Below are 144,179 nucleotides of genomic sequence, written 5' to 3' on the forward strand. Positions count from 1 at the left end.
TCTGGGGGAGATGCGGGAGACTTCGCTGGCGAAGTTGCTGCGGGAGTTGGATATCCATGACCTGTGGAGAATCCGATACCCGGATAATCGTGAATACTCCTGTTTCTCTGCGACACATGGCTCTCTTTCCAGGATCAATCTAATGGTCGGTTCGTTGGAAATGGCACCCTATATATCATTGATAGAATATCTCCCACGTAGTCTGTCGGAGCATTCTGCTATTAGAATGGAGCTGACTTTCGACACGTCTAACGTGGTGTCCCTCGACGCTGCCAAGGCAATTGACAGCGTCGAGTGGGATTATCTCTGGGAAACTATGAGAGCTATGGGGTTTGGGCCGGGATTTACGTCCTGGGTACAACTCCTTTACCGATCACCGGTGGTCAGATTACGGATTAATGGGGCGCTCGGTACACAGTTTTCTCTGCATCGTGGAACTAGACAGGGGTGCCCATTATCCCCGCTTTTGTTCGCGGTGGCTATTGAACCATTGGCATGTGCATTGCGCGTGTCGTCGGCATCGTCAGGGATTCCGCTGGGCTCCCATGAGGAGCGGTTATCATTATGTGCCGATGACATGCTCCTTTATGTAGGAGACGTAGAGCGTTCCCTCCAACCGGTGATGAGTCATGTTACGGCATTCGGCAAGTGGTCGGGTCTGCGTATTAATTGGAGAAAATCAGTAATTCTGCCACTTGATCCTCTCCCCCCTCAGTTAGATAGGTCGCAGATCCCGCTGCAGATAGTGGACAGCTTTAAATATCTAGGGGTGACGATCACGCCAAGGGTTACAGATTACGTTAAGGTCAATATAGACCCCCTGATTGGTAAATTAGCGGAAAAGGTGTTGACTTGGTCTAAACTTCCTATGTCTGTAGTGGGACGCTGCAATTTGATAAAAATGATCCTGATGCCTCAATTGTTGTATGTTCTCCACAACTCCCCTGTTTGGATTACTCAGAGAGTGTTTTACAAAATTCAGGGTCTCTTTCGCTCCCTTATTTGGAAAAAAAGATGCCTAGGATCAGATTAGAAACTCTCCAGAAAGGCAAGGATGAGGGAGGACTAGCTGTTCCGAGCCCATGGCACTATTTTATAGCTGCGCCGTTGCAACACTTGAAAGGCTGGGGACAGGTTATGGGCGCCGGACCGACAGCAAGGATAATATCTTTCTTATCAGGACATGATGTCCCCTTTCATATGGTGGAAATTGGAAAGATACAGGGAGTTGGAGATACTCCCACGCTATCTCTAATTCACAAAGTCTGGTCAAAATTTAAGGCTGTACTTGGTCTCACGGGATTTCATGGGTGTACCCCCTTGTTGCGAAATCCACACCTGCCCGAAATGTTCCGACTGGAGGGTTTCTCCCCATGGGAAAAGAGGGGCGTTCGCTGCCTGCAGCTCATACAGGACGAAGGCATCTTGAAGACCTTTGCCTGTTTGAAGGAGGAATTCAATCTCCCAAACACAGCGTGCGTATCAGGCACAATTTCCGGGAAGTGGATTAGTTTCATCTACCCCCCTCTTAATGCAACAATTACTGAGCCCCGGGAGCACAAAAGGGGTGATTTCATTACTATATCGCCACCTGCATTGGGGGGGGGGGGGGGTTACTCCTGGTGGACCCCTTCCGGTTAAAGACAAATGGGAAAGAGATTTGGGTGCTATCTCCCAAGAGCAATGGAATGATACCTTAGCCTTAATACCCAGCCTGACTCTTAATGAAGCGCAGCGCCTGTCTCAGCTGTATCTATTACATAGGGTCTATAGGACCCCTGCCTTCCTCTATAAAATTGGTCTTCGCCCTGACTCCTGTTGCCCCCGCTGCGGGGCTGAGAACGCCTCTCTGGTACATATGTTCTGGGATTGCTCTAAGTTAGGTACATACTGGACGGATATTGCCAGGATTATCAGAGATGTTACCCAAGTGGATGTTCGTGGAGACCCTAAGTTTTGTCTTCTGGGACTGCTAGAGGTTGACGAGGGGGATACTAACTTATCTATATGTATGCAGAGAATGCTGTTCTAGGCCCGAATAGTAATAGCTAAACACTGGACCAACCATGACCCGCCCACCTCTCGGGAATACCTTAATAGAATGAACACCATCCTAAGATATGAAAGGGGAATATACCTGAAAACCTGGAAGTGTCCTAATAAGTTTCTATCTATTTGGCAGGGATGGTTAAGTGCTCCGGGTCTTGTGTCAGGGACCCTCGCTGCGGAATGCTTAAGAGACCAAATTTCTGGGACTGCGACTGCGGTAGGTTGGCTTGGTATAGTGGGAACGCTGGGCATTATGGCTGCGCACTAGTGTTTCGCAATGGGCAGTGCTGCAACACCGAAGAGATACTGATTTTGTAGGGCTCGGTCGTCTCACAGGTTCGAAATGTTTGAGGGTGTTGGGATGGGGTTTAATGATCAGGTTTTATTATAATGTGTGTACGCCCTGGATACATTGTGATTAATGTGTACTCCTTGGAAATAATAAGCTGACACAACAACATTGTATTTATATTTTAAAAAAGTGGCACAAATTTATTTTATTATACATGCCATTGTATGTTAAAATATACAGTATGTGTATATGTCGTGCACCGTGTTTTACTCTTTCAATAAAAACTATCTTGATTTAAAAAAAAGGACCTGCAGCCAGCAGAAGAGAACATACCCAGTCCCTTTGTTTTTGGGACATAACTTGGGGACAGAGGGGTCTGGAGACACAGAGACGTGTCTCTGTAAGGGGGTCTTGGATTTCTGCCACGGATTCTGTGGTGAATACATGTTGTATTTTTCTGGAGTGTGTTTTTGGCCACGCATACCCTCAGGCTGTGTTCACATTTGTGGCCGCATCGCCTGGTTTTGATGACAAGAATAACTCTGCACGCAAGAGGTGTCGGCGTCTGCGACATCAGAGACCAGGCGGCAAATACGGACCTTAATTTAATGCCAAATCAGAAGATCAGTCGCTGGTACAATGGTGGTCGGCTGCTGTGAGACTACAACTCCCAGCATAGACAGATCTAGCTGTGCAGAACAGCGGCGTCCCTGCTCTCTACATTACACAATTTATAGAGAGTAATGCACAGTAACCCCAGCAATTATACTCCAGAGCTGCACCCTCTAATCTGGAGCCTCAGAGCTGAAATCTCACTGCATTCCCTTCTGGTTCAGTGTGATCTTTTCAGCTGGCTCTGTGCCCCCCTGCATTACAGGAATTCAGCCAAGTTGTTAGGAGATTTCTGTTTGCCAGCTTGCTGACTGTTGTGAGTTAGTATAAGTAACTTCCATTCATTCTGTATATTGGGGTTCAGAAGGTGCTCTGTACCCTCTGTGGGGGCGCATGTGGCTGACACGTAAGATCTCTCCGCAGGGCGGTCTTACAGCTGGCTTTGGTATAGGAGTCAGTGTCCTCATCGTGGACTTCTGCCCAAATGGTTGTTCTCTTAGAAAATAAACATTGGAGGTGAGGGGTGACCCCCCTTACTGCCACACCCGTGGTTTGTGGGGACATATCGGGGCACAGTCCTTCCTCCCAGATGTGGTCTTTGGAGACGTTTACAGCTCTGTGCGCTCTGCCTTTTCCTCCACCATCTTTTGAGGAAGGTCTTTGGTCCAGAATTCGTACTTTGCAGCCTTCAGTTGCTTGGAAGCTTTCTGCTCCAGGTCAATCTCCAGGAAGTCTTCATCGTGGTTGTACTGTGGCCAGTGGACCAGGCCCGGCCCATTGGGATCACTGTGGAAGAGGAGAAATGGATCAGCATCATCCAGACCAAGGAGAATGTACAGTGATCGATGACTGATGCTCAAGGAGGTGCCGTGGAGGAGTCTGGGGGTGTATGGACTACAGCATGGGGCGTTGTGCATCAGGAACAATGTGGACCCACCACTACAGCCGATACACCACATATAGGATCTGCCCGTCACCCACACACGCCATCTGACACAGCTCCAGTCTCATACCCAGTGCGGGCAAAGTTGGCCCAGTATCTCATGAAGGTCCTGCTCAGATCCTCCTCTTCCTTTGTGAAGGCTCCTGTGAATAAAACCAGAAAGTCAGACCAAACAACGTGGTGGATAAGTGTACAAGACACCGGAGCTGACAACCGCACAGGGCACGGCATGGAGTCAGCACATTATAATAACAGACACAATAAAGGGGGGAACCGACTGTGACCAAACCGAGCTGGTCATATTGTGATATTATACAGGACACTGAGCCCCAAAAGTGCTGCAGCCCTGTGTCATGACGGCGCGTCATTGTGGAAAATAAGGACAAAACATGGAGGAAAGTACAAACTACATGAGGGTTCATAATAAAGAAGACCTCCGACCATGCATTACCTGTGAACAAAATGTCTCCCTTCAAAAATGGACCTCCCATCACAAAGAACAGCTCCTCCCCATGATCGGCCTTCACAAAATCCGGCTTAGAGTCTGCAAACAAAGATGGACGGTGCTGGAACTCGTAGAAGTAGGTGGGATGGCCAGAATCTACAATGAGAGAAGGTTAGTGTCACAGGAGCGATGCTCTGCACGGGACATTAAAAAGGGTGAAATGCCCTGAGACCAGTGTACAAGGGACACAGTAAACACGAGGAGGTCATTCTTGTGCCACATACCTCTGTGATACTTGGCCGCTCTCAGCGCCGGCATCACAAAGATGAGGTCTCCGACCAGTTCTACGAAGCGGTTCCGGATTTCAGCAGGGTCAGTCTCATCTCCGACATACTCGTCTAGCAGGAGACTGATGGCGCCAGAGAATATACCCTGAAATAAATGAAGACATTCTCAGAATGTCTCAGAATGTTACAGAAGATGAGAAGCAATGAGGCCGAAGGAGCTGCTTCTGGAGGAGGCCGCAGAGCTGGGTGATGGTGGCAGATGCCGCAGAGCTGGGTGATGGTGGCAGAGGCCGCAGAGCTGGGTGATGGTGGCAAAGGCCGCAGAGCTGGGTGATGGTGGCAAAGGCTGCAGAGCTGGGTGATGGCGACCGAGGCCGTAGAGCCGGGTGAGGGCGGCCGAGGCCGCAGGGGTGGGTGATGATGCCTGAGGCCGCAGAGCTGGGTGACGGTGGCCGAGGCCGCAGAGCTGGGTGACGGTGGCCGAGGCCACAGAACTGGGTAGCATTGGGCAGCAAGGGGCCGCTGGGCATTAAGACATGCACCAGTGCAAATATCGCAGTCTGTGCGGCATGTACAGAAGGTAGGTTGACTTGGCCAGCACGCACTGTTATGTGAGGTTGGGGCATTCGCTTTGGCAGTGTGTTCTCATGTGTTGAGATACAAGTAGTTCCTGATCCTCAATTGAGTCCCCACATGGATAAACTTCAGCCATTGCCCACAGTAGAGCCTCACTCCACTCCGCCAAATCGTCCTCCAATAATTCATATAAAGGGCAATTCTCCAATGGAAATGCAGTTCGTAAGGTACAAAAAGTGCCGTCTTTGTTATCGTCTTCATAGACACATATTCACAGTCTTGTCCACAAGTATAATAAGAACGCTGACTTTCCATACCCCATACCCCCGCGGTCACCTACCATAATTGGGAAGTTCTTCAGGATTTCGTGCACCATTTCTCGCTCCATTCCTTCTCTTATTCCTGTGATGTTCATAGACTGGGAATGAAAGAAGTAGAACTCTCATCATTGTGGAGATCATTAGGATTATCCGAGGATGTCCTCCTGTGTCATTCTTACCGTCAGGAGGTTCCATCCAAACTCCTGGTTATTGACTCCAGTCATAAATGGCACAGGGTTCACCTCTTTATCAGCCAGAATCTGTTCCACAGGTTTAGGGAAGAACGCCCCATCGATGCTCGCAGGCAGAGTCATGAAGGGCTGCAAGTAGAGAAAAGTGACAGGTGAGCAGTGGACCCAATGGAAACTGCCCTTAAGCCTGTGCGCATGTGAGAATACACCCCCAAAGAGGCAGTCAAGGTGTGGGCGGCGATTTGGATCCCTGTGATAAGGATGAACTACAAGAGCAGAGGACAGGCAGTGTGGTCATGGGGACACTGGAGCAGAGGACAGGCAGTGTGGTCATGGGGACACTGGAGCAGAGGACAGGCGGTGTGGTCATGGGGACACTGGAGCAGAGGACAGGCAGCGTGGTCATGGGGACACTGGAGCAGAGGACAGGTAGTGTGGTCATGGGGACACTGGAGCAGAGGACAGGCGGTGTGGTCATGGGGACACTGGAGCAGAGGACAGGCAGTGTGGTCATGGGGACACTGGAGCAGAGGACAGGTAGTGTGGTCATGGGGACACTGGAGCAGAGGACAGGCAGTGTGGTCATGGGGACACTGGAGCAGAGGACAGACAGTGTGGTCATGGGGACAATGGAGCAGAGGACAGGCAGTGTAGTCATGGGGACAATGGAGCAGAGGACAGGCAGTGTGGTCATGGGGACTCTGGAGCAGAGGACAGGCAGTGTGGTCATGGGGACACTGGAGCAGAGGACAGGTAGTGTGGTCATGGGGACACTGGAGCAGAGGACAGGCAGTGTAGTCATGGGGACACTGGAGCAGAGGACAGGCAGTGTGGTCATGGGGACACTGGAGCAGAGGACAGGCAGTGTGGTCATGGGGACACTGGAGCAGAGGACAGGTAGTGTGGTCATGGGGACACTGGAGCAGAGGACAGGCAGTGTAGTCATGGGGACACTGGAGCAGAGGACAGGCAGTGTGGTCATGGGGACACTGGAGCAGAGGACAGGCAGTGTGGTCATGGGGACACTGGAGCAGAGGATAGGCAGTGTGGTCATGGGGACACTGGAGCAGAGGACAGGCAGTGTAGTCATGGGGACACTGGAGCAGAGGACAGGCAGTGTGGTCATAGGTCACTGGAGCAGAGGACAGGCAGTGTGGTCATGGGTCACTGGAGCAGAGGACAGGCAGTGTGTCGACAGGTGGCTGTGCGATGGCCTCCAGCTCCAGAAGCCTATTAGGCCCGGCCAGAAGCATGATACTCAGCAGTACAGGAGTATTACAGTCTGTTATACCCACGATCAGTAGTCTCTGGTCGGTCTAAAATAAAACATCTAAGAAGTTTCACATGAAACCACCAAAAAAAACTCCTAAGAATTAAGCAGGACATTATATGTGGAGCCACAGAGGGATAACTGTTCTAATGGCGCCCATACACCTCCTGTGGCAGGCGCTTTGTGAAAAGGGTCATCCTGCTGGACAGTGACAACGCGTGTATGATAACGGTTACCCTGTGGATGCTGTGCTTTACTTCTACCGAGGAGCTTTACTGCGGACCCATAGACATCAATGGGGCCATGTCCTGATTTTCACGGACAAGTATGGGACATGTTTCATTTGTTTTGCGGAACCGTGGAATAGAAAAGGGCCCCATAGAAGCGAATGGGTCAGCATCTAATCCGCAAAAAAAATCCACATTTTTGCGGATAGCATACGGCTGTCTGAATGAGCCCTTACCTGTCACGGAAGGTGTTACAGAAAACTAGAAGACACAAATGAAGATCCGACTGACTTGATCCAAAACTAAGGAACCAAAGGGTAAGCCCTGCAACAGCCCTAGCTCTCTGCCTTACTGCTCAGCCTATGCAAAAATCTCTATGGTAGATAATTGCATACCCTCGTTCCTCGACTGTATGAAACCTGAACACCCTATAATAGTGAGGGGACACGACCACCGGCTCCCTACACTTAATACGGAGGGAGTCAGGGTCACCTAGGATCAAGCAAACAGGAAAACACAGATAAATGAACAGACTTATCTGTAGAAGCATCAGTTGTGGCATCCAGCATGCACACACTCCAGGAAGTTGTATAAACCGCAAAGTGATGCAGTATGGGAGGGGATTTAAAGGGATGCAATCAGTGCAACTAGATGACAGCTGAGAGAGGGAAACGAGATGACAAAACGAAAGCAAAACAAAAGAACCTCAAGCAGGAGGTTCTGAAGAACGTCTGTCAGAGCTTCTCAGATGTCTGGCGGTGACATTACCCTGTGGACGCTGTGCTTTACTTCTACTGAGGAGCTTTACTGCTCCAGGTGTCAGTATGTGGATCATGGAGGGGTCTGCTGTGTGACAGGCAGTGTACAGACAGGTCATACACCGGGCTCACCTTTCTCCTCATCTGACTGCCCTGATGTCTCCTCATCTGACTGCCCTGATGTCTCCTCATCTGACTGCCCTGATGTCTCCTCATCGCTTTTGTTTCTTGCAGCTACAATCAGGGGATTTAACCCTCACACCCCTTTTCTGAAGAGATTCCGGTTACATTAGCTGTAGGGAAGCATTGAGAGGGTTAAATCCCATTATACCTAAAATAGACAGGTTTTTTCATGAGGAGACCCGAGAAGCAGCAGGAAGGTGAACCAAACAACACAGAAGGTTATTTTCTCTATGCAGTGCCGTCCCCTTCTTTCTGATGCCCTAGGCACGTGCCCTTATGTGCCTTGTAAATACCGCCCTGCTGATCGTACCATAGAAGCTCCGATAGACAGGATCTCTTCCTCAGACTTTACCTTCAGACAGTCCAACAGTGTGTCCACACCGCAGCCCGAAATATTGACCACAATCTGCAAAGGTGAAGCATAAAATCTGATTATGGGAGGAACTCCGGATTTTCAGCTATATGTGCACACAAAATACACTGGGCTGTAGGAAATGTTATCTAGCCACACAAGCAGCACAGAGTGTTTCAGGAGAGTAGTGTGATGATCCTGTCCCTGCCCCCCCCCCCCATGTAATCATGTTGTGAGGCTATGTCTGTGTATTAACCCTCTTGTGTTCTGCCAATATTCTGCGGTCCACGGCCTCACTCTGTCACTTACATTTCTGATGAACACAACTTCTTCAGTAGACGTGGCCACCAAACCCGGCATTATGGCTACCCCACTCTCGGCAATAGCTCTGTGGAATAAGCCCTTTGCCAAGGGAGACGCCACCTGGATATAGCAGATACACAGCAGGAGATTAGGAGTGCACTTATCCAATATCAGGACCCAAATATCAGCCTCACCACAACTCACCAGTGCAGAGACGCTGAGTCCCCCCGCAGACTCCCCAAATATAGTCACAGAGTTGGGGTCACCTCCGAAATCTGCAATGTTCTCCTGAACCCACTGAAGAGCTTGAACCTGGTCCAAGAAGCCATAGTTCCCAGGAGCTTTATCATCTCCAGTGCTAGGATGAAGAAACACGTAATTCATGTTACCTTTACTGGGGTGATGTGATATATTGGGGCGACATTCATAGCAGATGTGGTGCAAAAAGACCTCAAACCTGGACTCTGAGTCGAGCATTGTGCAAAGCAGGTGTCAGCATGTGGCCTTGTATGTACAAGCATGAGAGTCACAGAAACCGTATTGATTACCTCATGAAGCCGAGCATCCCCAGCCGGTACTGGATGGATACAACTACAACGTTTTCATAGGCACTTAATACAGAACCCTCAAACATCATGGATCCCCCCATTATCAGACCTCCTCCATGTATGAACAGCATGACCTGCACAAAGAGAGGAAACGTCTATTACTGGTCAGAAAAAATGGGATGACTGTCCCAAAACTAACATCAACACCATAAGGGAACTGCCATGGGCACGGTGTCAACCCCACAACCATGAGGTCTGAATTCACCGTTTTATATGCAGGTTAGTACACAAAACACTCACAGGCAGCATCTTCTCCTTCACTCTATCTTCTGGGGTGAAGATGTCCAGATATAGGCAGTCCTCAGACGTTGGAGGTATGGTGATCTTTGCTTTAAACCACTTTACTAACTGCTCCAATATGTCAACATTCTGTAGACATCTGTAATATATCAAATACGTGCACTTCACGTGACGATACAGTATGAATGTGTGCTGAGCACTGCCACCAACCTCCATGTCCACTTACATTGGAGCATAGTCTGAGGCCTCCCTCACTGAGCTCCATGCTGTGGGGGGTTCTGGGGCGGCAAATCTCAATGAACCAACTGGAGGTTTGGCGAAGGGGACTCCATAGAAGGTGTGGACAGTCCTGTCTGTTCCCTTTGCAGACGTGGTCTTCCCCCGCAGTTTGCCGTACCGTATTTCCACTTGAGGTTGGTCATCCGCCTGCGCTAAAGTCACAGAACGCAGTAGATTACTGCATGCAGATAAGTGCCTGCCTTATAGTACAAGCTGCCGGCATCCCCTGCTCATTCAGACTCTGCTCACTGCTGGCTCTGGTGATTTGTTGTTTTTGCACTGGACACAATGTGCCGTCATCTGATGGAGGAAAAGACAATCACTGCCCTCCCCTGTATTATAGGGGCTGAGTTTTGGGGGGTAGGTGTTCTGTCTTACTGACTGTTTCCAATAACAGCACCCCCGGCTGTACATTATCAGCCTGACACCCTCCGCTCTACAGGCCTTTATATGTGTATAGTGAAAAGTAGAGGGGTCCAGCTTCTGATAAAAGGATATCCTTTATTCGATGCGGTAAAATCCATACAAAACAAGACAGATGCAAAATTGGCACATTTCGGATCTCAAGTTAACGATCCTTACTCGTGAAATAAACTGCCATCTGTGACTCTCCCATATAAATACATATCCTCCAATCACATGTGTCACGGCGCGGGCTAGGAGGCGGGCACGTCCGGAGCGCGCACGCATGATCAGCGCGTCCAGTGTCGCTCGCGCTCCTGATAATACTATGCACGCCCCCCGCGCATCTATGCACATTCATGAGAATGGTTTTAGGGCTGAGCGCCGAGCTGATCACTCGGTGCTCAGCTGTGTGGAGTCATGTGACGCTGGCCACGTCACATGACCCCTCTGGCTCCCTATTTAAACAGGCAGTCTGCTTGCCACAGATTGCCTGTTATTTAGGTTCCACCTGCGTCTTTGTCTTTCCTGGCGTACTGACCTCCTGCTGAATTCCTGACGATCCTCTGCCTGCTCCTTGTGTACTTTGCTGCTCTCCTGGTATTCTGACCCCGGCCTCCTCCTGACGATCCTCTGCTGGCTCCTTTGGTACTTCACGACTCTCCTGGAATTTATGACCCCGGCTTCTCCTGACTATTCTCTGCTTGCTCCATTTGTACTTTGTAGCTTTCCTGGTATAGACTCGGTCCGTCACGTTCTGTTGTTTGTCTGGTCTGTCCTCCCTGCACTTATTCCAAGCTAGGGATTGCCGTCCAGTTGTCCCCTGTCATTAGGACTCGCGAGGCAAGTAGGCAGGGCCAGGGGTGCGGGTGTAGCGCAGTGGTCACTTCCCTCCCCCCTGTGTGTGTGTGTACACGACTGTTACAGAATAACAGGCCTACTGAAACCACTGTACCATGAATCCTCTAGTGACCCTGACTGAGCATGTGTCAAAACTGACGCAGATGGTGCAGGAGCTAGGGGAGAAGATTCATTCCCTAGAAATAGGACAAGACGCCGCTGCTCATCAGGCCTTTGGTCCGAACTTGAGCCCTCATATGGAGCCACCGATCAAGCTTCCAGAACCCTTCTCTGGAGATCGGAGGAAGTTTCACTCCTTTAAGGAGAGCTGTAAATTGTATTTTAGTTTACGCCCCTTGTCTTCCGGGTCGGAAAACCAACGGGTGGGCATTGTTATTTCCCGCTTACAGAGGGATCCCCAGGAGTTGGCCTTTTCTTTACCCCCTGATGCTAGTTGTTTAACCACAGTAGAGGTTTTTTTTCAGGCTCTGGGTACCCTGTATGATGAACCAGACAGGGCCCTGGTAGCCGAAACCGCGCTGAAAGCATTGGTTCAAGGCAACCTCTCTGCGGAGGAGTATTGCACCCAATTTAGAAGGTGGTGTGTTCCCTCAGGCTGGGTTCACACCTGAGCGTATTCGATAAGCGCTTTTTACAGGCGTTTTTATCGGGCTTTTTTGAGGCGTATTTTGGGGGCATTTTTGTATTTTGGAAACAGGCGTAGTACGCGCGTTTGACCACAGAAGCATCCAATTAAAAACTGCCACAATACGCGCAATAATACGCCCCAAAGAAGCTCCTGTACTTCTTGTGGCGTAGGGCGTTTTACAACGCGTTCGTACGCGCTGTAAAACGCTCAGGTGAGAACCATGCCCATAGGGAAACATTGGTTTTTGCCTTTTGAGCGTTTTACAGCGCGTAGGAAGGCGCTGTAAAACGCTCAGGTGTGAACCTAGCCTCAGGGTGGAACGAGCCAGCTCTTAAGTGTCAATTCAGATCAGGCCTTTCTGATAATCTAAAAGACCTACTAGTGAGTTATCAGCTCCCAGAGACTCTTGAGGAGACTATGACCCTAGCAGTCCGACTCGACCGACATGTGAGAGAAAGACGACAGGAACGACAGTTCTCTTCTCAGGTGCTGGTCCAGTCTGAGGTTTGTACCAGGAGTGGTGTTGAGGTCTCCTCAGAAGAACCTATGCAAATTGGCATGACCAGAGAGGATCAACGCCGTAGACGTGGGATCTGTTTCTACTGCGGAGATCCTGACCATTGGATCAATCAGTGTCCAAAGAGGATCCTTTCTGATAAGGCTTCCAAGACAAGACCACCAAGGGACCAGGTACTCCCTGTTATTACTAAGAGTAAGCTTTTAGTTCCGATAACCATTTCTCTTGGTTCTAATAAGAGGTCGGGTCAAGCCTTTATAGATTCGGGCTCAGCGGCCAGCTTTATTGACCATGGGTATGCTACTAGACAGGGTACTCCCCTGGTAGGGGGTACTGTGAGGTCATGTACCTCAGAGATTTCCTTAGCTGTGGGAGTGTGCCACTTAGAGAAATGTTCCCTGTTAGTCCTGGAGAACTTACCTGTCGAGGTGGTATTGGGGATGGCGTGGCTCAAATTACACAATCCTACGATTGATTGGACCAGAGGGGAACTGGTGAGTTGGGGATCTGAGTGCGGCTCGTGTTTGTCTAGAATACGGGTTGGGTTCTCTGTGGAGTCTGAGGTATTACCCGCAGTCATAAAGGAGTATGCTGATGTGTTCTCGTCATCGTCCCCAGAGGCTCTTCCTCCCCATAGACCTTATGATTGCGCCATAGTCCTGGAGAAGGGGGCAAGGTTTCCTAAGGGGTGTATTTACAATCTTTCCAAACCTGAACGTGAGGCCATGGAAGATTACATTAAGGAGAGTCTCATTAAGGGGCACATTAGACCCTCGGTTTCTCCCATGGGGGCGGGGTTTTCTTTGTTAAGAAGAAGGATGGTGGTCTTAAACCCTGTATAGATTACCGGAAATTAAATAAGATCACTATCCGGAATACTTACTCCCTCCCATTGATTCCGCATTTATTTAACCAGGTATTAGGGGCGGCCTGGTTTTCTAAGATTGATTTTAGAGGAGCATACAATTTAATCCGAATCAAGGAGGGGGACGAGTGGAAGACAGCGTTCAATACCCCGGCTGGTCACTTTGAATATCTCGTTATGCCTTTTGGACTCAGCAATGCCCCGGCTGTGTTCCAAAATATTATGAACGATATTCTTAGGGAGTTCTTGGGAAAATTTGTTATTGTACAGTACAGACCAAAAGTTTGGACACACCTTCTCATTCAAAGAGTTTTCTTTATTTTCATAACTATGAAGGCATCAAAACTATGAATTAACACATGTGGAATTATATACATAACAAACAAGTGTGAAACAACTGAAAATATGTCATATTCTAGGTTCTTCAAAGTAGCCACCTTTTGCTTTGATTACTGCTTTGCACACTCTTGGCATTCTCTTGATCTATATTGAAGAATATGACATATTTTCAGTTGTTTCACACTTGTTTGTTATGTATATAATTCCACATGTGTTAATTCATAGTTTTGATGCCTTCAGTGTAAATCTACAATTTTCATAGTCATGAAAATAAAGAAAACTCTTTGAATGAGAAGGTGTGTCCAAACTTTTGGTCTGTACAGTACGTTCCAGAATATGAATACATAATCAGTGGGTTACGTGGTTACCCAGCCATTATGCTACTCCTCTACCGGCTTCTATACTTTGATAGTGTTGCATCGTTACTGAAGTTCTCATTGTCTCTGTCGCTCCATATATATATGTACTCAGACTGTGCTGCACATGTTCCACCAAGTACGTCTTTTCTTTTGCACGATACTGTTATTATTTGTGATACTGTAATTGCGCTATTCGCGCCTATGACTATTGTGCTATTCTCTTTTGTTAAAACTCAATAAAAATTTATTGAACACCTATATAGGGGCATTTAATACTAGCACTCATTTTGGTGCCACTATGGGGAAGGGGGGAGAGAAGCATTATGGAGGCATCTATGTGGGGCAGTCTATAGGGGCATTGAAAACTGCCACATTATGAAGGGCACTATGGGGACGATGGAGAAGCACTATGGGGGCATCTTCTGGGGGCACTATATAGGACAGGGAGGAGCACTTTGGAGGCATCTTCTGGGGGCACTATATAGGAGTATTTTATACTGGCACAAATCATAGGGGCACTATGGGCACCTTAGCTCAATTCGGGGCACTAAATGTTTTTTGTAGTGGCGCACAGTGTGGGTCATTGGATCACATGAGGGCACTCTGGGGACATTGACTCTACTGGGGGCACTAATAGGATTTTTTATTTATTTTTTTACTGCCACACAACAGGGTATTTTTTGTATTGGCGCACATTATAAGGGGGCTTTATTACAACTGGGGGACTATGGGAGCATTATTACTTCTGGGACACAATTACTGTTGGGGGCGCTGTAGGAGCACTATTACTACTAAGTGCACTCTGGTACAGAATTATTACTATTGGTGGGACTTTTGGGAGCACTATTACTGTGGGGGCACCTTGGCACCGTATCAGCTTAGCACAGTTATTTTTGGGGGACATTATGGTTACCCTATTAGTGTCAGGGGCACTATTTGCTGGGTGCAGTTATTTTTTAGAGCATTAGGTTCCAAAAATTATTGAAGGGGGCGCTATCTGTGTGTAACTAGTATTTTCAGGGGGTTTATCTGTTTCTGCAGAATAGTTTTGGGGGGCACAGCGTCTCAGTATTGGGAGTGCATGATGGGATGTTGAGAAGGTGGGAGGAAAAGTAGGAAACTAGAGATGGCTGAAAGAAATCATCATGGTGGTCTGGTCTGAATGGAGAAGATGAGGACAGAGAACATCTACATCAAAGGAGAAGTCACTGGATGGAAGAGGTATGAGCGCGATATATGGGTGGGGCTGTGTGTGGGTGTGGCTTGATGGTGGGCAGGGACACAGGGGCCCCATAATCTCCTATTGCCCGGGAAGTGCCTCTCCCAAGACCAGACTCTGGATCCGCCACTGGGCCCTGTGTGGTAAAAGTAACGGATTTCATTTTTTCTTGGGTATTTGTTTCGGTAACAGGTTCTCCAGTCTATTTCTATCTGATGTTAACGCCGATTGTCCGGCTTTCCTAATGGACGGTGTAGTGTATAGCCTGGAGTGTAACCTAGAGCTGATAGCAGCCGCCTCTTCAGCGAGAGATTGGGTGGTGGAGCGATTACGTCGCGCTCTCACCATTTCTCCTTTTGGTATATTTTTCGTTACATGTGTAGGATGACATTTGCTAGCAGTGTGGGGATCCCCGCGGTTTCTTTTCTGTAAGTAACACCATCTACATATAAACGCAGATCCAAAAATCAATTGTAAATGGATCAGGGTGTAGAATGAATCCAAGTTGCCATCAAGATAATCTCCAAAAAGTGGTGTCCGCTGTATCATCTGACCATACACAGAGCAGGTCATCGATATAATGTCCATAACACCTTATGTTAGGAAAGAAGGGATTATTAATAATATCAAAAAAAAATTGCTCTCCCACCATGCCATAAAGATGTTTGCTATGGACGGTGAAAATTTTGCCACCATAGAAAATACTGGAGAAACCTGGAGAAAATAACTGCAATCAAACATAAAAAAAATTGTGTTTCATTTAAAAAAATCTACTGAAGTACAGATGGAATCTTGCAGCTCTACAGTATAGTTGCTATAACTTCCCAAAAACCATTTGAGGGCAGAGATCGCCTCAGGAAAGAGGACCACACTGACCATAAGAGCTTACACTCTACAGTAGAGAGAGGACCCCGCTGACCACAAGAGCTTACACTCTACAGGACAGAGAGGACCCTACTGACCATAAGAGCTTACACTCTACAGGAGAGAGAGCACCCCGCTGACCATAAGAGCTTACACTCTACAGAAGAGAGAGGACACTGATCATAAGAGCCTACACTCTACGGGACAGAGAGGACCCTACTGACCATAAGAGCTTACACTCTACAGGAGATAGAGGACCCCACTGACCATAAGAGCTTACACTCTACGGGAGATAGAGGACCCCACTGACCATAAGAGCTTACACTCTACAGGAGAGAGAGGACCCCGCTGACCATAAGAGCTTACACTCTACAGGAGAGAGAGGACCCCACTGACCATAAGAGCTTACACTCTACAGGAGAGAGAGGACACTGACCATAAGAGCTTACACTCTACGGGACAGAGAGGACCCTACTGACCATAAGAGCTTACACTCTACAGGAGAGAGAGGACCCCACTGACCATAGGAGCTTACACTCTATACAGGAGAAATTGTGTGACATTATGAAACAGCACATTGCACAATTAACCGTCTGTGTTCTCTCCAGTGTAATGTTCCTGCACCCTCAGTGCCCCCTCATTGTAATGTCTCCTCACCTGATGCCAGGACCCCCAGGGCCAGGATGCACAGCACAACTACCCTCATCAGAGCCTCCATCGGTGTAGAATGTGCAGAGCTCTGAATAAAGCCGTTTCCTGGGATGAGTGCTTTGAGGAGGGGCTTGTGATTGGCTGCTGGGGGTGTCAATCACGGTGGGATGGACCAGCCTGTATCCGTAGGTGCGGAGAAGTATCATCTATGAGATCAGGATCGTGCTGCGACTCTGGTCTGACGACATGAAATTACATATAAGTGTCCTGACGAGGTGTGTGACTTGCTGCTGACGTCACATAATTATTTTAGGGTACAGTATGGCTGGGATCTGTAGTGCATACGAACTGTACTGTATGCAATTTGTGACCAAATATCTGGTGGGTACTGGATTTTTTTCGGGACCGTTGTGGACGGTGGCATCTTGCCACGTAGTACCCAAACCATTTTCCAATCAGTACTTGACCTGTGATTTTGGTGCCACAGATAGCCCTAGTGTTACACAGGCTCACTCTGCAGAGCAGGCTTTGGAGGCTGGTTTGTGTGTCAGTGTGAACTGTAGTACAGGCGTTTTATTCACGAGCCAGATACCATGGACTCCCTTCGCGTGTTGTAAAATAAACTACATGGATGCCCCAACGTGTTGTAGTAACGTTCCTGTGAGGTGCAGGCGCCGGTACCTGCGCTGCGCTCACCTGTGCTCTGTGACATTTCTTATGGTCACAGCAGCTTCACGATGTTTGGAGGATTTCAGTGATGACGGAATTCGCCAATGACTGGGACCGGATGAGGAGCGTGCCACGTGGCTGAATGATTGCCTGCTTATGGTGCGCCTGTTCTTGTAACCTAAGATGCCCCCTTGTTCCCATAAATCCCACCACCCTTCAAGTACTAAAACACTCGATCCGTGCATCCGTGCTGCATATGAAAGAATGTGCCTGTGAGGAATATGGATTATTATTATTATTTTATGTCAGCCATGTTCCCACACCAGCCAATGGAACAGGAAAAACCTCTCTGCAGGGGGTCTAGGCCATTCCCCAGTTCAATGAACATTATCAGACATCATGGAAGTGGCGATTCATAAGAAATTATGAATCGTCCGTCCATCACAGACATAAACCAGATGCATATTTGTGTCTCTGTGGCCACGATGAACCGGCCCCTGGTCATAGTTTGGTGGTGGAATGCCAGGGAAGGGAGATATACATATCTCCCCACAGAAACCAAATAACGGTACCATGCTTGGACGCTACTGGAAGCCAGATCCCAGGTGGATCCATTGGTCCCAGAACCACCTCCCTACTACCTTCTGGTGTGGAGCCATGAGCCCTAATCGGTTTTGTGGCTCATCAGAGAGGGGGTGGACCACTCCCAGAGGCCGGGAGGGGAGGGGCCGGCTATAGGTTAAAAGGCTTGTGCCAGCAAGTGGGCGTGTCTTTCTCTGCAGGAGGGTCACATCGTGCCATGTGTTTAGAGGGACCTGCAACCAGCTGACATCACTGCCCTCCATGTGACTACAGCTAAGAATCATCACAACCCAAAGGACTCATCCATCTGGTCAACTGACTTTTGTTCTGCTTAACCCTGTTTGTACTACGCCATCTGTATTTGTAACCTCAGGCCACTGTATACTGTATATACTCTGTGTATATTGTGTTATATCTATTGAGCCCTTAAGGCGATTAAATATATAATTTAATCTTGTGATGTCTTGTATCTCGATCATGAATCCCCACGTTTGTGTTTCGGCCTAGTAATACGCTACCCGGTCTGAGACAGCGCTGTTTCACTGGGGCAGTGACCACGCTCTCTCAGCTTGTTGCCTCTCTGTGCCCGCGGGGACAGGAGGAGTCTGTGAACACTGTACCAAGACTGACCTTACCCACTCCTCCAGGAGGGCGTAGCATCACGCCTTGGTAACCAGTGACCATATCGGGTCTCGCTGGCTCTACGTATTTGACGTCCGACGTCAGTTGGGGTACGGTATTTGTCACAGCGCCCAATTCTTATTCTGTGTTGCGGACAAGAATAGACATTTTTAGTAACGGGAGTGAGAAAAATATTGCAGGGTGCCCAAAATTTGCTGACCACGTGGGCGTCCCCCTCCCAATATTTCACGCCTTGTACACTTTAAACAGTAAAGGGTCCATTACACAGGCCGAGAACTTAGATAATCGCTAACAAGCGTTCATGGGAACTTTTGTTAGCGATTATCTGGCAGTGTAAATGTGCTGCCGATTACCTGATGAATGAGCGAAACGCTTGGTTCATCAGGTAATCTGATCGTTTGTGCGGATACATAAAAATCGTTGTTTGCCGGCAGCAGATCTTGCTGTGTAAACACAAAACTGCCGCTGGCAAACGAGTCAGTATAGGGACGGGCGATGACATTAGTGATCACTGCTCCCTATACTGTGGAGGAGATCGCTGGATGTAAATGTGTCTCCTCCACTGACGAGCAGGAGAATGTCAGGAAGGAATGCTTCTGTATGAGGACAAGCGATGGCATTAGTGTTCACTGCTCCCCATACTGTGGAGGAGATCGCTGGATGTAAATGTGTCTCCTCCACTGACGAGCAGGAGAATGTCAGGAAGGAACGCTTCTGTATGAGGACGGGCGATGACATTAGTGATCACTGCTCCCTATACTGTGGAGGAGATCGCTGGATGTAAATGTGTCTCCTCCACTGACGAGCAGGAGAATGTCAGGAAGGAACGCTTCTGTATGAGGACGAGCGATGGCATTAGTGATCACTGCTCCCTATACTGTGGAGGAGATCGCTGAGTGTAAATGTGTCTCCTCCACTGACGAGCAGACGATTGTCAGGAAGGAACACTTCTGTATGGGGATGAGTGATGGCATTAGTGATCACTGCTCCCTATACTGTGAAGGAGATCGCTGAATGTAAATGTGTCTCCTCCAATGACGAGCAGGAGAATGTCAGGAAGGAATGCTTCTGTATGAGGATGAGCGATGGCATTAGTGATCACTGCTCCCTATACTGTGGAGGAGATCGCTGAATGTAAATGTGTCTCCTCCACTGACGAGCAGGAGAATGTCAGGAAGGAACGCTTCTGTATGAGGATGAGCGATGGCATTAGTGATCACTGCTCCCTATACTGTGAAGGAGATCGCTGAATGTAAATGTGTCTCCTCCAATGACGAGCAGGAGAATGTCAGGAAGGAATGCTTCTGTATGAGGATGAGCGATGGCATTAGTGATCACTGCTCCCTATACTGTGAAGGAGATCGCTGAATGTAAATGTGTCTCCTCCAATGACGAGCAGGAGAATGTCAGGAAGGAATGCTTCTGTATGAGGACGAGCGATGGCATTAGTGATCACTGCTCCCTATACTGTGGAGGAGATCGCTGAATGTAAATGTGTCTCCTCCACTGACGAGCAGGAGAGTGTCAGGAAGGAACGCTTCTGTATGAGGACGAGCGATGGCATTAGTGATCACTGCTCCCTATACTGTGGAGGAGATCGCTGCATGTAAATATGTCTTCTCCACTGACGAGCAGGAGAGTGTCAGGAAGGAACGCTTCTGTATGAGGACGAGCGATGACATTAGTGATCACTGCTCCCTATACTGTGGAGGAGATCGCTGAATGTAAATGTGTCTCCTCCAATGACGAGCAGGAGATTGTCAGGAAGGAACGCTTCTGTATGAGGACGAGCGATGGCATTAGTGATCACTGCTCCCTATACTGTGGAGGAGATCGCTGGATGTAAATATGTCTCCTCCACTGACGAGCAGGAGAGTGTCAGGAAGGAACGCTTCTGTATGAGGACGAGCGATGGCATTAGTGATCACTGCTCCCTATACTGTGGAGGAGATCGCTGCATGTAAATATGTCTTCTCCACTGACGAGCAGGCGATTGTCAGGAAGGAACGCTTCTGTATGAGGACGAGCGATGGCATTAGTGATCACTGCTCCCCATACTGTGGAGGAGATCGCTGCATGTAAATATGTCTTCTCCACTGACGAGCAGGCGATTGTCACTAAGGAACCCTTCCTTCCCGATAATCTGCTGCTCTGTCGTCCTGTATAAAGGAACCTTAACACCAGGGGTTAAAATGCACGAGCGAGCTCCAAGAATTGTTTTGTCTAAGAGCGAGGCCTCTGTCTCCGATCCTCCCGCCACCTTATCTGCATCAATCCTCCTACAGGGGCCTGATGTCAGAATGACCGATTCAGGGCCACAGGCTGCAGCTGCACATCTCATCACAAGTCCCCCGCGTTCATTCCCTCACTTGTCGCATCTTTCACACAGATTCCGAAATCCACGTGTTTGTCTCAGTGGTTTCATTGGGAATCCACGAGAGAAATGACATGTGAGTCCTAGGGCGGGGGGGGGGGGGGGGGGGGTACACATGGAGTCACCCTGAATCCACACACGGAAAACTGCAAATCCTCAGCAGAACTCGCAGGGTCGGCCTTGGATTTCCAAATACAAAACAAAGCAACAGTAAACCCTGTAGTCCGTGTATACCCCAAAAGGTTATTAATAATAGCAGCAGTCCAGATAGCAGGAGCCGGTCCTCTCTCCTGTATGTAATAGTAGAGGAAACCGGATTCTGCTCCGCGCTTCTCCCAACAAACACGTAGCCACTTGTGCACACAGGAAAAAATTTGGTTTATCACAGGCAGACGCCCTGTTCACCGCTCCACGCTGGGGGCGCAGGGGCTCTCTGTCGAAGCCATTGGGCGAAACCCGGGTCGGGCGGACAGCGGACTGACTAAATATTTTAATGCCTATATCAAGTGCTTGTTTGTGAGTACAATAAATAGAATTTCCATTTAAAAGTACCGTGGATGCTGCACTATGTTGCCGTTTCTTTGAAGGTGCTGGAGCGTATGAGCTTTCGCTGGGCGGCGCGGAGCGGTGAACAGGGCGTCTGCCTGTGATAAACCAAATTTTTTCCTGTGTGCGCAAGTGGCTACGTGTTTGTTGGGAGAAGCGTGGACCAGAATCCATTTTCCTCTACCGGCCTTGGATTTCCGCCTTGTGCGCGCGCCCGGGTCATCGCTCAGCCGATCACTGTGTGCAGACCCGTCCCACCCATTGATCGGCTGAGCGACATTCACAGCCATTTCCTGCCACGTTGGAGCAGGAAGTGGAGCCGAGCGGAGACCCGAGCAGCATCAGAACAGGATCGGGGGAGCTCCCCGTGGATATGGTTAAGTTCAATAATGAAAGGAGTAGGGGAGAATTTTCTCAAAAAAACTTTATTGACAGTATTTCATGAGAGCAGAGAAGCTTGTACAGCTGCACCTTGCCCCTCTAGACAACCGGCTGATCTGCCGCTGAGCGTGGAGAGACACAGCCGGACGGTAAAGAGGATGACCACGAGTAACGTCCATGGTCCTGTTCACATTATGCCACCTTGCAGATTGGGAGAGGTAACGGCTGCAGTACCCGTGTGGACTGCAGCAGCGCTCCACCGTGTCTGTCTGCAGCCTCTCGCCCCCCGTTCGCTCTCAGCCGTCCCGGGACACCGCCAGGATTTTCTGATGAAGGGTCTTAGTCCAGAATTCATACTTCTTTGCTTTCAGTTTTTGGGCTGCGCTCAGACTTATATTAATCTGAAGAAAGCCTTCATTCTGGTCGTATTGGGGCCACTGAACCAGACCCGGCCCGTTGGGATTTCTGAAAAAGAAATTGGTCAGTTCAGAGTTAATTAATCATTTCAAGATCTCTGCTGCATGTCAGTGACTGGTAGCTTTATGATTTACACCTCTTCTGACCTAATACAGCTGAGGGTTTGTTACAATAGGTTAATTTAGACCAGGGGTGCACAACAACCCTTTTCGGTCTGAGGGCCACATTGTCATATTGATTCAACTTCACGGGGGGCCACAAAATAAAATTCACTGCAGGAAAAATGGTGACTTCATTGCAAGTCATGTAGGTAAACCACAACCGTGACGAGGCGGTCCGTAAAACGAATACATCATATATCCTGCGCAGTGAACGGCATGTAAATCTCCAGAACCGCTGTTTATGTGGCCTCCCAAAAAAACGGAATAAAAAGTGAGTGGAAAGTCTATAGCTGGCATTTATTAACCCCTGATGTACCCATATGCCATGAGGGTTAAGGCGCTGTACGGGCCCAGGTGCTGAGCTCGCTCTATACATGGCGGGTGTCAGCTGTATAATATAGCAGGCACCCACCATGTATTTATCCCCTCTGGTGCCACCGTCAATAGCAAACGTGGCATCTGTGAGGTGAGACAGAGATAGGGGGCATCCCTCTGTGGGGGCTCCGATCGGCTGCCATGACTCCCAGGCCTGACATAATGAGCTGCCTGAAAAGCTCTGCCCAATACTATTCCATTGCCGTCTATGGAACAAGCGATCAGAAGATCACATGGACAAGTCCCCGAAAGGGGAACGAAAAATACCGTAACAAACAAAAGTAAAAAAAAAGTTTCAGAAAAATAAAAAAAAAGCACAAAAACATCAAACATGTCCAAACTATTAAAATATAACAATACTTATCGCCTGCGGTGAGCGGCGTAACAGAAAAAATTTAAAATAGCTGATTTGCTGTTTTTTAGTAATGTTATATTGTCAGAATATGGAGATACAATAAAAAAATACATTTTACAGGTATTTCTTTGTAATCTCACCGACCCGCACAATAAGGGCCCGCATGCCATTTTTTGCAGTGGATGCCATAAACACAAAATCTAAAATGCCTTGGTGGAATTTCTTTTTTTTTAAATTTCACCCCAATTTTTTTTTTCCTACTTTTCAATATAAGCTATTGGTGCCATTAAAAAATACAACTTGTCCCCAAAAAAATAAGCCCTTGTGACTGGCGTATTACATGTATCCCCCGCTGGTGTCAGGCGTATTACCTGTATCCCCCGCTGGTGTCAGGCGTATAACATGTATCCCCCACTGATGTCATGTGTATTACATGTATCCCCCGCTGGCGTCAGGCGTATTACCTGTATCCCCCGCTGGTGTCAGGCGTATAACATGTATCCCCCACTGATGTCAGGCGTATTACATGTATCCCCCGCTGATGTCAGGCGTATTACATGTATCCCCCACTGATGTCAGGTGTATTACATGTATCCCCCGCTGGCATCAGGCGTATTACCTGTATCCCCCGCTGGTGTCAGGCGTATAACATGTATCCCCCATTGGTGTCAGGCGTATTACCTGTATCCCCTGCTGGTGTCAGGCGTATTACATGTATCCCCACTGATGTCAGGCGTATTACATGTATCCCCCGCTGGCATCAGGCGTATTACCTGTATCCCCCGCTGGTGTCAGGCGTATAACATGTATCCCCCATTGGTGTCAGGCGTATTACCTGTATCCCCTGCTGGTGTCAGGCGTATTACATGTATCCCCACTGATGTCAGGCGTATTACATGTATCCCCCGCTGGTGTCAGGCGTATAACATGTATCCCCCGCTGGTGTCAGGCGTATTACATGTATCCCCCGCTGGCGTCAGGCGTATTACATGTATCCCCCGCTGGCGTCAGGCGTATTACCTGTATCCCCTGCTGGTGTCAGGCGTATTACATGTATCCCCCGCTGGCGTCAGGCGTATTACCTGTATCCCCTGCTGGTGTATTCAGAAGATGGTTCGTGGTTCTGGAAATGACGTAGCTGGCGGACGGGACTGGGACTTTCAATTTTCCTTAGTCCGGATCCTCGATCCAACGCTCGATAATGTCAAGGCGATGATCGCTTACAAAGTTACAGTGCACTGTTAATCCTCACGATAAAGTCCATTTTTCTAGGAAAAGGGTCATATCTCGATTTTATGCCAAACGCGTTTCGGGGACGACTCTCCCCTTCTTCAGTGGTGATGAACCTTCTGTATGCATTGTTGGTTTTTATACCCTGATTGGTTGTCTCCAAAAACCGATATGGATTATTTTTTGTGCCATTTTTATCATTTTACGGATTTCCCATATTTATTTTTGCTTGGTGTTTAATGGGGAATCTGTATATCATTTTTGCTGGTTATAGTTTCCATTCATTCGGTTTTGCACTCGATTTTTCCACCTGCGGTTTTGTTGCGGTTATTGTGCGTTTTTATCTTAATGATACGTTTTTTTGATATAGGTTGCAGTTTCTTTTATTGCACATACTCCATAAAAAGTTAATTTGGTATATCACTTCTATAAGAATTAATGTATTTAACCTCATTGATATCGGCTTGTGTCGATTTTGTTACGATTTTAACAGTTGTGCTTCTTACATAAAAACATTAAAACTTTCATTCATATGATGTAATTGTAAACCCAATGAGTTCAAACCTATATTTGTCCACTGTGTGGATTCTTATCTCCATAGTTTTATTAAGGTATAGGGTGTTTAGTTTTACGTACATGTACGTGCAATTGTATCCCCTCAGTTTTGCGCTCAATTTTCTCACTTGCGATTTTGTTGCGGTTATTGTGCGTTTTTTTTATATAGATTACAGTTTCTTATATTACACATATTCCATAGAGAGTTAGTTCGATATATCACTTCTATAAGAAAATAACAAACTTGATGTGTTTAACCTCATTGATATCGGCTTGTATCGATTTTGTTACGATTTTAACAATTTTATTGCTTACATAAAAAACATTAAGACTTTCATTCATATGATACACTAGTCAACCCGATAAGTTCAAACCTATGTTTATCCACTATGTGGGTTTTGGGGCATTTGGTTTTCATACGAGTGGAGGCATTCCATCTTGCTGGATGGAGAGGGTACATGCGCTCATCACCAAGGGAGGATCGCGGTGCTGATAAACAGCCAGACATGCGATCCTCCGTCGGTAGACGAGCGAACGCCCCATTGGTTCACAGAAAACCAAATATCTCCAAATCAGCGTTTAGTCCCATTGGTATGAGACTGCCAAAATCGTATATTCACCTTGATTCAGCCCTCGACATTTTCTCAATGTGGTTTCCTCCTCTCCAGTGATGTTCTATCTGCTCCAATGCCAAAAAGGACAGACCGCTGCAATCTTTATTGTGCCCTTCTTTGAAGTGTTTTGATAGGGCGTTGTTTTCACAGCCTTTTGATATATTGTTTAGATGTTCAGATATTCTAGTTTTCAGCTGCCTTTTTGTTCTGCCGATGTATTGTTTTGGACATGGACGATGGATCAGATAGACAACACTGGAGGAGTTACACGTCATGGAATGTTTGATATTCATGGAGAATGAGTTCTGGGTTGAAGAGATTTCTGTTGTCTTTTTGGGGAATTTAGTTTTCTTACAACCCATACAGCCACCACATCTGAAAAAAACGTCGGGTTTCAACCAATTTTGAATTGTTTTTTTATTCTTTTTTTTAACAGTTGGTGCTATTTGTATGCCTAAATTAGGCACTTTGGTATATGTAATCAGGGGGCTTGTAGGTAGTAAAGGGTAGTAAGTTTATCATGGAGAAAATGGTGCCAATGGCGTTTAATAATTCCTGTTACTTGTCTAGATCGTACGTTGTATGGGAGGATCATTCTGAACTCAGAATTTTTATTTTGCTTTTGTATTATCTTTTCGTCAAAGAAGGATTTTCTATCTAATCTTCTCACTTTTTGAGAGCTTCCCCCAATAGCTTATCTGGGTATGATTTTTCTTTGAATTGCATTTTCATTATGGTTGCTTCTTCTTCAAATTTATCATCTTCCGTACAGTTTCTCCTGATGCGTCGAAACTGTCCGAAAGGAATATTGGTAAGCCAATTGGGTAAATGGCAACTCGAAAAGAGAATGAATCCGTTTTTGGCTGTAGGTTTATGATAAGTATTGCATATATATTTATTTTCTTTCTTAGTGATTTGAATGTCTAAAAAATCCACCTTATCTCTATTTGTTCCTGATGTAAAACGTAAATAATATATTTTGTTATTTAGTTCTTCCATAAATTGTTGCAGGCTATTTTAATCTTTTCGCCAGATGAAAATAACATCATCAATATAGCGCCGCCATAGGACCAGGTCCTCCCCCAGCCTGGGACTTATGGTGTCATGTTCCCACTGTGACAAAAATAGATTGGCATAGCTGGGGACGAACCTGGTCCCCATGGCGGTGCCCTTTAACTGTAAATAATAATCTTCCTCAAAAAGGAAATAATTATGATGTAGAATATGATCGACACCTTCCAGTATAAAACTTATCTGTTCTGGTTTCAAGGTATTATCCATATTAAGTTGATTTCTCAAGGCCTCGACTCCCTGTGTATGGTCGATTACGGTATACAGGGATTGAACATCCAATGTATTTATAATCCATTCCGGATGGACATTCAAACCTTCTAAAACACTGATGATTTGTGTAGTGTTTTTGTCACGGAACCATGAACCAGACGTACAACAAGAGATAAGTGAAAATAGAAGGCTTTATTGAAAATAAAGCTGTAAAGCAAAAGTCCAAACGGATGGTGAAACCGAGCAGAGTCTTTGCGAAGCCAGAGGTCAGGAACCAGAAGGGTAGTCAGACGAAGCCAGGATCAGGAACCAGCAGGGTAGTCAGACGAAGCCAGGATCAGGAACCAGCAGGGTAGTCAGACGAAGCCAGGATCAGGAACCAGCAGGGTAGTCAGACGAAGCCAGGATCAGGAACCAGAAGCAGCAGCAGTCTTAGAAGCATGTGAACACAAGAGGACCAAGCAAGGAACTGAAGCCACAGACCTCCTATATATATGAGCTAGGCATCCAGCTCCTCCCAGGGGAAGGAGGAGCCGCAGGGTGGAAGGCTACAAGAAACCCAGAAACCAAGATGGCCGCCAGCACATGTCAAACGAAGGAGAGCAGCAAGCAGGTAAGACCATGACAGTACCTCCCCCTCAAGGGCCCCTCCTCCGCGGAGCACAAAACGGTTTCTGAGGGAAGCGTGCGTGGAAGGCTCGGAGCAAGGTTGGAGCATGGACATCTGCGGAGGGAACCCAGGAACGCTCCTCTGGACCATAACCACGCCAATGGACCAAAAACTGCAACCGACCGCGGACCAGGCGTGAGTCCAGGATATTGCTCACCTCATATTCCACACGATTGCCCACTTGGACCGGACGAGGCCGAGGAACCGAGGAAGTGAAACGATTACACACCAGAGGCTTCAACAGGGAGACATGAAACACGTTGGAGATCCGCATGCCAGGAGGAAGCGCAAGGGCATAGGCTACCGGGTTTACCCTGCGAAGCACTCGGAAGGGACCAACAAAGCGAGGCGCCAGCTTGGGAGTGGGCACTCGAAGGTTGAGGTTGCGGGTGGACAACCATACACGGTCTCCGACCTGGTAGGAAGGAGCAGGCGCTCGTCTGCGATCAGCCTGGAGTCTCTGGCGCTGCGCAGAGACCTCAAGGGACTTCTGGATCTGTACCCAAGAAGCACGTAGGACGGAAAGGTGATCCTCCACAGCCGGAATATCCTGGGGAGAGAATACCTCCGGTAACACGGCAGGTTGGAACCCATAATTGGCCATGAAGGGAGACGTCCCAGAGGAAGAGTTCACCGTTGTGTTCCTGGCAAACTCAGCCCAAGGCAGGAGGTCAACCCAATTGTCTTGGTGATCGGAGACATAGCAATGAAGGAATTGCTCCAAGGCCTGATTGGATCGTTCTGCGGCCCCATTGGACTGAGGGTGGTAGGCCGAGGAGAAGGAGAGATGAATCCCCAACTGGGAGCAAAAGGCGCGCCAGAACCTGGACACAAACTGACTCCCCCGATCCGACACAATCTCCTTAGGCAAACCGTGCAACCGGAAGACCTCCCTGGCAAAAATCGTGGCCAACTCTTGTGCAGAGGGTAACTTCTTGAGAGGAACACAGTGGCACATTTTGGAAAACCGATCCACAATCATGAGAATGACCGTATGGCCTCGGGATGCAGGGAGGTCCACAATGAAATCCATCCCCAGGTGTGACCATGGGCGCTCCCCGGTGGCTATGGGTTGCAGAAGGCCCAACGGAAGGTGCCGAGGGGACTTACTCTGGGCACAAACGGAGCATGCCGCTACATATGCGGCGATGTCGGAACGTAGGGAAGGCCACCAGAACAGACGTGAAACAGCCCAGGACAGCTGATTCTTTCCAGGATGCCCCGCGGTCTTGGAGTTATGGTAGGTTCGCAACAACCGAGTGCGCAACTCCTCAGGCACAAAACATCTGCCGTTGGGTCTCCCAGAGGGAGCACCAGATTGAGCCGCCAAAATCTGCTCACCCAGGGGAGAGGTCAGGCTGGTGCGAATGGCGGCCAGGATCTGATTCGGAGGTATGACCGAAGTCGGAATCGACTCCTCCCTGGACAGCTCGGAGTACTGCCGTGATAAGGCATCCGCCCTGATGTTCTTGGAACCGGGTAGGTAGGAGACCACGTAATTAAAACGTGACAAGAACAGAGCCCATCTGGCCTGACGTGGTGTCAATCTCTTGGCCTCAGAAAGGTAGGACAGATTCTTGTGGTCTGTCAGGATGAGAACCGGAACCACCGAACCCTCGAGCAAGTGCCTCCATTCTTTAAGGGCCTGCACGATGGCCAATAACTCCCTGTCACCAATCTGATAGTTGCACTCCGCGGAAGACAGTTTCCGGGAGTAAAACCCACAAGGAAGCAGAGGACCCTCTGGTGTTCTACGCTGAGACAGAAGGGCGCCTACTCCCGTCTCAGACGCGTCCACCTCGAGGACAAAGGGCAACCCAGGGTTGGGATGCGACAGAATCGGAGCCGACACAAAGGCGGACTTTAGGGCCTCAAAAGCTCGGATGGCCTCGAGCGGCCAGACCTGGGAATTACTGCCCTTCCTGGTCAGATCCGTGAGAGGCTTGGCCAGCATGGAAAAGTCCCTGATGAACTTCCGATAATAATTGGCGAAGCCCAAAAAGCGCTGCAGGGAACGAAGACCACTGGGCTGGGGCCACTGTAAGACAGCCGAAACCTTCTCAGGATCCATGGAGAACCCCTCAGCGGAAATGATGTAACCTAAGAAGGTTACCTGGGATCGGTGAAATTCGCATTTCTCAAGCTTACCGAACAGCTTGTTCTCTCGTAACCGTTGCAACACTCGTCTGACATCCAGAATGTGGGCCTCCATGGATTCAGAATATACTAAGATGTCATCCAAAAAGACTACCACACACTGCTGCAACAGGTCACGGAAAACATCGTTGATGAATTCCTGAAAGACTGCGGGCGCATTGCACAACCCAAAGGGCATAACCAAGGATTCGTAATGACCGGTCCTGGTGTTAAACGCGGTCTTCCACTCATCGCCCGCCTTGATCCTTACCAGGTTATATGCCGCCCTCAGGTCGAGTTTGGTAAAGACCGTGGCCCCTTTAAGGCGATCGAACAGCTCGGAAATCAAGGGTATCGGGTAAGCGTTCTTGATCGTGATGCGATTGAGACCCCTGTAATCGATGCAAGGCCTCAACTCACCGCCCTTCTTTTTCACAAAGAAAAATCCAGCCCCTGCCGGGGACGAAGATTTGCGAATGTGTCCGCGTGAAAGCGCCTCCCTCACGTACTCCTCCATGGCCTCATTCTCCGCTACCGACAGTGGATAGACTTTGCCACGAGGAGGAACGGCACCAGATTGTAACTCTATGGCACAATCGTATGGGCGGTGCGGAGGTAGGGCAACCGCGCGCACCTTATCGAATACCTCCCGGTACTCCTCGTATTCAGGAGGCAACAGAGAGTCCGAGGAAGTACACAGCAACTTGACAGACCCATGGATGCAACTAGCCCCACACTGCGGTGACCACGAGAGGATCTCGACCGATCTCCAATCGAAAGTCGGATTATGCCTCTGGAGCCAGGGGTACCCCAAGACCACCGAGTAGTGTGGAGACGAAATAACCTGGAGGCAGACCGACTCTCTGTGAACGGCACCAATGGCTATCCCCACTGGAAGGGTCTCATGAGTCACGTGTGGCGGCAGAAGGGGTCTGCCGTCTATCGCCTCAAGAGCCAGTGGGGAACCTCGAGCCTGCAGAGGAATGGAATTGGCGGCAGCGAACACACTATCAATGAACAAACCACCAGCACCAGAGTCCACCAACGCCTGGGTCGTCACCGAGCCCCCGACCCAGGAGAGGACAACAGTGATCAGTGGTTTGTCAACACGGGAAACCGGGGACGAGGAGACTCCACCCAAGATCTGCCCCCGACAGGATCTCAGGGTACGAGCGTTTCCCGGACGGTTCGGACATGCCAACCGAAAATGCCCACCGAGACCACAGTACATGCATCGGCCCTCGCGTCTCCGGAGTGCCCTCTCCCCCTCGGACAGGCGAGCAAACCCCAGCTGCATGGGTTCACCCCCAGACAAGTCATCCCCAGGAGGCGTGGGAGGAGAGGGAGGCACGGGTGGGACAGCAAACGTAGGCACCAATCTGTTAGAAGACCTCCGCAGGTTCTCCTTAAAGGAAGGTCTCTCCCTGAGTCTGGTGTCAATCAAAATCAGGAAAGAAATAAGAGACTCGAGCTCAACTGGTAGGTCCTTAGCTGCAACCTCATCCTTCAAGGCATCCGAGAGACCATGAGAGAAAGCAGCGACCAGAGCCTCATTATTCCAGCCCACCTCTGCTGCCAGGGTACGAAACTCAATGGCGTATTCAGCTACGGATCGTGAACCCTGTCTGATGGACATAAGGAGCTTCGCAGCAGAGGCAGCACGAGCCGGCACATCGAATACCTTCCGAAGAGAAGCAACAAAACCGGAAAACTCGGCAACCACCGGATTGTTGTTCTCCCATAAAGGGCTGGCCCAGGCCAAGGCCTTGTCCGAGAGCAGCGAGATCAAGAAGCCCACCTTTGATCTCTCAGTAGGAAAGGCATGTGGCAGCAACTCGAAATAAATGCCCACCTGGTTAAGGAAACCTCGGCACTGAGTTGGCTCTCCCCCAAAGCGCTGTGGAAGAGGGGCAGAACCGGTCATACCCCGAAACACCGCAGGCGCAACAACAGGTGTCGGGGTAGACTCTGGCGCAACAACCGGAGCGGCAGTAGGAGCGAGCCCAGGAGCGACAACCGACTCATCGGCAACGGGAGCGAAATGAGCCGTGCGTTCAAGCAGGGTTTGCAACGCCACAGCGAACCGACCCAACAGGTGATCCTGCTGATCAAGTCTGGCAACCAGCGTGGGTAGCGAGGATGGCCCTGTACCGTCAGAATTCATGGCTTGGTCCTAATGTCACGGAACCATGAACCAGACGTACAACAAGAGATAAGTGAAAATAGAAGGCTTTATTGAAAATAAAGCTGTAAAGCAAAAGTCCAAACGGATGGTGAAACCGAGCAGAGTCTTTGCGAAGCCAGAGGTCAGGAACCAGAAGGGTAGTCAGACGAAGCCAGGATCAGGAACCAGCAGGGTAGTCAGACGAAGCCAGGATCAGGAACCAGCAGGGTAGTCAGACGAAGCCAGGATCAGGAACCAGCAGGGTAGTCAGACGATGCCAGGATCAGGAACCAGAAGCAGCAGCAGTCTTAGAAGCATGTGAACACAAGAGGACCAAGCAAGGAACTGAAGCCACAGACCTCCTATATATATGAGCTAGGCATCCAGCTCCTCCCAGGGGAAGGAGGAGCCGCAGGGTGGAAGGCTACAAGAAACCCAGAAACCAAGATGGCCGCCAGCACATGTCAAACGAAGGAGAGCAGCAAGCAGGTAAGACCATGACAGTTTTTGATGTAAGACCTGGTGGTTTTAACCAGCGGTTGAGTAAGGTGTGGAATAAAAATTCTGAGTTCAGAATGATCCTCCCATACAACGTACGATCTTGTCACGGATGGTGTTGCAGAAAGCTGGAACTTATAAATAAACATCCGACTGGCTTGATCCCAAACTAAGGAGCCCTATAAAACCCCAAGAGCTCTCCTTGACTGCTATGCCCATGCAAAGGTCTTTTTGATTGACGATTGCATGCCCACGTACCTCATACTGTGTAACACCTGAAAACCCTATAATAGTGAGGGGACACGACCACCAGCTCCATGCACTTAATACGGACGGAGTCAGGGTCACCTACAATCAAGCCAGCAAGGAAACACAAATAAAGGAAAAACACTTATCTGAGGAATCAGCAGAAGCAGCCTCCAACAGTGAACAACTCATCCAGGAAGTAGTATAAACCGCAAAGTGAGGCAGTATGGGAGGAAATATAAAGGGAGACAATTAGTGAAAATAGGTGACAGATGGGAGAAGGAAAGGAGATGACAAAGTGAAACCAAAACAAAGAACGTCATGCAAGAGGTAGAGAAGAACGTCTAACAGACCTTCTCACAGGACTGGCGGTGACAGATCTAGACAAGTAACAGGAATTATTAAACGCCATTGGCACCATTTTCTCCATGATAAACTTACTACCCTTTACTACCTACAAGCCCCCTGATTACATATACCAAAGTGCCTAGGCATACAAATAGCACCAACTGTTAAAAAAAAGAATAAAAAAACAATTCAAAATTGGTTGAAACCCGACGTTTTTTTCAGATGTGGAGGCTGTATGGGTTGTAAGAAAACTAAATTCCCAAAAAAGACAACAGAAATCTCTTCAACCCAGAACTCATTCTCCATGAATATCAAACATTCCATGACGTGTAACTCCTCCAGTGTTGTCTATCTGATCCATCGTCCATGTCCAAAACAATACATCGGCAGAACAAAAAGGCAGCTGAAAACTAGAATATCTGAACATCTAAACAATATAGCAAAAGACTGTGAAAACAACGCCCTATCAAAACACTTCAAAGAAGGGCACAATAAAGATTGCAGCGGTCTGTCCTTTTTGGCATTGGAGCAGATAGAACATCACTGGAGAGGAGGAAACCACATTGAGAAAATGTCGAGGGCTGAATCAAGGTGAATATACGATTTTGGCAGTCTCATACCAATGGGACTAAACGCTGATTTGGAGATATTTGGTTTTCTGTGAACCAATGGGGCGTTCGCTCGTCTACCGACGGAGGATCGCATGTCTGGCTGTTTATCAGCACCGCGATCCTCCCTTGGTGATGAGCGCATGTACCCTCTCCATCCAGCAAGATGGAATGCCTCCACTCGTATGAAAACCAAATGCCCCAAAACCCACATAGTGGATAAACATAGGTTTGAACTTATCGGGTTGACTAGTGTATCATATGAATGAAAGTCTTAATGTTTTTTATGTAAGCAGTAAAATTGTTAAAATCGTAACAAAATCGATATAAGCCGATATCAATGAGGTTAAACACATCAAGTTTGTTATTTTCTTATAGAAGTGATATATCGAACTAACTCTCTATGGAATATGTGTAATATAAGAAACTGTAATCTATATAAAAAAAACGCACAATAACCGCAACAAAATCGCAAGTGGGAAAATTGAGCGCAAAACTGAGGGAATACAATTGCACGTACATGTACGTAAAACTAAACACCCTATACCTTAATAAAACTATGGAGATAAGAATCCACACAGTGGACAAATATAGGTTTGAACTCATTGGGTTTACAATTACATCATATGAATGAAAGTTTTAATGTTTTTATGTAAGAAGCACAACTGTTAAAATCGTAACAAAATCGACACAAGCCGATATCAATGAGGTTAAATACATTAAGTATGTTATTTTCTTATAGAAGTGATATACCAAATAAATTTTTTATGGAGTATGTGCAATACAAGAAACTGCAACCTATATCAAAAAAACTTATCATTAAGATAAAAACGCACAATAACCGCAACAAAACCGCAGGTGGAAAAATCAAGTGCAAAACCAAATGAATGGAAACTATAACCAGCAAAAATGATATACAGATTCCCCATTAAACACCAAGCAAAAATAAATATGGTAAATCCGTAAAATGATAAAAATGGCACCAAAAATAATCCATATCGGTTTTTAGAGACAACCAATCAGGGTATAAAAACCCACAATGCATACAGAAGGGTCATCACCACTGAAGAAGGGGAGAGTCGTCCCCGAAACGTGTTTGGCATAAAATCGAGATATGACCCTTTTCCTAAAAAAATTGACTTTATCGTGAGGATTAACAGTGGACTGTAACTTTGTAAGCGATCATCGCCTTGACATTATCGAGCGTTGGATCGAGGATCCGGACTAAGGAAAATTGAAAGTCCCAGTCCCGTCCGCCAGCTACGTCATTTCCAGAACCACAAACCATCTTCTGAATACACGTGGGACGCCGACTGAGAAACAGCTGGGACGCCGGTGTTTAGCGGGCCCTGGAAAACATTACAACACTACCGAGCAGCCAGGACAAGGAAAGGTAAGGTTATCATTACCGGTTCTAAGATTCAGAAGGCCAGTGAACAATATTCCACAAAAGGATACAATTACATTTAAAGTAATACCAACCAACTGTTATTCTGGTTATACCATTGACCTCACCGGGGTGTGAGATAATAATTTTTCTGCATTGCTGCTACTAAAGGACACAATCAATAATGTTATATCCATTCTACAAAATAACTGTGGACTTATTTGAGGACGTCAAGTTTTAACAGGAGCCAGTTTCTGGTTATTGATGGTGTATTACACTTTATGGTGCGAATTACACTGAGCTAGCTGTTGGATACTTACCGCAACATTGTACAACATTTAGTATTTTCAAGCACCTTTTATTTTTCATTTATTTATTTATTTTTATCAACATTTTAACATTATATTTTTATTTTTATTTTGTTCTATCTGTGTATTACATGTATCCCCTGCTGGTGTCAGGCGTATAACATGTATTCCCCGCTGGCGTGTTACATGTATCACCTGCTGGTGTCAGGCGTATAACATGTATCCCCCGCTGGTGTCAGGCATATTACATGTATCCCCCACTGGTGTCAGGCATATAACATGTATCCCTTGCTGGTGTCAGGGGTATAACATGTATCCCCCGCTGGTGTCAGGCGTATATAACATGTATCCCCCGCTGGTGTCAGGCGTATAACATGTATCCCCTGCTGGTGTCAGGCATATTACATGTATCCCCCACTGATGTCAGGCGTATAACATGTATCTCCCGCTGGTGTCAGGCGTATAACATGTATCCTCCACTGATGTCAGGCATATTACATATATCCCCCGCTGGTGTCAGGTGTATAACATGTATTCCCCGCAGGTGTCAGGCGTATTACCTGTATTCCCTGCTGGCTACAGGTGTATTACCTGTATCCCCCACTGATGTCAGGCGTATAACATGTATCCCCCGCTGGTGTCATGTGTATAACATGTATAGGGGATACATGTTATACACATCAGATGCGCCACAGTCATTAAGTGCACACCTGTTTCTGGAGTGTCTGTGCGCCAAAACAGAAATCTGCACCAGATCATAATAAATGTGCTACAGCTGCCCACTCTCTGCTCCGCTCGGCCCACTCTCTGCTCCGCTCGGCCAACTCTCTGCTCCGCTCTACCCACTCTCTGCTCTGCCCACTCTCTGCTCTGCCCACTCTCTGCTCTGCCCACTCTCTGTACAACAGACATAGTTTTAAATTAGAGGGGCAAAGGTTTAAAAGTAATATCAGGAAGTATTACTTTACTGAGAGAGTAGTGGATGCATGGAATAGCCTTCCTGCAGAAGTGGCAGCTGCAAATACAGTGGAGGAGTTTAAGCATGCATGGGATAGGCATAAGGCCATCCTTCATATAAGATAGGGCCAGGGACTATTCATAGGATTCAGTATATTGGGCAGACTAGATGGGCCGAATGGTTCTTATCTGCCGACACATTCTAGGTTTCTCTGCTCCGCTCTGCCCACTCTCTGCTCCGCTCTACCCACTCTCTGCTCTGCCCACTCTCTGCTCTGCTCTGCCCACTCTCTGCTCCGCTCTGCCCACTCTCTGCTCCGCTCTGCCCACTCTCTGCTCCGCTCGGCCCACTCTCTGCTCCACTTTGCCCACTCTCTCCTCCGCTCTGCCCACTCTCTCCTCCGCTCTGCCCACTCTCTGCTCCGCTCTGCCCACTCTCTGCTCCGCTCTGCCCACTCTCTGCTCCGCTCGGCCCACTCTCTGCTCCGCTCGGCCCACTCTCTCCTCCGCTCTGCCAACTCTCTGCTCCACATACTTTTTACATATACAGTGAGGAACAGAAGTATTGGAACACCCTGCGATTTTGCAAGTTCTCCCACTGAATAAAAAATATAAATTCAGGAAATCACATTGTATGATTTTTAAAGAATGTCTTTGTCTTGCTGCTGAACATAAGTATCTGAACACCTGAGAAAATCAGTGTTAATATTTGGTGCAGACGCCTTTGTTCGCAGTCACAGAGGTCGGACGTCTCCTGTAGTTCCTGACCAGGTTTGCACACCTCGGCCGTGTTAGCCCCCCCCATATCAAAATTTTTGAATAAAACATATGCAGTTGGTTAGATCTTTGTTAGATCAGGTTGGATCAATTACACAGCGTTAGATCTCATACAGAAGTAGAGATATTAACAGTTATTTGCAGGGGGGGCTAACCCGTCATCAGCCCCCCTTATCAAAAAATTGACCAAACAATTAGCAATTTTGGAAGATATTTGTTAGATCCGGTATGATCAACTAGTTGTTTTGTTATAACTGTTAATATCTCTACTTCTGTGTGAGGTCTAATCGCAAACAACAATTGATCCAACCTGATCTAACAAAGATCTAACCAACTGCATATGTTTTGTTCAAAAACTTTGATATGGGGGGGCTAACACGGCTGAGGTAGTTTGCAGACACTGCAGCAGGGATTTCGGCCCGCTCCTCCACACAGATCTCCTCTACATCGGTCAGGTTTCGGGGCTGTCGCTGAGCAACACAGAGTTTCAGCTCCCTCCAAAGATGTTCTATTGGATTTAGGTCTGGAGACGGGCTAGGCCACTCCAGAACCTTGATATGCTTCTTCCGGAGCCGCTCCTTGGTTATCCTGGCTGTGTGCTTCGGGTCGTTGTCATCTTGGAAGACCCAGCCACGACCCGTCTTCAATGCTCTGACTGAGGGAAGGAGGTTGTTGCTCAAAATCTCACAATAAATGGCCCCATTCATCCTCTCCTTAATACAGTGCAGTCGTCCTGTCCCCTCCGCAGAAAAGCCCCCCCAAAGCATGATGTTACCCCCCCATGCTTCACAGTAGGGATGGTGTTCTTGGGATGCAACTCATCCTTCTTTTTCCTCTAAACACGATGAGTGAAGTTTAGACCAAAAAGTTCTCCTTTGGTCTCCTCTGACCACATGACTTTCTCCCCGGCCTCCTCTGGATCATCCAGATGGTCATTGGAAAACTTCAGACAGGCCTGGACCTGTGATGACTTGAGCAGGGGAACCTTCCATGCAATGCATGATTTGCAACCATGGCGGCGTAGTGTTCTACCGACAGTGACCTCTGAAGCTGTGGTCCCCGCTCTCCTCATGTCATTGACCAGCTCCTCCCTTGTAGTTCTGGGCTGATTCCTCACCTTTCTTATCATCAGTGATACCCCACAAAGTGAGATCTTGCATGGAGCCCCAGTCCGAGGGAGACTGACAGTCGTCTTTAGCCTCTTCCATTTTCTAACAATTGCTCCAACAGTTGATCTATTTTCACCAAGCTGCTTGGCAATTGCCCCGCAGCCCTTTCCAGCCTTGTGGAGGTCCGCAATTATGTCTCTGGTGTCTTCTGACAGCTCTTTGGTCTTGCCCATGGTAGTAGTTGGCGTCTGACTGACAGGGGTGGACAGGGGTCTGTAAAGAGCTCAGACAGGTGCGACTAAGTTAGATTAATGAGTGGAGTAGAGGTGGACTTTTTAAAGGCGCAGTAACAGGTCTTTGAGAGACAGAATTCTTGCTGTTTCTCAGGTGTTCAGATACTTATGTTCAGCCGTGCAAGACAAAGAAATTTTTCTTAAAAATCATACAATGTGATTTCCTGATTTTTTATTTTTTTATTCTGTCTCTCAGAGTGGGAATGCACCTACAATGAGAATGTCAGACCCCTCCATGATTTCTAAGTGGGAGATCTTGCAGAATCGCAGGGTGTTCAAATACTTCTGTTCCTCACTGTATCTTCATGTGGGCACACAATGTGAACCTAATCTGACTGTCCAGCAGCATGGGACCACATTTTGCTGGCACAGATACACTGTAGCAATCCCACAGCTGTGTGAGCAGGACATGGTCAGGCTCTAAATAAAAAAAAAAGAATATCCCTATTCAAATAAAGCAAGCTAAGATCTTGAAAATGGTAAGGACCTGAAACAGGGGGGTAGGAATTTTTCATCAGTTTTGGTGACTTTTTGGGAATTTCCACTGATCTTTGCACCAGACACGACCCTAAGGAGGTCCGTACATTGATGGCGCTGCATTGGGCTGTGACCTCTGTCCAGGCTTCACAGTCCCCACTTTACTCCCAGACAGACGGACACTTGCTGGACGACACCTGCCTGTGACCTGAACTACAGCCCCGCATCAACCACCCGGAACACGTCACCCGCCACAGGAAGATCTCACGTAGAAGGCGACCCCACTAGAGGACGACACATTACCCATTCCGTGCAAAGTTGGCCCAGTAGTTCATGACTGCTTTACTCAAAGTCTTCTCTTCCTCCGTGTCCGGACCTTTAATAATAATGATAATAATCTGTATTTCTATAGCGCCAACATATTCCGCAGCGATGTACAGTTCAGGGGTTCATGTACAACAGTCATAAATAACAGAGCAACAGACAAGACGGAGGAGACACAAGAGCTTACAATCTATGAGGAGATGGAGGAGACACAAGAGCTTACAATCTATGAGGAGATAGGGGTGACACAAGAGCTTACAATCTATGAGGAGACACAAGAGCTTACAATCTATGAGGAGACACAAGAGCTTACAATCTATGAGGAGATGGAGGAAACACAAGAGCTTACAATCTATGAGGAGATAGGGTAGAGACAAGAGCTTACAATCTATGAGGAGATGGAGGAAACACAAGAGCTTACAATCTATGAGGAGATAGGGTAGAGACAAGAGCTTACAATCTATGAGGAGATGGAGGAGACACAAGAGCTTACAATCTATGAGGAGATGGAGGAGACACAAGAGCTTACAATCTATGAGGAGATGAAGGAGACACAAGAGCTTACAATCTATGAGGAGATGGAGGAGACACAAGAGCTTACAATCTATGAGGAGATGGAGGAGACACAAGAGCTTACAATCTATGAGGAGATAGGGTAGACACAAGAGCTTACAATCTATGAGGAGATGGAGGAGACACAAGAGCTTACAATCTCTGAGGAGATGGTGGAGACACAAGAGCTTACAATCTATGTGGAGATGTAGGAGACACGAGAGCTTACAATCTATGAGGAGATGGAGGAAACACAAGAGCTTACAATCTATGAGGAGATGGAGGAAACACAAGAGCTTACAATCTATGAGGAGATAGGGTAGACACAAGAGCTTACAATCTATGAGGAGATAGGGTAGACACAAGAGCTTACAATCTATGAGGAGATGGAGGAAACACAAGAGCTTACAATCTATGAGGAGATAGGGTAGACACAAGAGCTTACAATCTATGAGGAGATGGAGGAGACACGAGAGATTACAATCTATGAGGAGATGGAGGAGACACAAGAGCTTACAATCTATGAGGAGATAGAGGAGACACAAGAGCTTACAATCTATGAGAAGATGGAGGAGACACAAGAGCTTACAATCTATGAGGAGATGGAGGAGACACAAGAGCTTACAATCTATGAGGAGATGGAGGAGACACAAGAGCTTACAATCTATGAGGAGATAGGGGTGACACAAGAGCTTACAATCTATGAGGAGATGGGGGAGACACAAGAGCTTACAATCTATGAGGAGATAGGGGTGACACAAGAGCTTACAATCTATGAGGAGATGGAGGAGACACAAGAGCTTACAACCTATGAGGAGATGGAGGAGACACAAGAGCTTACAATCTATGAGGAGATAGAGGAGACACAAGAGCTTACAATCTATGAGGAGATGGAGGAGACACAAGAGCTTACAATCTATGAGGAGATGGAGGAGACACAAGAGCTTACAATCTATGAGGAGATGGAGGAGACACAAGAGCTTACAATCTATGAGGAGACACAAGAGCTTACAATCTATGAGGAGACACAAGAGCTTACAATCTATGAGGAGATGGGGTGGCACAGAAGATAATAAGTGCTTGTTTTGTACAATGGTCCGGCCATCTTAACACAATAGAGGAGTAGATATAAAGATGCCTGAGCCGTCACCAGCTGGTACCTGTAGTGCCTCTGAGTGCATGCGGTGTGGTAGAAGTGTGTGATGATTGGTCAGGTCCATATGTACAGTTAGGTCCATATGTATTCGGACACTGACACATTTTGTTTTCAGTACCTGTTTACTAAAACATATTGAAGTTATAGTTACATAATGGAGATAAAGTCCAGACTTTTAGCTTTCATTTGAGGGCATCCACATTAAAACTGGATGAAGGGTTTAGGAGTTTCGGCTCCTTTACATGGGGCACCCTGTTTTTAAAGGCACCGAAAGTAATTGGACAATTGACTCTCAGGTTGTTTCCTGGGCAGTTCCTTCAATATTTCATTCTCAATTAAGCACATAAAAGGCCTGGAGTTGATGTGAGGTGCAGTGCTTGTATTTTGCTGAGCAGTAAACATGCGGTCACAGGAGGTCTCCATGCAGGTGACACAAGCCGTCCTTCATCTGCAAAAACAGAAAAACCCATCCGAGAAATTTCTGCACTATCAGGAGCGGCAAAATCTACAGTTTGGTTCATCCTGAGAAAGAAAGAAAGAAAGCCCTGGTGACCTCAACAATGCAAAAAGACCTGGACGCCCACGCAAGACACCAGCGGTGGATGATGGCGGAATAATTACCACGGTGAAGGGAAGCCCCTTCACAACAGCCGACCAAGTGACCACTCTCTCCAGGATATCGGCGGATGAATGTCCAAATCTACCATAAAGAGAGGACGGCATGAAAGTAATACAGAGGGATCACTGCGCGATGCAGCCGCTCCTCAGCCTCCAGAATAAGAAGGATGGACTGGATTTTGCTGAAAAACATCTTTAATAAACCGGCACACTTCTGGAAGAACCTTCTGTGGACGGATGAAACCAAGATCAACCTCTACCAGAATGATGGAAAGAAAAAACTATGGCGAAGGCTCGGTACAGCTCATGATCCAAAGCATACCGCATCGTCTGTAGTACACGGCGGAGGCAGGGCGATGCTCGGGCATGGATGGCTGCCGGTGGCCCCGGGGCCCTACTGCTTATTGATGATGGGACACAGGACAGAAGCAGCCGGATGAATTCTGGGATCTTCAGAGACAGACTGCGCTCAGATCCAGCCAAACTGATTGGTCGGCGTTCATAATACGGATGGACAATGACCCGAAACATAAAGCCAAAGCGACCCAGGAGTTTATTACAGCAAAGAAGTGGAATGTTCTAGAACGGCCGAGTCCCCGGGTCTGAACCCAACAGAGCGTGTCACTGGTCACAGACTAAACTTCAGACAGAAAGGCCCAGAAACAAACCGCGGCAGTAAAGGCCGAGCATTAAAGAGGAGGAAACAGCGTCCGGTGATGTCCATGAGGTCAGGACTTCAGGCAGTCACTGCCAACAAAGGGTTACAACCAAGTATTAGAAATGATCATTTTCTTTACAATTATTTAATTTGTCCAATTACTTTTGAGCCCCTGAAAGGAAGGGATTGAGTTTATAAAGCGCTTTAGTTCCTCACATTTTTATGCAATCATTTTGTTCAACCGACGGAATTAAAGCTGAAAGTCTGAACTTCAACCTCATCAGAATCCATCGTGGAGACGGACAGAACAGAGATGAGGAAAACGTCATCTCCGTCCAAATATCTATGGACCCGACTGTATATCGTGACTTAACCTAATTTCTGAGGGTAGGACATTCCAGAGAACTGGTGCAGTTCAGGAGAAGTCTTGGAGCCGGGAGTGAGAGGTTCTCAAGTTTCTGTTGTTTCCATATTGAGAAAGGAGCGGATTCCGGAGATGTTTCTGGTGGAGGTGCAGGCGACATAAACGGGCGATAGATTAAATATATGTACACAGTGACTCCACCAGCAGAATAGTGAGTGCAGCTCTGGAGTATAATACAGGATGTAACTCAGGATCAGTACAGGATCAGTAATGTATGTACACAGTGGCTCCACCAGCAGAATAGTAAGTGCAGCTCTGGAGTATAATACAGGATGTAACTCAGGGTCAGTACAGGATAAGTAATGTATGTACACAGTGACTGCATCAGCAGAATAGCGAGTGCAGCTCTGGAGTATAATACAGGAAGTAACTCAGGATCAGTACAGGATAAGTAATGTATGTACACAGTGACTGCACCAGCAGAATAGTGAGTGCAGCTCTTGAGTATAATACAGGATGTAACTCAGGATCAGTACAGGATAAGTAATGTATGTACACAGTGACTGCATCAGCAGAATAGCGAGTGCAGCTCTGGAGTATAATACAGGAAGTAACTCAGGATCAGTACAGGATAAGTAATGTATGTACACAGTGACTGCACCAGCAGAATAGTGAGTGCAGCTCTTGAGTATAATACAGGATGTAACTCAGGATCAGTACAGGATAAGTAATGTATGTACACAGTGACTGCACAAGCAGAGTAGGGAGCGCAGCTCTGGAGTATAATACAGGATGTAACTCAGGATCAGTACAAGATAAGTAATGTATGTACATAGTGACTGCACCAGCAGAATAGTGAGTGCAGCTCTGGAGTATAATACAGGATGTAACTCAGGATCAGTACAGGATAAGTAATGTATGTACACAGTGACTGCACCAGCAGAATAGTGAGTGCAGCTCTGGGGTATAATACAGGATGTAACTCAGGATCAGTACAGGATAAGTAATGTATGTACACAGTGACTGCACCAGCAGTATAGTGAGTGCAGCTCTGGAGTATAATACAGGATGTAACTGAGGATCAGTACAGGATAAGGCTACTTTCACACGAGCGTTCGGGTGTCCGCTCGTGAGCTCCGTTTGAAGGGGCTCACGAGCGGCCCCGAACGCATCCGTCTGGCCCTAATGCATTCTCAGTGGAGGCGGATCCACTGAGAATGCATCCGCCTGCCAGCGCTCAGCCTCCGCTCCGCTCAGTGAGCGGACACCTGAACGCTGCTTGCAGCGTTCGGGTGTCCGCCTGGCCGTGCGGAGGCGAGCGGATCCGTCCAGACTTATAATGGAAGTCAATGGGGACGGATCCGCTTGAAGATGACACTATATGGCTCAATCTTCAAGCGGATCCGTTCCCCATTGACTTTCAATGTAAAGTCTGAACGGATCCGCTCAGGCTACTTTCTGACTTAGAAAATTTTCTAAGTTATAATGCAGACGGATCCGTTCTGAACGGATGCAAACGTCTGCATTATCGGAGCGGATCCGTCTGATGAAACATCAGACGGATCCGCTCCGAACGCTAGTGTGAAAGTAGCCTAAGTAATGTATGTACACAGTGACTGCACCAGCAGAATAGTGAGTGCAGCTCTGGAGTATAATACAGGATGTAACTCAGGATCAGTACAGGATAAGTAATGTCTGTACACAGTGACTGAACCAGCAGAATAGTGAATGCAGCTCTGGAGTATAATACAGGATGTAACTCAGGATCAGTACAGGATAAGTAATGTATGTACACAGTGACTGCACAAGCAGAGTAGGGAGCGCAGCTCTGGAGTATAATACAGGATGTAACTCAGGATCAGTGCAGGATAAGTAATGTATGCACACAGTGACTGCACCAGCAGAATAGTGAGTGCAGCTCTGGGGTATAATACAGGATGTAACTCAGGATCAGTACAGGATAAGTAATGTATGTACACAGTGACTGCACCAGCAGAATAGTGAGTGCAGCTCTGGAGTATAATACAGGATGTAGCTCAGGATCAGTACAGGATAAGTAATGTATGTACACAGTGACTGCACCAGCAGAATAGTGAGTGCAGCTCTGGAGTATAATACAGGATGTAACTCAGGATCAGGACAGGATAAGTAATGTATGTACACAGTGACTGCACCAGCAGAATAGTGAGTGCAGCTCTGGAATATAATACAGGATGTAACTCAGGATCAGTACAGGATAAGTAATGTATGTACACAGTGACTGCACCAGCAGAATAGTGAGTGCAGCTCTGGAATATAATACAGGATGTAACTCAGGATCAGTACAGGATACGTAATGTATTGTATGTACACAGTGACTGCACCAGCAGAATAGTGAGTGCAGCTCTGGAGTATAATACAGGATGTAGCTCAGGATCAGTACAGGATAAGTAATGTATGTACACAGTGACTGCACCAGCAGAATAGTGAGTGCAGCTCTGGAGTATAATACAGGATGTAACTCAGGATCAGGACAGGATAAGTAATGTATGTACACAGTGACTGCACCAGCAGAATAGTGAGTGCAGCTCTGGAATATAATACAGGATGTAACTCAGGATCAGTACAGGATACGTAATGTATTGTATGTACACAGTGACTGCACCAGCAGAATAGTGAGTGCAGCTCTGGAGTATAATACAGGATGTAGCTCAGGATCAGTACAGGATAAGTAATGTATGTACACAGTGACTCCACCAGCAGAATAGTGAGTGCAGCTCTGCAGTATAATACAGGATGTAACTCAGGATCAGTACAGGATAAGTGTTAAGGCCGATTCATTGGCCTGTATTTGTGGGAGGGGCTTGGCCACCTACTTCAACGGCCGGCACCCTCCCACATGCGTACGACGTGCAGAGTTCTCAGGAAGCGTGCGCTCGTACCTGGCAGTCTATTGTCGGAAGATAAGGTGAGTGGATGTGCGTGCGGTGGTCGGCCCTTTGGTGAGTAGGGGCCGCCATGCGCCGGGCCACTGCGTTACCAGTAGACAGCAGGGGGCGGGGCCTCTACAGTACGGGGGACCTCTCCTGCCCGTTCAGAACGGCGGTACCTCTTCAGCCGCCGGCGGGGGGGGGGATGGAGCCCACGGAGACGGCACTTCTCTCCTCCGCCGCCTAGGTCCAAGCCGGCATCTTTCTCCGGCGGGGGGCGGGGCTGTGGTCACGAGAGGACCTCCTTCCCCGCCCGCTTCCGCCCCCTTTCGCCCAAACACACAGCCAGTGCTGCCCCGCTCCCTCACGTGGTGGGCATGCGCAGACAGCTGTGGGCCGGCCCCCTAGCTAGGGGAGGCACCCCTGTGGCGAGCGCCCTGCCGGGGAGCGGGGCGGCACCACGTGGCTCCGCCCATCACGCCGTGGAGCTGGGGATAAGCCACACAGGCTCCCCCGTTTTCCTAGGTTTGCCAGGGGGCAGCACCGTTTTCCCCACGTGGTGGAGGGGCCCAGCCGGCGGTGGGTCGGCCCCTCTTGGAGTAGGGGGGCACCCCCGCACTGGGCACCCCATCAGGGAGCGGTGGGCCCCCCACGTGGCACGTCCTCACATAAGAAAGGGGGGAGGCTATGTATGATAAAGCCTCCCCCTATGCCAGGGGGCAGCGCCGTTTCCCCACGTGGTGGAGATGCCCAGATGCTGCTCAAGGGAAGGGGGGCACCCCCGCACTGAGCACTCCATCAGGGACCGGTGAGGCCCCCCACGCAGCATTTCTAGTTTCGGCAAGGTAGGGCCCTCGTCGCCGGGGGCCCCCCTGCGTCGACTTCATGCCAGAGGGCTGCGCTGTTCCCCACGCGGCAGAAGTGCTCAGCCGGCGGGCGGCGCTGCCCCGGGACGGAGGGGGCCCCCCGCACTGAGCACCCTGTCAGGGACACGCGTTTGCTCTCCACGTGGCACCCGAATCATGTTTGCGCGGGGTGTCCGCCGTTGCCCAAAGTTACACCCCCACTTGGTTCACGGTGCCAGGGAACTCCGCGCTCCCCACGTGGTTACCGTGGAGCATGGTGGGGCACGCAACGGCCAGCTCCTCGCCAACATTAAAGTCTGGCACGGGCCGCCGTGCCGCCTAGATAGGTAGGGGTTTCGTCACCAACGTCAGGTAGTGGTCAACGTCAATCAAAACACCTACCCTCATCAGTCGACCATACCTTCTACTCACAACTCACGTTCTGTTAATTGAGCCTTACGCATTGACTGGTTCATTTATGTTATTCTGTTGTTGTTTTCCAGGTTCAAAACAGTTGTTAGTCAGAGAGAAGTTGGTTTGGATCTCAATTGATTTTCCTTGTCAACCAAGGTAGTGGGGGCACACGTTGGGGGACGGGAAGATGCTGCCTTTCAGGCTCGTGTCTCATGCATTATTTCACGTACAGGTTGTTCTGTTTTCATTAATACTTCCGTGGAAGTCAGGGTATAGTGCTTCTCAGTTGGTAAGTACGTTAGGTCTCCTCGCATGGTCTTCCGGGTGGCGGTTCCTGGCCACTCCTTCACGGCTCTTCTGGTGTTAGTGTGCATACCTCACGGGGGTAGTTCACCCTTTCATTACGTGGTTTAGACAGCTGCACGGATACCGGTGGTCATCTAGGCTAGTTGGTCATATTACGTTACTGTTTTCACAGCTGCGATCTCACGCGCATCAGACATTGTTGAAGCGTCAGTGGACGAGATCGTAGCAGGGACATCCGAAGGGGGCAGTATACCGTCCCTTCGTGCTTGGACCATCCCCAGGCTTATGGCGGAACTGACAAAGCGGGGCGTCCCTTTCCCGGCATCGGCCAGAAAAGCGGAGCTATATCGGCTGTGGAAAGACTCCCTGGTACCCTGTACCAATGATCCCCCTGCGACCACGATGCAAACATCGCTGACTCAGATACACGTCATGCTAAATAGTCTGACATCTGCCGTCACGTCCATGCAGGCGAGATTGGAGTCTATCGAGGCTCGCAGCACAGTCTTACCAGTTTCCTCCCCCGAGGTTCCGGTCGCCTCCACCTCTGCCGTAGCAGACATTCGTTCTGTCCAGTCCGTCCCCAACGTGACTCCCTCCCACTTTGTCCCGATCAACATCAGGAAAGACATCCTAGAGAGTAGGGATGTCAATCTTGCGTCTCTACTGATAGCCTCCAGGGACCTATCTGACAATAAGGTCATAGCTTGCGGGGAAGTGTCAGTGGTACTGAGGAGCCGCAACCACCGGCTCAACCGCAAATTGTCCATTTCGGAGTTCGTCATGGCGTTTAGCCTTTTTAGGGATGTTATTTGCACTGCCAGGCCGGACAGGAGGGAGGAATTAGACCTATATCTCTTTAGGGTCACAGAGTTGGGTCATAGGTATGGAGGTAACGCATTCTATGATTACCACTGTTCTTTTTCAGCTAAGGCGGCAGCGGCTCTCTCCCAATTCCAACACGTTACTGACTGGTCCAACCTGGACACTGAGCTTTTCTGCAGACACTTTGCAGGCCTGAAAACTCCCTCCTGTTCCGCCTGTCAGTCTATCTTCCACTCTGTCGAGTGGTGCGATAAGTCCGCCGTCAGCACGGCATCCTACCCCTCCAGCTCTGCAGCTGGTCCACTCGACGTCTTCAGACCCCCCAACTCAGTAGACAAGCTGGGCCGACCCATCGTTCAGCTAGGGAGGGCACAGATATGTAACAATTTTAATTACGCTTCATGTAATTTCGGGCAATGCCGTCTGTTACATATCTGTACCAACTGTTTTAGGGCCCACCCCCGAGTAGCGTGCTCATTAAAGTCGGTGAGAAATTACATGAGTGTGGTCAATATTAGCCGTCTACAAGAGTACTTGCAAGGTCACCACAATCCAGGGTTTGTACAGTTCCTGGTGTCAGGATTTCACGAGGGTTTCCATACGGGGTTGATCACGACTCCAGAGTTCACACATGAGTGCAGGAACCTTCAGTCAGCCGAAAGAAATCCCGCTTCGGTAGACGCACTAATAGAGGCCGAGTTAAACAAAGGGTTCTTAATCGGTCCCTTTGGTGTGCCCCCTTTTCAACGATGGAGAGTCAGTCCCGTGGGGGTAGTCACAGGCAAGTTCAGCAATAAGGAGAGACTCATTATTGACTTGTCGGCCCCACACGGCTCCCAGGTCCCCAGCCTCAACTCCCTCATTCCTTCGGAGGAAGTTGGCATGAGATATGCTTCAATCGACCAGGCTATCGCCATCGTCATGAAAACGGGCCCAGGGTCCATGTTGTCCAAAGCCGACATATCAGATGCCTTCAAGTTGCTTCCCATCATGCCAGCTCTCTGGCAGTGGCACGGCATTAAGTGGAAAGGATTGTATTATTTCTCCACCAAGCTCACCTTCGGTTCCAAGAGCAGCCCCTGGCTCTTCGATCAGTTGGCTCAGGCCCTCCACTGGATCTTGGTACACAGGGTCCTCTGTGAGTTTGTCATCCACTACTTGGATGACTTCCTGCTGATTGAGAGGCCAGGGGCAATCCCCCTAGGGCTGGGGAAATTGCTGAGGTGTTTTTCCCAGTTAGGTGTCCCGGTTTCCCCCAAGAAAGTAGAAGGGCTGGCCACAGTCATCACCTTTTTGGGCATCGAGTTAGACTCCCAGCACATGTTAGCTAGGTTGCCCGCGGATAAGTTAGCTAGGATTAGAGAAGTCATCCACAGGTTCACAGTCACAACCGTGGTCACTAAGGCTGACCTTCAGTCTCTACTGGGCATGTTAAACTTCGCCATGCGCATCATCCCGCAGGGCAGAGCGTTCATATCCCGCCTACTGACGCTCTTAAGTTCCGCCCCGGAACAGGACAGCCCAGTGTGCCTGGACAGTCAAGCCCTAGCGGATCTCCACATGTGGGACCATTTTCTGAGCCAGTGGAACGGGGTGTCCTTATTCGTACCCGAGCTGTCGTGTCAGTCGCCTACAGTCTTTTCAGATGCAGCTGCGGGCTCAGGGTTTGCCGCCATTTCCGGCACCCGATGGGTTGCAGGCGAATGGCCTGCCGAGGTGGGACAAATCCCGGGGTTCCTCCAAACCTCGGCGCTGTTCGAGCTGTACCCCATCGTGGTGGCCGCCCACATATGGGGCAGTCTTTGGGCGCGTCAGTCTGTTCTGTTCGTAACTGACAACACAGCCGTGGTAGACATTCTTAACAGTGGGCTGTCAAAGTCTAGCCAAGTCATGTGTTTTCTCAGACGGTTAGTACAGCTCTCCCTACGTCACCACTTTTATGTTTTCAGTGCACATGTGCCAGGTGCGCAAAACGGGGCTGCTGATGCCTTGTCGAGGGCTAACTTCTCCCGTTTCTTTCAGATCATGCCAGAGGCAGATGCGACAGGCGCCACCGTCCCTCCTCACGAGTCCTTAATGCTAATATAACCGACCACCTTGAGACGGCTCACGCTCTGATACGCAATTCCCTCTCGCCTAACACTACCAGGGCATACAACACCGGGTGGAAGACGTTCTGCAGGTTTCGAGGGGAATGTCCTCAAGGGGACTCCAGTTCCAGAGTACATCCTGGCGTTCATTGGTTACTGCCACTCAGTGCGCAGGCTCTCCCACGGTACAGTGAGGTCGTACCTGGCGGGAGTGCAACACTTCCTCTCTGTTAGCCATCCCGAACTAGCATCAGTGTTCACCATGCATGCTGTCAAAGCCGCTCTCAAGGGTTTGAGCAAGTGCGGGCCTCAAAGCCAAGTACGTAGGCAAGCGGTCACCGGCCCTCTTTTCCGCAAACTGTCCGACGCCTTGGACGGTAATCCTTTCGGGGTTTTGCCCAGCTTGGTACTTAAATCCGCCATCTATCTAGCCTTTTACGGCTTCCTAAGACCCGGGGAGTTCACCTGTTCGCCAGGCAGTAGCAGGTTCCTCACGGTCAGCCAGCTGGTCCAGAACTCCGACGGGTTCATACTACTGCTCAAAACGTCTAAGACCTCCCAGATGGGCCCCCCTGTCCCGGTATCCTTCTTCCCCACAGCACACCAATGGTGTCCCGTCACGGTGCTTCGTCAGTTACGGTCTGCCTTGTCCGAGGCCGGACCGGATAGTCCATTGTTACCCTTTGGGGTGGTTCCGCTCACCACCCACCAGTTCATATCCCATGTTAGGTCGCTAGTGGCCAGCACGGGCTGTGACCCTGCCACAATTTCGGGACATTCGTTCCACATAGGTGCGGCGTCCGCGGCCTCCAAAAATCGAGTGCCGGCGCATGTCATTCAGAAACTGGGGCGTTGGCACTCGTCTTGTTTCAACCGTTACATACCGCACCCCGTAACTGAAATGTCGGCAGCCTTTCAAACTTTAGCTTTGTAACGACTTTTGCAATAAATTACTTCTGCCTATCAGTATGTCTTTTTGCCCTCTTTCAGGCGTCCCTCCACGACGCGGTTACGGCACAACTCTGACCGCTTAGGGGTAGGGTATCCCAGGTAGGATAGGTACGTACTCGGTTGCCACGACCACAAGTAATGTATGTACACAGTGACTGCACCAGCAGAATAGTGAGTGAAGCTCTGGAGTATAATACAGGATGTAACTCAGGATCAGTACAGGATAAGTAATGTATGTACACAGTGAGTGCACCAGCAGAATAGTGAGTGCAGCTCTGGAGTATAATACAGGATGTAACTCAGGATCAGTAATATAATGTATGTACACAGTGACTGCACCAGAATAGTGAGTGCAGCTCTGGAGTATAATACAGGATGTAACTCAGGATCAGTACAGGATAAGTAATGTATGTACACAGTGACTGCACCAGCAGAATAGTGAGTGCAGCTCTGGAGTATAATACAGGATGTAACTCAGGATCAGTAATATAATGTATGTACACAGTGACTCCACCAGAATAGTGAGTGCAGCTCTGGAGTATAATACAGGATGTAACTCAGGATCAGTACAGGATAAGTAATGTATGTACACAGTGACTGCACCAGCAGAATAGTGAGTGCAGCTCTGGAGTATAATACAGGATGTAACTCAGGATCAGTACAGGATAAGTAATGTATGTACACAGTGACTGCACCAGCAGAATAGTGAGTGCAGCTCTGGAGTATAATGCAGGATGTAACTCAGGATCAGTACAGGATAAGTAATGTATGTACACAGTGACTGCACCAGCAGAATAGTGAGTGCAGCTCTGGAGTATAATACAGGATGTAACTCAGGATCAGTACAGGATAAGTAATGTATGTACACAGTGACTGCACCAGCAGAATAGTGAGTGCAGCTCTGGAGTATAATACAGGATGTAACTCAGGATCAGTACAGGATAAGTAATGTATGTACACAGTGACTGCACCAGCAGAATAGTGAGTGCAGCTCTGGGGTATAATACAGGATGTAACTCAGGGTCAGTACAGGATAAGTAATGTATGTACACAGTAACTGCACCAGCAGAATAGTGAGTGCAGCTCTGGAGTATAATACAGGATGTAACTCAGGGTCAGTACAGGATAAGTAATGTATGTACACAGTGACTGCACCAGCAGAATAGTGAGTGCAGCTCTAGAGTATAATACAGGATGTAACTCAGGATTAGTACAGGATAAGTAATGTATGTACACAGTGACTGCACCAGCAGAATAGTGAGTGCAGCTCTGGAGTATAATACAGGATGTAACTCAGGATCAGTACAGGATAAGTAATGTATGTACACAGTGACTGCACCAGCAGAATAGTGAGTGCAGCTCTGGAGTATAATACAGGATGTAACTCAGGGTCAGTACAGGATAAGTAATGTATGTACACAGTAACTGCACCAGCAGAATAGTGAGTGCAGCTCTGGAGTATAATACAGGATGTAACTCAGGGTCAGTACAGGATAAGTAATGTATGTACACAGTGACTGCACCAGCAGAATAGTGAGTGCAGCTCTGGAGTATAATACAGGATGTAACTCAGGATCAGTACAGGATAAGTAATGTATGTACACAGTGACTGCACCAGCAGAATAGTGAGTGCAGCTCTGGAGTATAATACAGGATGTAACTCAGGATCAGTACAGGATAAGTAATGTATGTACACAGTGACTGCACCAGCAGAATAGTGAGTGCAGCTCTGGAGTATAATACAGGATGTAACTCAGGATCAGTACAGGATAAGTAATGTATGTACACAGTGACTGCACCAGCAGAATAGTGAGTGCAGCTCTGGGGTATAATACAGGATGTAACTCAGGGTCAGTACAGGATAAGTAATGTATGTACACAGTAACTGCACCAGCAGAATAGTGAGTGCAGCTCTGGAGTATAATACAGGATGTAACTCAGGGTCAGTACAGGATAAGTAATGTATGTACACAGTGACTGCACCAGCAGAATAGTGAGTGCAGCTCTGGAGTATAATACAGGATGTAACTCAGGATCAGTAATATAATGTATGTACACAGTGACTGCACCAGAATAGTGAGTGCAGCTCTGGAGTATAATACAGGATGTAACTCAGGATCAGTACAGGATAAGTAATGTATGTACACAGTGACTGCACCAGCAGAATAGTGAGTGCAGCTCTGGAGTATAATACAGGATGTAACTCAGGATCAGTAATATAATGTATGTACACAGTGACTCCACCAGAATAGTGAGTGCAGCTCTGGAGTATAATACAGGATGTAACTCAGGATCAGTACAGGATAAGTAATGTATGTACACAGTGACTGCACCAGCAGAATAGTGAGTGCAGCTCTGGAGTATAATACAGGATGTAACTCAGGATCAGTACAGGATAAGTAATGTATGTACACAGTGACTGCACCAGCAGAATAGTGAGTGCAGCTCTGGAGTATAATGCAGGATGTAACTCAGGATCAGTACAGGATAAGTAATGTATGTACACAGTGACTGCACCAGCAGAATAGTGAGTGCAGCTCTGGAGTATAATACAGGATGTAACTCAGGATCAGTACAGGATAAGTAATGTATGTACACAGTGACTGCACCAGCAGAATAGTGAGTGCAGCTCTGGAGTATAATACAGGATGTAACTCAGGATCAGTACAGGATAAGTAATGTATGTACACAGTGACTGCACCAGCAGAATAGTGAGTGCAGCTCTGGGGTATAATACAGGATGTAACTCAGGGTCAGTACAGGATAAGTAATGTATGTACACAGTAACTGCACCAGCAGAATAGTGAGTGCAGCTCTGGAGTATAATACAGGATGTAACTCAGGGTCAGTACAGGATAAGTAATGTATGTACACAGTGACTGCACCAGCAGAATAGTGAGTGCAGCTCTGGAGTATAATACAGGATGTAACTCAGGATCAGTACAGGATAAGTAATGTATGTACACAGTGACTGCACCAGCAGAATAGTGAGTGCAGCTCTGGAGTATAATACAGGATGTAACTCAGGATCAGTACAGGATAAGTAATGTATGTACACAGTGACTGCACCAGCAGAATAGTGAGTGCAGCTCTGGAGTATAATACAGGATGTAACTCAGGATCAGTACAGGATAAGTAATGTATGTACACAGTGACTGCACCAGCAGAATAGTGAGTGCAGCTCTGGGGTATAATACAGGATGTAACTCAGGGTCAGTACAGGATAAGTAATGTATGTACACAGTAACTGCACCAGCAGAATAGTGAGTGCAGCTCTGGAGTATAATACAGGATGTAACTCAGGGTCAGTACAGGATAAGTAATGTATGTACACAGTGACTGCACCAGCAGAATAGTGAGTGCAGCTCTGGAGTATAATACAGGATGTAACTCAGGATCAGTACAGGAGAAGTAATGTATGTACACAGTGACTGCACCAGCAGAATAGTAAGTGCAGCTCTGGAGTATAATACAGGATGTAACTCAGGATCAGTACAGGATAAGTAATGTATGTACACAGTGACTGCACCAGCAGAATAGTGAGTGCAGCTCTGGAGTATAAAACAGGATGTAACTCAGGATCAGTACAGGATAAGTAATGTATGTACACAGTGACTGCACCAGCAGAATAGTGAGTGCAGCTCTAGAGTATAATACAGGATGTAACTCAGGATTAGTACAGGATAAGTAATGTATGTACACAGTGACTGCACCAGCAGAATAGTGAGTGCAGCTCTGGAGTATAATACAGGATGTAACTCAGGATCAGTACAGGATAAGTAATGTATGTACACAGTGACTGCACCAGCAGAATAGTGAGTGCAGCTCTGGGGTATAATACAGGATGTAACTCAGGGTCAGTACAGGATAAGTAATGTATGTACACAGTAACTGCACCAGCAGAATAGTGAGTGCAGCTCTGGAGTATAATACAGGATGTAACTCAGGGTCAGTACAGGATAAGTAATGTATGTACACAGTGACTGCACCAGCAGAATAGTGAGTGCAGCTCTGGAGTATAATACAGGATGTAACTCAGGATCAGTACAGGATAAGTAATGTATGTACACAGTGACTGCACCAGCAGAATAGTGAGTGCAGCTCTGGAGTATAATACAGGATGTAACTCAGGATCAGTACAGGATAAGTAATGTATGTACACAGTGACTGCACCAGCAGAATAGTGAGTGCAGCTCTGGAGTATAATACAGGATGTAACTCAGGATCAGTACAGGATAAGTAATGTATGTACACAGTGACTGCACCAGCAGAATAGTGAGTGCAGCTCTGGGGTATAATACAGGATGTAACTCAGGGTCAGTACAGGATAAGTAATGTATGTACACAGTAACTGCACCAGCAGAATAGTGAGTGCAGCTCTGGAGTATAATACAGGATGTAACTCAGGGTCAGTACAGGATAAGTAATGTATGTACACAGTGACTGCACCAGCAGAATAGTGAGTGCAGCTCTGGAGTATAATACAGGATGTAACTCAGGATCAGTACAGGAGAAGTAATGTATGTACACAGTGACTGCACCAGCAGAATAGTAAGTGCAGCTCTGGAGTATAATACAGGATGTAACTCAGGATCAGTACAGGATAAGTAATGTATGTACACAGTGACTGCACCAGCAGAATAGTGAGTGCAGCTCTGGAGTATAAAACAGGATGTAACTCAGGATCAGTACAGGATAAGTAATGTATGTACACAGTGACTGCACCAGCAGAATAGTGAGTGCAGCTCTGGGGTATAATACAGGATGTAACTCAGGATCAGTACAGGATAAGTAATGTATGTACACAGTGACTGCACCAGCAGAATAGTGAGTGCAGCTCTGGAGTATAATACAGGATGTAACTCAGGATCAGTACAGGATAAGTAATGTATGTACACAGTGACTGCACCAGCAGAATAGTGAGTGCAGCTCTGGAGTATAATACAGGATGTAACTCAGGATCAGTACAGGATAAGTAATGTATGTACACAGTGACTGCACCAGCAGAATAGTGAGTGCAGCTCTGGGGTATAATACAGGATGTAACTCAGGATCAGTACAGGATAAGTAATGTATGTACACAGTGACTGCACCAGCAGAATAGTGAGTGCAGCTCTGGAGTATAATACAGGATGTAACTCAGGATCAGTACAGGATAAGTAATGTATGTACACAGTGACTGCACCAGCAGAATAGTGAGTGCAGCTCTGGAGTATAATACAGGATGTAACTCAGGATCAGTACAGGATAAGTAATGTATGTACACAGTGACTGCACCAGCAGAATAGTGAGTGCAGCTCTGGGGTATAATACAGGATGTAACTCAGGATCAGTACAGGATAAGTAATGTATGTACACAGTGACTGCACCAGCAGAATAGTGAGTGCAGCTCTGGGGTATAATACAGGATGTAACTCAGGGTCAGTACAGGATAAGTAATGTATGTACACAGTAACTGCACCAGCAGAATAGTGAGTGCAGCTCTGGAGTATAATACAGGATGTAACTCAGGGTCAGTACAGGATAAGTAATGTATGTACACAGTGACTGCACCAGCAGAATAGTGAGTGCAGCTCTGGAGTATAATACAGGATGTAACTCAGGATCAGTACAGGATAAGTAATGTATGTACACAGTGACTGCACCAGCAGAATAGTGAGTGCAGCTCTGGAGTATAATACAGGATGTAACTCAGGATCAGTACAGGATAAGTAATGTATGTACACAGTGACTGCACCAGCAGAATAGTGAGTGCAGCTCTGGAGTATAATACAGGATGTAACTCAGGATCAGTACAGGATAAGTAATGTATGTACACAGTGACTGCACCAGCAGAATAGTGAGTGCAGCTCTGGGGTATAATACAGGATGTAACTCAGGGTCAGTACAGGATAAGTAATGTATGTACACAGTAACTGCACCAGCAGAATAGTGAGTGCAGCTCTGGAGTATAATACAGGATGTAACTCAGGGTCAGTACAGGATAAGTAATGTATGTACACAGTGACTGCACCAGCAGAATAGTGAGTGCAGCTCTGGAGTATAATACAGGATGTAACTCAGGATCAGTACAGGAGAAGTAATGTATGTACACAGTGACTGCACCAGCAGAATAGTAAGTGCAGCTCTGGAGTATAATACAGGATGTAACTCAGGATCAGTACAGGATAAGTAATGTATGTACACAGTGACTGCACCAGCAGAATAGTGAGTGCAGCTCTGGAGTATAAAACAGGATGTAACTCAGGATCAGTACAGGATAAGTAATGTATGTACACAGTGACTGCACCAGCAGAATAGTGAGTGCAGCTCTGGGGTATAATACAGGATGTAACTCAGGATCAGTACAGGATAAGTAATGTATGTACACAGTGACTGCACCAGCAGAATAGTGAGTGCAGCTCTGGAGTATAATACAGGATGTAACTCAGGATCAGTACAGGATAAGTAATGTATGTACACAGTGACTGCACCAGCAGAATAGTGAGTGCAGCTCTGGAGTATACTACAGGATGTAACTCAGGATCAGTACAGGATAAGTAATGTATGTACACAGTGACTGCACCAGCAGAATAGTGAGTGCAGCTCTGGGGTATAATACAGGATGTAACTCAGGATCAGTACAGGATAAGTAATGTATGTACACAGTGACTGCACCAGCAGAATAGTGAGTGCAGCTCTGGAGTATAATACAGGATGTAACTCAGGATCAGTACAGGATAAGTAATGTATGTACACAGTGACTGCACCAGCAGAATAGTGAGTGCAGCTCTGGAGTATAATACAGGATGTAACTCAGGATCAGTACAGGATAAGTAATGTATGTACACAGTGACTGCACCAGCAGAATAGTGAGTGCAGCTCTGGGGTATAATACAGGATGTAACTCAGGATCAGTACAGGATAAGTAATGTATGTACACAGTGACTGCACCAGCAGAATAGTGAGTGCAGCTCTGGAGTATAATACAGGATGTAACTCAGGATCAGTACAGGATAAGTAATGTATGTACACAGTGACTGCACCAGCAGAATAGTGAGTGCAGCTCTGGAGTATAATACAGGATGTAACTCAGGATCAGTACAGGATAAGTAATGTATGTACACAGTGACTGCACCAGCAGAATAGTGAGTGCAGCTCTGGGGTATAATACAGGATGTAACTCAGGATCAGTACAGGATAAGTAATGTATGTACACTGTGACTGCACCAGCAGAATAGTGAGTGCAGCTCTGGAGTATAATACAGGATGTAACTCAGGATCAGTACAGGATAAGTAATGTATGTACACAGTGACTGCACCAGCAGAATAGTGAGTGCAGCTCTGGAGTATAATACAGGATGTAACTCAGGATCAGTACAGGATAAGTAATGTATGTACACTGTGACTGCACCAGCAGAATAGTGAGTGCAGCTCTGGAGTATAATACAGGATGTAACTCAGGATCAGTACAGGATCAGTGATGTATGTACACAGTGACTGCACCAGCAGAATTCAATGAAGGTTAGATGACACTTCAATTCAGAGTTTTGTGGATATCAGGAGATGGTTCTCAAGCCAAGATCAATAAATAAAGAAGACTCCTGTATTCCACTGAGTTGCTGGGTTTTCCAGTATAATTGGAACTGAAGGATATACCAGACGCATTGTGCGGTGTCCTAAAGCCTCCCTTGTCAGAGCAGATTTAGGCCCCAGTTCTAAGGTTCCTAAACAATCTTCCCTCAAAACCCAATGGAAAGGAACGTTCCCGCGTCTGCAGCGTTCACATAAGGGGGCACAGTGCACCATCCACTTACTGGCAAAAGTTTTCCTATACGCGGCTTTTTTACCTGTGATAGTTCCGATGTCTATGTTATTAAATGGCGGTGCGGATTATCATACGTGGGCGAAACTACTCCGACAATTAGGGATAGGATTTGCAAACACATGTCCACAATTAGGTGTGAGAACACATGCCTCCCCATCCCAGCGCTTTTTGCCTTCAAGCGCCACAACATAACACAACTTAACAAGTGGAGCTTCCCCGGAGAGGAGGGCGCAGCGCCAAGATATTAGGAAATAGGGATTAGGGAAGTTTTCTGGATACATCAACTTTAGACTTGAACCGAAATGACTTAACCAGTTTTAACGAGTTTTCTGTGATCATTTGTCAAATTAATTCTTTTTTCTTTTTTTCCCTTTAGACCAGATATTGAATACGACTCTCTGGATGGAGCCGCACAATGGGTTTTAGTTACACCCCTCCCCCTCCATCCCCTCTTTTTCTCTCCTTTTTCTCTTTTCTCCTTTCTCTTCTTCCCCCTTTTGTTTTTTTTACTTACTTTTTTCTCTTTCCTCTTGTTTCTCCTCTTCCTCTCCTTTCCTCGTGCAATTTGCCTTTTTCCCTTCCTTTTTAATTCCTTTCTTCTGCTCTGCTTCTTCCTCCTCCATTTAATCTATCTCCCCCCCCCCCCCCCCCCCCAATATCACATTATTACACATTATGGTCTGTTTGTTTGGCAGTAATTTATCCTATCTATCCCCTTTCAGCTTGCGCATGCGCCCACCAACGTCCTAACAATAGCGTCCATCTTTACTTCTCCTTCACCTGGCACGCATGCGCAGATGTCCCCGCACACCAGATCCACCATCTTTACTAATATCCTGGCGCTGCCGGCCCCTGGGACCGCCCTGCTCCCTCGGACTTCCAGCGCATGGCGTTTATCAGAAGCCAATATGCTCCCTATACTAGCGCCATACAACCAGGGCAGTTGCCCTATACGCCTCAGCGCCATTATTAGAGACCGGGCCTTGAGCCCTTATATCTCTACAGAACCCCATGGCGGACCTCCATGTAAGCCTCTATAGCCGGCCAATCCCGGCAACACCCGTTATAACTATAATTTCTGTGAACCGGATCTTTAACCTTTTCTTTACCATTTCTACTATATTTACAAAGTCCTTTTATCTTTTTATGCCTATAGTGTATTTGGGAGAACCACTTATTCATTACAGCCCCCTATATAGGATTATTACCTATATGCCTACCCTTGCTGGAGAACCTTCTGATGTACCCAGGGATCCCTCTATGTTTCCTACTATAATTTGTTCAGCATTGCTATGTTATGTTCAATACCTTTTCTGTGCATTATTGCACATCATATGTCGGAATAGGATATAATCTTCCTACGACAGGATGCCTATATGTACTATATGAATATGTCGAATATTACTTCCTCACATCACATGTTCTGGTTGCCTATATCTGATTGTTCTTTATTTATGTATATTACAGTATTTCTGATGAAGGCCGTGTGGCCGAAAAAGTTCAATTATACTGGAAAAACCTCCTTTAAAAATATATATAATACGTTGAGGAACACAGTGGAATACAGGAGTCTTTTTTATTTTTTCATCAGCAGAATAGTGAGTGCAGCTCTGGAGTATAATATGGGATGTAACTCAGGATCAGTACAGGATAAGTAATGTATGTACACAGTGACTGCACCAGCAGAATAGTGAGTGCAGCTCTGGAGTATAATACGGGATGTAACTCAGGATCAGTACAGGATAAGTAATGTATGTACACAGTGACTGCACCAGCAGAATAGAGAGTGCAGCTCTGGAGTATAATACAGGATGTAACTCAGGATCAGTACAGGATAAGTAATGTATGTACACAGTGACTGCACCAGCAGAATAGTGAGTGCAGCTCTGGGGTATAATACAGGATGTAACTCAGGATCAGTACAGGATAAGTAATGTATGTACACAGTGACTGCACCAGCAGAATAGTGAGTGCAGCTCTGGGGTATAATACAGGATGTAACTCAGGATCAGTACAGGATAAGTAATGTATGTACACAGTGACTGCACCAGCAGAATAGTGAGTGCAGCTCTGGAGTATAATACAGGATGTAACTCAGGATCAGTACAGGATAAGTAATGTATGTACACAGTGACTGCACCAGCAGAATAGTGAGTGCAGCTCTGGGGTATAATACAGGATGTAACTCAGGATCAGTACAGGATAAGTAATGTATGTACACAGTGACTGCACCAGCAGAATAGTGAGTGCAGCTCTGGAGTATAATACAGGATGTAATTCAGGATCAGTAGAGGATAAGTAATGTATGTACACAGTGACTGCACCAGCATAATAGGGAGTGCAGCTCTGGAGTATAATACAGGATGTAACTCAGGATAAGTAATGTATGTACACAGTGACTGCACCAGCAGAATAGGGAGTGCAGCTCTGGAGTATAGTACAGGATGTAACTCAGGATCAGTACAGGATAAGTAATGTATGTACACTGTGACTGCACCAGCAGAATAGTGAGTGCAGCTCTGGAGTATAATACAGGATGTAACTCAGGATCAGTACAGGATAAGTAATGTATGTACACAGTGACTGCACCAGCAGAATAATGAGTGCAGCTCTGGGGTATAATACAGGATGTAACTCGGGATCAGTACAGGATAAGTAATGTATGTACACAGTGACTGCACCAGCAGAATAGTGAGTGCAGCTCTGGAGTATAATACAGATGTATCTCAGGATCAGTACAGGATAAGTAATGTATGTACACAGTGACTGCACCAGCAGAATAGTGAGTGAAGCTCTGGAGTATAATACAGGATGTAACTCAGTATCAGTACAGGATAAGTAATGTATGTACACAGTGACTCCACCAGCAGAATAGTGAGCGCAGCTCTGGGGTATAATACAGGATGTAATTCAGGATCAGTACAGGATAAGTAATCTATGTACACAGTGACTGCACCAGCAGAATAGTGAGTGCAGCTCTGGAGTATAATACAGGATGTAACTCAGGATCAGTACAGGATAAGTAATGTATGTACACAGTGACTGCACCAGCAGAATAGTGAGTGCAGCTCTGGAGTATAATACAGGATGTAACTCAGGATCAGTACAGGATAAGTAATGTATGTACACAGTGACTGCACCAGCAGAATAGTGAGTGCAGCTCTGGGGTATAATACAGGATGTAACTCGGGATCAGTACAGGATAAGTAATGTATGTACACAGTGACTGCACCAGCAGAATAGTGAGTGCAGCTCTGGAGTATAATACAGGATGTAACTCAGGATCAGTACAGGATAAGTAATGTATGTACACAGTGACTGCACCAGCAGAATAGTGAGTGCAGCTCTGGAGGATAATACAGGATGTAACTGAGGATCAGTACAGGATAAGTAATGTATGTACACAGTGACTCCACCATCAGAATAGTGAGTGCAGCTCTGGAGTATAATACAGGATGTAACTCAGGATCAGTACAGGATAAGTAATGTATGTACACAGTGACTGCACCAGCAGAATAGTGAGTGCAGCTCTGGAGTATAATACAGGATGTAACTCAGGATCAGTACAGGATAAGTAATGTATGTACACAGTGACTGCACCAGCAGAATAGTGAGTGCAGCTCTGGAGTATAATACAGGATGTAACTCAGGATTAGTACAGGATAAGTAATGTATGTACACAGTGACTGCACCAGCAGAATAGTGAGTGCAGCTCTGGAGTATAATACAGGATAAGAATTGTCATGTATTTGCAAACACCTGTGCACGGTATCACTACATGTGAGCGTCCTGCATGGAACACCTAGAGGGAGACTCACCTACAAACATGCTACCTTTATGAAGAAATGGTCCTCCGACCACAAAAAAGAGCTCATCAGCGTGATCGGCCTTCACATAGTCGGGTTTGACATTCTTGAAGAGTGAGGGCCGGTGCTGGAATTCATAGAAATAGACGGGAAATCCAGAGTCTGCAGAGAGAAGAGTCAGTGACACCAGTTGTAGTCTACAATCTACACCCCCAGGAGACCTCCCGCCTGCCCCCTGCTGGTGCACTCTCTTTAGGAACATGCTTTGAAAAATAACAACAAAAGTATAAAAACATCCTACACAATAAGAAAAATGTATTCACCAAAATGTTTTATTTCCTGTAGTCTCTAGGCAGCACAATAACAAATGGGATGTTAGTCCCCTAGGTACAACCAAAAGAGACAGGTAAAATAAATACCCAGTGATTTAATTACTCTCACTATAAAGGTGGGACTCAGGAAACCACACATTGGACTTGTATGCAGCAATAAAGGTTTACTGGGGTGGGGAAGCTGTGCCGACTACCGGAAATGAAAATTTCAGTGAGTCAATTATTGTCCTGGACGTCCTACAGCAGCATATTAACAAATGGGAATTGAAAAGCAATTAACTAATTAGGGAGGAAAAGAGCTCTAGCACTCTCTTGCCAAAAAGAGTTCCTCTGCTTGTAGTGTATGCCTTGCTGGATAGATACTTGGACCAATTCTGCCCAGGATGTGGCGGTTGAGCGAGTAGGGTGCGCCTTTATTTGTAGCGGGCACTGAGATCATAGCACTTTTGAACGGTGGACCGTGTCCATCTCGCTAATGTGGCTTTGCCGCCCTTGTTTGGGTCTCGATGTTGAACAAAAAGACTCTCTGCGGATCTGAAAGGCTTAGTTTTTTTGTAAACAAGTCAGGACTGCTCTTCTTACATCCAGAGTCTCTTGCTCCAACCCTTGAGGTTCAGGGTATAGAACAGGCAACGTGATCTCTTGGTTGAGGTTGGCACTGGAAGCCAATTTAGGTAGAAAAACTGGCATTTTATGAAGTACTAGGCAATCTCCCTTCTCTCTTAAATAAAGCTCTTTACAGGATAATGCATGAAGCTCACCAGTTCTCCGGGCTGAGGTGATGGCGACTAGAAAGAATGTCTTTAGGGTGAGCCACTGTATTTGGATCTCTTGTAATGATCCAAATGGGTGTTTGGTCAAAGCTGTACAAAGTACAGACAAGTCCCAGGATGGAAGTGGAGATTGAAACTTTGGCCTAAGGATATCAAAGGCCCTGAAGAAGGATCTAATTAGAGTGTGGTTAGAGAATTGTCCTTGTAATTGTGCGTTACTGGCGGTAAAATGAACCTTCAAGGTTTGACCACCTTCTTTACACCATCCTGTAGGAACTGAAGCACACTCTTGATAGTTTCTTCATCTGCTGAATTGATTGACCACCAGTTATTATAAATTCTCCAATTTGTACATTTTACTGTATTAGGCCTTTTAGCTTCCAGAATTGTACCGGTCACCACCGAGGACAAGCCTAAGTTGGACAGTTTTTGCTGCTCTGTAAGGTGTAGAGTTTGTGGCTTGGGATGTATCATCCCCTGCTGGGTGAGTAGGTCGGCTGTATCAGTAGCTTCCACTTTCTGCCCCCCCCCCCCCCCCCAAGAGGGTCATTACTTGGGAGAACCAAGCTCTGTGAGGCCATAAGGGAAGTATTGCTATCACCTCTGCTTGGTCCTGAATCGTCTTTCTGAGTACTTTCATTACCAATGCTAAGAGGGGAAAGCTCTTGTTTTCAGCTGATTAAAAAGGCTGTCTACCCCCATGACCTGGCGAGACTGGTAGAGGGCGCAGAACTTCTTCACTTTGGCATTGTTTTGTATTGCCACAGCGTCTAGGGTTAGGCTGACCCATCTGCTTCACCACTTGTTTCTTGGTGTTCAGGCTCCATTGTCCTGGGTGCAGTTTCCCTCTGCTGAGGCAATCTGCGCTGTAGTTGAGTGTCCCCTTGATGTGAATGGCTGATATGCCTGCAGAATGAGTCTCTGCCCAATTCATTATCTGCCTACAGCAGGCTGGGGACTCCTGGTGCCACCCTGTTTGTAGATATAATAGGTTGTCAGGTTGGACTAGAATGTGACAAGTCTCACAGCCCTCCTCTCCTTAATATTGGATGGAAGAAGTCCATCCCCTTGTTCCCATTTCCTTTGTATCCACATATCCTCTACATGGGCACCCCAACCCCAAGATGAGGCACCCAGGGTGAGGAGTTTCTGTGTTTGAGGAATCAGACTAGGGCTGCAGCTATCGATTATTTTAGTAATCAAGTATTCAACCGATTAATCCAATGACTAATCTCATCAGACCCCCAGTGCCATCAGTCTTCCCGCCATGCCATCAGTCCTCAGCACCATCAGTCCCCCGATGCCATCATCTCCCCCCAGTGCCACCAGCTCCCCCAGTGCCATCAGCTCCCCCCAGTGCCACCAGTTCCCCCAGTGCCATCAGCTCTCCCCACTGCCATCAGTTCATTCCCCAGTGCCACCAGCTCCCCCCAGTGCCATCAGCTCCCCCATGCCATCAGTTCCTCTCCTAGTGCCATCAGCTCCCCCTCCCCTGTGCCATCAGTTCATCCCCCAGTGCCATTAGCTCCCTCCAGTGCCATCAGCTCCCCCCAGTGCCATCAGCTCACCCTCCCCTGTGCCATCAGTTCCTTTCCCAGTGCCACCAGCTCCCCCTTCCCTGTGCCATGAGTTCCTCCTCAAGTACCATCAGTTCCTCCCCCAGTGCCACCAGCTCCCTCCAGTGCCATCATCTCCCCCATGCCATCAGTTCCTCTCCTAGTGCCATCAGCTCCCCCTCCCCTGTGCCATCAGTTCCTCCCCCAGTGCCACCAGCTCCCTCCAGTGCCATCATCTCCCCTTAGTGCCATCAGCTTCCCATGCCATCAGTTCCTCTCCTAGTCCCACCAGCTCCCTCCAGTGCCACCAGCTCCCTCCAGTACCATGAGTTCCTCCTCAAGTACCATCAGTTCCTCCCCCAGTGCCACCAGCTCCCCCCACTGCCATGACCTCCCCCATGACATCAGTTCCCCCACTGCCCCTCCTAGCCATCAGTGCCCAGCCGCAGTGCCAGTGATCAAATACTTATCTTTCCTGCTAGGGGCGCCACGGACACTCCACAGCTCTTCCAGCCTCTTCTTCATGTGATGCACTGGGGCCTGACGTCGCACAGAATCAGGTCATAGCGCGTGCCTACATACACCACATCCTGGCGAATGTGTGTACGTCAGGATACAGTGCAAAGCGGTGCCGGCCGGCGGGAGACCACGGAGCGTGGAGTAATATCAAGCGCTTCACTCGCGCTCCGTGGTCACATGGTACAAACGAATCCTTGATGCAAAACATTTTATTTGAGTAATCGTTTCAGCCCTAAATCAGACTCTTCCCACTGCTGAGGTGAGATGGCGTCAGCCACCATTTCAGATCTTGGAGAGATGAGGAAAGTCTTGTCCGGAGTAATCTGTGACTTGTTCCAGGCTGACAGAATGTTGCTTTGCAATGACCTGATATGAGCTTTGGCCCAGGGAATGGCATCTATTGATGAGGTCAGGAGACCCAGAACCCTCATAGTATTTCTGACCGATACCTTTGGATGGGCAATAAAATGAGAGACCTCCTGGATAATTTTCTGGATTCTTGCTCCAAATGTTACGTGTTGCAGTAATAGGAGAATAGCTGACTGCTCTTATCTGCCAGTCTTCTAGATATGGTGCCATCCAGATGCCCCTCAATCTAAGGGCTGCCGACAGGACGACTGTAACCTTTCTAAATACACGGGGTGCAGTCGATATCCCGAAGGGGAGGAATGTAAACTGACGATGTCTTGTCCCTCTGTGCGACCGTATTGCTACTCTCAGATATTTCCGACGCTTTGGGAGTATAGGTATGTGCAGGTAGGTGTCTGTCAGGTCTTCTTTCTGTAGGAGGCCTATCGCTGATCACATCGTCTCCATCTTGAATTTGCACTTCATGAGATACTTGTTGAGGAAGGTCCGGTCGATGACTAACCTCCATTTGTTTCCTGGACTGAAGAAAACCTTCGAACATACTCCTTTCCCCCTTTGTAAAGTGTAGACTTCTTCCAGGGCCCTTTTCTCCACAAATTCTTGAATGAATACAGGAATCACTGGATTCCAGGGAATATTGTATTCATATAATAGAATTTACCTAAGCATCTGATGAAGTTTTGGAACACTGTGCAAGGAAATTTTTAAGTCTCCCCTTTCTTCTGGCATCACAGGTCAGTAGGTTTCTGGTCAGCATTCTTCTTTTTGAAGGAAGTTCCTTGGTCTCTTGCTCTGAATCTTCTCTTAAGGTCAGCCCCTCCATTTCTTCTGAATCTTGGGGATCTTCTCCTCTGATTATGAAAGGATCTAAACAGGGTAAACTTCCTTTTGGACTCTGGAAACTTAACCCCTTTCCCTTTGCTCAGAGACTCGAATATTTTTTCTAATTGGGGACCAAGTAATGAACCAGACTGAAACGGAAGTGATTTTTTGACAGTATGTCTCCAGGCCACTGTTTTATCCATAAGGCCCTTCTGGCCGTAGATCTTCAGCAAAATGTTGTCACATCTAACGGAGCATCACACGGGAAATCAGAAGCTAATGGAGTAATGGGGTATTTGCTAGGATTTCTTCTCTAGAGGCGCCTTCCTCCAGACCGTGACTCACCTGACTGGTCCAGATACGTAGTGATCCGGCCACTGGGATAGAGGCCATTGCTGATTTACAACTGGCGATGAAGCATATGTTTTTTTCAGGGATCTTTTAATAATGATGCTTTTTCTGATGGGAAAAGCCTTTTCAGAAAGTGTGGCCACCGCAAGGTCTGCTTTAGGAGTTTGAGCCCAATCCTCCATTAATTTTTCATCTAATTTGTATATATTTTTTAATCTGTCACCTGTGTCACATTTCTTTCCTACAGAATGGCTGGAGCGGTGGGGTGCCCAGGGTTCTGGAGGGGGGTTGCCCAAGGTTCTGGTGGGGGTCGGTGCCCAGGGTTCTGGAGGGGGGTGGGTGCCCAGGGTTAAGGAGGGGGGGTGCCCAGGGTTATGGAGGGAGGGTGGTTGCCCAGGGTTCTGGGGGGGATGCCCAGGGTTCTGGAGGGGGGGTGCCCAGGGTTCTGGAGGGGGGGTGCCCGGGGTTCTGGAGGGGGGAGTTGCACAGGGTTATGGGGGAGGTGCCCAGGGTTCTGGAGGAGGGGTTGCCCAGGGTTCTGGAGGAGGGGTTGCCCAGGGTTCTGGAGAGGGTGGGTGCCCAGGGTTCTGGAGGGGGGGGTGTGTGCCCAGGGTTATTGGAGGGGGATGCCCAGGGTTATGGAGGGGGGTGCCCAGGGTTATGGAGGGGGGGGGTGCCCAGGGTTATGGAGGGGGTGGGTGCCCAGGGTTCTGGAGGGGGGGTGCCCAGGGATCTGGAGGGGGGGGGGCGCCCAAGGTTCTGGAGGGGGGGTTGCCCAGGGTTCTGGTGGGGGTCGGTGCCCAGGGTTCTGGAGGGGGGTGGGTGCCCAGGGTTAAGGAGGGGGGGTGCCCAAGGTTATGGAGGGGGCTCAGGGGGGGTGGTTGCCCAGGGTTATGGAGGGGGGGGTGCCCAGGGTTCTGGAGGGGGGGGTGCCCAGGGTTCTGGGAGGGTTGCCCAGGGTTCTGGGGGGGATGCCCAGGGTTCTGGAGGGGGGGTGCCCGGGGTTCTGAAGGGGGGAGTTGCACAGGGTTATGGGGGGGGGTGTCCAGGGTTCTGGAGGGGGTGGGTGCCCAGGGTTCTGGAGGGGGTGTGCCCAGGGTTATGGAGGGGGGTGCCCAGGGTTATGGAGGGGGGGTGCCCAGGGTTATGGAGGGGGTGGGTGCCCAGGGTTATGGAGGGGGTGGGTGCCCAGGGTTCTGGAGGGGGAGGTGCCTAGGGTTCTGGACGGGGGAGTTGCACAGGGTTATGGGGGGGTGCCCAGGGTTCTGGAGGGGGGGTGCCCAGGATTTTGGTGGCGCTCACATCTACAGACATTACCTCTGTTCATGTCTCCACCGTACAGACCCTAACAGCATGGCCATGGCCTACGTTGGGTGCTACAGGTGAAAGGTCGTTCACACCAATAGATCTGCATCCCAAAAATGGAGGCTTGTTTAAAGGGCCTCCCTCCAGCCCAAAGAGAGGGCTATTGATGGTTCCAGCGATCATTCATTCCCATTCACTCTGCGTATTCTCTCAGCGCACAACCTGTGTAATTGAGCGTCCTGGGCAATGTCTGTAGTCAGTGGAAGCCATGGTAAGTCCAGGCTGGTTCTGATATCACCTAGCAGCTCTGGATGTGACTAGAGCATATGACATGATGCCATCTAGCAGCTCAGGTTGTTACTAGAGTATACAATATGTCACCTAGCAGCTCTGGATGTGAATAGAGTATACAATATGATGTGAACTAGCAGCTCTGGATGTGACTACAATATACCAGTATACAACACAATGTCACTTAGCAGCTCTGGATGTGACTGGAGTATACAACATGATGTCATTTAGCAGCTCTGGATGTGACTGGAGTATACAACATGGTGACCTAGCAGCTCTGGATGTGACTGGAGTATAAAACATGATGTTACTCCAGTTTTTGCTGTGATTAGAGTGTGACTGGAATATGACGTTGTGTCATTAGCAGGTCTGACTGTAAATGGAGTGTAAGATATAACTCAGCAGCTTTGGGTGTGACTAGAGTCTTGCCCTGGATTACTATAAGACACTTTCTATGGCTGTGAGCTCCACATGTGGCCTCAGAGGCTTGTCGGACCTCGTACCTCGGTGATAATTGGCCGTGCTGATGGCTGGGATGACGAACATCACATCTCCGCATAAGTCCAGGAAGCCGTCCCTGATTTGGAGGGGGTCGGTGGTGTTCCCGAAGTACTCGTCCATCACGAGGGAGAGGATCTCAGGTCGGGCATTCTACAAAATATAATCTTACGCTGAGTGACGCGGTGGGAGGAGGCTGTAACCACCGGCGGGTGCACTCACCATGATGGGGAATTTCCGGAGAACTTGCACCACGCGATCTCGCGGCATCCCGTCATTCAGTCCGGTGATGTTATGGGCCTGGGCACAAAACAGAGAGACAGCCATGAGCAGGGCGAGGATTCCTGCGACAGCGCCACTCCCTGCGGCCAGACCACGCTGCTGCAGCGCATGCCGGAGGTAATCCGCGGCTCACCCGGGGCAGCATATGTCCAAACTCATGATTGTTAACTCCAACGATGAAGGGGACGGGCGCCACCGTCTTCTCGGCCAACAGCTCCGCAACCGCTTTAGGGATGAACGTCCCATCAACACGTCCAGAGAACACTATAGGACCCTGAGCAGAGAGAAGAAAGCCGCGTCACCGTCACTGCCGCAGCCGTCATCACCACAACCACAGAGAGCACGCACCAAGGATTCCGAAATCTCAGACATCTCCTCTTCTGTCTTCTTCCTCAGACAATCCAGGAGCGAAGCTGAGTCACAGGCAGAAGCCTCACTGACAACCTGCAATATTACATGATCATTGGGAGATCAGCGGTGACATGACTGAGAATGCCGCCTATCCATCACTAGAGATCAGCGGTGACATCACTGAGACTGCCGCCTATCCATCACTAGAGATCAGCGGTGACATCACTGAGAATGCTGCCTATCCATTAACTAGAGATCAGCGGTGCCATCACTGAGAATGCCGCCTATCCATCACTAGAGATCAGCGGTGACATCACTGAGACTGCCGCCTATCCATCACTAGAGATCAGCGGTGACATCACTGAGAATGATGCCTATCCATTAACTAGAGATCAGCGGTGACATCACTGAGAATGCTGCCTATCCATTAACTAGAGATCAGCGGTGACATCACTGAGAATGCCGCCTATCCATCGCTAGAGATCAGCGGTGACATCACTGAGAATGCCGCCTATCCATTCACTAGAGATCAGCGGTGACATGACTGAGAATGCTGCCTATCCATTCACTAGAGATCAGCGGTGACATCACTGAGAATGCCGCCTATCCATTAACTAGAGATCAGCGGTGACATCACTGAGAATGCCGCCTATCCATCGCTAGAGATCAGCGGTGACATCACTGAGAATGCCGCCTATCCATCACTAGAGATCAGCGGTGACATCACTGAGAATGCCGCCTGTCCGTCACTAGAGATCAGCGGTGACATCACTGAGAATGCCGCCTATCCATCACTAGAGATCAGCGGTGACCTCACTGAGAATGCCGCCTATCCATCACTAGAGATCAGCGGTGACATCACTGAGAATGCCGCCTGTCCATTCACTTGAGATCAGCGGTGACATCACTGAGAATGCCGCCTATCCATCACTAGAGATCAGCGGTGACATCACTGAGAATGCCGCCTATCCATCACTAGAGATCAGCGGTGACATCACTGAGAATGCTCCCTATCCATTCACTAGAGATCAGCGGTGACATCACTGAGAATGCCGCCTGTCCATCACTAGAGATCAGCGGTGACATCACTGAGAATGCCACCTATCCATTCATTAGAGATCAGCGGTGACATCACTGAGAATGCCGCCTATCCATTCACTAGAGATCAGCGGTGACATCACTGAGAATGCCGCCTATCCATCACTAGAGATCAGCGGTGACATCACTGAGAATGCCGCCTATCCATCACTAGAGATCAGCGGTGACATCACTGAGAATGCCGCCTGTCCATTCACTTGAGATCAGCGGTGACATCACTGAGAATGCCGCCTATCCATCACTAGAGATCAGCGGTGACATCACTGAGAATGCCGCCTATCCATTACTAGAGATCAGCGGTGACATCACTGAGAATGCCGCCTATCCATCACTAGAGATCAGCGGTGACATCACTGAGAATGCAGCCTATCCATTCACTAGAGATCAGCGGTGACATCACTGAGAATGCCGCCTGTCCGTCACTAGAGATCAGCGGTGACATCACTGAGAATGCCGCCTATCCGTTCACCGTGATCTGAGTACTTTCTGTCATGGTTCCACCATGCTTGGTTGCCAGTGTCTGGTGATTGGTGTCCGTATTTGTGGACAGGGTACTTACCTTCAGGGTAGAGGTGAGATCCTGGGGTTTGTCCTCCATCAGATCTGGAATTAGGGCGACCCCACTCTCAGCGATGGCTTGGTGGAAGAGACCTCTTGACATTGGGGACAGCAGCTGTGGTCATTGGAAATGAAACACAAGGTGATGTCAGTGATGCGGGAGCAGCGGCCATGACGTCACAGGGATCTCATGACATTATGGAGACCAGGCTGGTGAGCAGTGCATGCTGGGAGCTGAAGGATCTCCCAGTGATATCACAGTCGGGGAAGCTTACCAGGAGTGAGACACTGACCGCACCCGCCGATTCACCAAATATGGTCACTATATTGGGGTCACCTCCAAAATCCCCAATGTTCTCCTGAACCCACCGGAGGGCCGCAACCTGATCAAAGAATCCATAGTTCCCTGGGACTTGTTTATCTCTGGTGCTGGGACAGAAATGATAAGGAGCGTCAGAACGTCCAGATGTTTCACAGACATTTAGAGATCAGCGGTGAAATAACGAGAGTCCTGTGCGTCTCTGCTCTCAGCCTCTAGATGGCGCCATCAGCTGCAGAAAGCATCTGCGTTTTGGTTGTTGTGTTAGTACTGATCGCCACCTGCAGGGCCAGATGGGTCACTACATCTTCCTGTTTCTGCTCTTTTCTGTATTCAGCCCTGACTCCCGCCCTCCCCCCATTTATACATTCTTGTCACAAAGTCAACTGTATTGATCACTCACCTGAAAAATCCCAGGAACCCCAGTCTGTACTGGATGGATGCAACAACTACATTCTCGTACGCACTTAATGCATACCCCTCAAACATTCCTGCACCACCAAATTGTAATCCTCCTCCATGAATAAATACCATGACCTGGAGAGAAATGGTACAGACAGGGTTACAGAACATGGTATGAAACTAAGCTATATAGTCACACAACAGCCGGAGAGACACAGGTCACTACTGTCTATATATAGTCACACAACAGCCGGAGAGACACAGGTCACCACTGTCTATATAGTCACACAACAGCCAGAGAGACACAGGTCACCACTGTCTATATAGTCACACAACAGCCAGAGAGACGTGGGTAACCACTGTCTATATATAGTCACACAACAGCCGGAGAGACACAGGTCACCACTGTCTATATAGTCACACAACAGCAAGAGAGACGTGGGTCACCACTGTCTATATAGTCACACAACAGCCAGAGAGACATGGGTCACCACTGTCTATATAGTCACACAACAGCCAGAGAGACATGGGTCACCACTGTCTATATAGTCACACAACAGCCAGAGAGACGTGGGTAACCACTGTCTATATATAGTCACACAACAGCCGGAGAGACACGGGTCACTACTGTCTATATAGTCACACAACAGCCAGAGAGACGTGGGTCACCACTGTCTATATAGTCACACAACAGCCGGAGAGACACAGGTCACCACTGTCTATATAGTCACACAACAGCCAGAGAGACGTGGGTCACCACTGTCTATATAGTCACACAACAGCCAGAGAGACGTGGGTAACCACTGTCTATATATAGTCACACAACAGCCGGAGAGACACGGGTCACTACTGTCTATATAGTCACACAACAGCCAGAGAGACGTGGGTCACCACTGTCTATATAGTCACACAACAGCCGGAGAGAGACAGGTCACCACTGTCTATATATAGTCACACAACAGCCGGAGAGACACGGGTCACTACTGTCTATATATAGTCACACAACAGCCGGAGAGACATGGGTCACCACTGTCTATATAGTCACACAACAGCCGGAGAGACACAGGTCACCACTGTCTATATAGTCACACAACAGCCAGAGAGACGTGGGTCACCACTGTCTATATAGTCACACAACAGCCGGAGAGACGCGGGTCACCACTGTCTAAATAGTCACACAACAGCCGGAGAGAGACAGGTCACTACTGTCTATATAGTCACACAACAGCCGGAGACACGGGTCACCACTGTCTATATAGTCACACAACAGCCGGAGAGAGACAGGTCACTACTGTCTATACAGTCACACAACAGCCGGAGACACGCGTGTCACTACTGTCTATATAGTCACACAAAAGCCGGAGAGACACAGGTCACCACTGTCTATATAGTCACACAACAGCCGGAGAGAGACAGGTCACTACTGTCTATACAGTCACACAACAACCGGAGACACTCGGGTCACTACTGTCTATACAGTCACACAACAGCCGGAGACACGCGGGTCACTACTGTCTATATAGTCACACAACAGCCGGAGAGACACAGGTCACCACTGTCTATATAGTCACACAACAGCCGGAGAGAGACAGGTCACTACTGTCTATACAGTCACACAACAACCGGAGACACTCGGGTCACTACTGTCTATATAGTCACACAACAGCCGGAGAGACACAAGTCACCACTGTCTATATATAGTCACACAACAGCCGGAGACACGTGGGTAACCACTGTCTATATAGTCACACAACAGCCGGAGAGACACAAGTCACTACTGTCTATATATAGTCACACAACAGCCGGAGAGACACAGGTCACTACTGTCTATATAGTCACACAACAGCCGGAGAGACACAAGTCACTACTGTCTATATATAGTCACACAACAGCCGGAGAGACACAGGTCACTACTGTCTATATAGTCACACAACAGCCGGAGAGACACGGGTCACCACTGTCTATATAGTCACACAACAGCCGGAGAGAGACAGGTCACCACTGTCTATTTAGTCACACAACAGCCGGAGAGACGCGGGTCACAACTGTCTATATAGTCACACAACAGCCGGAGAGACACAGGTCACTGCCATCTATATAGTCACACAACAGCCGGAGAGACACAGGTCACTACTGTCGATAGTACTGATCCCCTTAATTATCTTTGTAAGACCAACAATCCTAATCACAAGTAACTCACGGGCAGTTTGAGACCTTTCTCTCTGTCCGCTGGGGTGAAGATATTTAGGTACAGGCAGTCTTCTGACAATGGTGGCAAGGAAATATTCAGAATCCTCGTAATTTGTTCCAGGACGCGGCGGTTTTGTTGACATCTGGAGTTTGAGAAAAATTTTGTTGTAAAATGAGTATTGACATCATGTGCAGCTCCACTACCAGATACCTGGTAAATCATTGTAATCACCAATAACTCACAGAGGGGCATGTTCTTGGGCCTCTCTGACCGAGCTCCAGGATTCAGGGGGTTCTGGAGCTGCAAATCGTAATGGACCCACTGGAGGTTTGGCGAAAGGAACTCCATAGAAGGCGTGGACTGTTCTGTCTGTCTCCTTCACCGACAGCGTCTTCCCCCTCAGTTTCCCGTACTGTGTCTCAACCTGAGGGTGACCGTTGTCCGGACCTGTAAGCAGCAGTGTTATAATATGTATTTCACACATCATATAAGAAAATAATCCATGTAATATATTATGACTGTGATCTTTTAGTCCAGAGCTGCACTCACTATTCTGCTGGTGCAGTCACTGTATACATACATACATACATTACTTATCCTGTACTGATCCTGAATTACATCCTGTATTATACTCCAGAGCTGCACTCTCTATTCTGCTGGTGCAGTCACTGTGTACATACATTACTTATCCTGTACTGATCCTGAGTTACATCCTGTACTATACTCCAGAGCTGCACTCACTATTCTGCTGGTGCAGTCACTGTGTACATACATTACTTATCCTGTACTGATCCTGAGTTACATCCTGTATTATACTCCAGAGCTGCACTCACTATTCTGCTGGTGCAGTCACTGTGTACATACATTACTTATCCTGTACTGATCCTGAGTTACATCCTGTATTATACTCCAGAGCTGCACTCACTATTCTGCTGGTGCAGTCACTGTGTACATACATTACTTATCCTGTACTGATCCTGAGTTACATCCTGTACTATACTCCAGAGCTGCACTCACTATTCTGCTGGTGCAGTCACTGTGTACATACATTACTTATCCTGTACTGATCCTGAGTTACATCCTGTATTATACTGCAGAGCTGCACTCACTATTCTGCTGGTGCAGTCACTGTGTACATACATTACTTATCCTGTACTGATCCTGAGTTACATCCTGTACTATACTCCAGAGCTGCACTCACTATTCTGCTGGTGCAGTCACTGTGTACATACATTACTTATCCTGTACTGATCCTGAGTTACATCCTGTACTATACTCCAGAGCTGCACTCACTATTCTGCTGGTGCAGTCACTGTGTACATACATTACTTATCCTGTCCTGATCCTGAGTTACATCCTGTATTATACTCCAGAGCTGCACTCACTATTCTGCTGGTGCAGTCACTGTGTACATACATTACTTATCCTGTACTGATCCTGAGTTACATCCTGTATTATACTCCAGAGCTGCACTCACTATTCTGCTGGTGCAGTCACTGTGTACATACATTACTTATCCTGTACTGATCCTGAGTTACATCCTGTATTATACTGCAGAGCTGCACTCACTATTCTGCTGGTGCAGTCACTGTGTACATACATTACTTATCCTGTACTGATCCTGAGTTACATCCTGTATTATACTCCAGAGCTGCACTCACTATTCTGCTGGTGCAATCACTGTGTACATACATTACTTATCCTGTACTGATCCTGAGTTACATCCTGTATTATACTCCAGAGCTGCACTCACTATTCTGCTGGTGCAGTCACTGTGTACATACATTACTTATCCTGTACTGATCCTGAGTTACATCCTGTACTATACTCCAGAGCTGCACTCACTATTCTGCTGGTGCAGTCACTGTGTACATACATTACTTATCCTGTCCTGATCCTGAGTTACATCCTGTACTATACTCCAGAGCTGCACTCACTATTCTGCTGGTGCAGTCACTGTGTACATACATTACTTATCCTGTACTGATCCTGAGTTAAATCCTGTATTATACTCCAGAGCTGCACTCACTATTCTGCCGGTGCAGTCACTGTGCACATACATTACTTATCCTGTACTGATCCTGAGTTACATCCTGTATTATACTCCAGAGCTGCACTCACTATTCTGCTGGTGCAGTCACTGTGTACATACATTACTTATCCTGTACTGATCCTGAGTTACATCCTGTATTATCCTCCAGAGCTGCACTCACTATTCTGCTGGTGCAGTCACTGTGTACATACATTACTTATCCTGAGTTATACCCTGTATTTTACTCCAGAGCTGCACTCACTATTCTGCTGGTGCGGTCACTGTGTACATACATTACTTATCCTGTACTGATCCTGAGTTACATCCTGTATTATACTCCAGAGCTGCACTCACTATTCTGCTGGTGCAGTCACTGTGTACATACATTACTTATCCTGTATTATACTCCAGAGCTGCACTCACTATTCTGCTGGTGCAGTCACTGTGCACATACATTACTTATCCTGTACTGATCCTGAGTTACATCCTGTATTATACTCCAGAGCTGCACTCACTATTCTGCTGGTGCAGTCACTGTGTACATACATTACTTATCCAGTACTGATCCTGAGTTACATCCTGTATTATACTCCAGAGCTGCACTCACTATTCTGCTGGTGCAGTCACTGTGTACATACATTACTTATCCTGTACTGATCCTGTGTTACATCCTGTATTACACTCCAGAGCTGCACTCACTATTCTGCTGGTGCAGTCACTGTGCACATACAGTACTTATCCTGTACTGATCCTCAGTTACATCCTGTATTATACTCCAGAGCTGCAGTCACTATTCTGCTGGTGCAGTCACTGTGTTCATACATTACTTATCCTGTACTGATCCTGAGTTACATCCTGTATTATACTCCAGAGCTGCACTCACTATTCTGCTGGTGCAGTCACTGTGTACATACATTACTTATCCTGTACTGATCCTGAGTTACATTCTGTATTATACTCCAGAGCTGCACTCACTATTCTGCTGGTGCAGTCACTGTGTACATACATTACTTATCCTGTACTGATCCTGAGTTACACCCTGTATTATACTTCAGAGCTGCACTCACTATTCTGCTGGTGCAGTCACTGTGTACATACATTACTTATCCTGTACTGATCCTGAGTTACATCCTGTATTATACTCCAGAGCTGCACTCACTATTCTGCTGGTGCAGTCACTGTGTACATACATTACTTATCCTGTACTGATCCTGAGTTACATCCAGTATTATACTCCAGAGCTGCACTCACTATTCTGCTGGTGCAGTCACTGTGTACATACATTACTTATCCTGTACTGATCCTGAGTTACATCCTGTATTATACCCCAGAGCTGCACTCACTATTCTGCTGGTGCAGTCACTGTGTACATACATTACTTATCCTGTACTGATCCTGAGTTACACCCTGTATTATACTTCAGAGCTGCACTCACTATTCTGCTGGTGCAGTCACTGTGTACATACATTACTTATCCTGTACTGATCCTGAGTTACATCCTGTATTATACTCCAGAGCTGCACTCACTATTCTGCTGGTGCAGTCACTGTGTACATACATTACTTATCCTGTACTGATCCTGAGTTACATCCAGTATTATACTCCAGAGCTGCACTCACTATTCTGCTGGTGCAGTCACTGTGTACATACATTACTTATCCTGTACTGATCCTGAGTTACATCCTGTATTATACTCCAGAGCTGCACTCACTATTCTGCTGGTGCAGTCACTGTGTACATACATTACTTATCCTGTACTGATCCTGAGTTACATCCTGTATTATACTCCAGAGCTGCACTCACTATTCTGCTGGTGCAGTCACTGTGTACATACATTACTTATCCTGTACTGATCCCGAGTTACATCCTGTACTATACTCCAGAGCTGCACTCACTATTCTGCTGGTGCAGTCACTGTGTACATACATTACTTATCCTGTACTGATCCTGAGTTACATCCTGTATTATACTCCAGAGCTGCACTCACTGTTCTGCTGGTGCAGTCACTGTGTACAACGAGGCTGAAGTTGGTTTCTTATTCACATCATTTGTATTTTTTATGGGGTTTTTTAAGGATTTTTGAGGACACTTTACCAACAGTAACATAAAACGTTGCAGTGAGCCGTCCTTAACGTAAATCAGTTAAAAGTGGCATTAAAATAAGAAAAGATGGGCATAAAAAAAAGTGTGATTTAAGGAATGAAATGACTTTGGGCCAGTGATCTGGCACTGCCACCATACAGAGGGTGATGCCCGCATCAGATACAGTGGAGCCTGTGGTTTTGTTTCGATCTCGTCCCAATTGCTTCTACTGTAAAATGCAGAAGGTTTTCGGCTCACAATTCTGCAGGCGCAGCACATATCCACACGTGAGCGCCCCCCAAATCTTCTGGACCACCTGCAATGACCCTGCTGCCACCGCACAGCCAGACGAGCAGCTTCTACCCTCACCCACTGGGTCCTTCCCTTGTAGATTGTAAGCTCCTCTGCACCCGTCATAGTTTCATGCCCGTTGTACTGGTGTCTTAGATGATGTATGTGGACCCCCCTGGACGTACAGCGCCCTGGAAACAATGGCGTTCTCAAATACAGAATAATAATGAAGGAGCAGGATCTGCTTTTACTTCACCTGATCCTAGGGCTCCCAGGAAGAGGGGCCACAGGAGGAAAGAGAGCGCCGTGGGGGCCATGAGGAGCTGGAGCCGTGTGTTTCTTCTGCGTTCTGGGGCTTTATGGGCTCTTACCCCGTGGTCTCGGCACAGATCACACTTTGCTCTCTGTTGCAATCACAGATCTGTCCGGGGTCAGCAGGTCACAGAGCCGGAGGACACTGCCCCGGAGCGTGGGCACTGGGCACACAGGCCGGGGGGTCTGCACCAGGTTATCGCCTCAGGGCTCACAATCTACTCCCTGCACAGACTGTGCCTCGTGTTGTGAGGGCAAAAAGGGACCCTAAGGTGGTCCGGGGGATTATAATTGAGAAAAGATAAAAATGGCTGAACGCTATAAAGAACCAGTTTGTGACCTAATTTAAAACGTAACTTTTATTTATATTAAAAAGGAGAAAACGTGTGTCCCAAAAAAGGGTTAAAATGACGTCTCAGTTCTTATACCGCTCCCTCAATAGCCCTCCGTGCCGTGGGTTTACCAAAGGGACTGAATACGCACCATATTTTTCACTCTATAAGACGCACTTTTTTTCTGCCCACAGTGGGGGAGAAATGTCAGTGCGTCTTATGGGGAGAATACTAATGAGCGCTTCCATTCTGGAGGCATTCATTAGTGCAGGAGGACCGGGAAGCGGCGAATGCAGCGCTCCTCAAGCTACGTACTCCCGCTTCCTGCGCCTCTGATTGCGCACAGCGCGGGGATATCGGCGCTCTGTGACCTCACACTGTGCGGTGTCGGGTCACAGCAGGAAGAAGAAGATCGCTAGATGTGAGGAGCAGCGGCGTCCGGAGCAGGGTAGGTAAGTGGTTGTTTCATCTGATCTGAGCATGGAGCTCATTTACATGGAGATCTTATTGGGGGTCATTCACATGGAGGTCTGATAAAATAAAATTCTTATTTTCATACTGTCATGCTGTAGTTCAGGTTATGCCTCACAGTCTGTCATGCTGTAGTTCAGGTTATGCCTCACAGTCTGTCATGCTGTAGTTCAGGTTGTACCTCAGTCAGTCATGCTGTAGTTCAGGTTGTACCTCAGTCTGTCATGCTGTAGTTCAGGTTGTACCTCAGTCTGTCATGCTGTAGTTCAGGTTGTACCTCAGTCAGTCATGCTGTAGTTCAGGTTGTACCTCAGTCAGTCATGCTGTAGTTCAGGTTGTACCTCAGTCAGTCATGCTGTAGTTCAGGTTGTACCTCAGTCAGTCATGCTGTAGTTCAGGTTGTACCTCAGTCTGTCATGCTGTAGTTCAGGTTATACCTCAGTCTGTCATGCTGTAGTTCAGGTTGTACCTCAGTCTGTCATGCTGTAGTTCAGGTTGTACCTCAGTCTGTCATGCTGTAGTTCAGGTTGTACCTCAGTCAGTCATGCTGTAGTTCAGGTTGTACCTCAGTCTGTCATGCTGTAGTTCAGGTTGTACCTCAGTCTGTCATGCTGTAGTTCAGGTTGTACCTCAGTCTGTCATGCTGTAGTTCAGGTTATACCTCAGTCTGTCATGCTGTAGTTCAGGTTGTACCTCAGTCTGTCATGCTGTAGTTCAGGTTGTACCTCAGTCAGTCATGCTGTAGTTCAGGTTGTACCTCAGTCTGTCATGCTGTAGTTCAGGTTGTACCTCAGTCTGTCATGCTGTAGTTCAGGTTGTACCTCAGTCTGTCATGCTGTAGTTCAGGTTGTACCTCAGTCAATCATGCTGTAGTTCAGGTTGTACCTCAGTCTGTCATGCTGTAGTTTAGGTTGTACCTCAGTCTGTCATGCTGTAGTTCAGGTTATTCCTCACAGTCTGTCATGCTGTAGTTCAGGTTGTACCTCAGTCTGTCATGCTGTAGTTCATGTTATGCCTCACAGTCTGTCATGCTGTAGTTCAGGTTGTATCTCAGTCTGTCATGCTGTAGTTCAGGTTGTACCTCAGTCAGTCATGCTGTAGTTCAGGTTGTACCTCAGTCAGTCATGCTGTAGTTCAGGTTGTACCTCAGTCAGTCATGCTGTAGTTCAGGTTGTACCTCAGTCAGTCATGCTGTAGTTCAGGTTGTACCTCAGTCTGTCATGCTGTAGTTCAGGTTTTACCTCAGTCTGTCATGCTGTAGTTCAGGTTGTACCTCAGTCAGTCATGCTGTAGTTCAGGTTGTACCTCAGTCTGTCATGCTGTAGTTCAGGTTGTACCTCAGTCTGTCATGCTGTAGTTCAGGTTATGCCTCACAATCTGTCATGCTGTAGTTCAGATTTTACCTCACAATACAATGTGACCGGACAGCCGGGTTAGAGATGAGGTATTCTGCAGTGCGCCCAGTGACCACCAGAGGCCGCTCGCTCCTTCCCTTGCGGTGCTGTGTAGCCTCCGGCCGCCAGGTGTCGCGCTCATGTTGTAGCACCGGTCGGAGAGTCTTCCCGCCGGTAGGGGCCGCTCTTTCAGGCCGGCTCTCTGTTGCGTCTCCCGCGCTGTGAGGCGGCGGTGGAGGCTGAGGATGGCGGTGACCGGGGCGCTGCGCACTGAACTGGCGGAGTCGGTGTCCATTTGTCGGGTGCTTGTGGTCGGCGCCGGAGGAATCGGCTGCGAGTTACTGAAGAACCTTCTGCTCACCGGCTTCACCAACCTGGACGTGGTGCGGGAGATGAGGGGGAGGTCGGGGTGCGGGCACAGCTAGAGGAGCGCGGGGCGAGGGGCCCTCCGAGGAGATTCTGCTGCCATGAGGGGCCCCCATTGTCCGCTCACTGCAAGCAGACCCCTCCCCCAGGACAGACGGCCCTGCAGAGCATCTCATGGTACCCCGGGACAGAGAGCCCTGCAGAGCATCTCATGGTACCCCGGGACAGAGAGCCCTGCAGAGCATCTCATGGTACCCCGGGACAGAGAGCCCTGCAGAGCATCTCATGGTACCCCGGGACAGAGAGCCCTGCAGAGCATCTCATGGTACCCCGGGACAGAGAGCCCTGCAGAGCATCTCATGGTACCCCGGGACAGAGAGCCCTGCAGAGCATCTCATGGTACCCCGGGACAGAGAGCCCTGCAGAGCATCTCATGGTACCCCGGGACAGAGAGCCCTGCAGAGCATCTCATGGTACCCCGGGACAGAGAGCCCTGCAGAGCATCTCATGGTAGCCCTGCAGAGCATCTCATGGTAGCCCTGCAGAGCATCTCATGGTAGCCCTGCAGAGCATCTCATGATATTACCCCGGGACAGAGCGCCCTGCAGAGCATCTTATTATTCCCCCAAGATAGGACCCCTGAAGTCAGCCTCCTGCAGAGCATCTCATGATATCCCCTTCTGCAGAACATTACAGGAGGGATCTCACCTTTCTCAGGGGCTTGCTGCCCGTTTGGCTGATGCTCTTATTGCTCCTGCAGAGCATCGCTCCTCTCTGTAACGCTGATGATCTTCTGTGTTTTCTAGATCGATCTGGACACGATTGACGTCAGTAACCTCAACAGGCAGTTCCTGTTCCAGAAGAAACATGTGGGGCGATCAAAGGCGCAGGTAAGGGCTCCGCTGTCTGACGGGTCATGTGACCTGCGGCCTCAGCGTTTAGTCACTGACCGGTTCCTTCTTTATTTTATCCTCAGGTGGCCAAAGAGAGCGTCCTGCAGTTCTGTCCGGGGGCGAGCATCACCGCTTATCACGACAGCATCATGAAGTGAGCCATCTCTGTGCCTCGTACCCCCATTCCTGCTCCCTTGTAGTGTCCGGCTGTGCGTCCAGTGTTAGGGTAGAGTCACACACGGCGACCAGCGCCGAACAGACCATAGGAGGAAATCTGCAGTTTAAGGCCTCATGCACACAACCGTTGATTTGGTCCGCATCTGAGCCGCAGTTTTTGCGGCTTGCATGCGGACCCATTCACTTCAATGGGGCCGCCAAAAGATCGGACAGCACTCCGTGTGCCGCCCGCATCCGTTGCTCCGTTCCGTGGTCAGCAAAAAAAAATATGACCTGTCCTAATTCTTGTCCGTTTTGCAGTTATATCAATGGCTGTCTGTGCCGTTCCGCAAATTGCAGAACGCACACGGATGCCATCCGTGTTTTGCGGACCATAAAACACACAACGGTCGTGTGCATGAGGCCTAACGTGTGTAAAATCAGCAGCGCAGAACGTGCGGTGTGAGGGGAAATCTCTCCACTGCTGACAAAATACAGTCTATTGCTCCCTGTTATCAGCCATGTCAGGGGAGAGGATGACTGTAGGACAGGAGAATACAGTCTATTGCCCCCTTTTATCAGCCATTTCAGGGGAGAGGATGACTGTAGGACAGGAGAATACAATCTATTGCTCCCTGTTATCAGCCATTTCAGGGGGGAGGATGACTGTAGGACAGGAGAATACAGTCTCTTGCCCCCTGTTATCAGACATTTCAGGGGAGAGGATGACTGTAGGACAGGAGAATACAGTCTATTGCCCCCTGTTATCAGCCATTTCAGGGGAGAGGATGACTGTAGGACAGGAGAATACAGTCTATTGCCCCCTGTTATCAGCCATTTCAGGGGAGAGGATGACTGTAGGACAGGAGAATACAGTCTATTGCTCCCTGTTATCAGACATTTCAGAGGAGAGGATGACTGTAGGACAGGAGAATACAGTCTATTGCTCCTGTTATCAGCCATTTCAGGGGAGGATGACTGTAGGACAGGAGAATACAGTCTATTGCTCCTGTTATCAGCCATTTCAGGGGAGGATGACTGTAGGACAGGAGAATACAGTCTATTGCTCCCTGTTATCAGCCATTTCAGGGGGGAGGATGACTGTAGGACAGGAGAATACAGTCTATTGCCCCCTGTTATCAGCCATTTCAGGGGAGAAGATGACTGTAGGACAGGAGAATACAGTCTATTGCTCCCTGTTATCAGCCATTTCAGGGGAGAGGATGACTGTAGGACAGGAGAATACAGTCTATTGCCCCCTGTTATCAGCCATTTCAGGGGAGAGGATGACTGTAGGACAGGAGAATACAGACTATTGCTCCCTGTTATCAGCCATTTCAGGGGAGAGGATGACTGTAGGACAGGAGAATACAGTCTATTGCCCCCTGTTATCAACCATTTCAGGGGGGAGGATGACTGTAGGACAGAATACAGTCTATTGCTCCCTGTTATCAGTCATTTCAGAGGAGAGGATGACTGTAGGACAGGAGAATACAGTCTATTGCTCCCTGTTATCAGCCATTTCAGGGGGAGGATGACTGTAGGACAGGAGAATACAGTCTATTGTCCCCTGTTATCAGACATTTCAGGGGAGAGGATGACTGTAGGACAGGAGAATACAGCCTATTGCTCCCTGTTATCAGCCATTTCAGGGGAGAGGATGACTGTAGGACAGGAGAATACAATCTATTGCTCGCTGTTATCAGCCATGTCAGGGGAGAGGATGACTGTAGGACAGGAGAATACAGTCTATTGCCCCTGTTATCAGCCATTTCAGAGGAGAGGATGACTGTAGGACAGGAGAATACAGTCTATTGCCCCCTGTTATCAGCCATTTCAGGGGAGAGGATGACTGTAGGACAGGAGAATACAGTCAATTGCCCCATGTTATCAGCCATTTCAGGGGAGAGGATGACTGTAGGACAGGAGAATACAGTCTATTGCTCCCTGTTATCAGCCATTTCAGGGGAGAGGATGACTGTAGGACAGGAGAATACAGTATATTGCCCCCTGTTATCAGCCATTTCAGGGGAGAGGATGACTGTAGGACAGGAGAATACAATCTATTGCTCCCTGTTATCAGCCATTTCAGGGGAGAGGATGACTGTAGGACAGGAGAATACAGTCTATTGCCCCCTGTTATCAGCCATTTCAGGGGAGGATGACTGTAGGACAGGAGAATACAGTCTATTGCTCCCTGTTATCAGCCATTTCAGGGGAGAGGATGACTGTAGGACAGGAGAATACAGTCTATTGCCCCCTGTTATCAGCCATTTCAGGGGAGAGGATGACTGTAGGACAGGAGAATACAGTCTATTGCTCCCTGTTATCAGCTATTTCAGGGGGGAGGATGACTGTAGGACAGGAGAATACAGTCTATTGCCCCCTGTTATCATCCATTTCAGGGGAGAGGATGACTGTAGGACAGGAGAATACAGTCTATTGCCCCCTGTTGTCAGCCACTGATGAGGTAATGGTGCAGCTTCTCGTCCTCCGGCCTCTTGTGGATTCGTCACTCACCTGGTTGGTCTTTTCTTGTCTCCTCAGTGCGGAGTATGACGTTGAGTTCTTCAGGAGATTCACGCTGGTGATGAACGCCCTGGACAACAGAGGTACGGCTGCTGGAGATGTCACATCAGGTTGACCTTCGTCTACACCTCTATATGATGGCGCTATATTATGTGTCCCAGAATGGCCATTGTGAACTAGGGTTGAGGGATATACCGCAATATTAAAAAGCGGCGATATCACAGTTCCGAAAAACTGCTGTATTTAATGACGTCATAGGAGTGGTCGCATGTGTGCTGACCTACTTCTAAAATGTCCGATTCCACCTGCTTACGTTCCCCGGTCAGTGGCCTCTGCCTCCTGCATTACTACTAGCACGCGGAGGGCTGAACCTGGCTGCAGGGACGAGCAGGGTTTTTTGTTTTTCTTCACTTTATATAAACCTGTGATGGCAACTTTACCAAGACTTTGTACAAACATTAAAGAGGACCTTTCATGGGTCCAAAGAATATGACCTTAGTAGCAGGCTGCATAGAGCGGCGCCCAGGGATCTAAGTGCACTTACTATTATTCCTGGGCACCGCTCTGTTCACCTGCTGTGGCCCCTGGTAATTTCTCAACATTCGGTACAAGTAGGAGGAGACGCCAGTGTCTCTCCTTCTCCCTGACAGCAGCGCTGTCCAATCACAGCTCAGAGTTTAGAGGCAGGGAGGGTTTTTTTTCTCCCTGGCTCTGAGCTGTGATTGGACAGCGCTGCTGTCAGGGAGAAGGAGAGACACTGGCGTCTCCTCCTACTTGTACCGAATGTTGAGAAATTACCAGGGGCCACAGCAGGTGAACGGAGCGGCGCCCAGGAATAATAGTAAGTGCACTTAGATCCCTGGGCGCCGCTCTATGCAGCCTGCTACTAAGGTCATATTCTTTGGACCCATGAAAGGTCCTCTTTAATATGTGTCACCAACGCATGTGTCTTCACTCCAGTGTCCACCTGTGATGTGATACGCGTATAAATAGAGAGGTCACTGTGCACATACATGACGTGGATATCTGTATATAGCGTGTGTACTGCGCTCCGGTAGACTGATGGTTTACATTGATGGTGTTTTCTGTGTCTTCATCTGCGTCGCCCTTTGTGACCGACAGCCCATTACTGACTGCTAGCATAACCCCTGGCTATGTCACTGCTCCTCCAGGTAATGGCTGCAGTCACTGTCCATGGGGGTGATTTATAGGGGTAGGAGAACTTCATATTTGAAGTCAGCTTCCTCATGTAGTGCTATTTTGGGGGTGGAGAGTGACATCACCACAGAATGACCCCCCCCCCCCCCCCCCAAATACCAGTTGTCACTTCTAGTCCATGTGGAGCCCTGTCCTCTTCTTTAAAATCTCCCAAAGAAGACTTCCTCCACGAATTATCCTAATAGGATTTTACCCCAGTTAGATGGATCGTAAGAGGCGTCCCTAAACTACCACACACCGCCCCATACAGGATAACGCCTCCTTGTGGCTGCCCCCATACTGTGCAACTTCTCCTTGTGGCTGCCCCATACAGGATAACGCCTCCTTGTGGCTCGCCCCATACGGGATAACGCCTCCTTGTGGCTGCCCCATACGGGATAACGCCTCCTTGTGGCTGCCCCATACAGTGCAACTTCTCCTTCTGGCTGCCCCCATACAGTGCAACTTCTCCTTCTGGCTGCCCCCATACTGTGCAACGTCTCCTTGTGGCTGCCCCCATACTGTGCAACGTCTCCTTGTGGCTGCCCCCATACTGTGCAACGTCTCCTTGTGGCTGCCCCCCCATACTGTGCAACGTCTCCTTGTGGCTGCCCCCCCATACTGTGCAACGTCTCCTTGTGGCTGCCCCCCCATACTGTGCAACGTCTCCTTGTGGCTGCCCCCCCATACTGTGCAACGTCTCCTTGTGGCTGCCCCCCCATACAGTGCAACGTCTCCTTGTGGCCCCAAGTGTTTTTTTCTGCTAAATGGGTATTTATCGCGATATATATCGTTATCGCAATAAATTTCTTAATATCGTTATCGTGGGAATATTTTTGATATCGCCCAACCCTATTGTAAACTCCATCATACGGCTGGTCCTGGAGTTTTATTACACTCAGAGTGGGCCTGCCATCGACCTGTTAGGAGGATATGTAGGGATGAGATTTCCGTAAGGGTACATGCTGCTGCTGATGTTCACCAGGTGCCAGTCTTCTTTGGGTTAAGAGAGAATTACGCCGATGTTTTCAGTCTCTGAAGTTGGACGGACATTATTTTGGTGCAAAACTCCCACCACTACAATGGCACAGGAACCATCCTTTGTTACACTATCTGCTAAGGATGCGGTGGGCACAAGCACCCCCTCCATGTATCAGGCAGTGTGTGCCATCATGATTAGTCGGTTTCAGTCAGCGCGGTGTATTCTCATTATTCATCTGTTTTACTCTTGTCTTTTGTTTGCAGCTGCGCGGAACCATGTGAACCGAATGTGTCTGGCAGCAGACATCCCCCTGATAGAGAGCGGCACGGCCGGGTACCTGGGGCAGGTCACCGTCATCAAGAAGGTGTGTAGCTGGGATGTGCTGGTCTCCTCTACACTGGGGAGCAGTGGAGCTCATGGCTTACCTTGTTTTTATTAGGGGGTCACAGAGTGCTATGAATGTCAACCCAAACCCACCCAGAAGACCTTCCCCGGCTGCACCATCCGGAACACTCCCTCCGAGCCCATCCACTGCATTGTGTGGGCAAAATACCTGTTCAAGTAAGATGCCATCATAAGATGTGCACCTTCCACACGACTGTGACTAATACCTGGCTACATCTCAAGATAACGGCCTCCTGGTGCACAGTATATCATGTGGCTAGTAATGGCGGGGTCTCATCGCCTCATCTATTGCCTATAAACCCCTTTTGTCTCCTCTCTGCAGTCAGTTATTTGGAGAGGAGGATGCAGATCAAGAGGTCTCCCCAGACACGGCTGACCCGGAGGCCTCCTGTGAGTATTACGCGGTGTCCGGTGTGATATGTATATACTGTATGGTATGATCTGCTATGCTCACAGCCTGGTTGTCTTGATCTCAGGGGAGCCCACAGAAGCCGCACAAAGGGCCAATGATTCCAATGAGGACGGGGACATCAAGCGCGTATCCACCAAGCAGTGGTCCAAGTCCACAGGGTATGATCCGGTGAAGCTCTTTAACAAGGTAAGAAGCTCGTGTGGTGTCAGGGTCGTATCCTGGGGTGCAGGGCCCAGCTTTCTGAGAATTGCATGACTTATTTGCAGCTTTTCAAAGATGACATCTCCTACCTCCTGACCATGGACAAACTGTGGAGGAAGAGGAAGCCCCCAGTGCCCCTGGACTGGACCAGCCTGCAGAACAACGGTAATTGCTGCACTTTATACAAGCTTCTCCCTAAAAGATGAGCTTTGTCATGCCCTGACTGACCCCCCTATAAATGAATCTTGCTTTACATCTGGAGCTGCTGCATCGTAAGATGGGAGTTGTAATCCGTGCCTGGTCTCGGGCAATAGCAGCAGATCTCCACCATCCCCTGTGATCCCCAGGGTGCTGCTTGCCGCCTGTAGTGGGTGCATAGCCCAGGATTAAGGCATTAGAACAGTCTGTCACAATGTCATGGGACCACGTTGTCCACCAGTCACTGCCGCCATCACTGTGTGAGCTACAGCTAAGTGTCTTACACCTTAGGAGACGTCCCCAGTGTTTTGGAACTTCTAGTGCAGCGGTCTCTAACCTTCAGCTGTCAGGGCCTGCTGGGATTTGTAGTTTCTCGACAGCTGGAGGGCCACAGGATGGAGACCAAAGTTCTAGTGCATCAGGAACGTAGAAATCTGCAGTTGTTACAGATTTTCTCTGTTTCACCCTGATGTCCTCCTTATTTTCTTTTACAGAAAAAGATTCTGCAGAACAGAAGAACGCGTCGGTGGTCGGCCTGAAAGATCAGCAGGTTCTGGACGTTGCTGGTTACGCTCAGCTGTTTTCTCAAAGTGTCAAGACTTTAAGGGATCAGTTGTCTAAAAAGGGAGACGGTGCGGAACTGGTGTGGGACAAGGTGAGTGTCTGTAAACCGCTTCTCCCTCTATTATCAGCTGCCGAGGGGACAAACATAAAACAATGATAGGGGTTGGAGTCCAGCTTCTAAGACACAAACCAACACCAGGAAATCAGGCAGCACTTGGGATTGATGTATGTCTCGGTTAACGGTAATCGCAATCAGCATAAAGCAGTATGGAGGAAGCCGCTTATGATGCCATAAGTAGGAGCATTTTTCTTATTCTAGCGCTGTTCATTCCATGGTGCTGCACATATGATAGGGGCGCACATACAATTGCAATAAGCTTAAACAAGATCAATTGCAGACTGGTACAGAAGGAGAGGATCCTGCCCACGAGGGCTTACAATCTACAAGGGATGGGAGAAGCAGGTCATGGCGGTATAGAGGCAGCAGGGTCACTGGTTGTAGGCTTGTCTGAAGAGGTGGGTTTCAGGTTTCTTTTGAAGGATTCCACTGTAGGTGAGAGTCTGATATGTTGGGGTAGAGTGTTCGAGTATAGGGGATGGACGGGAGAAATCGTGGAGGAGTGTAGGGGTCGTCTCTGGAGTATCGGAGATTACGTGTGGGAGATCAGGTCACAGATATATGGAGGGGACAGTTTGAGGGCGGCCTTGTATGTCACAATGTTTTGTATAGTATTCTCTTGGCAGTGGGGAGCCAGTGAAGGAATTGGCAGAGCACTGTGGCTCAGTGGGGTCCCAGGTTCAAATGTGACCAAGGACAACATCTGCATGGAGTTTGTATGTTCTCCCCATGTTGTTGCGGGTTTCCTCTGGGTTCTCCGGTTTCCTCCCACACTCCAAAGACAGACTCGTAGGGAACAGTGAGTGACTGTAAAACGATGCAGAATATGTCAGCCCTATACAAGTAAGATAAATAAAAAAAGAAACCGAAGAGTAACGGGGGAAGAAGTGGATCAGTCGGGCAGCAGATTTGAGGATCGATCGGCAGGGCATGAGAGTGCTAGATGGAGGACCACAGAGGAGGATGTTACAGTAGTCTGGGCGGGAGATGATGAGGACGTGTACAAGCATTTTTGCAGACTGGGTTGAGAAATATGTGAGTCAGAGAGATTTTTGAGTTGGAGGCGGCAGGTGGTGGAAAGGGCTTGGATGTGCGGTCGGAAGGAAAGGGCAGAATCCACGGTTACTCCAAGGCAGCGGACTTGGTTAACCCGGAAGAGTGTGCAGCCATTGATCGTGATAGAAAAATCTGATGAGGGGGCTGAGTGCGATGGGGAAAATGATAACTTCTGTTTTATTCATGTTAAGTTTTAGAAAGCGAGACTAAAGATAGGCATTGTGTGATGTCTGGACCAGAGAGGTAGATTTGTGTGTCGTCAGCATAAAATGGTTACTGAAATCCATGGGACTCTGAGCTGTCCCAGGCCGAAGGTGTAGATTGAGAAGAGCAGGGGTCCTAGGACAGAGCCTTGAGGGGCACCAACAGAAAGGCGATGATATGAGGAGGTGGTGCGGGAGTGGGAGACACTAAATGTCTGGTCTGTGAACTATGAGGTGATTGATCCAGGAGAAGGCCAAGTCCGTGATGCCCAAAGATGAGTTTGTAACAGAAGGGAGTGGTCAGTGTTGTCAGAAGTAGAGGAAAGGTCAAAGAGGAGGAGCACAGAGTAATGTAGAAGGAGGCGGACGGGTCTAGAAGGAGGCGGACAGGGTGATGTAGAAGGAGGCGGACGGGTCTAGAAGGAGGAGCACAGGGTGATGTAGAAGGCAGAGGGCGGGTCTAGAAGGAGGAGCACAGGGTGATGTAGAAGGCAGAGGGCGGGTCTAGAAGGAGGAGCACAGGGTGATGTAGAAGGCAGAGGGCGGGTCTAGAAGGAGGAGCACAGGGTGATGTAGAAGGCAGAGGGCGGGTCTAGAAGGAGGAGCACAGGGTGATGTAGAAGGCAGAGGGCGGGTCTAGAAGGAGGAGCACAGGGTGATGTAGAAGGCAGAGGGCGGGTCTAGAAGGAGGAGCACAGGGTGATGTAGAAGGCAGAGGGCGGGTCTAGAAGGAGAAGCACAGGGTGATGTAGAAGGCAGAGGGCGGGTCTAGAAGGAGGAGCACAGGGTGATGTAGAAGGCAGAGGGCGGGTCTAGAAGGAGGAGCACTGGGTGATGTAGAAGGCAGAGGGCGGGTCTAGAAGGAGGAGCACAGGGTGATGTAGAAGGCAGAGGGCGGGTCTAGAAGGAGGAGCACTGGGTGATGTAGAAGGCAGAGGGCGGGTCTAGAAGGAGGAGCACAGGGTGATGTAGAAGGCAGAGGGCGGGTCTAGAAGGAGGAGCACTGGGTGATGTAGAAGGCAGAGGGCGGGTCTAGGAGGAGGAGCACAGGGTGATGTAGAAGGAGGAGCACAGGGTGATGTAGAAGGAGGAGCACAGGGTGATGTAGAAGGAGGAGCACAGGGTGATGTAGAAGGAAGAGGGCGGGTCTAGGAGGAGGAGCACAGGGTGATGTAGAAGGAGGAGCACAGGGTGATGTAGAAGGAGGAGCACAGGGTGATGTAGAAGGAGGAGCACAGGGTGATGTAGAAGGAGGAGCACAGGGTGATGTAGAAGGAGGAGCACAGGGTGATGTAGAAGGAAGAGGGCGGGTCTAGGAGGAGGAGCACAGGGTGATGTAGAAGGAAGAGGGCGGGTCTAGGAGGAGGAGCACAGGGTGATGTAGAAGGCAGAGGGCGGGTCTAGGAGGAGGAGCACAGGGTGATGTAGAAGGAGGAGCACAGGGTGATGTAGAAGGAGGAGCGCAGGGTGATGTAGGAGGAGGAGCGCAGGGTGATGTAGGAGGAGGAGCGCAGGGTGATGTAGGAGGAGGAGCGCAGGGTGATGTAGGAGGAGGAGCGCAGGGTGATGTAGGAGGAGGAGCGCAGGGTGATGTAGGAGGAGGAGCGCAGGGTGATGTAGGAGGAGGAGCGCAGGGTGATGTAGGAGGAGGAGCGCAGGGTGATGTAGGAGGAGGAGCGCAGGGTGATGTAGGAGGAGGAGCGCAGGGTGATGTAGGAGGAGGAGCGCAGGGTGATGTAGGAGGAGGAGCGCAGGGTGATGTAGGAGGAGGAGCGCAGGGTGATGTAGGAGGAGGAGCGCAGGGTGATGTAGGAGGAGGAGCGCAGGGTGATGTAGGAGGAGGAGCGCAGGGTGATGTAGGAGGAGGAGCGCAGGGTGATGTAGGAGGAGGAGCGCAGGGTGATGTAGGAGGAGGAGCGCAGGGTGATGTAGGAGGAGGAGCGCAGGGTGATGTAGAAGGAGGAGCGCAGGGTGATGTAGAAGGAGGAGCGCAGGGTGATGTAGAAGGAGGAGCGCAGGGTGATGTAGAAGGAGGAGCGCAGGGTGATGTAGAAGGAGGAGCGCAGGGTGATGTAGAAGGAGGAGCGCAGGGTGATGTAGAAGGAGGAGCGCAGGGTGATGTAGAAGGAGGAGCGCAGGGTGATGTAGAAGGAGGAGCGCAGGGTGATGTAGAAGGAGGAGCGCAGGGTGATGTAGAAGGAGGAGCGCAGGGTGATGTCTTTTGTCTGTTAGGTCGTTGGTGATTTTGGTAAGGGCGGTTTCAGTTGAGTGGTGGGGTCGGAAGCCTGATTGTAGCCGGTAAGAGGGAACAGGAAGAGAGGTAGGAGGATAGTTCTTGGTGGGCATGCTGTTCCAGTAGCTTTGGGAGAAGTGATAGGGGGTGATAAAGAGGACGGGTTTAAAGGGGTTCTGCACTTTCATTTAACTGTTGATCTATCCTCTGGATAGATCATCAGCTACTGATCGGTGGGGGTCCGACACCCGGGACCCCCGCCGATCAGCTGTTTGAGAAGGCAGCGGCACTCCAGTAGCGCCGCGGCCTTGTCACTGTTTAACGCCGGGCCGCCGGCCCACTGACGTCACGACTAGTATCAACTAGCGTGGGCGGGGCTAATCTCTGTTCACTTGAATGGAGCTTAGCCCCGCCCACGCTAGTTGATACTATTCGTGACGTCAGTGGGCCGGCGGTAAACAGTGAGAAGGCAGCGGCGCTCGTGGAGCGCCGCTGCCTTCTCAAACAGCTGATCGGCGGGGGTCCCGGGTGTCGGACCCCCGCTGATTAGAAACTGATGATCTATCCAGGGGATAGATCATCAGTTAAATGAAAGTGCAGAACCCCTTTAAGGAAGGATTTTTGAGGGTGGGTGCGATGGTGGCTTGTTTAAAACAGGAGGGGAAGCATCGGTTGTCAGTGAGAGGTTGGAGAGATGTTTTAGGGCAGAGATGAGCACTGTGGTGAGGTTGGGGATGAGGTGAAATGGTGCCCAGGTGGCGAGATGTGATCTGGAGAGGAGGGTGGGAAGTTTGTAATGGTGGTGAGGTGGGTTTTGGGGGAAGACTGAAACACTGGGACGGAGAAGAGATGAAGACGTTGTGAGACGGGAAGGCATCCGTATAGATAATATCCAAGCCATAGACGTCTGTACCTCTTCTAATAATTGGTCTTATATTCTCTTCTAGGATGACGCCCCAGCAATGGACTTTGTGACTTCTGCAGCTAACCTCAGGATGAACATCTTCAGTATGAACATGAAGAGCCGGTTTGATATTAAGTGTAAGCTCCTGTGCATGCTCTGTAGTCCCTGGCTGCTGGACATACTGGTGGTTTCCCAGCAGCTGGTGGCCCCACTACTGTGTTCCTATGGGTACAAGTCAGTATAGGTCGTGTACGTGTCTTATTCACACAGCCATGGCCGGGAACATCATTCCAGCGATTGCCACAACCAACGCTGTCATATCCGGGCTGATTGTGCTGGAGGGGCTGAAGGTTTTATCTGGGAACCTTGAACAGTGCAGAACGGTACGTAGCAGCGTCACGATCCATACTGGTTGTTGTGTTTCATCTGAAGAAAGTGGTGAACCTGACTCTGTGCTCTCGCTCTTTTAGGTATTTTTGAACAAACAGCCGAACCCCCGCAAGAAGCTGCTGGTGCCCTGTATGCTGGACTCCCCGAACCCCAACTGCTATGTGTGCGCCAACCGCCCAGAAGTCACCGTCAAGTTAAATGTTCATAAGGTGACCGTAGAAAGTCTACAGGACAAGGTGCGTAATGTCACTGCCTAATACATGACACCGTAACCCCACCCCGGTAACTTCACGAAATGAGAATATTTAGTCGATGACCGCTCCAGAAAAGTGTAATTGCTGATTCATATAATCGTGCTCGGTCCAGGAAACACAGGCCGTGTGTCAGCAGTTCCCAGATTGACTGCTACTCCCCTGACCGGAACTGATGGCGTCACGATTTGTCATAGTCAGAATGTGGGTCTATTGTACTTTACTCATCAAGCATTTTCTGCACTGAGCACGCTTGTGTGAGTCGGCCCTAAGGCACCTTATATCGGCTCCATACTAAAAGCTAGACGTTCAAATATTGTGTGTAATGTCCCTGTACATCGGAAAGAGAAATAAAAAAAACACAGCGATCCATGGTGAAGTACGTGTGCACTAGAGACCTAGAACAGCAGGTAGGTAATGAGGCTCACCCGATAGTTGGTGCAAATGCAGGCACAACTCTGAGAAGCACATGGACCCTCCAAGGGAAGGAATAAGGGAACTGCAGCACGTCCAAAAGAAGCAGGCTGAGGAGCGCAGGATACCAGAGTCGCTTTATTTATGTAACGCGTTTCAAAAGGGTACCACCTTATTTATCAGAATGTGTTACATGGTATCCTGCGCTCCTCAGCCTGTTCTGTACTGATCCTGTATTATACTTCAGAGCTGCACTCACTATTCTGCTGGTGCAGTCACTGTGTACATACATTACCTATCCTGTACTGATCCTGAGTTACATTCTGTATTATACTCCAGAGCTGCACTCACTATTCTGCTGGTGCAGTCACTGTGTACATACATTACTTATCCTGTACTGATCCTGAGTTACATCCAGCATTATCCTCCAGAGCTGCACTCTTCTGCTGAGTTACATTCAGGGACAGACTAGAGGTAGACCCTACAGGGAGGGGCTGGGTACATAACGATCTGACGCTCTGTTGATGTTGGGGCCAGGTGCTTCTGCGGCCTCAGGTGCCCTCCTTGGTGCTTCTGCGGCCTCAGGTGCCCTCCTTGGTGCTTCTGCGGCCTCAGGTGCCCTCCTTGGTGCTTCTGCGGCCTCAGGTGCCCTCCTTGGTGCTTCTGCGGCCTCAGAGGCAACAGGAGGAGGAGGACAGAACATGGCAGCTTCTGGTGTTCTGTTCTGCTGGAGCAGGAGTTTGTGCTACACTATGATATTGCTGTCCTCGCAGTCTGTCATTTTGGGCCTACACCATGGGGCCACTTGTAATTTTTTTTCTAGGGCACCTAAGTTCCCGGTCAGCCCCTGGTTACATTAAGGGTCCATTCACACGTCCGCAAAATGGGTCTGCATCCGTTCCGCAATTTTGCGGAACAGGTGCGGACCCGTTCATTTTCAATGGGGCTGCAAAAGATGCGGATAGCACACAGTGTGCTGTCCGCATCCGCACTTCCGTTCCGCGGCCCCGCAAAAACATAGAACATGTCCTATTCTTGTCCGCAGCCACGGACAAGAAAACTCATTTCTTTTATAGTGCCGTCCATATGCGGAACACACATGGCCAGTGTCCGTGTTCTGCAGATGTGTGAATGGACCCTAAAGGAGTTTTTCTGTCTGCAGATAATAAAGGAGAAGTTTGGCATGGTGGCTCCGGATGTGCAGATTGAAGATGGTAAAGGCACAATCCTGATTTCCTCTGAGGCTGGAGAGACCGAAGGTAAGTGACTGCTGCTTGTGCTCTCCTTCAGAAGGTAGACGACTCGGTGACAGGATCAGACTGTTGTGTGTAACCGTAGAGACCCCCCCACAGCTGCGGGATGCTTTGTGTGTGGTTATACTGTGTGCGCCCCAGTAGAGGGCGCTGCTGTGTCAGTAGCTTTGTCCTCTCTGCACACAGAGTCTGGGCCTGGATCCTGCCTCCTCCTTTCCTGGTGGGGCCCGTGTCCTGCCCCCCCGCGACCTCTGTCCTCTCCCTGCTGGATTTAGTTGATCCCCTTTTCCTTACAGCAAACAACAACCGGCACTTGTCAGACTTTGGCATCCGGAACGGCACCAGGCTGCAGGCGGACGACTTTCTTCAGGACTACACCCTGCTGATTAATGTGCTACATAGGTAAGTGACCCCAGGGGTAGGAGTGTGAATAGCTGCCCCTGTGACGGGTCGGTCATGTTGACCTTTCTACGATGACCTTTTCAGTGAAGATTTGGAGAAGGACGTAGAGTTCGAGGTCGTGGGAGACGCTCCAGACAAAGCGCCTCAGAAATCTGTAGAAGAAAGTGGTAAAGGTATCACGAACGGCAGCGACGACGGAGCGCAGCCATCCACGTCCACAGGTACTAGAGCCAGGCGCAGCATCAGACATCTTCTCATGTTAGTTCTCACGTTAAGACCTCTGCTTGCTGTTGGTGAATAGGAAGGCCCCCAAACCTGTAGAGGCCTAATACGAAGCACACAGCACGGCAGCGGCACAGTCTGCTCCGTCTGTGTGGCGGCGGTCTGCATCTTGTGGGGGTCTCACAGCGACACGTTGACGGTTTGTTTGTTTCTGAAGCTCAAGAACAAGATGACGTGTTAATCGTGGACTCCGATGAGGAGAGTCCTTCCAGCAGCGCCGATGTCAACATGGAGACTGTGACGCTGAAGAGGAAGCTGACGGACGAAGACGCCGTGAGCAACAAACGGAAGCGCGTAGAGGCGCCACCAGAGCAGGACGATGACATCATCGCTCTGGACTGAGGCGTCCGCGCTGACTGACAACTGTTAACGTGTTTTTTATATTATGTGGTTTTTAGGGTGTGTTAAATGTCTGCAGCTCGGTCCCCTTTTCACACTGCCGGCTGCCCACGTCTAGGAGTCTGGCAGCCATGTTTATTTATGCGGTCAGCCATGTTCTCTGGGCGCCTCGCCCCTCTGTGTATTTATGTTCCTCTGGTTCTGGGCGGTTCTAGAGCATTACGTTTCTCACACCCTAATGTTTTTCAGTGACTGTTTTCTACCAAGTGCCACATCAGGCGCCCAGTCCACGCGGCGCTGCCGGCGCCGTCTTTCTATTCTCCGCTCTGTGCATTGTTGCAGGTTATTTATATTTGATGTTTTGTAAGACTGCAGCTTTCTCCCTGTACCTGCCAACGGACCAAATAAACGCCATCTTGTTTACGTGTAGCGTCTGCCGCGTCGTGTGAGGCTGATAACTGCACGCCATAGTGTTACCGTACATTGTGATCCTCCTTCCTGATGGTACAGGACATTGCGGGCGGCGCACGAGGCGCTGCTGTTTCTGATCTCAGCGTTTTTCAGATGACGTCTTGCTTTGTTCCTGAGGGTCATGTGCGGAAGATTCGGGACTCTAATAACCTGGTGGGTGGAGGTTCGTGCAGCGAGCGGGCGCCACGTTCACTCCATTAGGGGTTGCCATGACTCCAGGCTCAGCGCGCTTCACGTTCCTGCTTGACTTTCTCCATTTATTCTTGAAAGCTCCACCGGCGGCCAATGTGCGGCTTAACCCCCTCCTGGTATATACCCCGTTATCTTAAAGGGTTTCTGTCATCAGAAAAATGGGTATTGGCCTGGCTGACGTTAGTGATGCGTTAATGGCAGCTGAACAGAACGATATTAGTCCCATATCACTATGTGCAAATGAGCCTTGATTGACAGGGCCAGGCCAGCGTTGGTCTCCTGTGTGCCGGGGAAATCTCGCGCCGCCCCGTTCAGTATTCGCTCGGTGCAGTGAGGGAAGGACGTTCGCCGACAGCTGGCTTCCTCACTGCGTCTGCGCTGACTACGTCGCAGTGAGGAAGCCAGCTGTCGGCGAACGTCCTTCCCTCACTGCGCCGAATACTGAACGGGGCGGCGCGAGATTTCCCCGACAGACAGGAGACCAACGCTGGCCTGGCCCTGTCAATCAAGTGTGGAAGAAGGTAAGTAAACAGAGCCTCTAGGTCCACAGTTTCCTCAAACTGCGGCCCTCCAGCTGTTGTAGTCTTACAACAGCTGCAGGAGGTTTTTAGGAGCAGGTGTAACCCCCCTCCTGCTCCTAGAGGCTCATTTGCAAGTTAATACCCATTTTTCTGATGACAAACACTTTAACCATTGTTTCTACCTATCAGTGCCCCTTCTCTGCCAGCAGAGGGCAGCACCTCACCCCGGGAAACCCTCATCCCTCCTGTGATCACCACCAGCTTGTGAGAAAGGATGGGGAGAGAAAATACTCCGCTGCCCCCCGGGAGTAATGGACTATTTCCAGCCTCCTCCAAGATATGCGGCTGCTTTCCTATGTGAACGCTGAACATTTGTCCCATAATTCCCTGCTGAAAGTGACCTCCCGACCCGTCTGCCCCCAGGGGTCCCCAGAGGGACATGAACATAGCCCAGAATTACACTGTGTGGCTCTGTGTATAGGAATATGGGGGAGGGGTGCGTGATATACAAGAAGATAAAACCCCAATGTTCTGTACCCCAAATATTGGCGTGTGGGCTTGCCCTGTAGCGTCAAGTGTCGGGGCGCCCTCGCCCTGTAGCGTCAAGTGTCGGGGCGCCCTCGCCCCAGGTTTCTCTATTGGATACATGCAGCAGGAGTCGCACCTTTGGATGGGCACCAGGCGATCCGCTGGGCAGCTGCTATCCCTGGCTATATTCGGAAATCCCCGTGGCCGTGGTTTGGCTCTGGCCTGAAGTAGGTGCGGCAAATTCCTTTCAGGATGAAATTAAACATGAATCATCCATGAAACCCAGACCACAAACCTCCAACGTGAAATCCAGAGGGGTGAGGAGTCCGGGCACTGGGAACGTTCCAATATGGAGGCGGCGGGCCCAAAAACAAAATGGCTCCTTGACGCCTGCTCTAACCCCCACACATCCGTGTTCTGTTCTCAGGTAAAGATGAGGTTTGTGGGAAATTTTGCGAAGTATCAGGTGATGCAATGAGACCTTTCACCGCGCCTCGTGCCTTACCTGCTGCCCGCTTAATTATTAACCTTCGGATCCAGCGGACGGCTCTGGAACATCTGGTCACATATGATACACGAGGTCTGGTCTACTGCACCTAGAATATATTCACACTGGGGCCTGTGTCATCTATGAAGCCCTCAGGGGAGGGAAGTTCTAGGGGGTGTGGTCAGTTCAGGGGCGGAGCTACTACAGGCTCCATCAGTCAGGGTTTGAAGTGGTTTTTTTAAGCAGAATGTGGGGGGGGGGGGGGGGGTAAGGATAGGGGCAGTTATTACACAACTGGGGTCCATAGTATATTAGGGTCACAGCGTTATATTGGGGGGTACCAATGAAATCAGGGGGCACACTACAAATAAACTGGAGGGCACTAACGGTTCAATTTATTATACTCAAAACCAGAAAAGCCAAAGAGCGGCAGTAATGCGCACATCCAAGAATTATAAAAGCAAAAACCGGAATATACAGACATTTAAACGTTGTACAATAACCCGTGTGCTGGGAAACATGAAGCCAGACAGACGGACAGACGTGGCCCCCACCGTCCATGTGTCAGGACACGGCTTGTGTAGTCCGGGGTACAGGAAAATACACAATTAGAGATGAGCGAATTTCCACTTATAAATTGTGTTATGGATTCCGTTACCACGGACCATAACGCAATTCTATGACGGAATGCATTTAGAGGCATTCCGTTCCGTTATTTATTCAGTCATAATAGAAGTCTATGGGCTGCAAAACGGATCCGCCCCGTTTCCGTTATGTACATGCTGTGTCCTGACCTATGGACGGTGGGGGCCACGTCTGTCTGGCTTCATGTTTCCCAGCACACGGGTTATTGTACAACGTTTAAATGTCTGTATATTCCGGTTTTTGTTATAATTCTTGGATGTGCGCATTACTGCCGCTCTCCGGGCCATTCCGCTTTTTTGGTTTTGAGTATTATATAAGGAAACAGCAGTGTTATATCGGGGCACAGTACTATGTTGGGGGTCACACAGCATTATATCGGGGCACAGTACTATATTGGGGTCACACAGCGTTATATCGGGGCACAGTACTATATTGGGGTCACACAGCGTTATATCGGGGCACAGTACTATATTGGGGGTCACACAGCATTATATCGGGGCACAGTACTATATTGGGGTCACACAGCGTTATATCGGGGCACAGTACTATATTGGGGTCACACAGCGTTATATTCGGGTCACACAGCAGTGTTATATTGGGGGGCACAGCGTTATATTGGGGTCACACATTATTATATTGGGGTCACACAGTATTATATTGGGGTCACACAGTATTATATTGGGGTCACACAGCAGTGTTATATTGGGGGGCACAGTATTATATTGGGGGTCACACAGCAGTGTTATATTGGTGGGGCACAGTATTATATTGGGGTCACACAGCGTTATATTGGGGGGCACAGTATTATATTGGGGTCACACAGCATTATATTGGGGCACAGTATTAAATTGGGGTCACACACCATTATATTGGGGGGCACAGTATTATATTGGGGTCACAGTGTTATATTGGGGGCACAGTATTGGGGTCACACAACATTATATTGGGGGGCACAGTTTTATATTGGGGTCACACAGCGTTATATTGGGGGCACAGTATTATATTGGGGTCACACAGCGTTATATTGGGGGGCACAGTATTATATTGGGGTCACACAGCATTATATTGGGGGCACAGTATTAAATTGGGGTCACACAGCGTTATATTGGGGGGCACAGTATTATATTGGGGTCACACCGCGTTATATTGGGGGCACAGTATTATATTGGGGTCACACAGCATTATATTGGGGGCACAGTATTAAATTGGGGTCACACAGCGTTATATTGGGGGGCACAGTATTATATTGGGGTCACACAGCGTTATATTGGGGGGAACAGTATTATATTGAGGTTACACAACATTATATTGGGGGGCACAGTATTAAATTGGGGTCACACAACATTATATTGGGGGGCACAGTATTAAATTGGGGTCACACAGCGTTATATTGGGGGCACAGTATTAAATTGGGGTCACACAGCGTTATATTGGGGGGCACAGTATTATATTGGGGTCACACAGCATTATATTGGGGGCACAGTATTAAATTGGGGTCACACAGCGTTATATTAGGGGGCACAGTATTATATTGGGGTCACACAGCATTATATTGGGGGCACAGTATTAAATTGGGGTCACACAGCGTTATATTGGGGGGCACAGTATTATATTGGGGTCACACAGCGTTATATTGGGGGGAACAGTATTATATTGGGGTCACACAACATTATATTGGGGGGCACAGTATTATATTGGGGTCACACAGCGTTATATTGGGGGGCACAGTATTATATTGGGGTCACACAGCGTTATATTGGGGCACAGTACTATATTGGGGTCACACAGCATTATATTGGGGTGCACAGTATTATATTGGGGTCACGCAGCGTTATATTGGGGGGCACAGTACTATATTGGGGTCACACAGCGTTATATTGGGGTCACACAGCGTTATATTGGGGTGCACAGTATTATATTGGGGTCACAGTATTATATTGGGGTCACACAACATTATATTGGGGGGCACAGTATTATATTGGGGTCACACATTATATTGGGGTGCACAGTATTATATTGGGGTCACACAGCGTTATTTCGGGGCACAGTATTATATTGGGGTCACACAGCTGTGTTATATTGGGGTGCACAGTATTATATTGGGGTCACACAGCGTTATATTGGGGGCACAGTATTATATTGGGGGCACACAGCGTTATATTGGGGGCACAGTACTATATTGGGGTCACACAGCGTTATATTGGGGCACAGTATTATATTGGGGTCACACAGCGTTATATTGGGGCACAGTACTATATTGGGGTCACACAGCGTTATATTGGGGTCACACAGCGTTATATTGGGGGTCACAGTATTATATTGGGGTCACACAGCGTTATATTGGGGCACAGTATTATATTGGGGTCACACAGCGTTATATTGGGGCACAGTATTATATTGGGGGGCACAGTATTATATTGGGGTCACAGCATTATATTGGGGCACAGTATTATATTGGGGTCACACAGCGTTATATTGGGGTGCACAATATTATATTGGGGTCACACAGCAGTGTTATATTGGGGTCACACAGCGTTATATTGGGGGCACAGTATTATATTGGGGTCACACAGCATTATATTGGGGTCACACAGCAGTGTTATATTGGGGGCACAGCATTATATTGGGGTCACACAGCAGTGTTATATTGGGGGGCACAGTATTATATTGGGGTCACACAGCAGTGTTATATTGGGGGGCACAGTATTATATTGGGGTCACACAGCGTTATATTGGGGTCACACAGTATTATATTGGGGTCACACAGTATTATATTGGGGTCACACAGTATTATATTGGGGGTCACACAGCAGTGTTATATTGGTGGGGCACAGTATTATATTGGGGTCACACAGCGTTATATTGGGGGGCACAGTATTATATTGGGGTCACTCAGCGTTATATTGGGGGGCACAGTATTATATTGGGGTCACACAGCGTTATATTGGCGGGCACAGTATTATATTGGGGTCACACAGCATTATATTGGGGCACAGTATTAAATTGGGGTCACACAGCGTTATATTGGGGGGGCACAGTATTATATTGGGGTCACACAGTGTTGTATTGGGGGGCACAGTATTATATTGGGGGGCACAGTATTATATTGGGGTCACACAGCGTTATATTGGGGGGCACAGTATTATATTGGGTCACACAGCGTTATATTGGGGGCACAGTATTAAATTGGGGGCACAGCGTTATATTGGGGGGCACAGTATTATATTGGGGTCACACAGCGTTATATTGGGGGGCACAGTATTATATTGGGGTCACACAGCATTATATTGGGGCACAGTATTAAATTGGGGTCACAGAGTTATATTGGGGGGCACAGTATTATATTGGGGTTACACAACATTGTATTGGGGGGCACAGTATTATATTGGGGTCACACAGCGTTATATTGGGGGCACAGTATTATTTTGGGATCACACATTATATTGGGGGGCACAGTATTATATTGGGGTCACACAGCATTATATTGGGGGCACAGTATTAAATTGGGGTCACACAGCGTTATATTGGGGGGCACAGTATTATATTGGGGTCACACCACGTTATATTGGGGGGCACAGTATTATATTGGGGTCACACAGCGTTATATTGGGGGCACAGTATTAAATTGGGGTCACACACCGTTATATTGGGGGCACAGTATTAAATTGGGGTCACAGTATTATATTGGGGTCACACAGTATTATATTGGGGTCACACAGCGTTATATTGGGGGAACAGTATTATATTGGGGTCACACAACATTATATTGGGGGGCACAGTATTATATTGGGGGTCACACAGCGTTATATTGGGGCACAGTATTATATTGGGGTCACACAGCGTTATATTAAGGGTCACAGTATTATATTGGGGTCACACAGCCTTATATTGGGGCACAGTATTATATTGGGGTCACACAGCGTTATATTGGGGCACAGTATTATATTGGGGGGCACAGTATTATATTGGGGGGCACAGTATTATATTGGGGTCACTCAGCGTTATATTGGGGGGCACAGTATTATATTGGGGCACAGTATTATATTGGGGTCACACAGCGTTATATTGGGGGTCAGTATTATATTGGGGTCACACAGCGTTATATTGGGGCACAGTATTATATTGGGGGGCACAGTACTATATTGGGGTCACACAGCATTATATTGGGGGCACAGTATTATATTGGGGTCACACAGTGTTATATTGGGGTCACACAGCATTATATTGGGGGCACAGTATTATATTGGGGTCACACAGCGTTATATTGGGGCACAGTATTATATTGGGGTCACACAGCGATATATTGGGTGTCACAGTATTATATTGGGGGTCACACAGCGTTATATTGGGGGTCACAGTATTATATTGGGGCACAGTACTATATTGGGGTCACACAGCGTTATATTGGGGTGCCCAGTATTATATTGGGGTCACACAGCGTTATATTGGGGGTCACAGTGTTATATTGGGGCAACACAGCGTTATATTGGGGCACAGTATTATATTGGGGGGCACAGTACTATATTGGGGTCACACAGCGTTATTTCGGGGCACAGCAGGTTGGGGGCCGCACTTTGCTCTCGCACAGGCGCAGTGATCCCGCCGGGCATTGTGCGGCCGCAGCACATTCCTCGCGGCCCCAGCACCGCCGTCTCCCTCCGCACATTCCTGTCGAGGAGCAGAAAACACAGAAGTGAAGCCGCGGCGGCTGCAGTAAAAGAGTCCGCCCGCTCCCCTGCTTCCTTCTCAGCCTGGCGGGGCCCCAGCCGCCCCCGGAGCCCCGAACCGCGCCGCCTGGGCTGGGATGAAGCTTCCCTCTCTGCCAGCAGCCGCAGCAGTGTCCGCTCCGCCGGGGGCCCCCGCAGCAGCATGGAGCAGTACATGGAGGAGGACGTGGGCCGGCTGATGGAGGAGCTGTGCCTGGAGGAGAGCCGGCCCCGGAGGCTGAACGGCGGCAGCAGCAGCGGAGGCCTCCTGCACTACCTGCCGCACTGCCCCGCCGACCCCTACAAGACGTACCCCGCGCAGCCGGGGCCCCTGAGCCGCCAGGAGGCGGAGGTGGCGCTGCCCTGCTATTCGGGGCGGCCGGGCATGTACCCCGGGGGGAGCGGCAGCCCCCGGTCCAGCACGGCGCCCCCCTGCCCGGAGCTCGGCAAGTTCTCGAGCCCCCGCTCCAGCCTGGTGGTGCCGAGCCCCCGCTCCAGCCTGGCCCAGTACGAGGCGCTGAGCCCCCGCTCCAGCTACGCCAGCACGGCCAGCGACACCAGCAAGCATTCGAGCCCGCGGGCCAGCCTGAACGACTGCGGCTCCAAGCCGAGCAGCAACCGCACCAGCGGCATCAGCATGGGCTACGACCAGCGGCACGTCAGCCCGCGCTCCAGCTACTCCCCCGGCAACCCCGAGGCGGCGGACGGCGGGCCCCGCTCCAGCCTGTGCCTGCAGGACGGCCGCGCCGCCACCCTGGTCAGCCCCCGCTCCAGCATCTCCAGCCACAGTTCCCGCAGCTCCCGGAGCTCCCGCGGGTCCATGGGGGCTTACCCCGACGTGCCCGGGCCCTCCCCCCGCTCCTCCATGCTGGGGCCGGGGCTGCAGGAAGAGGCCCTGCCGCAGGAAGTCGGGGAGGTCGGCCACTACAAGCTGCTCGCACAGTCTCCCCCCAGACACGACCCGCACACGGCCGAGCCCGGGCCCGCCACCTACGGCTACAGCTCCGCCAAGGGCTCCGCCACCCTGCACCGCTTCAAGCTGCCCTACCAGGTGACCCCGTCCAAGGAGAGCGGCCCCAGCCAGGCGGAGAGGAGGCTGGAGGCGCTGACCCTGGAGCTGGAGAAGGAGCTGGAGATGCACATGAAGAAGGAGTACTTCGGTAAGAGTCCGGGACTGGAGGGAGGGAGTCCGGGGACCAGGGTGACGGAGGGACGGGTGTCTAGGGGATAAGGGCCAGGGGTGGACGGAGCGTCCGGGGCGATGGAGGGACGGAGCGTCCGGGGGGGGGGGACCGGGGCGATGGAGGGACGGAGCGTCCGGGGGGGGGACCGGGGCGATGGAGGGACGGAGCGTCCGGGGGGGGACCGGGGCGATGGAGGGACGGAGCGTCCGGTGGGGACCGGGGCGATGGAGGGACGGAGCGTCCGGTGGGGAACCCGGAGGGACGGAGCGTCCGGTGGGGAACCCGGAGGGACGGAGCGTCCGGTGGGGAGCGATGGAGGGACGGAGCGTCCGGTGGGGAGCGATGGAGGGACGGAGCGTCCGGTGGGGAGCGATGGAGGGACGGAGCGTCCGGTGGGGAGCGATGGAGGGACGGAGCGTCCGGTGGGGAGCGATGGAGGGACGGAGCGTCCGGTGGGGAGCGATGGAGGGACGGAGCGTCCGGTGGGGAGCGATGGAGGGACGGAGCGTCCGGTGGGGAGCGATGGAGGGACGGAGCGTCCGGTGGGGAGCGATGGAGGGACGGAGCGTCCGGTGGGGAGCGATGGAGGGACGGAGCGTCCGGTGGGGAGCGATGGAGGGACGGAGCGTCCGGTGGGGAGCGATGGAGGGACGGAGCGTCCGGTGGGGAGCGATGGAGGGACGGAGCGTCCGGTGGGGAGCGATGGAGGGACGGAGCGTCCGGTGGGGAGCGATGGAGGGACGGAGCGTCCGGTGGGGAGCGATGGAGGGACGGAGCGTCCGGTGGGGAGCGATGGAGGGACGGAGCGTCCGGTGGGGAGCGATGGAGGGACGGAGCGTCCGGTGGGGAGCGATGGAGGGACGGAGCGTCCGGTGGGGAGCGATGGAGGGACGGAGCGTCCGGTGGGGAGCGATGGAGGGACGGAGCGTCCGGTGGGGAGCGATGGAGGGACGGAGCGTCCGGTGGGGAGCGATGGAGGGACGGAGCGTCCGGTGGGGAGCGATGGAGGGACGGAGCGTCCGGTGGGGAGCGATGGAGGGACGGAGCGTCCGGTGGGGAGCGATGGAGGGACGGAGCGTCCGGTGGGGAGCGATGGAGGGACGGAGCGTCCGGTGGGGAGCGATGGAGGGACGGAGCGTCCGGTGGGGAGCGATGGAGGGACGGAGCGTCCGGTGGGGAGCGATGGAGGGACGGAGCGTCCGGTGGGGAGCGATGGAGGCACGGAGCGTCCGGTGGGGAGCGATGGAGGGACCAGGAGGGACAGTGGGAAGCGGGAGCGATGGAGGCACGGAGCGTCTGGTGGGAACCAGGGCAATGGAGGGACGGTGGGAACCGGGTATTAAATCATTGTCCGTTGCTCATCTGCGGTGTTTACTGTAAGCTTTTAATGGTGTTGCATTAGTATAAGCACCCCCTCCCCCATGGAGGGTCAGACTGGGGTTGTTCTGTATCTTATTGTCCTGACCATAGGAGCTAACGCTCTATTCTGTGCAGCCTGGTCTGTGTCCTGAGGAATGATGTAGCAGAGCTGATGTGCTGCAGTGCGATGAAGTGATGGATCTGCTGTGGACTGGACCTCCTGGTTCTGACCTGCCAGAAGGTTACACTTTGATGTTTTTGACCCCCCCCCATCTTTCCGCCATCTTGAAACAGGAGACCCAGGATGTTACCAGAATCCTCTTCAGTGGTGACGGTCCTAGGTGAGGAATTGGTGGTCATCTGTGGGGGTCTGCTGAACCTCTGCCCCCCAGGATGGTGCCTCTTGTTGGGGTGACTGTTCCTCAGGGATCGCACTGTGGGAGTCGTGGTGTTTCCCAGTGTGTAATCCTTCAGTGATGGAGAGAAGGAGCTGTCAGTCGGCTTGAGCCGCCGCTGATCTCAGACGTATAATCTTTTCTTACATCTCCATGGTTGGTCTGATTTGCAGGGACGGAGTAAGCGGGGTCCTCTCTCCTGTAAGCTCTTATGGTCAGTGGGGTCCCCTCTCTTTCCTGTAGAGTGTAAGCTCTTATGGTTGGCGGGGTTCTCTCTCTCTCTCTCTCTCTCTCTCTCTCTCTCTCTCTCTCTCTCTCTCTCTCTCTCTCTCTCTCTCTCTCTCTCTCTCTCTCTCTCTCTCTCTCTCTTCTGTAGAGTGTAAGCTCTTATGGTCAGCGGGGTCCTCTCTCTCCTGTAGAGTGTAAGCTCTTATGGTCAGCGGGGTCCTCTCTCTCTCCTGTAGAGTGTAAGCTCTTATGGTCAGCGGGGTCCTCTCTCTCCTGTAGAGTGTAAGCTCTTATGGTCAGCGGGGTCCTCTCTCTCTCCTGTAGAGTGTAAGCTCTTATGGTCAGCGGGGTCCTCTCTCTCCTGTAGAGTGTAAGCTCTTATGGTCAGCGGGGTCCTCTCTCTCTTCTGTAGAGTGTAAGCTCTTATGGTCAGCGGGGTCCTCTCTCTCTTCTGTAGAGTGTAAGCTCTTATGGTCAGCGGGGTCCTCTCTCTCTTCTGTAGAGTGTAAGCTCTTATGGTCAGCGAGGTCCTCTCTCTCTTCTGTAGAGTGTAAGCTCTTATGGTCAGCGGGGTGCTCTCTCTCCTGTAGAGTGTAAGCTCTTATGGTCAGCGAGGTCCTCTCTCCTGTAGAGTGTAAGCTCTTATGGTCAGCGGGGTCCTCTCTCTTCTGTAGAGTGTAAGCTCTTATGGTCAGCGGGGTCCTCTCTCTCCTGTAGAGTGTAAGCTCTTATGGTCAGCGGGGTCCTCTCTCTCCTGTAGAGTGTAAGCTCTTATGGTCAGCGGGGTCCTCTCTCTCCTGTAGAGTGTAAGCTCTTATGGTCAGCGGGGTCCTCTCTCTCCTGTAGAGTGTAAGCTCTTATGGTCAGCAGCCTCTCTCTTCTGTAGAGTGTAAGCTCTTATGGTCAGCGGGGTCCTCTCTCTCCTGTAGAGTGTAAGCTCTTATGGTCAGCGGGGTCCTCTCTCTCTTCTGTAGAGTGTAAGCTCTTATGGTCAGCGAGGTCCTCTCTCTCTTCTGTAGAGTGTAAGCTCTTATGGTCAGCGGGGTCCTCTCTCTCCTGTAGAGTGTAAGCTCTTATGGTCAGCGGGGTCCTCTCTCTCCTGTAGAGTGTAAGCTCTTATGGTCAGCGGGGTCCTCTCTCTCCTGTAGAGTGTAAGCTCTTATGGTCAGCGGGGTCCTCTCTCTCCTGTAGAGTGTAAGCTCTTATGGTCAGCGGGGTCCTCTCTCTCCTGTAGAGTGTAAGCTCTTATGGTCAGTGAGGTCCTCTCTCTCTTCTGTAGAGTGTAAGCTCTTATGGTCAGTGGGGTCCTCTCTCCTGTAGAGTGTAAGCTCTTATGGTCAGTGGGGTCCTCTCTCTCTCTCCTGTAGAGCGTAGGCTCTTGATTACAGTATCAGTAGGGGGGAGCTATGATGGGGGCATTAAGGGTTCTGCTGGTTTTGGGGACATCTGGTTTGGTGTTTCTGGAATTCCTGGGCCACAGTTTGGGGTCACAGGGCAGCTCGGGCTACAGTGGGGGGGGGGGGGGGGGGGTCGAGCGCTCTCTGTACAAAGAGCAGTTCAGCTGGGCTGGAGGCAAACACAAAGATTCCAGCAAAAACCTCAGCGAGTGCATTCCAGCCGCCATGTCCAGCGCATTAACCCCTGCACGGCTCAGCCGCGGGATTCGAGTGCGTCTAGCCCTCCCTCCATGTGGGCAGATGACCCCCGGCTGCAGGTGTGACATCTACGCGAGTCACTGGTCATGGGTGCTGCCTCTTTAGATAGACTGTTCCTGTCTGTTTGCAAGATCTCTGCTTGTTGTCACAGAATTAAGACATTCTTGTTTATTTCCAGAGACCCTACGTCCGGACCTAATGCTTCTCACAGCTGAGGGTTTGTTACACTAGTGTCCTCTGGAAGTAAACATTCTGGAATGATACATTGTAACAAACTGTCCAGAGTGATTTGAGCTACCCTTTGACATGTAAAGGATTTCCTATACAGGATGCAATGTAACAAACCCTCAGCTGTGTGAATAATTAGGGTTTCCAGTGTTTGGATGTAAGCAGTGTTCCCATTCACTGACAGCAAGGAGAGATGTTGAGAATAGTGAGGAATGCACCAGGTGTAGCAGAGCGCTGCGGACCTCCATCGTACAGGGATTGGCGCCGGGTCCGAACTCGCCTGCATGACTCACTGCGGCATCAGCAAATGTGGCGCAATCTGTACGTGCCGGCAATCTCTTCGCAGGCACCTGCCGTGCTGACACGAGGTCCAGGAATTCGTAGCCTCATCATTTGAGCGGATGCTGGGAGTGTGGGGGAGGGGCTGGGGACGTCGCCTGTACGATCTTCGGCGCTGTGTCCGTTAGCCTGCCATGTTGTAAAACTACAACTCCCAGCATGCTCTTACAGCTCTGCAAAACTGGGGTGAAGCAGAAAAGGGGATCCCAGCCCCATGTTGGGTGGGACAGAAGTGACCCTGGCATTGGGTTACCTGCGCGGCGCCCCCCGGTGGCTGGGCGGATCGGCTCTGCAGTCACGAGGCGGATTCCTCGGCGAGTAAACACGACGCACCGAGCGCACCTTGTGTCAGGCCGGGACTTGTCTCTCTTTGAAGCCGCTCGCCCCCCCCCCCCCCCCCCCCCCCCCCCCCCCCCCGTCTGATGCTTCATGTCTGTGTTGTTGCTTCTGCCCCTCCCCCCATGCTGGGACTCGGAGGGGGTCCGGGTGGTCATTTTCCCTTTGCGTTTGGGGACAGCGCTAAGGGTGCGTCCGCACAGTCACGTTTTCTGAATGGATCATAAGACCAGAAAGGACAAGGAACCCATCTGCATCGAAACCCTGAACGTATGGCGGCCCCCCGACCCCCGCAAGGTGCCCCCGAGTGGCTGATAACAGAGAGCAGGGCTGAGCGACCTCCTTCCGGGACTGTGGGGGGCTCCAGTATTTTGGGGTGCTGGGACCGAGGCCCATTACTCTGCTCTGCTATTCAGAGGGTGTTAAACCATCATCTCTGTCCTTCTCACAGCTGAAGGTTTGTTACAATGTATCAGTTCAGTGAAGTGAACACACAGCAGTACACCTTTCTCTCTGGTCCTGATAGTTTGTTACAATGTATCAGTCTGGAGTGCAGGATGTTCATCTCAAAAAGATCACTGGATACATTGTAACAAACCCTTTGGTTTCACTATGTCTGGGGGGGACGCTCGTGTCTGGGGGGGGGGGATGCTCTGCAGATGGTCGCTCATGGCTTGGGAACACAGCAGATCGTCACTTACGTCGTGTGTGGGGGGACGCTCTGCAGATGGTCGCTCACATCCCGGGATGGGACGCTCTGCAGATGGTCGCTCACATCCCGGGATGGGACGCTCTGCAGATGGTCGCTCACATCCCGGGATGGGACGCTCTGCAGATGGTCGCTCACATCCCGGGATGGGACGCTCTGCAGATGGTCGCTCACATCCCGGGATGGGACGCTCTGCAGATGGTCGCTCACATCCCGGGATGGGACGCTCTGCAGATGGTCGCTCACATCCCGGGATGGGACGCTCTGCAGATGGTCGCTCACATCCCGGGATGGGACGCTCTGCAGATGGTCGCTCACAGCCTATGTGGGGGGGGAGGGGATGCCCTGCAGATGGTCGCTCACAGCCTATGTGGGGGGGGAGGGGATGCCCTGCAGATGGTCGCTCACATCCTATGTCGGGGGGTGCTCTGCGGATACAGGAAGCCGTGGAGCTGACGCAGCGCTGAGCGATGGTCTCGCGTTCGCAGGAACACTCGGTGACTGTGCTGCGTACATTCGGCGACTGTTTCCTGCCAAGTCACTGCAGACATTCCAGCGCGCGCAGAGATCACCAACAAGCGTTCATTATCCCCCGACCGCCCCGGATTAACCTCTTCATTGCTGCCAGACTATGGCGAGGGAGAAAAGCCTCAGACTAGTTCACATGGCGCGGCGACAGAATGCGTCCGGTATTTTCGGGTATTGTCATCGCGGTCATGTTTGTTTGTCCACCATATTGTGCGAGCTCCATGTGATACGTCGTCTTCCTGCGGAGGCGCTGCAGCCATACTGAACACTCGCTAATGAGTTCCTCTGCTGGTCACTGCGGCCTCCCTGCGATCGTCCTGGTTTTGGTGGAGTTCCCCTTTAAGACAATTAACCTTCGATGAGGGAGACGGTTCATATAGTGGGAAACGCCTGACCCCCTGAAACCTCTCCCTCCTTCTTAAAGGGCCACACACCATAACATGGCGGCAGATGTTAGGACCAGCCCTGCCTTGTACCAGCACATAGGATGAAAGGGTTAATGGTTAGTTTGCAAAAATATTTTCCCAAACCCGCTCGCCCCACCGCCCACATTTTTCCATAATCACATTCCAAGACAAGCAAATACAGATCGTCTTTGCCGTGACGTCATTATTTATGGCGGTGACCGGTTTTGCCGGGCTGAGGATTTGGTTACTGGCGCGTATTGGTAGGGGGGGGGGGCTTCATACGTAATTTATAGGAAGCTGCGCGCTTTGTGGCTGACCTCTTGTTGGAGTGACGTCTGAGCGGGCGACCATGACGGCTGATGCGCGGTCACATGATGCACGATCTCGCGTCGCCTGCGCTGGGCCTGTGTCGTCAGGTGGATGTCTGGGTCAGTAATGGCGGCTGCACCAGTCCGGATATCGCAGGGAATCTAGGTGACCGGTCACTGCGTCTTCAGACCCTTATTGACTTGTTTTCTCCAGTTGCATCCAGAGCTGCAGTCTATCAGTCATGTCACCTGATGCCTCAGCTGTAAGCGTGCAGCTTTCATCCTCGCCAGGAAACCAGCAGATGTGTGACTGCAGCTCTGGGTGTGACTGGAGAGTAAAACATAATGTGACAGCAGCTCTGGCTGTGACTGGAGTGTAAGACAAAACATGACAGCAATATGGTGACTGCAGCTCTGGTTGTGACTGGAGTATACCTCCTCATATGGTGAAGAAGTGGAGAGATGTGACGTTGTGTGTGCAGTTATATAGAATTATTGTCCTGAGCGTGCAGATGTGCAGCGGTTGTTACCCCTTCCCCCACTTGTCGGCCATGTTTGTTCCCGGCCCGCGGATGTTTCTCGTTACTGATGATTTTATCTTTTTTCCTCAGGTATTTGCATCAAATGTGGGAAGGGGGTGTACGGGGCGAGCCAGGCCTGCCAAGCCATGGGCAACCTGTTCCACACCAACTGCTTCACCTGCTGCTCGTGCGGTAAGTACCGGGGAGACGAGAAGTTCTGCAGCTTCCTAAAGCCTCATCCACACCTCGGTGTCCGCTCGGTGTCCGCTCGGACATGAGGCCTAAGGGAAAGGTCGGCTCCTGTTCTGTAGTTAGCGCCGATCCTGGTTTTGTCTCAGAATCACTGATGGAAATCACTGACCAAACACTGACGTGTCAATGAGGCATAATTCCTTGACCGTCTCAGGATCTCTACCTGCTGTCAGTGAATGGAAACCTCTTGTTTATTAGGGAGTTGCAGAATGTTTTATTTATTCTGGGGTGCAGTCTGTATGTTGGGGTATCTCTTCCCCGTGAGCGCCCTGTCCTGCCGCTGTAAGGGGTCAGTACGTGACCAGAGGCGACGTGGCGGGGCTACATGGCAGATGCGTTTTGTTTGCCCCCAGGTCATTATGTGGGATGCCTCTGTCGCTTGGCAGGAAACATGGAGCCCGGGGGAGGGGGTGCTGCTATTTCTGCCGCTGTGGGACCGGATATTGTGTAAACTCCAGAGTCAAAGGGTGAAACGTGAGGTTTGCCAGAGAGGAACGCGTGTCCCTGGGGTCACAGTGTCTCCCGTGGGGCGTGCTGGCATTTTTAGTCCCACGGGAGGCGTTTCTATCCCAGACCGACCCCATAACTGTCCGCGCGGTGGATTCTGTGCTGCGCGGAGAACGTGGCGGCCGGCTGCGTGGTCATCGCTCAGCCGGTGATCTGCACTATCCTGATTTGCGATGTTACCGCATCGTCCTTCCCGCTGACAGAATAATTACACCCAGCGGACTCGGCCCTGTTATTTGTAGCAGACAACGTCTCCCATCCTCTCAGTTTTTGTCATTTTTTTTTTGCTTTATTTTTGTTGGTGCTTTTAAGAGCGGAAAATCAAGAAGCGAGACTGCACCAGAAGAGAACATGTATTCTCCTGTCCTACAGTCATCCTCTCCCCTGAAATGGCTGATAACAGGGAGCAATAGATTGTATTCTCCTGTCCTACAGTCATCCTCCCCCCTGAAATGTCTGATAACAGGGGGCAATAGATTGTATTCTCCTGTCCTACAGTCATCCTCTCCCCTGAAATGTCTGATAACAGGGGGCAATAGACTGTATTCTCCTGTCCTACAGTCATCCTCTCCCCTGAAATGTCTGATAACAGGGGGCAATAGACTGTATTCTCCTGTCCTACAGTCATCCTCTCCTCTGAAATGGCTGATAACAGGGAGCAATAGACTGTATTCTCCTGTCCTACAGTCATCCTCTCCCCTGAAATGGCTGATAACAGGGAGCAATAGACTGTATTCTCCTGTCCTACAGTCATCCTCTCCTCTGAAATGGCTGATAACAGGGAGCAATAGACTGTATTCTCCTGTCCTACAGTCATCCTCTCCCCTGAAATGGCTGATAACAGGGGGCAATAGACTGTATTCTCCTGTCCTACAGTCATCCTCTCCCTGAAATGGCTGATAACAGGGAGCAATAGTCTGTATTCTCCTGTCCTACAGTCATCCTCTCCCCTGAAATGGCTGATAACAGGGGGCAATAGATTGTATTCTCCTGTCCTACAGTCATCCTCTCCCCTGAAATGGCTGATAACAGGGGGCAATAGACTGTATTCTCCTGTCCTACAGTCATCCTCTCCCATGAAATGGCTGATAACAGGGAGCAATAGACTGTATTCTCCTGTCCTACAGTCATCCTCTCCCCTGAAATGGCTGATAACAGGGGGCAATAGACTGTATTCTCCTGTCCTACAGTCATCCTCTCCTCTGAAATGGCTGATAACAGGCGGCAATAGACTGTATTCTCCTGTCCTACAGTCATCCTCTCCTCTGAAATGGCTGATAACAGGGGGCAATAGATTGTATTCTCCTGTCCTACAGTCGTCCTCTCCCCTGTAATGGCTGATAACATGGGGGCAATAGACTGTATTCTCCTGTCCTACAGTCATCCTCCCCCCTGAAATGGCTGATAACAGGGGGCAATAGACTGTATTCTCCTGCCCTACAGTCATCCTCTCCCCTGAAATGGCTGATAACAGGGAGCAATAGTCTGTATTCTCCTGTCCTACAGTCATCCTCTCCCCTGAAATGGCTGATAACAGGGGGCAATAGACTGTATTCTCCTGTCCTACAGTCATCCTCTCCTCTGAAATGGCTGATAACAGGAGCAATAGACTGTATTCTCCTGTCCTACAGTCATCCTCTCCTCTGAAATGGCTGATAACAGGAGCAATAGACTGTATTCTCCTGTCCTACAGTCATCCTCTCCCCTGAAATGGCTGATAACAGGGGGGAATAGACTGTATTCTTCTGTCCTACAGTCATCCTCTCCCCTGAAATGGCTGATAACAGGGGCAATAGACTGTATTCTCCTGTCCTACAGTCATCCTCTCCCCTGAAATGGCTGATAACAGGGGGCAATAGATTGTATTCTCCGGTCCTACAGTCATCCTCTCCCCTGAAATGGCTGATAACAGGGGCAATAGACTGTATTCTCCTGTCCTACAGTCATCCTCTCCCCTGTAATGGCTGATAACAGGGAGCAATAGTTTGTATTCTCCTGTCCTACAGTCATCCTCTCCCCTGAAATGGCTGATAACAGGGGGCAATAGACTGTATTCTCCTGTCCTACAGTCATCCTCTCCCCTGAAATGGCTGATAACAGGGAGCAATAGACTGTATTCTCCTGTCCTACAGTCATCCTCTCCCCTGAAATGGCTGATAACAGGGGCAATAGACTGTATTCTCCTGTCCTACAGTCATCCTCTCCTCTGAAATGGCTGATAACAGGGAGCAATAGACTGTATTCTCCTGTCCTACAGTCATCCTCTCCCCTGAAATGGCTGATAACAGGGGGCAATAGATTGTATTCTCCTGTCCTACAGTCATCCTCTCCTCTGAAATGGCTGATAACAGAGGGCAATAGACTGTATTCTCCTGTCCTACAGTCATCCTCTCCCCTGTAATGGCTGATAACGGGGGGCAATAGACTGTATTCTCCTGTCCTACAGTCATCCTCTCCCCTGAAATGGCTGATAACGGGGGGCAATAGACTGTATTCTCCTGTCCTACAGTCATCCTCTCCCCTGTAATGGCTGATAACAGGGGGCAATAGACTGTATTCTCCTGTCCTACAGTCACCCTCTCCCCTGAAATGGCTGATAACAGGGGGCAATAGACTGTATTCTCCTGTCCTACAGTCATCCTCTCCCCTGAAATGGCTGATAACAGGGGGCAATAGACTGTATTCTCCTGTCTTACAGTCATCCTCTCCCCTGAAATGGCTGATAACAGGGAGCAATAGACTGTATTCTCCTGTCCTACAGTCATCCTCTCTCCTGAAATGGCTGATAACAGGGGGCAATAGACTGTATTCTCCTGTCTTACAGTCATCCTCTCCCCTGAAATGGCTGATAACAGGGAGCAATAGACTGTATTCTCCTGTCCTACAGTCATCCTCTCCCCTGAAATGGCTGATAACAGGAGGCAATAGACTGTATTCTCCTGTCCTACAGTCATCCTCTCCCCTGAAATGGCTGATAACAGGGGGCAATAGACTGTATTCTCCTGTCCTACAGTCATCCTCTCCCCTGTAATGGCTGATAACAGGGGGCAATAGACTGTATTCTCCTGTCCTATAGTCATCTTCTCCCCTGAAATGGCTGATAACAGGGGGCAATAGACTGTATTCTCCTGTCCTACAGTCATCCTCTCCCCTGTAATGGCTGATAACAGGGGGCAGTAGACCTGCACAGTAAGTGTGGAGATGCTGTCATTGAGCACCCGTCACCTTGTCTTTTAGGTCACGTGACTTAGGCGCCCCCTGTGGGGTGATGTGGGTATAATTGGGTCTGGGCAGGAGTCGCCCAGATTTCCCTTGTGAAGAGTCCGACCGTGACGGTTGCTCGCTGCGCAGTATAATGGCTTCATTCATCCCGAGGAGAGAGAGTGACTGCTCCACGTCACACAGCGACTAATATACCAGGAGGCAGCGCCGGATTAACTCTGTGTGCCCCTGCGGCCAGGGAGATCCGACTTAGCAGTGCGCAGCTCATGTTACTGGGGGCGCAGTGCACAATTGCGCATGTTTTGTTTTGTTTTCTTTAGTGTTAGGCGGCCATGATGCCAGATTATTGGAATTTTACTGTATCTATAATAATATCCGGGGGAGGGGGCACCTTCTATAAGAGTGATGGGTCTGGCACCTATAATATCCGGTGGAGGGGGCACCTTCTATAAGAGTGATGGGTCTGGCACCTATAATATCCGGTGGAGGGGGCACCTTCTATAAGAGTAGTGGGTCTGGCACCTATAATATCCGGGGGAGGGGGCACCTTCTATAAGAGTAGTGGGTCTGGCACCTATAATATCCGGGGGAGGGGGCACCTTCTATAAGAGTGATGGGTCTGGCACCTATAATATCCGGGGGAGGGGGCACCTTCTATAAGAGTGATGGGTCTGGCACCTATAATATCCGGGGGAGGGGGCACCTTCTATAAGAGTGATGGGTCTGGCACCTATAATATCCGGTGGAGGGGGCACCTTCTATAAGAGTGATGGGTCTGGCACCTATAATATCCGGGGGAGGGGGCACCTTCTATAAGAGTGATGGGTCTGGCACCTATAATATCCGGGGGAGGGGGCACCTTCTATAAGAGTGATGGGTCTGGCACCTATAATATCCGGGGGAGGGGGCACCTTCTATAAGAGTGATGGGTCTGGCACCTATAATATCCGGGGGAGGGGGCACCTTCTATAAGAGTAGTGGGTCTGGCACCTATAATATCCGGGGGAGGGGGCACCTTCTATAAGAGTAGTGGGTCTGGCACCTATAATATCCGGGGGAGGGGGCACCTTCTATAAGAGTGGTGGGTCTGGCACCTATAATATCCGGGGGAGGGGGCACCTTCTATAAGAGTAGTGGGTCTGGCACCTATAATATCCGGGGGAGGGGGCACCTTCTATAAGAGTGATGGGTCTGGCACCTATAATATCCGGGGGAGGGGGCACCTTCTATAAGAGTGATGGGTCTCGCACCTATAATATCCGGGGGAGGGGGCACCTTCTATAAGAGTGATGGGTCTCGTATCTATAATATCCGGGGGAGGGGGCACCTTTATAATCTTGTCTTGTTTTCCGGCAGGGAGGCGATTACGCGGGAAAGCGTTTTACAACGTCAATGGGAAAGTTTATTGTGAAGAAGATTTTCTGGTAAGTTCTGCTGACGCTGCTCTCCTGTTATAATGGGGGGGGGGGGGGGTTGTGCTTCTCTGCTGTTTCCCATGGTCCGGATCTTCACCTCTTGCTGGAGTCCCATGTGATGACATCACCAGATGATGGCGGCTGATCACTCAGGATGACGTCATCGCACCGGACTCCAGTGACTGGGGGGGGATGTGGTTTGTATAATGAGCCTTTTGTTCTCAGGACGCGTGTATTATTATAACGTGTTATTTCTTCCTGCCGTCTGACTCATCGCGGGTTATAGAGGAAGAAAAGTCACATCCAGGACTCCTGGGGGCCCCGTAGCAGGGCATAGATGCTGGGAGTTGTGCATTGTATGGGGTTATTGGACATCTATGGCCACCGTAGGGGGGGGGTTATAATTTATATCAGAAGATTAACACCAGGGGAGGGGCAGCTTATCACATCGGACAGATGGCCGCGTCTCCCAGCGCCCATCATCCGCCCCTGACAACTCCCAACATGTACACCTGCTCGGCTCTTCTCAGAACTCCTATAGAAGTGAAGGTAACATTCTGGGCGTTGTAGTTTCACCCCGGTGTGGGCGGAGTCTGGTCCTGAACCTCCTCAGCATCTGCGCCGGATCGCCAGTCTGTCCAGATTAAAGGACAAAACCTCAGCTGCGGGAGGCATAAGCATTGGGTCAGGATGAGGTTTTTAGCTCCATTTACTGACAGCAAGCAGAGGTATTGGCTCAGGGAGTAAACAGAAACTTGCAGAGGGTTATTGCAGTAATTAAAGGGAAGGTTTTGCGGCCCCTCCTGAACGGGGCTGAGCGACCACGGACGGGAAGGAGTCGTCCCGCTATCTAATGTCAGTGGCATCAGGATGGGCGCCGCTGATCTCCGCCCTCTTCTCTTCTCGTTACAGTATTCCGGTTTCCAGCAGACGGCGGACAAGTGCTTTGTGTGCGGACATCTCATAATGGAGATGGTGAGTACGGGAAACGAGAGCCCCCGCACCCATATCTCAGGGTGATCTCATCGCCCGCAGCAGAGATTTCTCATCTCGCACACGCCAAGGATACATGACCTGACACGTTGTGTGCATGAGGTCGGCTGCGGCACATGTGAACTATTCGGGATATTTGTGTGGACTTGTATGGATTTAGCCTTCACATTCCGCTGGAGAGATCTGCCGACCTACCCGCTGGTGTCTGGAGCCGCCCCCAGGTCTCTGCTGCATCGCCGCCACTTAATGTTTTACTAATGACAACGTTCGCCGCGCGCCATGTAGTTGTCATTGCAGTAATTACAGCGCTGCCGCCGCTGCTGATCTCCGTTTCTGTGTGTTCTCAGATTTTACAAGCTCTAGGGAAGTCGTACCATCCCGGCTGCTTCCGCTGCGTCGTCTGCAACGAGTGTCTGGACGGCGTCCCCTTCACCGTGGACGTGGAGAACAACATCTACTGTGTAAAGGATTATCACACGTAAGGACCGTGGGGGGTGGAGGAGTGGTGATACCTGCCCCCCCCCCTCCGTACAGCCACCCTGTGGTGTATACGGTATATACTGGTTATCTCCCCCCCCCCCCCAGTACAGGCAGTTCCTCTCTGTGGTGTATACGGTATACACTGCTTCACCCTCCCCCCCAGTACAGGCAGTTCCGCCCTGTGGTGTATACGGTATATACTGCTGTTCCCCCCCCTCAGTACAGGCAGTTCCACCCTGTGGTGTATACGGTATATACTGCTCATCCCCCCTCAGTACAGGCAGTTCCACCCTGTGGTGTATACGGTATATACTGCTCACCCCCTCCCCCTCAGTACAGGCAGTTCCGCCCTGTGGTGTATACGGTATATACTGCTCTCCCCCCCAGTACAGGCAGTTCCTCCCTGTGGTGTATACGGTATATACTGCTCACCCCCTCCCCCCCAGTACAGGCAGTTCCTCCCTGTGGTGTATACGGTATATACTGCTCACCCTCCCCCCCAGTACAGGCAGTTCCTCCCTGTGGTGTATACGGTATATACTGCTCACCCTCCCCCCCCAGTACAGGCAGTTCCTCCCTGTGGTGTATACGGTATATACTGCTCACCCTCCCCCCCAGTACAGGCAGTTCCTCCCTGTGGTGTATACGGTATATACTGCTCACCCTCCCCCCCAGTACAGGCAGTTCCGCCCTGTGGTGTATACGGTATATACTGCTCACCCTCCCCCCCAGTACAGGCAGTTCCGCCCTATGGTGTATACGGTATATACTGCTCACTCTCCCCCCCAGTACAGGCAGTTCCTCCCTGTGGTGTATACGGTATATACTGCTCACCCTCCCCCCCCAGTACAGGCAGTTCCTCCCTGTGGTGTATACGGTATATACTGCTCACCCTCCCCCCCAGTACAGGCAGTTCCGCCCTATGGTGTATACGGTATATACTGCTCATCATCCCCCCCCCCCCCCCCCCCCCCCCCCAGTACAGGCAGTTCCGCCCTGTGGTGTATACGGTATATACTGCTCACCCCCCCCCCCTCAGTACAGGCAGTTCCGCCCTGTGGTGTATACGGTATATACTGCTCTTCCTGCTCATGACTGAATTGCAAGGATCATTTCTGTCTTTCAGAGTTTTTGCACCTAAATGTGCCTCGTGCAGCCAGCCGATCCTCCCAGCGCAGGTAATGTCCGCACCCCGATGCGTCATCATATTATAAAGGACACATTTACCTTAATTATTTCTAAGATCTCTACTTGCTGTCAGTGACAACGTTCAGGCTGTAATACTCTGAGCCTCACGCATGTGTATTTTGCGATCCACAAACCGCACGAATACCGCCCGGGTGCATCCTGCACCTTCCTTGGTGCCCATTATAAAAATTCAGATTGTACACAAAGCGCACAAGAATTAGGACGTGTTCTGTAATCCGCGGACAGTGTATGAATGACATCCCTTATCTGCATTTTTTGCGGCCCCTGTAGAAATTAAAGGGGTCGCGTCTGAACCATAAAAAATGTGAATCAGAGGCAGAGCAAAAATCCAGTGGTGTGAATGAGGCCTGACAATGTATCAGTCTGGACGATCCCGTGTGCCGCACAGATCTCCCCGTCCTGATAACTGGTTACAATGTATCAGTCTGGACGATCCCGTGTGCCGCACAGATCTCCCCGCCCTGATAACTGGTTACAATGTATCAGTCTGGACCATCCCGTGTGCCGCACAGATCTCCCCGTCCTGATAACTGGTTACAATGTATCAGTCTGGACCATCCCGTGTGCCGCACAGATCTCCCCGTCCTGATAACTGGTTACAATGTATCAGTCTGGACCATCCCGTGTGCCGCACAGATCTCCCCGTCCTGGTAACTGGTTACAATGTATCAGTCTGGACGATCCCGTGTGCCGCACAGATCTCCCCGTCCTGGTAACTGGTTACAATGTATCAGTCTGGACGATCCCGTGTGCCGCACAGATCTCCCCGTCCTGGTAACTGGTTACAATGTATCAGTCTGGACGATCCCGTGTGCCGCACAGATCTCCCCGTCCTGATAACTGGTTACAATGTATCAGTCTGGACGATCCCGTGTGCCGCACAGATCTCCCCGTCCTGATAACTGGTTACAATGTATCAGTCTGGACAATCCCGTGTGCCGCACAGATCTCCCCGTCCTGATAACTGGTTACAATGTATCAGTCTGGACGATCCCGTGTGCCGCACAGATCTCCCCGTCCTGGTAACTGGTTACAATGTATCAGTCTGGACCATCCCGTGTGCCGCACAGATCTCCCCGTCCTGATAACTGGTTACAATGTATCAGTCTGGATGATCCCGTGTGCCGTACAGATCTCCCCGTCCTGGTAACTGGTTACAATGTATCAGTCTGGATGATCCCGTGTGCTGCACAGATCTCCCCGTCCTGATAACTGGTTACAATGTATCAGTCTGGAGGCAGGCTGTTTACTGCACAGAGGATTGGATACATTGTAACAAACCCTCAGCTGTGTGAGCAGGACATGGTCAAGGTGGCTTTTGGGGCCGGACTGGGACACAGACCAGCCCATATATCCTCACTGTTCACCCAGTCTCTCCCTTCTTCTCCAGGGCTCGGAGGAAACGATCCGAGTGGTTTCCATGGATAAAGACTACCACGTGGAGTGCTATCACTGTGAGGTAGGTCCCCGCGCCACGTCTGATATATACACGACTGGGGGGCGGAGCCAGGAGCCACTTACTGCACACCACGTACACTGATCCATGCCTCATTAAAGGGCCAGTACCGACCTCTGTAGATACTGGTTCAACCTGTACAGACCTGTTACAATGTATCAGTGTAGGTAAAGTCCAGGGCGTTCAGATTGTCAACTCTGATACACTGTAACAAACCCTCAACCTTTGACGTATTAGGTCAAGATGGTTTCTCAGTCTGTCAGTGGCAAGCAGAGATCTTGACAGTGGTCTAATAGGAAGCTGGATTGGGGGGGGGGGGGTGCATGCACAGGGTCTGCTCACATTGTGTTTTATATTCCTCGTGTCACGGTTTATTACGTGTCTGACGGTTGTCACGTCTCTCCTGCGCAGGACTGTCACCTCCAGCTGAACGATGAGGATGGTCACCGCTGTTACCCGCTGCAGGGTCACCTGCTGTGCCACGGCTGCCACATCAGGCGCATCAGCACGAACATTCCTCCCCCGCACCAGGCCAGTTACCCCATGCATGTCACCGAGCTGTGAGCACCCGCTGCGGGTGTCCTGTGTACAGATACGAGGGGGCGGAGCCTGTGTCGACCATACATTTCTACCGACAGCCGGAGACCGCTTCTGCCCCCTGTTATTTATTGGCCGGTGCTCGGCCCCGGGGCCCTAGAACGCGGCTCTCCAGTAGTGAGAATTAGCACTTAACCTGTATTAACCCGAATGCCGACACTTCATTCCGGGGTCGGAGGAACGTGCTGAGCCGCCATCCCTCATGTACCGATCACCGCAACGTGGGGTCCGATCGGTTCTGAGATTCTTCTGCGCCGATTTAGGACCGTTTTCACGGAGGGATTTCTATGCCGCCGTTAAAAGCTCATCTGCAGCGTGACATCATGGCTGACACTGCACCTGGCGGCGCCGCCGTCATGGCGAGAAGCCCACAAGACGTGACGACATCTAAACTACATGGAGTCTCCTGAACACCAGTGTTCTCATTCACTGACTGTAAGCAGAGATCTTGCGAGTGGTGAGGAAACAAAGCGCCCATTCAGCAGAACGGTACCTTGTTACCATGACAACCGCCGGTGCACTCCGATTGGTTATTGTGGTAATGGGGGCGGTTCACGCCGCCAAAAGTCTGAGAACATTTCGCTCCATGATGAAGAAACGTAATAAACACTGGACCCACGGCGGCCGCCATTGTGTCGTCATGACAACAGAGCGTCTGGGACCCCCTATCCTCCATGGTCAGGGACTGGTTACGATAGCGTTGTAGAGCTCTTCTGCCAGTGGGCGCCCCAGTCTGACTGGACAGGAGCCGCCATCATGGAGGAGGAGTTAACCCCGTGTCTCCCCATCCCCACAAGGAAAGACTTTTGCAGCCGTTACACATTTCCAAGATCTATGCTCTCGGCTGCCATGGCTGAACAGTCACATGACCGGGGGTATAAATATGGCAGAACAGCGTCAAAGCCCGCACCCGGCTCATTTATTTATTTGCTTACTATGGATCTTGCCACCGGAGCTTACGATCTATTGAGGTCCCCGACACTGGAATGAACGCTAGAAGCGTGCGATCACTGTGCGGACTGCGCTGCGGACTACTCTGTATATATGAGATAGATGTGAATGTTTCCATGTTGTACCAGCTCAGTGCCTTAGTCCCCAAATTCCTTTACTCGATGGCACCCCGCGCCTAGACAGGACTCTCATCATTGCGCTGCCGGATTAAAGGAATTTCCTGCTATGGTTGTAAGTGGTGACTGCGCTTCCGTGCTGAGCCCCATAAAACGTCCTAGGTGTGACTGTTCGCAGGGGCGATTTTGGTACACTCGTCTCTGAAGTATACTGCAACTAGAACCAGATTTGACAGAATGGCTGCCAAGGCGTCTGCAAGCTGCCGGTCGGCTCGATAAAGATGGCAGCTGCTGGGGTGATCCTCTGCTGCGCGGCGACTGCTCACATCGCGATGCTGCTGCAGCCCGACAGTCGCGGGAAGGACGGACCTGGGGGATTTCCTCCGCCTGTCGGGCTGCGACATCTCGCGGGTCACAGCTCCGCTCTATTCACTTTCACCAGGTCGCTGTGTAGTCCCTGCCTTATCCTGCAGGGGGCAGCTTTGGGGAGGTGGCTACGTACAGTGGGTTGGGCCACATGGCGGTTGTGGAGTCGATCATCAGTCTGTGTACCTCGGTTACTACATTGCAGCAAGATGCCACCTGCTCCTCAATGGTTAATTGCAGATCTCGGAACGCCGGCGTCTCAGTATTTAACCCCGCGGGCTGCGTCCTGAACGGTTCTACTGTAACTAATGTCTTAACTGTAGAATATAAGTGACTTAAATTAAGTTTTTCCTTTAAGAAATTATTTTCATTTTCTTTGAGAGAATATAGTTTTTGCGTTTATTATCGGACCAGCGGAGTAGGAGCTGCCGCCCCCCCCGCATGTCGCCGTCCGGCGCGGGCACAGCCAGCGGGATTAGCTATTTTTGTATGAACGGGCGCTGCGGTTTGGTAGTTCCCCGCCTTTAGGGCCATCGTGGTTATTTTTATTATTCTCCGTGTTTGATTCTCTTGATTGTTTAAGAAATAATAAAAAAAAAAAAAAAAAAAAAAAAAAGGGGGAAATGTAGATTTATTTATGGGCGGAGCCATACTGATATAAGTTATTTAATGTTAAAGCAGCGCCTCATTAAACCCTAGTTGTTATAATCTGCTTTTTACAATAAACACTTTTTTGTAGTTTATGTTGTTACTGGTATTATTGTGAGGGGGTAAAGTACTGTACTACCAGCAGCAACCACCGGGGGCGCTGCTCCCAGCTAACTACCAGATCTCTACATCACATCCTCAGCGGTGCCCAGTGACAGATGGAGCCTCATCATCATCACCACGCGGCTCCTCCGCACCGACAGACGCTTCCCCGATCCTCAGTAGAAAATGTTCTTCGTCCACAGGAAGAAGCCGCTAATTACTGTCCTCATAACAGCAGATTTCTGAAGCCCCTCGTCAGCAGCACCGCCACCGAAATCTGCTGTAAGAGAACTGCGGAAATATCAGAGAAAAACCATAAAATATACAACCTGAGGACAGGAGCCATGTATACCAGCTGTATATATATAATTATATACAGGAGATGCCCGGGTTATTCCAGCTGTACACATATAATTATATACAGGAGATGCCCGGGTTATACCAGCTGTACACATATAATTATATACAGGAGATGCCCGGGTTATACCAGCTGTACACATATAATTATATACAGGAGATGCCCGGGTTATACCAGCTGTACACATATAATTATATACAGGAGATGCCCGGGTTATACCAGCTGTACACATATAATTATATACAGGAGATGCCCGGGTTATACCGGCTGTACACATATAATTATATACAGGAGATGCCCGGGTTATACCGGCTGTACACATATAATTATATACAGGAGATGCCCAGGTCATACCGGCTGTGCATATATAATTATATACAGGAGATGCCCAGGTTATACCAGCTGTGCATATATAATTATATACAGGAGATGCCCAGGTCATACCGGCTGTGCATATATAATTATATACAGGAGATGCCCAGGTCATACCGGCTGTGCATATATAATTATATACAGGAGATGCCCAGGTTATACCGGCTGTACATATATAATTATATACAGGAGATACCCAGGTTATACCAGCTGTACATATATCATTATATACTGGAGATACCCAGGTTATACCGGCTGTACATATATAATTATATACAGGAGATGCCCAGGTTATACCAGCTGTACACATATAATTATATACAGGAGATGCCCAGGTCATACCGGCTGTACATATATAATTATATACAGGAGATGCCCAGGTTATACCGGCTGTGCATATATACTTATATACAGGAGATGCCCAGGTTATACCGGCTGTGCATATATAATTATATACAGGAGATGCCCAGGTTATACCGGCTGTGCATATATAATTATATACAGGAGATGCCCAGGTTATACCGGCTGTACATATATAATTATATACAGGAGATGCCCAGGTTATACCAGCTGTACATATATACTTATATACAGGAGATGCCCAGGTTATACCAGCGGTACATATATACTTATATACAGGAGATGCCCAGGTTATACCAGCGGTACATATATACTTATATACAGGAGATGCCCGGGTTATACCAGCGGTACATATATAATTATATACAGGAGATGCCCGGGTTATACCAGCTGTACATATATACTTATATACAGGAGATGCCCAGGTTATACCAGCTGTACATATATAATTATATACAGGAGATGCCCAGGTTATACCAGCTGTACATATATAATTATATACAGGAGATGCCCAGGTTATACCAGCTGTACATATATACTTATATACAGGAGATGCCCGGGTTATACCAGCTGTACATATATAATTATATACAGGAGATGCCCAGGTTATACCAGCTGTACCTATATAATTATATACAGGAGATGCCCAGGTTATACCAGCTGTACATATATAATTATATACAGGAGATGCCCGGGTTATACCAGCTGTACATATATAATTATATACAGGAGATGCCCAGGTTATACCAGCTGTACATATATACTTATATACAGGAGATGCCCAGGTTATACCAGCTGTACATATATACTTATATACAGGAGATGCCCAGGTTATACCAGCTGTACATATAGAATTATATACAGGAGATGCCCAGGTTATACCAGCTGTACATATATAATTATATACAGGAGATGCCCGGGTTATACCAGCTGTACATATATAATTATATACAGGAGATGCCCAGGTTATACCAGCTGTACATATATACTTATATACAGGAGATGCCCAGGTTATACCAGCTGTACATATATACTTATATACAGGAGATGCCCAGGTTATACCAGCTGTACCTATATAATTATAGAGAGGCCAGTGGTGTAATAATCTGCAGGATCTATCACTATGTATCTGTCAGTAGATGGAGAGGGCAGAGCGATGTTCTGCAGATCTCCGGAGGTGAGTGATACTCTGCAGTAGTACACGGTCCTGTCTGGTGTAATTGCAGAAATATTCGGACAACTTGCACGCTGACGATTAATATAATGCAGAGCCGTTTCCTTGACGATTTTAAGATTTGTCGCCACAGGAAACGCACATTTAATCCTCGACTATTCAGGCAGTGCGTGGCGGGATTCCTTTCTCCGAGCGCCACCGCTCAGCGCCGCGTTCTATTAAGTGCAGCCATGTCTCTGGTTGCCAGGAAACCTTTCCTTCCTGGTATCTCCGCCCCTTTTATTACAATATGAAATATTAACCGTGTCCGAACCGGCGCGCAGGCAACAGGCGACATTCTTCAAGGATCCAGCAGTTTCAGTGAGGACGGAGCGACGCCATGTAGCGGCAGAACGCGGCCACATCGCATGGTATAGAAATGGACGGATACAACTGCAGAACCAAACTAATCAACACTGCACAGATACACTGTAACACACCCTCAGTTGTGGGACAGCAAGCAGAGGTCTTAGAAACAGTGAGGACACTCCTACTCCTGCAAAAGCGCCAGACCAAGATGGCAGCAGGGGAACGCCCCATTGGCGTCCTGGGTAGGGGGTACTCACAAACACTCGCCCCCCTCACCATGTGATCGGTAAAACACTGGACTACGACCACCTGACAGATAGCTCCGCCCACAGCGCTGCGCAGTCATTCGTCCACCTCACCATTATCTGTCTATAATTACATGGTACACATAGTGATGAACGGCGCCACACACAGGATAAGCGGCGCTGTACGGCTATAACCCACCACCGGTCCTGGTCGCCCTTTACATTTAGCACAAGCTGAGGGTTGGTATGTACGATTGGAAAACGGGCGCGGTTACACCGTGAAGTTCTACGGATATGTAATGCGACAAAAACCTGCCTGGCTAATCCGTGCAATTCATGGAGATGCAGAGATTCACCCGCCTGTAATGTCTGCCCGGCCTACACCGACACACGGTAGCAAACACTCAGAGCGGCGCTTTACGTCACTGAGGACTGCCGTATCTGCCCTGCAGCAGTGGTCGTAACCATGGAAACAAGCCATGTATAATGAGGTGGAAAAATGAATCCAGTAAAGGAAGCAATATGGAGAATCGCAATACATTAGGAAGTGCCTGGTAGTAACTGCATCTACATGACGAGGACCATGCGCCGTCCCCTGCACCGACCCAGGGGATCGCCCCTCCCCTGCAATGACCCAGGGGATCGCCCCTCCCCTGCAATGACCCAGGGGATCGCCCCTCCCCTGCACCGGCCCAGGGGGATCGCCCCTCCCCTGCAATGACCCAGGGGGATCGCCCCTCCCCTGCACCGGCCCAGGTGATCGCCCCTCCCCTGCACCGGCCCAGGGGATCGCCCCTCCCCTGCACCGACCCAGGGGATCGCCCCTCCCCTGCACCGACCCAGGGGATCGCCCCTCCCCTGCACCGACCCAGGGGATCGCCCCTCCCCTGCACCGACCCAGGGGATCGCCCCTCCCCTGCACCGACCCAGGGGATCGCCCCTCCCCTGCACCGACCCAGGGGATCGCCCCTCCCCTGCACCGACCCAGGGGATCGCCCCTCCCCTGCACCGACCCAGGGGATCGCCCCTCCCCTGCACCGACCCAGGGGATCGCCCCTCCCCTGCACCGACCCAGGGGATCGCCCCTCCCCTGCACCGACCCAGGGGATCGCCCCTCCCCTGCACCGACCCAGGGGATCGCCCCTCCCCTGCACCGACCCAGGGGATCGCCCCTCCCCTGCACCGACCCAGGGGATCGCCCCTCCCCTGCACCGACTCAGGGGATCGCCCCTCCCCTGCACCGACTCAGGGGATCGCCCCTCCCCTGCACCGACTCAGGGGATCGCCCCTCCCCTGCACCGACTCAGGGGATCGCCCCTCCCCTGCACCGACTCAGGGGATCGCCCCTCCCCTGCACCGACTCAGGGGATCGCCCCTCCCCTGCACCGACCCAGGGGATCGCCCCTCCCCTGCACCGACCCAGGGGATCACCCCTCCCCTGCACCGACCCAGGGGATCACCCCTCCCCTGCACCGACCCAGGGGATCACCCCTCCCCTCCACCGACCCAGGGGATCACCCCTCCCCTGCACCGACCCAGGGGATCGCCCCTCCCCTGCACCGACCCAGGGGATCACCCCTCCCCTGCACCGACCCAGGGGATCACCCCTCCCCTCCACCGACCCAGGGGATCGCCCCTCTCCCTCATCTGTCCTCACGAATTGCCCCAACTGTAAACCAGAGTCTCCAGTGATGGATGACCGCAGCAGATCATGGCTCCCACAGAACAGTGCCCCGTGCATTGTGGGCATGAGTTCACATGGTTCAAATCCACAGGGCGCACATGGTGGTGATTTCCAGCCCGCTTCACGAGTGGTGTCTCACTTCTTTCAAGTGGATTTTAGGCTACTCTTACACTGGCGTTTTGGTTTTCTGTTCCTAAGATCCGTTCAGGGCTCAGCGGTCCAAAACGGATCAGTTTTGCCCTAATGCATTCTGAATGTAAAAGGATCCGCTCAGAAGGCATCAGATCCGTCTCCGTTCTGCTCTGGAGGCCGCCTGCAGCGTTTTGGTGTCCGTCTGACGATCCGTCCTGGCACACAATGTAAGTCAATGGGGACGGATCCGTTTTGGCTATGTTATAGATAATACAAACGGATCCATTCTGAACGGTTACATGCGGTTGTATTATCGGTGCGGATCCGTCTGTGCAGATCTATGACGGATCTGCACCAAACGCAAGTGTGAAAGTGGCCTTAGCTGCGGTCCCCATTGAAGTCATGTATACAGGACTTTTTTCCGCTTAAAATAACGTATCTCTAACAGAAATGTCTCAAACAGATGCCAAATATGCATAACCGATGCTCAAGATCCATTTTTTTCTTTATTTTTCTGTTCTTCTGAGCAACAGCTGGAGGACTGCAGGTTGGACATCCCTGGTCCAAATCATCAGCCAGTGCAACAGTATCGTCATACAGTGCCATCTAGTGGGCAATGCCAAAACTACAGCACAGCGCGGAATCACACAGCAGTCTGTATACTACACTGCGTGAAAATACAGCCATATACTGCTGTGTGTCACTGCACATTACACCATGCTAACAGGTTCTCTAGAGATACCCTCTGCCCAGGTCATCAGTAATTTCATATGTATAGGATTCCTATGTATATACACACACTGCACAGTACTACTTCTCCTGTCCTGTATACCGGGTGTAATCCTCAGTATCTGCTCTTATTCTGTATATATACACACTGCACAGTACCACTTCTCCTGTCCTGTATACTGGGTGTAATCCTCAGTATCTGCTCTTATTCTGTATATATATATATATATATATACACTGCACAGTACCACTTCTCCTGTCCTGTATACCGGGTGTAATCCTCAGTATCTGCTCTTATTCTGTATATATACACACTGCACAGTACCACTTCTCCTGTCCTGTATACTGGGTGTAATCCTCAGTATCTGCCCTTATTCTGTATATATATATATATATATACACTGCACAGTACCACTTCTCCTGTATACAGGGTGTAATCCTCAGTATCTGCTCTTATTCTGTATATATATACACTGCACAGTACCACTTCTCCTGTATACCGGGTGTAATCCTCAGTATCTGCTCTTATTCTGTATATATATATATACACTGCACAGTACCACTTCTCCTGTCCTGTATACTGGGTGTAATCCTCAGTATCTGCCCTTATTCTGTATATATATATATATATATATATATACACTGCACAGTACCACTTCTCCTGTATACCGGGTGTAATCCTCAGTATCTGCTCTTATTCTGTATATATACACACACTGCACAGTACCACTTCTCCTGTATACAGGGTGTAATCCTCAGTATCTGCTCTTATTCTGTATATATATACACTGCACAGTACCACTTCTCCTGTATACCGGGTGTAATCCTCAGTATCTGCTCTTATTCTGTATATATACACACACTGCACAGTACCACTTCTCCTGTATACCGGGTGTAATCCTCAGTATCTGCTCTTATTCTGTATATATATACACTGCACAGTACCACTTCTCCTGTATACCGGGTGTAATCCTCAGTATCTGCCCTTATTCTGTATATATATACACTGCACAGTACCACTTCTCCTGTCCTGTATACTGGGTGTAATCCTCAGTATCTGCTCCTATTCTGTATATATATATATACACTGCACAGTACCACTTCTTCTGTCCTGTATACTGGGTGTAATCCTCAGTATCTGCTCTTATTCTGTATATATGGACACTGCACAGTACCACTTCTCCTGTATACAGGGTGTAATCCTCAGTATCTGCTCTTATTCTGTGTATATATACTGCACAGTACCACTTCTCCTGTATACTGGGTGTAATCCTCAGTATCTGCCCTTATTCTGTATATATGGACACTGCACAGTACCACTTCTCCTGTCCTGTATACTGGGTGTAATCCTCAGTGTGCAGGAGCCAGTGGACGGGTGTGGTCGTGTGTGCAGGAGTCAGTGGACGGGTGTGGTCGTGTTTGGAGGAGCTCCTGCTGATTGTCCAGCCGCTTCCAGGGATTTTTCCATCTATCCCAGCCCAGGCCCTGCCTCTCTCCCCAGGGAGGTGGTGGGGTCCTGGGCAATGAAGCGACTGAAGACCCAGGATCCTACTTCCCGGGGTAGGCCGGCGGGAGGTAGGGGAGGTGAGCTACCGGCCTCAGTTCCATCTCCCGCCTCGGGGGTCAGAAGATCCAGCAGGAGTCGTGGTGCAGCGGCCCCTGCAGCCCCCGGAGGTGAAGCCGTGTCCATCGCCGGCAGTTCCAGGAGGGCGGACAGTAGCCCTCCAAGAGGTACGCGGAGTGCTCCTGGGGATGGGACGGTTCCGGTTCAGGCTGACTGGGGCAACATGAAGCCCCGGGAACTAATCGCCGTTTACAGCTCCCGGATCACGGCCTACCTCCGGGAGTACGAGGAAGGGAATAGGACCCTCAAGAAGGTGAGGGAGAACCTAAAGCTTGAGAGGGGGAAGGTGGACAAAGCGGAAAGAAAAAACAGGCCAGAAATATCAAGAAAAATAAAAATCTTAAAAGAAGTGATTAAAGAGCTGCAGGAAAGAATGGGGGCCATTCTGGATAACAGTGGTCCCTTCAAGGAAAAGCTCATGAACGATCAAAGGTTTAATGAAATGGCTGGAAACCAAAAGCAGCAGGAAGATGACTCCTCTAGTGAGGAGGAAGAGTCGGACATGGGGGGGCAGCCTGCGGAAACTGGCATCACCGCAGAGCAGGTATGCCTGCCCCCCACTAGTTCTGATGAAGAAGGCGAGTTCAGTGAGAACAGCGGAGTTGGGGGGCAGCTTATGGCCGAGATACGCCACCTGGAGTCCCCCAAAATTAGTGAGGACATTTGTTTTGGTGACGAATTGCCTGAAGATGAGCCGATGGGAAAAAAGAGAAAGGCAAAGACATTAAAGCCAGAGGTGAGGTATGTCTATGTGACCCACCCTGCGTGCCCTGGGCCAGCTGAAAAGCCAGCTCAGGGCACGAACCCCACCATCCTCCCTGGCCCGGTCTCTGCTGTGGGATCGGTGCATAGGAGTGGGGAGAAAGACGTGGCAAAGATGGCGCAGGACGCCGTCCCTGTTTGCGGTAACAGGGGCGGTGAGGAAAAGCTGGAGGGGCCAGACAGGAAGGCTCCCGGGGCGGGCGGCGAGGGGGACATGGTTGGTGGTCGGATGGCTCCGCCCGCCTCTGCTGGGGCACTGGACAAGTGCCGGGTGGAGGTGCGGCGGGGCGGTGTGGCTGCCACTGCCCCCCTTGCAGAGGTCGTTGCCGGGATCCCTGTTCTGGGGTCTGCCTCCTCTGCCCCGGTCTGCTTCGCCGCTCCCGTGCGCCCTGCAGCCCCCCCTGCCGGTTTTGGCATGGCGGTGGGGGACAGGGGGGCGGGGGTGGTGGGGACGGCTGTGGGTGGAGGGGGTGGTACCGCGGGTACAGCGGTGTCCCGATCCGGAGTTGCAGGGGGAGGGTGCGAGGTGGCTGCCTCCGCCCCTCCCAGTTTGGATGCCCAAGTCCTTGCCGGGGTTCCAGTCTCCTCTGCCCCGGTCTGCTCCGCTTCAGTCACTTCCGCTGGTATTGTCGTCTCGGCGGGGAGTGGAGGCGCAGTGGGAGTGGTCAGGGGTGGAGGGGGTGGGGCTTCGGATGTCCAGAGAAGAGCTCAGAGCAGTGTGTGTGTAGGCAGAGAGGGAGGGGGCGGTCCTGATGAGAGTGTGGTGCGCACCGCCCCTCCCTCCTGCACTGTCCGTCAAGTGGATAAGGCCGGCGTGGCTGGGACCAGTGGTTCTACAGCCCGCCGGCCCGAAAAATCAGGAAAGACTGAAAAATCAGAAAAGACTGTTAAAAATGTGTCCAGCAAGGAGATGCTGGACAAAACAAATAATGTGACCTCGGTCCCCTCTGGCCCAGCAGTGTGTGTGGGGGGAGGGGAGAGTGTGGTAGTGGCCACTGAAGAAGTGGTCACTTGTGTAAATACAGTTTTTGTTAGTGGTGTTGGTGTTGCCCTGGGCCCTGATGGAGGGGTGAATGTTGGAGGTCGGCCGCCCACTGTACAAGTGGCCGGTGCGCCTCATGTAGCCCCTTCAGAGGGGTCTGGAGTGGCACCTGCTGTAGATAGGTCTGGGGGGGATGGGGGTGGGCCCGGTCCGGCTGCCCCTCCTGCGTTGGTTGCGCCTGGCAGAAGTTATGCTGGTGTGGTTGCCGGCGCAGGGGGGGAGGGGCGGTCCCCATTGTCCTCCCCATTACCAATGTCTGGTGACGGTAACTTGCAGCGGCAACTTCTAGAGGCTCTTAGGAGAGGGGAGAATTCTATTACAGTAGGGGGGCAGCAGGTGGATCTATCCTTCTGGATAGACAGGCATGGCCTGCGTGCCTTCCGAGAGCAAGGCGGGGGCGAGACCACCTGGTCCTCACCCACAACCGGCCCCGGGTCAACCAGGCGGAATGTTGTCTGTCTGAAGTGGAGAGGCAATGAAGCGTGCCCTACCAGAAAGAGGGTGGCAGAGCTTCTCTTTCGGATGGGCATCAGGGCATGTGACATCTTTGCCCTGATACATCCGTATGGCACCCGGGAGTTTGATGTCAGTTTTGCCCGGCCAGAGGGTCTTGAACTTTTCTGGTCTGGGTATGAACTGGCAAAAGACCAGCCGGACTGGCAGGGGTTTTTTGTGCAAGCGATAACCCGCCAGAATGAGGTCAAGAAGGTGACCGTTCTCACCCGTAACGAGTCACTTTCTTGTGTTGACATCTTGACCTGGTTGAGCAGGTACGGGGACGTCCAGGGTCTTCCTAGCAAGAACCTGGATGAGTTTGGCATCTGGTCGGGTGCCTGGACGTTTCAGATTAAGTTGAAACATTCAGGGGGGTCGGTTTCCCACATACCATCATCTGCTTTCCTTGGTCGGGATAGGATCATGGTGTTCTACAGGGGGCAGCCTAAGCTGTGTTACAAGTGCGGCAGCCCTTCGCACTTCAGCGCCAGCTGCCAAGTGCAGAGGTGCGCGTTGTGCGGGGGTGAAGGCCATCTAGCTGCATCTTGTGGGCAGATTAGATGCAACCTGTGTGGTGAGCTAGGGCACCCGTTCAGTCGTTGCCCTCGCTCTGTCGCCAACGTGGCTCGTGCACGCGCGGAGGCGAGCCGGGAGGCCCCCACCGCCGAGGCGAGTGCTGGCGAAGGCGACAGGGCAGTGGGGTCGATGAAGAGAAAAGACGGCCCGTCCCAGCAGAGACGGAGGGAGAGGCGTCAGATGGAGAGGGGGCAGGTGGAACCCCGTCCTGGGGTGATGCCTGTGCCCTCCCAAGAGAATGCCTCTCCTAGAGCTGAGACCCTGGGGGATATCGAGGGGAATGAGGAACTCAGGAGACTAGACCGTTCCGAGGTGACTCTGTCCTCTTGCTACGAGAGTGCAACAGAGGGGAGTGAGACAGAGTCTAAAAGAATAAGAAGGAAACGTCTGACCAAAAAAAGATCTAGCCCGACTAGAGTGCCTGTGGAAGGCAAAGCCAGCTCCCCCCTGGACCTCTCTAATCCTGACTCTCTTCCCCTGGATCTTTCCAACCGGTACCTCACCTTGGATGAGATCTCCGCCTCCTCTTCTTCCGGGGAGGAGGTTCAAGGTGGGGAGCCGGAGGGGCAAGAGAAGGAGCCTCTGGAAGGGCCCGCGCCTCCCTCCGGTGAGGATGCAAGGTCCTCAGGAGGTGGGGCGGGTCCAGACACTGGGAATGGGAATGACAAGGGTGGTGCGAAGGGGGAGGCGGTGGTGACTAATGAGATGGACACCACTGTCTCTCTCAAAAGAGATCGTGCCACCTTAGGGGGTAGCCCCAAGAGGGGTAAGAAGAAGAACAAGAAGGGGAAGGGAAGGAAGAAGGCCGTCTAACCTAATCACTCTGTATGGCGGCACTCACTCCGTTGACGCTGGCGACCATTAATGTCGCCAGTATTAAATCGGATGCGGCTAGGTTTGCAGCCTTTGATTTTCTCAGCCGGGTTGAAGCTGACATTTTATTTTTGCAAGAGACCAGGCTGCCAGATTTGGCGGCTGTGTATAAAGCAAAAAAGGAGTGGAGGTGTGGTCCATCATATTGGTCTCTTGCGGCTGAGCCGTATAGCGGAGTGGCGGTTCTTTTTACCGCACCAGTAGAAAGCCGACGAGTGATTGAGTTAGAAATGGGGAGGTGTTTGATTTTAGATGTCCTCATGAAGGGTCAAGAGCTTCGCCTGATAAACATCTATGGTCCCCAAACCAGGTGGGATCGGAAGCGTCTCTTTATGAGGATCAAACCTTTCCTTTTTACGAGTCGGCAGGTGGTCTTTGGCGGGGACTTTAATACAGTCACAAGGTCCCAAGACCGGGGAGGCGCCAGAAACCGGTTGGCTTATGATAGTGTATCCCTGAATAGCATAGCTAGCGAGGCTCGCCTGGTGGATGTCCACATTAGGCACACCCCAGGCCACGGTGGTTTCACTTATTATAGAGGTAGTCAGATTAGGTCTAGAATAGACAGGTTTTATTTAAAGGAGGAGACTACTTTTTCACCTTTAGAGGTGGTAGAGGTGGAATTCTCCGATCACTGTCTAATTATGTTCTCTTTGAATGTTGCAGAATCCCCCCAAATGGGAAGAGGCTATTGGAAGCTAAATTCGGCCCTCCTGGAGGAAGCAGAGGTGAGACAATCCTTTAAGGACTTCCTTCAGAGTCAGGTAGAGTTGCTGGATCTTTGTGACACTAAGTCTGAGTGGTGGGAGATATTCAAAGATCGGGTGGCAAAATTCTTCCGCCAGCTCTCGAGCCTCAGGTCCCTGGACAGGTACCGCTTGTATCAGGGTCTGAGGAGGAAACTCGAACAACTGGTCTCGACTGGAGGTAGCCGAGAGGATATCTCCAGGGTGAAATCTTTGCTTAAGAGGTGCCAGTATGATAGGCACACATCTTTGGTTTTTGAGAGGGATTTCGGGAAGTACCGCTCGCCCGACCCTTACAGAAACTGTAAGATGTCAGTGAAAAGTAAGTTGGTGACGGGACTGGTCGATGGTACGGGATCTCTGGATAGGTCCAGATCAGGGATCTTGGAAATCGTCAAGTCCTTCTACTCGTGCCTCTTGAGGAAGAAGGATCTGAATCGGGACAGGATTTCGGCTTTCCTGGCTGAAACCATCCCTGAGTCAAGAGTAGACCTCTCTCTTGGCGTTTTGATAGAAGAAATCAGAGAAGAGGAAGTCAGCCTGGCGATCGAAGGGCTTGCCCTAAAGAAGTCGCCAGGCCCGGATGGCTTAACATCCGAGTTTTATAAGACCTTTAAGGACTCCTTGGTTCCCCTCTTGACTAAGGTATTCAATGAGTGCCTTTCCTCAGGTACTCTGCCGAAGTCAATGAGGAGGTCAGCTCTGATCCTTATATCAAAGGGTAAAGATCCGAGCCGTATTGAGAATTGGCGTCCCATAGCGCTTCTCAATACGGACAGAAAGATCCTGGCCAAGATACTGTTTAAACGGTTGGTGCAGTTTGCGCCCCGGCTCCTTTCGGAGACCCAACATTGCTCAGTTCCAGGCCGAAGCACGTTTAGTGCTGTGCTCGGTGTCCGAGAGGCAGTGGAGCAGAGTAGGGCGGGTAACTGGAAGGGGTACATGCTGGCTTTAGATCAGGCAAAGGCTTTTGATCGGGTTAACCACGAGTACCTCTGGGCAGTCCTTCTGAAATATGGCCTGCCGGGAGGGTTTGTCGATTGGTTAAAGATCTTGTATGCAGGGGCAGAGAGTTTCCCGCTGGTGAACGGTTGGTCTGGCAGCCCTTTTGAGGTCGGGTCTGGAGTCCGCCAGGGTTGTCCATTGAGCCCGCTCTTATACGTGTTTGCGATTGATCCTTTTATTAGGAGGATTGATCGGGGACCGTTAGCGGGAGTCAGGATGAGTCTGGAGGAGCCAGAAGCCACTCTGAGGGTGGTGGCGTATGCCGATGACGTCACTGTTTTCGTGTCCTCGGGAGGGGAGGCGGAATACGTGATGTCGGAGGTAGAACGCTACTCGGAAGTCTCCGGGTCCATGATTAACCGGGATAAGTGTGAGAGTCTCTGGCTGGGAGGGGGTGATCCATCTTTCGGTCTCCCGGACACCCTCCCAGAGCCCCAGTCGTCAGCCAAAGTCCTAGGCGTTCAATTCGGCCATGGGGATTATCCCACCCAAAATTGGGACAGCAGGCTCACGATCGCCGCTCAGAAGGTTGACCAGTGGAAGGGTTGGTCTTTGACCCTCAGGGAAAGGGTGAACCTGATCAAGACTTACCTTCTCCCTTTGCTTATCTATTTGGCCAGTGTATGTGTCTTGCCAGAACCTCTCTGGACTCGGGTTTACAGTCTGTTCTTTCAACTGTTATGGGGGAATAGGCTGAACCTAGTCAAGAGAGAGGTGACATACCGTACGAGGAGATTAGGGGGGTTGGGTATGGTCAACCCAGTGGTGTTCCTTGTGAACACCTTTGTTAAGATCAACCTGGCAAACCTCTGGAAAGAGAGGGCTCCTCCGTGGGTAGTCTCTTGCAGGGGTTGGTTTCGGCCTTTCTTCCAGGAGTGGGAGACAGGAGGGCAAGTGAAGGATTTGCGTACACCTCACGGATATCTTCCGGCTTATGTCACCCCGATTCTGAAGGTGATCCGCCAGTGGGGTTTGGGAGTGAGGGAAATCAAGACCCAGTCAAGGAGATCCCTTGACGAGAGGGTCTTGTTGACCCACTTCTGGAAGCCCCTGGCCCTTAAGGATTGCCCAAGCCGGGATCTAGACAAGGGGTTACAGTTGTTAAATTCGGCAAGGATCCCCTTGAAGTTTTGGGACTTGGCTTGGCGCTGCTTTCACGGGAAGCTGTATGTAAGGGACAACTTGAAGTACAGGAACTCTGATGAAAGGGGTTGTCCCCGGGAGGAGTGTGGCGACATACTGGAAAGTATGGAGCACTTCCTGCTTCAGTGTCCCTTTAATACAGAGGTATACAAACGGGTGGGTGCATCCATTGGCTGGCCTAGGCTAGCCAACCTCTCCTATGCGGAATGGGCTTATGGAGCATTCAAAGGTTTGGGAAGAAGGGACCCATGCACAGCTTTTATAGTTAGCATAGTGATCAGGTACTTCACATGGAACGCACGGTGTTTAGTTTCAACCCAGCAGAAAATCCTCCCTGTGGAAGAGGTGTGTAGGAACATTCTAGGTGACCTGGCGAAGGTTCGCTCTCTTGAGTGCGAGAAGGTGGGTACGGATGGGGTCTCTTACCTCTGGAGAGGCTTCACCTTTGATGTGCCTTAGCCTCAGTAGCACTTTTCCTGGTGTTGGGCTGAGGCTTTCACATTAGGTTTTTGTTTTGTATTTAAGATGAGTTTTTGAAGAAAGGTTTGCAAATGACTGAACTTGGGCCTTCGGGTGGATTTTAATATTGGTTTGTATAGATTGATATGGTTGTTATAAGATGTATATATTGTATGATAGGGTAAGTGGGGTGTAGTTAGGTTGGGTGGGATGGGGTGGGGGGGGTTCATATTTTTGTGTGGGGAGACCTGCATCCAGCCCTGGACTATGCGGACATAGGAGGACATGAGGCGAGGGGCTGGGTGTGGGTGGTGGTGGAAGGGCTGGCCTCATGGAGGGACAAGAGGCGGAGGTTGGCCCTGGGTGAAGGTGATGGGATAGATAGATTGGTAGGGATAGCATAGGTTTTCTCATAAATGTGTGTGTGTGTGTGTATTAAAAAAAAAAAAAAAAAAAAAAAATTATGATAAAAAATAATATAATAGTAATATAAAAAAAAAAATTATAAAAAAAAAAAAAAAAAAAAAAAAAAGTTATTTGATATTTCTATTATGATTTCTATTATGATTATTTCATTTGTGTTGATTATTTTTTTTTTGTGATAAGTTGTTATTTATTTTCGGTTATAAACTATTTGTATAAATTTGTATATAGTCAGGGTTCAGCCGGATCGGATGTTTAGGTTAGGCTAGGTTTCTTTTTCTCTTTTCATTTTCTCTATTTAGTAGGTATGAATGAGATAGTATGCATGTAGCTGGGCCAGTAGGGTAAGTGTATATACTTTATACCTTTGTTTTATATCTTGTTTGGAAATTTTATGGAAAAGTTTTTGTATTTTTGTATAAAATTAAAAGAGTTCCTCAGTATCTGCTCTTATTCTGTATATATACACACTGCACAGTACCACTTCTCCTGTATACAGGGTGCAATCCTCAGTATCTGCTCTTATTCTGTGTATATATACACTGCACAGTACCACTTCTCCTGTATACAGGGTGTAATCCTCAGTATCTGCTCTTATTCTGTATATATATATATATATATATATATATATATATATATATATATATATATATATATACACACTGCACAGTACCACTTCTCCTGTATACAGGGTGTAATCCTCAGTATCTGCTCTTATTCTGTGTATATATACACTGCACAGTACCACTTCTCCTGTATACAGGGTGTAATCCTCAGTATCTGCTCTTATTCTGTGTATATATATACACTGCACAGTACCACTTCTCCTGTCCTGTATACAGGGTGCAATCCTCAGTATCTGCTCTTATTCTGTATATATATACACTGCACAGTACCACTTCTCCTGTCCTGTATACTGGGTGTAATCCTCAGTATCTGCTCTTATTCTGTGTATATATATACACTGCACAGTACCACTTCTCAGCACAGCAGTCAGGATAAGACTCTTACTGCTCAGCCAGCAGTGCCACCTGCTGGACACCATGTGAAATACATCATCACCATGGGCCTAGCGTCAGGTACACTGTCAGGAAGGTAACATGATGGGACACTGATGGGGTTGTGGTCACGACCTGGTGTAGTGCAATGCTCCGCTCTCAGGGGGCACCGGCTTATCAGAGAAGCACGTTAGCAAGTGCGAGGTACTAATGCAGTAGAAACCAAATGTACAGAGCAATCATCAATCTACATGATGTCGGTGCACGCTATGTCAGAGCCCTACAAATACCATCAGGAAAAGCTCCTAGTGCATTACCTATACGTATCCATTCATCCGACCAACGCCTCAGGCGTAAGGCCCGAATGCTGCGTGCACAGAGCTGACCTGCCATCTGTGTCACATCCAGGACAGGAGCCGCCTCACCATACAATCCGCCCCAGTGTCCCCTGCGAGCCTCTACTCGGGAACAGCGACGCAATAATTCCCTCTAATGGCCACGGACTGTCTGTCTGACACAGCAGATTACAATTAAAGGGGTTTTCCATGATTTAGTTAGATCAGCTGTTTGAGAAGGCACCGGCGCTCATAGCTTTTCCTAGGCCGAGTGGCGTCTCGTTCATCAGTCACGCGGCCTATTCACAGCTCAGCCCCATAGAAGTTAATGGGGCTGAGCTGCGATACCAAGCACGGCCACTATACAATGTACGGCGCTGTGCTTTGGGAGCAGAGAGAAGGCGCTACCGAGTGCACCACTGCTCCCAAACAGCTCATCGGCGAGGGTCCCGGGTGTCGCACCCCCACCAATCAGATACTGCGGATAGGTCATCAGAAAACCCCTTTAACCATCATGGTCTCAAAAAACATATTGGGGTACACCTATTAACCCCATGATGCTGAAGAGCAGGAAAAGGCTGCAGGTTATGGTGCACGTCACAGTTGTGCTATAATTTACGACTTTTTCCTCTTCCGGAAGAGGAGCAGGTGGGGCCTGTGGGAGGCAGGGGCATCACAACCCATCAGAAACTGGTGCAAATAGTAGCTCAGATCCCTGGCAGCTTATGTCGGAATTTCTGACCGACAGAAAACGTGCCTCTTAATTTGGCGCAGTTTTCTCCATCGGCTGACATGTGGCATAGTCTTAGTATATCTGCTCCCGCGTGAAAACGAGATATGCCAGGGAGGGGTTTGTGAAGTGGAGCTTTATAAGTATACACTCCTTCCCCCCCCCCCGAATACATGGCCGACGTGCCCACCTTTCTCCTGAAAGCTCCACTGTTCAATGGTATGGACAATCCCAGTACACCGCCTGGAAATGTGGGCAGTTACGTCACTGGAGATTCCCGGGACCTCCTTCTGAGGCCTGGGGGCTTCGGGTTCTTTTAAAGTCTGGTGCCCACGAGCAGTTCACTGCCCACTGGGCGTGCCATTTACAGTGCAGTCTTCCGCTTTGGGGCCTCCATGAGGTGGGCAGAGGGACTTAGCCCCCCCTGTGGTGCGGTGTTATAGGGGTTCATACAGTGGGATACGTTGCAGTCCTCCCTACGCATAACTCACACAACATGAACAAAGCCCAACATGACCGACACCCCAAGGGTTCATGCACATGGCCATAGTTTTGGTCCACATCCGATCCGCGTTTTTTGAGGATCAGATGCGGACCCATTCATCCCAATAGAACATGTCCTATTCTTGCCCGTTTTGCGGACAAGGATGGGACATTTCTGCAGGAGTAAAAATAAATGGCCGCACGCACTCGGCCAACATCCTGCTTTGTGGACCCACAGCGGTGTGCATGAGCCCTAAGGGGCACGGACTCCCCCATCACATCCCGTACCTGAGCGGTCTCTGGAGGGGAGCAGCACAAGGAAACTAACAGACCGAGACCAATGACCTTTTCTCATTTATTTTCCTGCAGATATGAAAAAAAATAAGTCACAAAAAAGGATGAAATAAAAAAAAACGAACCATCTAACTATACAACACGGCTAAGAAGTGACACAAAACACCGAGGACAATCCTCCGCTTGTCCTGCGCTGCTGGTGGAAAATCCGAGCCGTTCCGCTCAGTGTTTGGCAGCCTGCTAATAAAGGGGAAAGAAAGACATCAGTGACCGGAACGCCACCTGTCACATCCAGAGCTGCACTCACAATGCTGCTGGCTGTCTCCACCCAAACCAGCAGCTCTGGGTGTGACTAAAGCAGAAGACATGAGGCCCAGTTTAGAAGCTGTAAGCCTATGCAACCAGTGCGCGCAGCCCGGATACTGGGTTTGTGTGATGTACCTACCTTGTTAGCAGAGTCCTCCTCCTCCACGCCCGCCTGCGTCATGAGATCAGCAATGTTTTTCTCCAGGTCATCGATACGAGTGCTCATCTCATCGAGTGCTGGGGTCGGTTAAGGAAGACGAGATCAACAATTCACAGAGAGTAAGAGGAGATATGAAGAGAAGGGGGCCCGGTACTGGCAGAGACGGGTCGGGCCCGGTACTGGCAGAGACGGGTCGCTCCCTACTGGCAGAGACGGGTCGCTCCCTACTGGCAGAGACGGGTCGCTCCCTACTGGCAGAGACGGGTCGCTCCCTACTGGCAGAGACGGGTCGCTCCCTACTGGCAGAGACGGGTCGCTCCCTACTGGCAGAGACGGGTCGCTCCCTACTGGCAGAGACGGGTCGCTCCCTACTGGCAGAGACGGGCGCTCCCTACATCGGATCTACTGGTTCTGTCCTCACTGCTGCAGTCATGGAAAGGTTATGCTTGCTCTGGGGGTTACCACAGTAACACTTGGACCCCTTGTGACTTTTATACTTCTATAAGAAAGGTCACGTGACAGAAGTCTGCCAATGTTACCATGGTAACCTCAGAGCAAAAGAGCAACCATGACAGCAGCAGTGGAGGAGGAGACTATCATGGTACCCATCACCACTAGGACCAGATAACCAAGGGTTAACCTAATGACTGGGGGACACGAGCCCTAATCTACCTCCGTCTGCCCTTTAAACTCTGTAACCATGGAGACAGGGACATGTAATGCACATAGCGGCTGAAAACTGGGAGCAAAAGCTGCGTTATACCAAGTGCAAACCGAATGCATGCAATGGGATCTGATGAGAGTTGTAATAGTTTTGCGATACCTTCAGGATATTAAAAGGATTCTTCCCACAGATGGGAGGTATTGTCCCCTTACATTTAGATGACAGGAAGTAATAAAGTAATACCCCCCCCCCTTCCCCTCCCGTTTACTGTGAAAGACAAGATGGAGCCGGAGCAGACCTAACGATCATCACTTGGATTATCAGAGCTGATGGATGTGTGGGAGGAGTCACCTGGGAGGGGGAGGGGCAGTATAAGGATGTGTACTGTTCCCATGGTAACAGAGGATCAGTACAGTGGACACATATATGGAGCAGCCTGTGTGTATATGGCGCAGTAGGGAGCTAATAGCACCAGGGACAAGGGGAACAAT

The 144,179-nt window shown here is 49.7% G+C and overlaps 5 protein-coding genes across 7 annotated transcripts in view; 2 read left to right on the top strand and 3 right to left on the bottom strand.

Moving 5' to 3' along the window:
• Nucleotides 1-2,927: 2,927 nt before the first annotated feature.
• LOC120981076 (fatty acyl-CoA hydrolase precursor, medium chain-like) lies at nt 2,928-16,761 on the bottom strand. Of its 2 annotated transcripts, none has more exons than XM_040410556.1 (13): nt 16,647-16,761; nt 9,883-10,087; nt 9,657-9,795; nt 9,357-9,490; nt 9,013-9,166; nt 8,815-8,928; nt 8,464-8,559; nt 5,704-5,844; nt 5,545-5,622; nt 4,626-4,773; nt 4,348-4,497; nt 3,967-4,039; nt 2,928-3,739 (listed from the first exon to the last, which is right to left on the bottom strand). In XM_040410556.1, the coding sequence occupies exons 1-13, from the start codon at nt 16,705-16,707 to the stop codon at nt 3,562-3,564; spliced, it is 1,671 nt and encodes a 556-aa protein (XP_040266490.1). In that variant the 5' UTR covers nt 16,708-16,761; the 3' UTR covers nt 2,928-3,561. The 2 variants fall into 2 exon arrangements, with proteins under 2 accessions (XP_040266490.1, XP_040266491.1); XM_040410557.1 differs by lacking the exon at nt 16,647-16,761 and adding an exon at nt 15,471-15,531 and having other exon boundaries at nt 3,562-3,739.
• Nucleotides 16,762-21,859: 5,098 nt separating this feature from the next.
• Nucleotides 21,860-79,256, bottom strand: LOC120981079 (carboxylesterase 5A-like). The gene is made up of 13 exons (XM_040410559.1): nt 79,107-79,256; nt 74,688-74,892; nt 74,455-74,587; nt 72,256-72,389; nt 71,809-71,962; nt 71,535-71,648; nt 69,875-69,970; nt 69,660-69,800; nt 69,467-69,544; nt 69,250-69,397; nt 62,441-62,590; nt 39,107-39,179; nt 21,860-22,299 (listed from the first exon to the last, which is right to left on the bottom strand). Exons 1-13 carry the CDS (start codon nt 79,165-79,167, stop codon nt 22,131-22,133), a joined length of 1,656 nt encoding a protein of 551 aa, XP_040266493.1. The 5' UTR covers nt 79,168-79,256; the 3' UTR covers nt 21,860-22,130.
• A 2,255-nt stretch (nt 79,257-81,511) lies between these two features.
• Nucleotides 81,512-97,530, top strand: UBA2 (ubiquitin like modifier activating enzyme 2). Its single transcript, XM_040410547.1, has 17 exons — nt 81,512-81,742; nt 82,532-82,615; nt 82,702-82,772; nt 85,322-85,386; nt 87,746-87,846; nt 87,922-88,043; nt 88,210-88,277; nt 88,364-88,485; nt 88,566-88,665; nt 89,193-89,353; nt 93,820-93,913; nt 94,047-94,159; nt 94,247-94,402; nt 95,994-96,090; nt 96,381-96,486; nt 96,571-96,707; nt 96,926-97,530. Exons 1-17 carry the CDS (start codon nt 81,605-81,607, stop codon nt 97,108-97,110), a joined length of 1,920 nt encoding a protein of 639 aa, XP_040266481.1. The 5' UTR covers nt 81,512-81,604; the 3' UTR covers nt 97,111-97,530.
• Nucleotides 97,531-104,584: 7,054 nt separating this feature from the next.
• Nucleotides 104,585-123,688, top strand: LOC120981080 (WT1 interacting protein). Its single transcript, XM_040410561.1, has 8 exons — nt 104,585-105,817; nt 112,945-113,046; nt 118,192-118,259; nt 119,163-119,225; nt 119,591-119,721; nt 120,850-120,901; nt 122,323-122,391; nt 122,800-123,688. Exons 1-8 carry the CDS (start codon nt 104,821-104,823, stop codon nt 122,950-122,952), a joined length of 1,635 nt encoding a protein of 544 aa, XP_040266495.1. The 5' UTR covers nt 104,585-104,820; the 3' UTR covers nt 122,953-123,688.
• An 18,916-nt stretch (nt 123,689-142,604) lies between these two features.
• Nucleotides 142,605-144,179, bottom strand: part of LOC120981089 (heat shock factor-binding protein 1-like) — a 2,787-nt gene continuing 1,212 nt past the window's right edge. Inside the window, exons 3-4 of one of the 2 annotated variants that reach the window (XM_040410575.1) lie at nt 143,004-143,098; nt 142,605-142,798 (exon numbers count right to left, since the gene is read on the bottom strand). In XM_040410575.1, the coding sequence (XP_040266509.1) occupies nt 142,781-142,798; nt 143,004-143,098 (113 nt within the window). In that variant the 3' untranslated portion in view covers nt 142,605-142,780. The remainder of the gene's footprint in view (nt 142,799-143,003; nt 143,099-144,179) is intronic. The other variant, XM_040410576.1, reaches the window with a different exon arrangement.

The sequence above is a fragment of the Bufo bufo genome, chromosome 10, assembly GCF_905171765.1.
Source record: "Bufo bufo chromosome 10, aBufBuf1.1, whole genome shotgun sequence".
Lineage (NCBI taxonomy): Eukaryota > Metazoa > Chordata > Amphibia > Anura > Bufonidae > Bufo > Bufo bufo.

Bases quoted from the DNA above. Each gene is read 5' to 3' on its own strand.
- LOC120981080 (XM_040410561.1), top strand. From the start codon at position 104,821: ATGGAGCAGTACATGGAGGAGGACGTGGGCCGGCTGATGGAGGAGCTG. The intron at 113,047-118,191 runs GTAAGTACCGGG...GTTTTCCGGCAG, and splicing joins CTTCACCTGCTGCTCGTGCG to GGAGGCGATTACGCGGGAAA. The intron at 119,722-120,849 runs GTAAGGACCGTG...TCTGTCTTTCAG, and splicing joins TGTGTAAAGGATTATCACAC to AGTTTTTGCACCTAAATGTG.
- LOC120981079 (XM_040410559.1), bottom strand. From the start codon at position 79,167: ATGGCCCCCACGGCGCTCTCTTTCCTCCTGTGGCCCCTCTTCCTGGGA. The intron at 71,649-71,808 runs GTAAGCTTCCCC...CAATGACCACAG, and splicing joins CGGTCAGTGTCTCACTCCTG to CTGCTGTCCCCAATGTCAAG. The intron at 39,180-62,440 runs GTGAGTCTCCCT...TTATTATTAAAG, and splicing joins TAAAGGTAGCATGTTTGTAG to GTCCGGACACGGAGGAAGAG.
- LOC120981076 (XM_040410556.1), bottom strand. From the start codon at position 16,707: ATGGAGGCTCTGATGAGGGTAGTTGTGCTGTGCATCCTGGCCCTGGGG. The intron at 9,491-9,656 runs GTGAGTGTTTTG...CTCTTTGTGCAG, and splicing joins TGAAGGAGAAGATGCTGCCT to GTCATGCTGTTCATACATGG. The intron at 4,774-5,544 runs GTAGGTGACCGC...CATTTATTTCAG, and splicing joins TGAAGAACTTCCCAATTATG to GGTATATTCTCTGGCGCCAT.
- UBA2 (XM_040410547.1), top strand. From the start codon at position 81,605: ATGGCGGTGACCGGGGCGCTGCGCACTGAACTGGCGGAGTCGGTGTCC. The intron at 88,666-89,192 runs GTAATTGCTGCA...TTTCTTTTACAG, and splicing joins GACCAGCCTGCAGAACAACG to AAAAAGATTCTGCAGAACAG. The intron at 96,708-96,925 runs GTACTAGAGCCA...TTGTTTCTGAAG, and splicing joins GCAGCCATCCACGTCCACAG to CTCAAGAACAAGATGACGTG.